Genomic DNA, 119,095 nt, shown 5'->3' on the forward strand with positions numbered 1-119,095 from the left:
TATATCACATACAATTGAATTCAAAATTCAATGACTGCTAAGTTTGCCTCCAAGACAATCTATACAACCACATGCATATAACCTCCAACCATGATGAAATAACTCCTCCATCATGTTAATCATGGTGAGGTGTTTCAACTCCTTCTTAACTTGCTCCAACCACCCTCAAATGGATTTGGATTTCAAATATGCACCGGGCTTGATTTAATCAAATTAAATCAAGCCCAACCAAAGTCATTCGCAATAATTAATTGTATTAATTTTAGCTCAACTAAGTCCGAGGATTCATTTGATCCAATTAAATAAATCTAAGCCGAAATACTAATTAATCGATCCAATCCATTAATTAAGCAAATCTAAAAATTAATCTAATTAATTCAAATGTGTTAAGCCCAAAAATTAATTAATCCAATTAATTAATTTTTGAGCCATCCATCAAATGAATTATTAAATAAATCATTTATATATTCTCCTTGAATTAATTCAATCCAATTAAATTAATTCTTTTATTCTCGAATTAATTCCAAATTGATTCCATCGAATTCCATAGTGATTTGTGTGTGATCTTTAGGTTAACTCTCAGCTAGACTTGGTTTTGTGTCCAACACAATGATTATTTAAATCTAATTTTATTTCCAATTAATCTTTAATCGAAAAGTCCCATCACCATGGGTGGCCGTTTAGCAACAATCCATGGAACTAGAGACTTTTGAATCTTGGCATGAACATTTAGGATCCTGAGTACCATACGATTACGGTCCTTCCATCATTCGTCTTCTGATCTAAGTCTAGGGCATAGAGTTGGGTGTCGATTTCCATCCTCGACTAGACACTATGCTCGATATCTCGAGATGCATTTTCTCTAATGATTGATGAAAGAAACCATTCTCTACTCAACCAATCGCTGTGGCCACAGACTCTAAGAGCACGAACCATCTTAGAGCACATAGGAGACTCAATTGTCATATACTAATAGGTGACAAATTCTATCTTGGAACCCATCGTCTTCACTACATATTCTGATTGCACTGAACAAGACTTGTAATGACCACATCCAAGATACAGTCACCTTTCGTCAAATCCAAGATATAACCATCATATGCATGCGGTACCAAGGACTAATCCCATACTATCGGAGCTACAAAGATCTACTCATACCGACCAAGCCTCCAAGGCATCCATATGACGACTTTCCGCTAGTTAGTTCAGTCGGCTGGACAACCTTGTCAACCACCCACTAACATAGCATAGACGTCCAATGGCTATCACCAATGGAACACGACACTCATCTAATGAATGTAATTTTAGTGCAAGCCTCAATAGGACCCTTGATGCCCAGTCTCGAGGTCGTTGACTTGGAATATTTTTAGACCCAACCCTTGGCAGTTGGTTTCATGACCGCCATCCAATGCGCAGTCCAACTATTACACGGTTGTTAAAGTGGTCTGTCGGCATCTGTTGTGATGTCAAAGCAATACTCGACGTAATTCGGTAAGTACAACAAATACGCATGCTGGAAGATGAATACTTACCATATTCATCAGGACAACATTGGTTAAATAAAGTTTGCTTGAATGGTTCTCAAAATCGCGATTCTAAATGGATTTTGATCACCTATTCCAACAATCTTCCAATTGACCTTAAAGCTAATTACTCATGCTTTCAGATTAATCTGATTATGAGCAATCTACTATACTGACTAAGTCTTATGGGTCTACTTTGTGCGGTCCAACCGCATGCTACATCTTTCTATCATTGCCCCAAGAAGATGATGGTGTCTAAGATTTTTTCTTGGACTTGTGATGAGATCTCGGGCCTTTTACCTTATGGCCTAGCCTAGTTGTCATCCTCCAAGGTGACTACTGGCTTGGCTATGATAGGTAGCCCACCCAACAATTGGGTGTTGTTTTTCGATTCTAACTATTTTCCAATATAACTTTAAAATTACCATACATTTAATTTTGTATGATATGATTCGTTATGGTATTCCATTTGGAACCTTTCCAATGTACCACTGTTGGAATGGGTAACCAAGATCCAATTGGATTGGCGGTTTTGAGAACCATTAAAGCAATCTTTATTTAAACAATGTTGTCCTGATGAATGTGGTAAGAATTCATCATCGGTACACGTATCTGTTGTGCTTACCAGTTACGTCAAATATTGCTTCGACGTTACAACAGATGTCCACAGATAACTTTAATAACCATCCACCAATTAGACTGCACATTGGATGGTGGTCATGAAACCAACTGTTTAGTGTTGGGTCTGAAATATTCCAAGTCGAGGACCTCGAGACTGGACATCGAGAGTCCTACTGAGACTTGCATTAAAAGTTGCATTTATTTTGATGAGTGTCGTGTTTGACCGGCGACAGACGTGGTGAGTTTATGCGATCTTAATAGATCGATTGGCTAGGTGTCAAATCGACTGAACTGACTCGTGGGGATCGTCATATGGAAGACTTGGAGGTTTGGTCAGTATGACTTGTATTCCCAACTCCAGTAGTACGGGAATAGTCCTCAGACTTGAGGAATCACGGCAGTCACGTGCATGCAATGATTGTATCTTAGATTTGTGCGAGACGTGATCGTGACTCAGACATGGTTATCATATGCCTTGTCTAGTGCAATTACAGTATGTAGCAAGGACGGAGAGTTCCAAGAAGAGGATCTATCCCCTGTCAAAATGTGATAGAGGAATCTCCTATGCTCCTGGAAATGCGTCTACGCTCTATAAATCTGTGGCCATAGTCATTGGTCGAATAGGATTAAGAGGTTCCTATATCGAGCAATTTGGCAAAATACGATCTCAAGTATTAAGCATAGACGCCTAGTTCAGGATGGGAACCGATGTCCAATTCCATACCCTAGACTAAAGCCGAGAGACAATAGATGGAAGGACCGTATTCGTATGGACTCGGGAGTTTAAAAGTTCACATGGATTTTCACCCAGTCCCTAGTGCCATGGACCGTTGCGAGACGGCCACCTATGGTAACGGGCTTTCTTAATCAAAGGTTGATCAAGAATTATTAATTAAATTTAATTTAATTAATAATAGTTTTGGACACTGGCGCAAGTCTAGCTGAAAGGTAAACTTAAAGAGTCACACACAAATCACCGAGAAGGGACGAGGAATTAATTGAGAATTAATTCCATAAATAATTGGATTAGTTATGTATGAGAGGGATCTATTGGATGTATAAGCCCAAGGATAAATTAATTAGATTAACTTATATTGGGCTTACCCTTATTATTTAATAAATTGGACTTATTATTTAATAAAGGTTTATTCGGCTCACATATTTAATTGGATTAAATAAATAATGGACTTAATTATGTGGTTTTAAAACTATTGTTTAGTACTTTTGAACTATTTTATATTCTAACTTGAATCCAATTCAATGTAGAACTAAAAGGAGAATATTTTTTTAGAGAAAAGAGAGCAAAATTTCGTGGTTTAGGCGTTGGTTATGCATGATATGTATGTAGTTTTGTATATTACATACGATTGAATTCAAAATTCAATAACTACCAAGTTTGCCTCCAAGACAACCTATCCACACACATATATATAATCTTCAACCATGATGAAATGACCACTCTATTTTCTTTATCACGGTAAGGAGTTCCAACTCCTTCTTAATTTGCTCCAACCTTCCTCAAATAACTTCAAGTATGGATCGGACTTGATTTAATCAAATTAAATTAAGCCCAACCAAAGTCAATCAGATAATAATTAATTAAATTACATTTAGCTCAACTAAATCCAAAGATTCATTTAATCCAATTAAATAAATCTAAGCCCAAACTGTAATTAATTGATCTAATTAATTAATTAAGCCAAACTAAATAAATTAATCTAATTAATTTAAAAGTGTTAGGCCCAAAATTAATTAATCCAATTAAGTAATTCTTGAGCCATCCATCAAATTGACTATTGAACAAATGATCCAATCATTTATATATTCTCCCTGAATTAATTTAATCTAATTAAATTAATTTATTTTTTCTCAAATTAATTCTAAATTAATTCCACCAATTCCATAGTCATTTGTGTGTGACTCTTTAGGTTCACCCTCAGCTAGACTTGGACATTATGTCCAACATAAATAATTGAGCAGATGTGTCTTTTTCCACCTACTTCTTTGATACATCTTTTTATGGCAATAATTAGGATTTTATGAGTTTGGTGCTATTGAAGAACAGTGAGAAACTCGTGATAATGGTGTTATCATAATCTCAAGAATGTGACATCTCGATTTTATGTAAATATAAATATTTAATAAAATCATTTTTCCGCTTGAGAAAAAGAGCATCTGTATTTGATATAAAAATATGTGACTATTATATGATTGAAAGGTTTGTACTTTTTTGTCAGTTTGTATGTGCATGTTATAGGCATTACAATATTAAAAATTTTAGATATGTGGTACTTGTATAAACTTTAAATCTAAATACTTATAAACAATTTATATTATTATTTTAATTTATAAAAATATTAATTATATTTATTATATGTAAGTATAAATGAATTATGCAAATATTTTGTATATGTACAAATATATTTTATATAAGAATACATAAAATACAAATAAAGAAAAATTAAAACCAGTTTGAGATGGGTCCAGATCCAAACACTAAGATGCAGACCAGCTCCAAAACCCGTTTAACGTTTCAAAACCTACCCCAACCTGGGAGGCTGTAGATCCAGGTCCAATCCGTATTCATTGCCATCCCCCAAAGAATTGCAACAGAAAATCTAATTCGAGTTGGGTAACACATAGCCATTGGCTCCTTGTTCCCTCCATATTTTGTTTGGATAATTGTAGGGGTATGAGTTTAACACAATTTTAAGGCCTGTAATCAAGCTTGGCTCGGCATAACTTAAAAAGAAAAAAACTAAGTTCGAGCTCAACTTATTTAATAAGAAAATCTAAATTTTTAATTGGTAACGTGAAATAATGAAACAAAATGCTATCTTTCATAATATTTATTGAACATATTGATAAACAAAAGGATAATTTACCTTATATTTAATTAAAAAATATTTATATGTAACTTTTTTTCAATCAAAACTAGTAAGATAAATTCGAAAAGTATAATGGAAATTAATACAAATTAAATGGATAATAATTATTTAAGTTTTTTTGCTAACTGATTTACAAAAGGTAAAGTGTTAAAACTTCTTAATTATGCTAGTATAATATATATGATAAATTACTTATAACTTAATTAGAGAAGATGTGTGAGATACACATTAAATTAGGTAAACATTTATACATAACTTGGTAATCTGCATGTTTAATTAATAAAGTGTAAACACATGTAAAACGACTTTAGTAACTTTTGGAGTTTGTTGTTATTATAAAGAAGATTATCTAAAAAAGCGTTTTTTAATTCTGAATTAAATGATATTAAAAATTAGTTTCAATAAAACAAGACTGATTGTCAAATAATTAAGATATAATTAGAGCAATTTAAATTATTATCTATCAATTATATAAGATACAATAGAAGAACAAGTAGTATTTGATATTAGTGTACAAAAGAACACAAAAAATTTACAAAATCATTTAATAATCGTACTTTTGGTATATATATAAGTCAAATTATCATATCATCATATAAAATTAAAAAATGAGATATTCATTGAATACAGTTCAAATATATTTTATAGAAAAAAATGCAAATTGCAATCCTGTTATCGGGTGGCAATTTCGGTCATGTTGAAATAATATTTTGCAATTTGGTTTTTTAATTGAAAATATTTTGCAAATTTAGAATAGTTCTTCATGACAATTTCGCCGGAATTTGGGCCACATGCTGATCACATGCAGTTTTTCGGTGAAATTGATATGAGTTTCTTAAAATTGCACTTTTTTTAAATGATAGGACCAAATTACAAATGATTTCAATAGCACTAAAATCGCAGTCTGTACAGACTAAAATTAATCTTTTTCCCTATACTATACTATAGTATTAAATATGTATATTTAAATATATAAAATGCCTACAAAACTAAAATATGTAAATATTAAAAAATAGAAAAAACCTTGCAGACAAAAACATTTGTGGAAAGGCTTAATTAGGGTTTGTTGATCAGCATTTCTCTTGCTCGTGATTTTGATTGATGCCATTCCCATTGTGGAGTTACTTTATACGTACCAAATTGAAGAAACATTGCATTTTCAATGTCAGTGCTATGATTATATGATTGGTCATCACCCTCATTTTAGATTGTTATATAATTGTAGGTCGGTCATTTGAAGGAGGTTAGCAAGTAAGAATCCCAATGATGAGTTGCAGCTGTTTCTAGAAGTAGAGTGTGGACAGGTAATTGGATAATTTCAAATATAAGCAGTAAACAAGTTTCTAAGATTTTCATTACATCATTGGTTATATTAAATTTCTGTACTATGATTTAGGATTTGCGCATCAGCCCTCTCCCTGATAAAGAAAGTGATGGCATTTGACTGTTCTTCAAACTTTATGAGTCTGAGAAAGGGGAGTTAAAGTGTTTTTCTTATTCTTTTTTTGTTCCCATGAGGTTTTATGTGGAGTATTTCTTCAAAAAGGATAGAAAAATGACCTCCCAAAAAGTTAAGATAAAAGAATGGCATTGACCTCTAATCTATTTACATTTCATACCACATATGCTGAAAAATTTTCAGCAAGAGCTATGGCAAGCCAGCAGATCTTCTGGAGAAACTAAATGAACTTGCAGGCTATGATCCTGATGAAGAGATAGAACGGGTCTTGGAGGTTTGTTTCTATATATGAGCGGAAGATATTGATTTGCTTGTTGCTTCCTTACACATGGTAACAATCCTAATAGATTGATGTTAGCTGCAACTTAAAATTAAACTCATATAGAACTTGTTTCATTAGATGGAGCTATTTTATTTATAATGGTACATGCAATTTCTTTATAATGGTACTTTGTTGCTATCAAAAGTCCCTCATTGCTCAGACTAGGCAACAACTTTGTTGCCCTGATGTTCCATCGTTTCTAGAATACGAGCATAGCCTCCATGGAACATCAGGGCAACGAAGTTGCTGCCTAGTTTGAGCAGGGAGGGACTTTTGATAGCAACCAATGTCCCCATCCTCTATCTGTAATAGAAAGAAAAGGAAACTCATCAAAATACAACTTTGTCCTCACAAGATACTTGAGCTTGTGATTTTCATATACCTGATTAGATCTAAACGTAAATCTCTTGTCAATGTACTCATACATGATTATTGGACTGAAACTTATCTCCTAAGAAGCAGAAAATACAAAATATCATTACTATTTAAAATGTATATGTCCATTTTATTTCATACACAAAGCATTATATTCAATATGCAAAGCAATTTTTTAAGTACTGTAGCAAAGAAACCGCGTGTAACATGAGTTCTGTTCAGCTCTATGACATTTGAACAGATGCAAAAATAGCTCCATCTAATGAAAACAATTGCATGTGGGTTTAATTTTAAGTTGCCGCTAACATCAACCTATTAGGATTATTACCAAGGTATAGCAAAACAAGATGCAAATACTATGTCTTCCACTCATATATTGAGACAAACCTAGAAGAGTTCTATCTTTTCATCAGGAGCATAGCCTATAAGTTCATTTAGCTTTTCCAGAATATATGTTGGCTTGCCATAACTCTTGATGAAAATTTACCAACATATCTGGTATGATATGCAAATAGATTAAAGGCTAATGCCATTTTTTATCTTTTCACTGAATCACTTGTGTCAATCATTTTTGAAGATATTTACACTATATAAAAGCTCATGAGAATGAAAGGGAACAAGAAAAATAGGAAAATCGCATCTTTGGTCCTACATGTCAGGGCCTTATTAATTTAGTCACATTTGTTATGATTTTTTTTACATTGTATCTTTTAAGTTGAAAATTTCTCAAGCTTACTCACATACATTTTTTGTCTAATAATTAATGGGGACATTAGCAGTCTCATGTGCATTATCGTACATTTTCCGTGTATTAATTCCTTGATTTGACTGCATTACATATTTACAAGACATTAATGAAAATGTAAGATAGTGCCAACCAGTTCAAGATAAGCATGGAAAATGAAAGGAAAGCATACTTCTTCTTCACCTTCTTAAAGCTCGTTCCAGGCCTTTTTCATGACTTCTATTGTCGCTCGTTTATCCTAAAATATACTTGAAACCATTTAAAATGATTTTTTTATGGAGGTTGCAACGAGTGATCTACACTTATTCTATTGCTAAACTATAGAAAAATTGCATTTTACATCTCACAAGTTAGACATTTTGCAATTTCTATCCCATTGTTTTTAACTCGCTATATTGCATTCCACAACTCCAAAGATTTTGAAATTTGAGGCCCAAGCGTCAGTTCTGTTAAATTTCAGATGGAAACAACACGTGCATTGCATGAGCTCAATTAAGTCTTCAGGGAATTAAGGTCGTTTCATAAAAAAATTAACAAAGTTAAGCCTTCAGACTAAATTTGAATTTTTTTTGAAGTTTTGGGAAGCAATGTGGTGAATTTAAAAATGATGTAATCAAAATTGAAAAAGGCTAACTTCGGTATGACTTCGGTAAAATGCAATTTTTCCTAAAAAGTATGACTTCGGTAGAAGTCCTTCAAGATAGGTTAGAATGGTGAAACAGAAAGAAGAAAACACTAGTTAATGGCTTAACAAAAACACAGAGTGTGAAATGAAGATAGTGAAGTTTAACCTTCTTAAACAACACAAACTAAAAAATATTTACAAAAACAGATATGAAACTTTGTATGGACTAAATTTCATAATTAATTTAATATCACTAGTCGAATAGAGTTGGCCTTATAAAAGCATAATACTGTCCTTCATGCACACCAGCATTGTGGACCAAAACATTGCAAACAATGACAATGCACAATATAAGGTCTAAAGAAACAAAGATAACTCAGATAAATTGAAGATAGAAAGGCATTTGTATCCATTTAGCAAATTAATTTTTCATTCAATACTAAGTTGTAAAAGGTGAAATTTACTGATGAAACAATCTGAATCAGAAAATAAATTCACCACAATTGAAACGCGTAAGAGCAGTCTAGATAAAGAATGCAGAGAGGATCTACCATTGAGAAGTACCTCATGTTGAAGTAAAAACTAAAAATGAACTTCTACTTGCCAAACAAATTAAATGGGATGGTGGAAACATTGCGCACTCATCATTAACAACCTGAATAGAGAAGTATCTTCTATTATCTATATCTAGATCAAGATGAAGTGGAAACTCATAGTGGTCATTTATTTGCCTGTCATCAGCATCAAATAAGAATCACTTCTATTACAAGAAATAGAACTTGGGTATGACTGTAAATGCACCAGATAGTCAAAGCTTTAACAGCTAGACAAAATTCCCTTTGTGGCAACATTTTTCTTTTTTTTTTGTTTAGTCAGACATATCCCCCTTGTGAAAAGTCTAAAAAAGTTCCCTCGAAACAGTCCAAACAAATTTAAGGACTCCAACCAAGTAAAATTAAATTTTAGTTTTAGTAAATTACCATCACCATATTTGGGTATCCTGAAAGTGCTACCCCTTTTGACATGCAGGATCAAAGTTTAAATTAGCCCATGGGATTTTAGTCATTAATCTTGGGAAGACATACCCATGCAATAAATTTGGCTATCAATAGAAGGCTAATTCTTATTGTATTTGCTTCTATCAAGAGAAAGCTTCTACCTAACTTGTATTCTCATACTAATACACATTGTAGAACTAGAACAAAGCTATTACCTAACTAGTCATCCTAAGCAGATCATGCACGCGAAAGAGGTAATACTTAGCTATTTGTGCATTTTTTTTCTCTAATCTTCAGACTGTATTCCTTAGTATTGTATGATGACAAAAAAATGCAAATCATGCATCTGATAAGTTGTAACTCAATAGAGAATACACCTTTCTTAGCATCCTGAAGAGAGAAAAACATCAATCCAAAATGGTCCTTTGACAAAACCCAAATAATGTGTGATGAAATAAAAGTCTAAAGAAAAACAAGCAAGTCATCCTGACAAAAATACCAAGTAATGACACTCAAACGTATCGGCTATAGATGGAAAAGGCGAAAATAATCTAATATATCTAAGTAAATTAAGTTACTCTACTCAGTTGTAAACCGTATTGTCCAGCATATAACCGTATTTGTTATATCACCATTTAGATGTTCAACTACAACATATTTATCAAGTTGAAGATTTGCCACATAGAGGACACAAAAAAGTTATAAAGTGAAATCAAAGAGCCTAAGGGTTAAACTGTTCAACTACAACTACCATAGAATGACTCTGTCTACTAGACCTGTATCAACATTCCATCCATTTTAGTTTTTGTGTTGTCCTTCATAAGTGTTGTATAACACCTTCCACGAAGTTTTCTTATAATAGTGCTAGTAGTATTCTTTTTCTAGAAGACCTTCATTATGTTTGTTTTTATTTTTAAATTATTTTTTAGACAAGTTAAAACATACCTAATATTTACCATCATTCAAAACTGCCTTATTTTGGTGTTTTTAACTGTTTTAGCATAAATACATATATATATATACTAACACATATACATAAATATATATAAAAAAGACATGATTTGACAATAAATAGTAATTTTTGTCTACCAAAATACAACATTAAACATATAATACTTATTTTAAATTATCTCCAAAATCAAATATAAACATACATACTATCTCTAAGACACTTATTTATCTTTATTTTTCTCTCTCTATGTCCACAAAACACAAACAAAACACTTAGAAAATGAATCCAAACATTATGCTTCATTTTTTCTTCAAGCTTCTCAGACAGGACTTTGTTGAGTTCCTGTACATCATGTTGTAGGAAAGAATCATGGGTATCCCCTCCAAAGGATCTTTTCAAATTTTCATTGTTCTGAAGCTTGAAACAAGCTTTGTATAGCACTAGGCGCATTTATGGATGACTCATCATTAACAACCTGAATATAGAATTTAGGAAACTTCCATACGTGCAAACAACTCATAAAATTAGAGGATTTTATTACCAAAATAAATTTGTACAAAATTCACTAATTTTCATATGACTCCTCGTCATTCTTCCCAAATTATTATTGGCTCCCCTAGGTTTTGTGTTGTTTATCAAACTAGTTATTTTATTAAACAAAAATTCTTGAATTTTATGTTTAATTGAGGCACGATATGTATTAATTATTGTTTTTATAGATATAGTTATTTTATTTTTATTTATTTTATATCAAATACAGAGGTTCCTTTTCTTTTTATGAAAAATTGGGATTTCACATAATTCTAGATATTTAGTATTCATTTGGCAAATTCTTGCCTCAGTGGGGATATTTGCTTCTAAAAATTCACTTTCATAAGGAAGGTTCACAATATATTTTTTTCTATGCCAAAAATCAATTGGGATGTTCATCACATATTTCAAGTTCAAATTTATTTAAAAACCATTTTAATTTTTCTGTGTAATTTAGGATCTCATGTAGTTCATTTATTCATAATGAATTAATTTCTTCCTTTATAAAGCATATTTGGTTAGTCTTAGATACTATTAAATCCCTTATTTCATTAATAACTTTGTCTATTGGTTGGGTGATGAATTCAAATTTTATTATTTCATCTTCAAAGGTTCGTATTATACCTTTCTCAGTAATATTTCTTATTGGAAAGATTTTCTTAAGGAAGGTGTTTCGAGAATAACTTCATTAGTTAAATCTTTTATTAATAGGAAGCTTGTTGGAATACATTTTTTGTAGTTACATATGTAAGCTTTTGGAATTTTAAAGCTTATATTCAATTTTTGTCCATTAGCAGAGGATAAAGAGTGGGTCATCTTTTCAAAATATCTAGTTGGTAGAAGACTTCTTTAATACAAATATCTGCTCCGCTGTCCCTAAGAGCAGTAAATATTTTTCTAAAATTTTTATTTACTAATAGATCTATTTGACATTCCATTTTCGACATGTGACTATTTTCAGAGCGATAGAGGATCATCCTCATATTTTTCTTCACCTAATTCAGTATTCTTGCTAATTTATAATATTTCAACTCTAGTAGAAGAGACTAATTATATTATTAAATATTTTTTATTTCTTCGTTTAATTTTTCTACTTCTATCTTTAGATCTTCTAGAGTAGAGGGATTATTTTAATAGTATGCTTTTCATTGAGCAACTTATTGACTTCAGTATTTGTATACAATTCAAAAGGTTGATTAATAATTTTATCATAAGCTGGGTTGGACTTAGATGTTGAGGCTTTACCATTATTGTCAATTTTACTAATTAGGACAATTTTATGCTCAGTTTGGGATGGAAATGAAACCATCCAATAGACCAAAATTTCTAAAAATAGAACTTCCGAAATAAAGAAAAGAGGTATAAAACGAAAAAATTATGAAAAGAAATAAATAACGAGAAAGACTTAGCTCAAAAACTGAATGGAAAGCTAAAAATAGTACCACAAAGAAAATAAGGAGATGTTATATCTGTGGAGAAACAGACCACCTTGCAAATAGATGTAGAAATAAAAAAGCAAGGAGTATTATATTTTTCCCCCTCAACGGCCTTTCAAAATCAATTCAAATGAAATAGAAATAAATTTTAAAGCATTTTCTAAATTAATTGAAGATGGCACTCTAATAGTTACAATAACATAAAATGGTGTTTGTGACTTGTGTGTGAATGTTTTATAAATCGGATGAGGCGGCAGGTGATGACCGACCCAGTAATTCTCATCCTTTTTTAATTTATTTTTGTTTTATTCAAACTTTTTAAAAGATTTTCATTATATCCTAGTTAATTTTCTTTGTTATAACAATTTTCCCCCAATATATTTCAATTTCAACCTATAATTTACTTGTAATTAAATTTAAATTTTCTTCATAATTACAAATTAAGTTCTCAATTATGACAAAATATTATGGACATCACATTGTCTAGGTTTAATGCCATCGGCAAAGGGATATAACTTGAAGGCTTAGGAGGACAGACCTCTGAAGAAGTAGGACTCTCTTCTAGTTGAAAGCTCTTGATTAGGATACACTCACGTAGATTTCTCCAATCAACAAGATAAGGATGCCAAGGATGCTTATCTAATGGCAAGCGCATCCTCGACCTCTCAGAGACCAGACTCCCTCGCCAACTGGAGACTTCGCCTATAAAATTAGATTCAAACCACTCATGCAAGAGATGGCTTTCCACGTATTCACAAGTCATTTTTATCATACAAATTAATTCTTATTCATGACTTCTCATCACAATTCATAATTTCGTGCTCATATTATCTCTTTTCAGTTCTTGTTTTTGCAAATCTCAATCCTTAACTTGCAGAAAATTCGGCCGACTAAGGAGCTCAAGTCTATCGAAGATTTGACTCGTACATTTTTTTTGGCATGTATCAATATCTTTTTGAGTTTCACAATTATTTTTTGGAAAATAAAATTTAAAAATATATATTTATCAACTTTGTTGCGAGCAAAAATTGCTCGTTTGGGTATATATGTTCAATTTGAGATATTTGGCTTTGATTTTTCACAAGTCTTAAGATGGGGTCCTGCAAAAAAATACATTAACACTCTGATACTCAAGTCAGTAAGTAGTATAGAAAATTAAAATTGACTAACATAAGTGTAAGGTAGAACGATAATCAAGCATAAGAATGATTAGAATATGAATGCTCTATGTGCATAAATATAACTGAAATGGTTGATTTATGAAAACCCTTGCGCTAATCAAACAAGATTTGATTGTCACACAAGGCTGTTTTGTACAGTTTTATTTTGGATTGGAAAGTTTAAAATTCTTATTTTGTTGTCAAATATTTTGAAGCGTTATGTTTTCCTCATTTATTTCATTTGGTTTTGAACATTTTGGCAAATGAGTTATCCATTATCAACATGTCATCCTCCCATCTAGTAAGAGATAGAGATCGCTTACAGGTTGATTATTCACTCATTCCACTTACCATATCTTGCAGATGAGGTGTATAAGACTTGTGAGGAGGAGCTATACTAGGGTTGGTAGCTAATCAAGGGATGCAAGTGGCATCTATTAATAAGTTTTGTAGACAATTTTATTCATTGAAATTACTTCTACTTTTGTTTAGTTGTTAGGACTTGGTGCTAGATTTTAGATTTTAAGATTTGTGGTTTTCCGCTGCAAATATGTATTGATATTTTATTGCTTAGGTGTTATTCTGTTGAGTTTGGATCTATGGTTCGTAGTGGGCGCTTCATGGTACTAAGGCTATGGGCTTGATGGTATGGCCATGTCATGAGCCTTGATTCGTGGCGTGACAATGCGAGTTCTGATTAACATGGTATCTTGTTTGGAAAATTTTTCACATTTATTGTGATGGATAATATTATAATTTCATTCTCTAGTTGGTGACAATTATTTTTTTTTTCTTTTGTGTGTGATGGCGTGGTGGGGAGGGGGGAGGCTGAGAAGGAATTTTTGAAAAAGAGAGAAAAATGTATAACACATTGTTGCTTTAAAGTATGTGATGAGTTGACATGTACTTGTCAATAGAATAGGAAAATGTGAAGAGCAATTCAAATAGGAGGTGAGTCATGATTGATGTGTTGTCTTGCTTGAAAAGTCCTTACATTTATTATGAGCAATTTTGTTTTTTTTTTTTTTTTTCAGGAGAGAGGCTTTCACAAGTATCTTAGAAAAAGATGGAAAAAAAAAAGATATTATACATTGTTGTCATAAATATTCGAATGGATGCTTACTTTTCATAAAACAAAAAGTGGACTATGTGAAATAACAATTTAAGTAGGAGGTGAGTCATGATGTGGTGTCATATTATTCACAATACTAAATTTATTACAAGAGATTGTATTAATTTTATTTTATAATTGGTGGCAATTTATTTCTTTTATTTTCTTGGGGAAAGAGCACTTAAAGTAGGAGGTGAATAATAACAGTGTGGCATCTTATTTAAAAAACTATTTATATTTGTTACCAAGGTAGGATCGTATTAATTATAATTTATAATCATGACAACTTTTTTCCCTTTCTTGTGGGTACGGGGATAAATTTTAGAAAATGGAGAGGGAGAACAAATGGATGATATATTATTACCCTAAAATATTTGAACAGATGCATGCCTACCAAGAAAGTAGGAGAATGGAAATAACCATTAACTAGAATGTGAACGAAGCTTAATGTACGTAGCATCTTCTTTAAAAAATCTTCATATTTGTTACTAGGGATTATGCTATAATTTCATTATCTGGTAGGTGTTAATTTCTTTGTTTCTTTCTTCTTCCCAGTCGGTTTGTAGGTTTCTGTTGAATTGTTGTTTTCAATGAAAAAGGGTGGGATGTGCACAAAGAATCATTTAATTAAGTGTTACTCGGTGTATGAGAATCTTTTCATTGTTCCTATCCAATGTGCCTACTAGAATTCAGTGATAATGATTAAAAAAATATTGGCCAAGAATACGGATGTATTAAGTATTTGCATTTCTTGCATTGCCGATATAAATTCATAATAAGATTGCATTTGATAATTCTAATTAATGAATTTTCATTTCTAATTTCGTATGCAAATATGAAAATGGAAAATTGAAAGAAGAATGACAACAATAAAATAAAATTAAATATAACCATTTTGAATTGACTATAGTTTTTCCTTCTAGATTATTAAAAGAACATCTTCAAATACCTATAATTGGTTGTTATTATTATTCATATCTATCTTCTCGAGAATGATAAGATTTTTACTTGAAATGGTCTAATTTACTTTGATTATTTTTGTGAATCATGTTCATAAATAAAAAGAAACGTTCATTATTCGTAACTAAGACCGCAACAATATTAAGAGAGTTAGTTGATGCAACAGTAGAGTTGGAGAATATATTGCCTCAGATGCGTCTTTCTCCACCTACTCTTTTATGAATCTTTTTATGGCTATAGTTAGGACTTTATGAGTTGGGTGGCATTGACGAATTCTGCTAAAGTCAAAACTGTGGCATTCTCACAATCTCACAAATGTAAAATTTTAATTATATTTAGAAAGAAATATTTAATAAAATAATTAATTTTATTAAAAAAAACAAGTATGTAATGAAATCATTTTGCCGCTAGAGAAAAAGAGCCTTTGTAATTGATATAAACAAATAAAAATAAAATCACTATATCTATAAAATAATAATCAATTATTTAACGCACGTCAATTAAACATACAAAAGATATTTTCACCCATCACAATTCAAGAATTTTCTTTTTCTCATTTAAAAAAAAATGACTAATTTTATAAACAATACAAAATCTAGGGGAGGCAATAATAATTTGGGTAGAATGATGGGGTGCCATATGAAAGTTTGGTGAATTTGTACAATATTTTTATTGTAATAAATTCCTCCTAATCTGAGTCAAGATTTTGTCTTTTCATACCTCCTTTCCGTTTCCCATGAAATTGTCAAAAAACCTTGAAAATCCAAGTTGGCCAAACTCCCCAGCATAAGCACAATCCTTCTCCATCCAAACCCTCTATCTATTTTTTCTGCGCACAGGCAACGAGCTCCATTAAATTCACTTCATTTTAGTTAAATTCAATACAAAACTGCACTTGCATTCTTCTCAGTGCCTCTGACGCCTTCTTCACCAAGCCAGAATGAGGTGCTTGTAGACCTCCTTCTCCATTAGAAAACAAGTTGTGATTTCTTTATTCGTTTGGAAGCACGAAGGACATGGTCATCATGTGTTTCTTTTGTGGGTCGCTAATCTTACCCACGCGTGTTTTTTTTATCATGTGTTGCTAATCAAGAGTTATGGAATCTTATTTCTATTGTCTAGATTCTAGTTTTCTTTTTTCCATTTTTAATTTTTAGTTCCGTGAGGTGTTGAATTAGTTTCATGTGAGAAGGTTTTGATTTGTGATTTTTGTTTTTAATTGCAGCAAGAGGACATGAATATTTTTGTCTGGAAGTGATGGAATCTGAACTGCCTATATCCATGGAAGGTAAATTAATAAAGAGTAGTTTATATGTTTTGTGCATGCATGTGCATATTTTTCGGCACTCGCATATGAAGTTTTTGTTTTGTTTCTTGAGTTTTGTATCTTATTTTGTTGTTTATTTCTTGATTTTTGCTATTCTTCTTTCGATGAGCATAAGAAAGTTCAATAACATAGGTTTTGTCTGGGTGCATGAATTTTTTGTGTAAATTTATAAACCAAAAATATTCTTGTTGATTTTTACTTTGGAAAACATCTTTTTTAAAATCATGTAGTTAATGAAACAATAAGTGAAAAAATGTTGTTTTAATGTTAAAATCGTACATGTAATTCAGTATTTAATGAAACAATAAGTGGGAGCAAATACTATTTTAATATTAAAACCTTACTTATTATGCATTATTTAATGAAACAATTAATGTGAGCAAATATTATTTCAATGTTAAAACCTTCCTTATAATTCAGTGTTTAATGAAACTTTTTTTTATAGTACATGGAGGAACAAGTAATTCCATGGAAAATCAACCAGTGGAGGATGCTCAATCGGTTAAGATTACTTGGAGGATTAAAGACTTTTCAAAGTTGAGTATGATGAAACTGTATTGCAGCACATATGAACTTGGTGATGTTACATGGTAATTTTCTATCTGATATATGAATTGAGACATTAATATATAGTTGATGGTTTACAACTTTCGACACTTGTAGTAGTATTAGAAATTAATATTTTGCTTTATACATGTTTGGAGGCTGCTCATTTTTTCGGGGGGGAACAATGTTGATTTTCTATCCATGTATATGGGATTTATTAACTCAGCTAATTTACCATATGGTTGGAGCAGATATGCACACTTCACTTTGACTGTTGTTAATCAATTTCATAGCAGCAATTCAATTAGAAAATGTACTCAAGTACAATTGTAATGTCTAAATGCTTCCATTAATTTGCATCATAGTGATTTTGCTATTGATTATATGGGCTTTAATCTCATCTTTACCCTCATTGATGCAATGCTGAATGTCTAATCATGAGAATTTTCCTTTTATATGTATAGATGAAATTAAGCTTATATGTTGAGCAAGTAAACTTTATATGTATACTAAGATTTTGTTTCATTTTTGTGGATCTCATAGTATATGTATAATTCTCTAACACGCATTTGTTCTTCCTTCTTCATGTTTCTCCTTTGGATGCTCATTTCATTTTATGTGCTCATCTGCACTTACTTTTTGACCATGCAGAAACAAAACACCAACTTAATGCTAGGGAAAGTGATTGGGATTTCACATTCTTTATGCCACTTAACGACCATTATGATACAAGCCGAGGTTTTATAGTCAATGACATCTGTGTTATTGAAGCTAAGATTGATGTCTACAAAGCTACGGACCAATATTTACATAATTCAAAAAGGGAAAGTACTTATGTTGGACTTAAAACCAAGGAGCCACCTGTTATATGAACTCACTTCTCCAGATGTTGTTCCATATTCCCTATTTCAGAAAGGTTAAGGATGTCATTCCAAGGAGTATCTGGTTGTATATCATGATTTGTTTTCATGTATGGAAGTTTCTTAGGGAATTGATGATATCTTTGATTCTTATTCAGGTTGTATACCACATGACAACAAATGTTAATGATGAGCCATCGACAAGTATACCTATGGCCCTACAAAGCTTATTTTACAAGCTTCAACACAATGAAAGCAGTGTTGCAACAAAAGATTTCTTTGGGTGGGGATACACATGATGCTTTCCTGCAACATGATGTACACGAACTCAACAGAGTCCTATGTGAGAAGCTTGAAGAAAAATGAAGGTCCACTAGAAATAGAATACTACTACTGTCAGTTTGATTAAAAACTTTTGAATTCTTCTTAACTAACTGTTATCCTCTTACCATTATTAGAGAACTGTTGTGGAAGGTGCTATACAATACTTATTTGAAGGGCACCACAAGAACTACCTTGAATGCATCAATATTGATTACAAGTCTAGTAGACAGGAGTCATTCTATGGTACTTGTAGTTAATCTATTTAGCCCTTAGGCTTTAAATTCATTTTATAAATTTTCGTGTCCTCTATGCAGTAGATCTTCAGCTTGATGTCAAGGGATGTCATGATGTCTATGCTTCGTTTGATAAGTATATTGCAATTGAACATCTCGATGGTGATAACAGATATCATGCTGGGCAATATGGTTTGCAGGTGAGTAGGCTAACTTAATTTACTTGTTAGTTTAGTTAAATATATAGAGGTAAGTAATTATAATGAGCTCTCCTAAAGTTTTACAAAATTAAAATTACCCCCTTGTTATTTGAAAATTTATGAATACCACATGATTTTAACGTCCACCAAATAATTAACATATTTCGTTAGACCTCATTAGATTTCCACCAATTTTTTTATGGTGCTTAGATCAAAAATACTCTTATGGACTATGAAATCTTTTATTTATTTAAAAATATTGAAACTTTTTTCATAAGATTGAAGGGCAAGAAGAACATTTACTTATTTTATTATTTGTCAAAAGGAAAAAAAGAGTAGATATTTTTCCAGCCTCTATCCAAGGTTTACATAAATTCATCAAACATCAGGGATATTAGTAATTTTTCAAACAATAATGGTATTCATAATTATGAAAAACCTTAAGAGGTCATTGCAATTTATCCTAAATATAATGATCATTTTAACCTTTTCTCTCACTAGCATATTGATGTTTGAGTGTCAGTTACATGATTCTTTTGTCAGGAGGACATGCTTGTTTTTCTTTAGACTTTTATTCCTTAGCATATTATCTGAGTCTTGTCAAAGGACCACCTTAAGATTGATGATTTTCTTATTTCAGGATGCTAAGAAAGCGGCCTTGTTTACTGACTTCCCACCAGTGCTCCAGCTTCACTTAAAACAGTTTGAATACGAGTTTGTTCGGGATGGTATGGTAAAGGTTAGTAGTTAAACTTCTCTTCCAACTTAAGAAATGCATGATTTGCAAATTTTTGTTATCGTACTATACTGGTGAATAAAATATAAAGATTAGAGCAAAAAGTGTACAAATTGGCTAAGTCTTACCTCTTTCTGTGTGCAGCATAGGAAGATTGGTTAGACAATAGCTTAGTTCTTGTTCTATAACATATATTACTATCAAGATTGCAAGTTAGACAAGTTTTCTCTTACTAGAAGCAAATTCAATAACAAATAGCCTTCTTATGATAGTCAAATTTATTGCTTGGGTATGTCCTACCAAGACTAATGACTAACATCCCATAGCCTAAATTGAAATTTTGGTCTTCATGTTAGAGGATGGCAGTTCTACGACACCAAAATATGGAAGTGGTAGTTTAGTGACATTAACTATTATTATTTGTGCAATTGTAGGGCTTTAGCAATTAGAGTCCCCAAATTTGGTCGAAATATGCTAAGGGGATGTCTTTCTGGGTTTTCAAAAAGGGGATTTGTCTGTCTAAATAAAATAAAATAAATTATGTGCCATAAAGGAAGTTCTGGCTACCTATTGAAGCTTTGACTAATTGGTACATTAATAATCATATCCAAGTTGGGTTTCTTGTAATATGAATGATTTTTTATTTGATGTTGATGACATGTAGATAAATGACCGCTATGAGTTTCCCCTTGAACTTGATCTGGATAGAGATAATGGAAGATACTTCTCACCTGAGGCTAATAGCAGAGTGCGCAACCTCTATACACTTCACAGGTTAGTAAATAGATGTTTCCACCACCCCATTTTAATTTGTTCGGCAAGTAGAAGTTTTTTTTTTTTTTTTGGTTTTGGCTTTAACACCTGCAATATCTGTATGGAAAAATCCTTTCTTTATACTTCATTTAACTTAAATGCAATTTTATTCCTTTATCTTTTGCATTATGATGGTTTAGTCATTTATTTTTCCGGTGTAGCAAATATGTCATGTAAACTTGTAAATTTTTTCAATTCTGGTCCTTCAATCACCGGAGTTTGTAAATGTTGCTGGAGAAAAACATATTCCTCACACATGCTTCTTCTTTAATTTGGACTTTGGCTCCCATTGGTATGGACCAAAATTTTTAAAAAATTAAAAGCGATAGGACCTATTTTGCAAGTGTGACGCCCCAAAAAATATAATATATAATTGGGGGATCAATTGATAAATCTTTATAAAATTTAGTTAATTGGTAAATAAATTATGTTCCATAATTGGAATATAATAAAACTTGAACGGGTTAAATTGGAGCTCGTTATAATATTTGAGAATAAATTATATTAATTAAGTAATTAGGATGGCCGTAATGGGTATTTGAGAAAAGTTAAATTAATAAATAAAATAATAATATTATATATATATGTAATGATATATATATTAGTAAAATATATATATACATACATATATATATAAAGGAAAGAGAAGGAAAAAACAAAAAGGAAAGGAAAGGATTTTGGGGGTGGGCCCTCACCCACCGCCCCACCCCCCACATAAATAAATAAATATATATATATATATATATATATATGTATGTTGAATAATTGCAATGTTACCAAATTGCAATTTCCTGTTTCTGCTTCATCAACCGCGCGGAGGAGGTAAGATTTTTAATTTTAATTCCTATTAATTTATATAATTATATTATTCAATTAGTCCATTTATTAAATGTTGATTATATTGAGTGATCTACCATTTAACCGGAATATTTTATGATTTTGGCTATTTAAAATAGTGTCGAATTAAATATTAAATTGGATATAAAAATGATATCATTGGTTAATTAGATTATTAAATTTACTAGATTTAAATATTATTATAGCCAATTTACACAATTCCATCGGAATGATTAGCCAAATATGTAATTTTATGTATTATTACTTAATTAAATTGTATAGCAATGATAAATTGACAGAAAAATCATAGAAATATTTCGGAAGTTATATTTTAGAAATATTATGTTATTAAAGAGGAAGAATGTGGTTTTAATGATAATTTAATTTAAGGATGTTATTAAAAATGATAGTTATAAATGTATAAGGGGTTTCGTTAAATAAATTCCTATGAATCACTTGATAAATTATAAATATTTTTATGAAGCCTATAGTGTCTAGTTATTGAGAAGAACTAGAACGAAGATTTATATTTCTATAGAAATGGAGTATTAAAGAATTATTGGAAATCGTACGAATAATATTTACTATTATATTTAAAAGAAGTTACGATATTCTCGATATATTAACTGTATGTGGTTTAATAACTCATTATAAGATACGGGGGTAAAGTGAAAAGACAGAACCACTACTTATTGAATAGATAAAGGCGTTGTAAGGTCGAGGTAAGTAAATAATAAGTATTATCTATATATGTATCTTTATTTGTCATTTTACTGTTATCTGAATTTGTGGTTTATGCTAACATGGATTTATCTAAAAGTATATGAGTGATGGATGATTTGATTTGATTGATGGTATTGTGTACGTGGAATGAGAAAATACTTTGAAATATTATGTTTGTTGTTTGATGTCTTGTGGATGTCTGAAAATGAGAATATATGGATATACTGTTTTACGTTACTAGTTGCTTACAAGAATGGTGATATGTGAAAATGAGGGAGTGGTGGAAATTGAATATATATTGTGACGTGAATAGCCCTTGACGTGTTGAAAAACCTATAAGGCGAAATGAAATGAAAAGAGCTTTGATGCGATATGAGAAAGAAATGAAATGAAAAGAGCTTTGATGCGATATGAGAAAGATGTGATGTGAAAAGAGCTATGATGCGAAATAAAAGAGCATTGAAAGAGCTATGATGCGAATTGAAAGAGCTATGATGCGAAATGAGATTGATGAGCCAGCTGTCAAGGGGATTCACTTGAATTTATATAACAGTGAGATTGAGTTGATGGGAAAAACACAGTATCACCTTCTGGTAAGCAAACCAGGAAAAATGGAGTTTGGTTGATTGTCTTATTATGAGATAGTCATGTGGTGTAATAAAGCTGATTATGTTGGAATTAAATTGATTGTATTCCATTCGTGTTGCTTGTTTATCTTGCTTGGGCTGTGTTTTATATGCATATATAGATAGGTTTGGTTATTTACTTACTGAGTGGCAGACTCATCCCTCTGCTGATATTTTCTTTCAAGAATAGGCTTTGAGGTGTCTGACTGTTGAAGAGTAGGTCTACGCGCTATACTCAGGCAGGTCGGGCCAGTATGCAATTTTCTCCTCTTTGTCAGTTAGAGTACAATCATATTTTGTCTGTACAGAGAGAACATAAGCGTACGGATTACTTGTGACGAATCACTTTGTGGTGTGTGATATGTATATATTTATATATAATGTTGTGGGTTGATAATACCTATTATGACGTATTGAGATTACGTATGCAAATTGATTAGATGGTTATGTGCAAATGTATATATATGAACACAGGGATTACTATAAGTATGACGTTTAGGGTGGATATAGCTCTTGTAGCAAAGGGGGTGCTACATTAGGTGGTATCAGAACAGGGATTAGATTTCATAGGGATAGTAGATGAAATGTAATATTGTACGTGAGGTATATACTAGGAATCTACTCACATGTGCGTATTTTATATAGGATGGAAGCGTCAAGAGAAAACGGTGCTGGCCCAACTGAGTCATTAGAATCTGTGCAGGGTCATGATTCAGGATCAGAACATCAGGAGTTAGAATCCCAAAATAGAATTGCCTCACAACCAGAAATGAACCCCTTTATACAACAATTTGTTGAAATGATGCAGAGATCATGAGACAAAAATACCCATATTTATTCCCTGAGCCGATAAATTAGTCAAATTTCGAGGACGAAATTTTTATTAGGAGGAGAGAATTGTGACGCCCCAAAAATTATAATTATAATTGGGGGATCAATTGGTAAATCTTTATGAAATTTAGTTAATTGGTAAATAAATTATGTTCCATAATTGGAATATAATAAAACTTGAACGGGTTAAATTGTAGCTCGTTATAATATTTGAGAATAAATTATATTAATTAAGAAATTAGGAAGGATGTAATGGGTATTTTGAGAAAAGTTAAATTAATAAATAAAATAATAATATTATATATATGTAATGATATATACATAGTAAAATATATATATATACATACATATATATATATAAAGGAAAGAGAAGGAAAAAAAAAGGAAAGCAAAGAATTTTTGGGATGGGCCCTCACCCACCGCCCCACCCCCCACATAAATATATATATATATATATATATATATATATATGTATGTTGAATAATTGCAATGTTACCAAATTGCAATTTCCTGTTTCTGCTTCATCAACCGCGCGGAGGAGGTAAGGTTTTTAATTTTAATTCCTATTAATTTATATAATTATATTATTCAATTAGTCCATTTATTAAATGTTGATTATATTGAGTGATCTACCATTTAATCTGAATATTTTATGATTTTGGCTATTTAAAATAGTGTCGAATTAAATATTAAATCGGATATAAAAATAATATCGTTGGTTAATTAGATTATTAAATTTGTTAGATTTAAATATTATTATAGCCAATTTACACAATTCCATCGGAATGATTAGCCAAATATGTAATTCTATGTATTATTACTTAATTAAATTGTATAGCAATGATAAATTGACAGAAAACTTATAGAAATATTTCGGAAGTTATATTTTAGAAATATTATGTTATTAAAGAGGAAGAATGAGGTTTTAATGATAATTTAATTTAAGGATGTTATTAAAAACGATAGTTATAAATGTATAAGGGGTTTCGTTAAATAAATTCCTATGAATCACTTGATAAATTATAAATATTTTTATGAAGCCTATAGTGTCTAGTTATTGAGAAGAACTAGAACGAAGATTTATATTTCGATACAAGTGGAGTATTAAAGAATTATTGGAAATCGTATGAATAATCACTTGATAAATTATAAATATTTTTATGAAGCCTATAGTGTCTAGTTATTGAGAAGAACTAGAATGAAGATTTATATTTCGATACAAGTGGAGTATTAAAGAATTATTGGAAATCGTATGAATAATATTTAATATTATATTTAAAAGAAGTTACTATATTCTCGATATATTAATTGTATGTGGTTTAATAACTCATTATAGGATACGGGGGTAAAGTGAAAAGACCGAACCACTACCTATTGAATAGATAAAGGCGTTGTAAGGTCGAGGTAAGTAAATAATAAATATTATCTATATATGTATCTTTATTTGTGATTTTACTGTTATCTGAATTTGTGGTTCATGCTGACATGGATTTATCTAAAAGTATATGAGTGATGGATGATTTGATTTGATTCATGGTATTGTGTACGTGGAATGAGAAAATACGTTGAAATATTATGTTTGTTGTTTGATGTATTGTGGATGTCTGAAAATGAGAATATATGGATATACTGTTTTACGTTACTAGTTGCTTACAAGAATGGTGATATGTGAAAATGAGGGAGTGGTGGAAATTGAATATATATTGTGACGTGAATAGCCCTTGACGTGTTGAAAAGCCTATAAGGCGAAATGAAATGAAAAGAGCTTTGATGCAATATGAGAAAGAAATGAAATAAAAAGAGCTTTGATGCGATATGAAAAAGATGTGATGTGAAAAGAGCTATGATGCAAAATAAAAGAGCTATGATGCGAATTGAAAGAGCTATGATGCGAAATGAGATTGATGAGCTGGCTGTCAAGGGGATTCACTTGAATTTATATAAACAGTGAGATTGAGTTGATGGGAAAAACAACAATATCACCTTCTGGTAAGCAAACTAGGAAAAATGGAGTTTGGTTGATTGTCTTATTATGAGATAGTCATGTGGTGTAATAAAGCTGATTATGTTGGAATTAAATTGATTGTATTCCATGCGTGTTGCTTGTTTATCTTGTTTGGGTTGTGTTTAATATGCATATATAGATAGGGCTAGTTATTTACTTATTGAGTGGTAGGCTTATCCCTCTGCTGACATTTTCTTTTAGGAATAGGCTTTGAGGTGTCTGACTGTTGAAGAGTAGGTCTACGCGCTATACTCCAGGTGGGTCGGGCCAGTATGCAGTTTTCTCCTATTTATCAGTTAGAGAACAATCACATTTTGTCTGTACAGAGAGAACATAAGCGTACGGATTACTTATGATGAATCACTTTGTGGTGTGTGATATGTATATTTATATATAATGTTGTGGGTTGATAATACCTATTATGACGTATTGAGATTACATATGCAAATTGATTAGATGGTTATGTCCAAATGTTTATATATGAACACAGGGATTACTATAAGTATGACGTTTAGGGTAGATATAGCTCTTGTAGCGAAGGGGGTACTACAACAAGTCTAGGAAGATAAAGAACTAAAATGCCAATATAGGACAAAAATTTTGTTCCAACAAAAATTGATCATTGGGATTATTTTCTTATTGAAATTGCAATATCTCTAAATTTTCTTATTCTTCACACTTGAAAAACTTTAGGTTACATTTTCATTCTAACTATTTTCATTCTTTGCTGTGTTTTGGTCCATAGTGTTTGGTGTCACTGCGGACACTATTATGCTTTCATAAGGCCAACTCTATCCAAACCAGTGGTATTGAGTAAGTTATGGAGTTTCATCCATAAAAAATTGCATATCTATATTTGTAAATGTTCTTTAGCTTTGTATTGTCTGAGAAGCTTAAACTTAACTAGCTTCATTTGACACACTATGTTTTCATTAGGCCATTAACTAATGCTTTTTAGGAAAAATTGATTTCACGTCCTACATGTTAGCCTCTTTGCGATTTTGGTACACTATTAATTTTTTTAATGAAATTTAATAGAATTAAGGCTTGGCATGCAACTTGCAAACTTTTTGGAGTTATGGAATGCAATATGGTGATTTCGAAAACAATGGGATCAAATATTGCCAAAGACTAACTTGTGAGACGTAAGGAAACATTGCATTTTTGTTCCCATATGTAAGGGCCTTTCTCACTTTAGTCCCACTTATTACGATTTTCTCACATTATATCTAATAAGTTAAAAAAATTTCTCATTTTTAATCCTTAAGTACATCTTTCGTCCAATAATTAATGGAACCCTCATAATCCCCCTTAAAAACCTTCTAACAGCTCCATTAATTATTGGACGAAAAAGTATGATGAGGACTAAAACTGAGAAAATTTTGAACTCATGGGATGCAATGTAAGAGAATCACAACAAATAGGACTATTTGGAAAAGGCCCAAACATATGGGACCAAAAATGCTATTTTCTCGAGACGTAATAAATGCAAGTTTTCCGCTTTTGGCAATCGTTTACATGTAGATCTCTTGTTGCAAACTACCTAAAGAAAATCATTCTGAATGGTTTCAAGCATAAATTTGATGATGAACGAGTGACAAAAGAAGACATAATAAAGTGCTTTAGACGAGCTTTATGGAGGTGAAGAAGAAGTAAGTTTTCCTTTCATTTTTCCTGCTTTTGTTAAAACTAGTTGATACTTTCTTACCTTTTCATTTATGTCTTGACAGCATGTAATGACGACAAATCCAGATAATGCCCCCCTCAAGTTTACGAGACAGTCTAATGCCAATATGCTGGTGTACATACATGAAAGTGACAAGGATAAAATACTGTGCGACATTGATGACAGAGATATTTCACAACATCTTAAGGTTTGATGAAAAATTAGCTCAAGTCATTTTTGCTTTTATAAAAGAAACTTAGGGGTGTTTGGCTAAGTTTAATTGAAACATCTTATGCTTCTAGATCTTATAAGATATTTTAAGATTTTTATTTTAAAAATAATTTCTTAAATTATTTGGATAAATATGATGCTTGAGATTGTATGACATAATAAGCTTTTGGATTAATTATATTTTGTCATCCGTACTATGACTGTTTTTACACATTGAAATCTAATTTTTTTTTATGTCAACTTACCATCTTAACTTTACAAAATTTTACAGTTTGCCATTTATAACTATTTTTCAAACCAAGTTTTTTATCGAAAAAATATCACATGCAGTACGCATGTGATGTTTAAAGGTTATGTGATATGATATTTTTCACATATGCACAACATGCAATGTTCTTCCAGCAATAAAAGGAAGATCATATATGGAAAAGTACTAATTTCGCAAAGTTGATATGGTAAGTTGACACAAAAAACTTTCTATAGGGAAGTGTAAAAATGGGGATAGTTCGGATAGCAAAACATAATTTACCCTAAGCTTTTTATACTATAATAATAACAAGAAAATTCATCAAACTCTTAGAATTTAAAATCAGGGAAAAAGATTAATTTGGTCCAATAAGTTTTCCCACGTTCAATTTTAGTCCATTATGTTTACCATTTACCAACAAAGTAAAGTAACTTGTAGAATCACTTAAATTAGGATCACGGATGGATTTTTGGACACTTTACCCTCGTGCAAATTTTAAAAGGGTTGTTTTAGTCCATTTACACTAAAATTCTAAATTTTCATCGATGCTCGCCAAAATGGTATTAGAGCCTAGGTTTATTGAAAAAATATATAATTATATTACATTTTGATATTATTTATCCACTAATGGAGGAGACTCTTCGAGAGAAAATGGACCCGAACGAAAGTTTGAGTTACTCTGAAAATAGGGAATATTTTCCAAATTCTGGAAATACAAAGAAGAGAATTTCTTATGAAAATTCTTGACAAGTGTTATAACGATCCCAAGAGAATTGATCCAAAACTTCTCACGCCAGAAGAAGAACGAGAGTAGCTGAGAAATTTCGAGGTTTGACAAGTACTACTAGGAAATGCACTAAGGTGTCTACACTCCACTGAAGTCCATGGTAGAATCCCAGCCAAGAGAAGTGGAACGGGAATATTCCTACATAATTTCAGTACTAAAAATTATGATTGATTGAAAAGAACTCGAGCTGGATACATCAAAGATCACCTAAGATCTGAGGAAGATACAACAGACGGTTTAAGACTATGGACATAGGTTAATCCATATACCTATGAAAATAGAATCTTTGAGCCAAACGGTGGACGAAGTCCTTAAGATCCTTCCCGATCTACACAAGGGCCTTACAGATCTGAGGGCAGAAATTACAGATCTGAAAAGAAACCAAATGGAGAACCCTGAGACATCAAGATCCGGACAGAGCGAATCAAGACTCCCTTGGAACAGTACCTCTTCTACACCAGAAGGGAGAGGCCACGGAGATTCCAAAGCCTAAGTCCAAAAAAGATCTAATTATCGCATATATCAGATCTATAAAATAATGGAGCTAACAAGATCGGATCGACAAGAAAAACTTCATAAAACTTGTCGAATTAAGCTTGGAGGGATCTGTGAAGATCGAATGGGATAATACCCCAAAAGATACCGAGGCCAGCATCCTTGCCAGAGATCAAAAGGCGCAATAGCAGACCGACTAGGAAGGCTTATCAAGATACACTTCATCGGAGATGGATACTTCGAAAGAAGTACAGCAAAAAAGGCTAGAGAATATGCCCAGACTCTTTTTAGCCTTGAACTAAGAAGTATTTGCGCAGTAGATGAATATATCTATTGGTTCCACAAGTATTTCTTCCAAAGTGGAGTAGCAATAGAAGTAGCAGCTCCAATGTTCTTTGCAAAGATATGCAGTCCATGGAGAAAAATGTTGATCTAATCATACAAAGTAGACAACTAGATTCAATGGCGCGAAAAATGTCTTTCCTTAAAGATAAACTGAAGGATTGGTGTTATCAAGCATCCATCCAGAAGAACATGAAAAGGCTGAGAGGTAAAATCAAACAAACTCCTCTCTATTGTGATAACAATTATTTTCCAACTATTATAGGAGAATTAAGTGAGCCGAGAAAAAGGAGGAAGCAAAACAGTGACTCCCACCCCAAGAGTTCGAGAAGAACCTTTTCCGGACGGAGATCATGGTGGTCCAAGTCCAAAGCCAGAACATATAAATCTAGATAGAGAACAGGACTAACAAGGGTTTCATCCCAAGGATCTAGACGAACAAATGCAAGATCCACAGGAAGAACCCCTACAAGAAGAACTTTCAGACGGGCCCATACCCAAGCCAATGAAAGTTTCAAAAACTGCAATTGCTGGACTTGTGGAGCAAAAGGACATATATCTCCCGATTGCCCATAGAAAAGTGGTGAATTGAGAAAATTTGAAGCCACGGATGATATCCTAGATGCAGTTTACTATGGCGATTTGGTACCCTTCTACCAATTCGAAGACCTTCCTTCAGACGCAAGCGTCTATGAGGAAGAAATAGAGATTGATTTGGATGGATCTTCAACCGAGTCAGAATAATTACAACGAGGGAGATAGGCTTCAAACTTCCGAAAGCCTATCATGACTCTTTGCCAGAATGACGGTGTCAAGCAAAATCATGGAAAAAATCATGTAACAAGATTCCAACCTCAGCCCATACGATGGATTTAGGATTGGAGGAATCGGGAAAGTCCTGAACCAGATAGGACTTAACCAAAGGAAGCATCACATAATCTACAAAGTAAGTTCAGGTGAGTTTGCTATACCTATGGAACTTACTGGTAATGTGATGGAGATGCAATTAATTCCTAAAAATGAAATTCTTGAAGAATTAAGTAAGCTTAGAGAAGAAGTGGCTGTTACTATGAAATGGATCCACATAGAGACTATTGAAGTAGTAATAAAAGCGACTTTTAAGGATGGAATTGATTCAGAATTACATTTATCGATAATGGATAGAAAAATCAATAACTTAAGAGATGATTGTCTCGGAATAATGATAGGAGTATGCAGGAAAATTGATGTTTGACATTGATCCTAGGAATGCATACAACCTAGCAGATCAAGATTTCAATAGAGTTTTAACCCTTCATCAGGATTTTAAAAGAAAAGATCTAATGAAAGAAGGTACCAGACCATATTCTATAACTTATAGAATAGCTTATGCCCTTTCTAATACGCATCATTGAGATTTGTTTCTTAGGAAAGAGTATATTGAGGTTCCTAGAATTTTAAGGAATTCGCCAAGGTAATGACACTAGATCCTATTAGGATACCCAGAATAGGTGGTGTTGATATCATCATAAAAGATCACCCTCTTTTAGATAGAACACTTAACTCTAGAATTGAGTTTATAATCGAATGCCCTTTTCAGAAGATAGGATTGCAGGCTATAAAGGAAAGGAGAATGAGTTATTAAAAGCTTTAACTCCTCAAGAGATTAGGGTAGATAACGTAAAACTTAGATGCCCTAAAGGATGGAAAAAAATACAAGTTATATTTGACATCACTAGGAGAGAGAAATTTTTCCCTTGTGATGACTTATATCCAGCAACCTGTTGTTGGAAAATATGAAGGCATGTTAGAAACAACAGGCCATGAAATTTTAGTTGCAGGTATTACAGGACGAGAAAATGGGAGTATGACTTTGGGGTTAAGTTTCCTCGAAGATCATAAACCATGGGGAAGAAAAGGTAACAAAATGAAATTCAGTTTTGATGGTGCTACCATAAGGATTGAATGACGAGTTCCTTTTCTATATACATATCTGTTGGTATGTTGTATGATTAATATAAGATAAAGTATTTTGCAGCTTATATTAATTCAGGATCAGGAATTTGCATGGCAAAACCTGGAGTTTTCCCTAAGGAAGTAAGGAAAACCTTACCCATTATTACAAGAAGGGATTTTTTACAAAAAATCTTGATACTCAATAAGAGAATACGAGAAGCCAAGATCATGATTGGAGGAGCATTTGGATCACCCTGGTTTAGGGTAAAAACACCTCCTATTTACTTTCATGATACAGGTGCCGATATCTTGCTAGGCAACAATTTCATTGAAACATTTGCAAAATATATGCAAGATAATCAAACAAATCTGTTAATCTTTACTACTAATTGTAGTAATGAGATACAGGTGTTGCAAAGAGAAAAGGCATTTAACAGGATAATGCCAATAAATTTTTGCAGCACACGTGGTGATTTTGATGAAAGATTAAGTCATCCAAAATGCAGGATTAGAGAAAATTTGGTAAGGTCCTTTTGTCTTTCAGGCAACAAGGACTCATAGACAGCGATAGCTTCTATAAGGAATCCGAGGAGGAAATTATGAACCTTAAAGAAGCACTAATGGAAATGAAATCGCTAGATATCAGCGAAGAAAGCAAGTTTTCTCTTGAGAATGTGAAGAGGCTCATCCAGAGGAACTTCAGTGAAAACCCTCTAGCATGGTGGGATAGGAACAAGATCGAAACTACTCTGAAGGTCAAAGATGAATGCAAGTATGAGTATGTTCGATACAAATCTATTCAAATGAACATGGAGGATAAGAAGGATATGCAGACGATAATCAAAGAGCATATTAGTCTTGGACTCATTGAACCTGGAGTCTCTAACAGTAGCTCTGAATTTCTGGTAAGAAACCATGGTGAGATTAAGAGAGGTAAACCCAGGTTGGTTATTAACTATCAAGAAATTAATAAAATATTATAGTTTATAATTTATAAATTCGAATGCAAATATGGTTTTTATCAGATTAGGATGGAGAGTGAATCAAAGTAATTACTGTATTGTCCACACCATAGGGATAATATATCTGGAATGTGCTTCCAATGGGTTTAGCTAATGCATCCCAGATATTTTAAAGAAAGATGGATAATCTTTTTAAAGATTATTTTGAATTCATGTTTGTCTATATTGATGATATATTGGTTGCATCTAAAAATATGAAAGAACATATCAAACATCTTGAAATATTTTCTGATGCATGTCATAAAGAAGGTTTAGTACTTTCTGAAAAGAAAGCCACTATAGCTATCAATAAAATTGAATTTATAGGAATTCTTATTGATGAAACAAGGATTGAGTTACAGGACCATATTGTGGAGAAAATCCGCAATTTTCCAGACGTACACAAAGACAAGAAGCATTTGCAGAGCTTCTTGGGAGTTGTTAATTTTGCAGGTATCTTCATTAAGGATCTTAAAAAATATAGAAGGGATTTCTTACCACTCTTGAAAAAAATAGAAAGTTCAAAGTGAAAATGGGAAGAAATCCACACAAAAAGGGTTCGTGAGCTGAAACAGGTTTACAGTAACCTGCCAAAACTTGCTATACCATAGGACGAGGATGAATTGGTGGTCTATACAGATGGACAAAAATGCTCATAAGGAAGACAACTATAGGTGAAGAACCTTGTAGATACACAGGAGGGTTGTTCTCAAAACAACAAGCCATAGTTTGACATATTAACGGAAAAGAATTCTTTGCGGTTTGGAAGGCTTTTAAGAAATGGCCTTTATTTTTACTTGCTAACAAAATTATTTTAAAAGTTGATAATACTAATGTCAAGGCTTTCTTAAAAAATAAATTAGAATAAAAAATGGAGAAAGCTCGAATTATCATATGGCAAACTGAATGCCAATATTATTGTTATAATATTCATTATAAAATCTCATAAAAATATTCTTGCAGATTTGTTGACGAGTGATGGAGGCATCTGAAGCAAAATCCATCATATTGAGACTCAGGCATCTCGGGAGGAGCTTGACAGAAAGTTCGGATAGCTAGCGGTTAATGCCCAAGTTGCCGGACAAATCCAAAGAGCTGATCTAGACATTGTCCAGGTCGTGACAAGGAGTTCCTTACTAGCATTGACATCGCTATGGAATGACTTACGAGAACCAATTTTGAAGGCATCACCTTCGGGGATGACTCACGATTGAGGGAGCATAACCCTAAAAATGCCTTTAGAATGCAAGGCTCTAGACCTGTAGCGTCGGATTCAAATACCGATTGCACGAGGCCAACATCAGACTCTGGTAAAATGGCAAGAATTGAGTTACAGGAAGTGCAAACTCCTGTTGGTTCAAGTCAACCCATCACCTCCGGGGTTAAGGAGGGAGAGATTAGCCTTAGGCCAATGATAGGCACCTCTAAGGATAATACTAACGAATTGATATCTTCTTTTGCTTGGCGGGAATATCAACGAATGTAGGAAAAATTAATTTCTCGCAAAGGAGTGAACCCAGGCAAGACCATTATCGAAACATCTAGAAAATATAACAGAATCTGGATGTTAAAAAGGTCGAAACCAGAAGATGTCCAAGAATGATATGATTTTGGGGCTCTTGCTTCAGTTTATACTTTGTCACCTAGTTTTCCAAAAATCTCAAAACTTTCGAAGTGGATAAGTGGGGCGGTCTTTGATTCATGATAAAACAATCCCCACTTAAAGAGAGGTGACAATTCTGGAGATAAAGTTCGTAGCAATAGCTCCAAAAACCGTAGGAAAGGGGTCTCATCCAGCATACCATTTTATGAAGCTGCAAGGACCAGATATGGTAGCTTTCAACAAAATCAAAGCTGCCTCAAGAGAAGCTCCCTTGGTATCAGCCATTAGTGAAGACAGTATCTCTACCAAGAGAGCTTGGGGATTATGGGTCTGTCTCACAGAGATGGACAAAGTCAAGTATCCATTTAAAACTTTCTCAAACAAAGTGAATAGATTATTTCTGTTAAATTCCATGACAGGGAAAAGCACCGATTTCGCAGAAAGCTTATTTGAAAAGAAGAAGATGTTAATCTGGGAAAATAAGCTGTCAACGAACGAAGCAACAAGGATGAAGACGTGCAACATGTTGCATGTTAGGCAGTGGCATAATCATTTGTGCCCTTGCTGTGAAAAACAACTATTCGGGACAAAAATTCAAGTCACACAAAACAAACCTGAACCAAACCAGGACATGGGAAAAAGAAAAATTTTTACAAAAAGAAGTAAAAGTTATAAAAGTAAGGATAAGACTGTCGACAGAAAAAGACAAAGGCCAACAGTCAGCAAAGTAGGAAGCCAACTGAAAATTATGGACCGACAAACCATTACAATCAATAGCTGGAAATCACTAGGAGATGACGAATGCAATGATGTCATCACAAAACAAGTTTGGAGTCCGCATTTGAAGTCCGCGGACGCCAATAAATAAAGATAAAATGAAGCAGAAGGGGATTATCATAAGAACTTCTCCTACTCTTCAAAGCATTAGAGTTCTGAGTCTTTTCAATCTTTTGTAATATTTTAGTTTTTTAGTCTATAGGGGTTTCCCCAACAAGTCAAGTCCTACACCATGAGAGGCTAAATAGTTGTCTCCTCCAACGGAGGAATAATATCCATATAATATTCTCTATATTTTTTTCAATAAGAGTTAGGCCTCTATTCAACCTATTAGTCCAATATTCTATTAAGTCCCTATATTGGAACCCTTTTACGCTCTAAGGTAGGAAACGAAATAGCTCTGTGTTGTTTTGTTACTGAAGGAGTCAAGTTCCTGTGAACCATCTGTTGCAGTAGTGTTGTTGGAAGAAGTCTATAAAATCAAGGATGGAATACCCAAAAACAGAGCGGTCAAAGTAAGGTATGAATTATTGGGGTCTTAATTTATTTCGAAAGCATGTTGGGCCGTTTTAAGAGCATGAAAATGGATTATCTAGCTATTTCCTTTGAAAGGGTATAAAGATCATAAAATAGGCTGATGGATCAGATTTACGCGAATTTGAAAGATAGTATACTAAAATTAATATTGTCAAAGTTAGTGTACCAAAATTGAATCGAGACAAAGTTAATGTACTAAAGTTTTCTTTTTCCCTTTAAAATTATACAAAATGATAACTTTGTTTTGGGGGGATGTAAATTATATGAAGTTGAAAACTGAAATACTATCAAAATTATGAGTGTGTTTTTGTTTTTTTGGACATTATTTGAAGAACTTATAAGATATTTTAAAAACAAGATAGGTGAAATTAACCTTTTCTTAAAGAACTTATAAGATCCAAAACATCTACTTAGGATCTCATGAGCTCTTAAAAAAAAATTACTAAATGGTTCTCAAGAGCTTATAGGGTTCTAAACATCTTATAAAATGTTTCGATGATGTGCTTATAAGCTTAGCCAAACACGCTGTTATTCTTTTTCTATATATTTCGCATTAGTAAAATTTTTTGTTCGTGTAGGAGAGGTTGAAGAGGGAGCAAAAAAAGAAAGAACTAGAGAAGAAAAAATAAAGCAGAAGCTGATATGTACATGATTGTAATGGTAAATTATATTGACGGTTCTTCTACATAGTAACAGTTTTACTATTTCATTGTCTCCATTTTAAGCAAACTTTTAATTAAACAATGATGGTGATGTCTTTAGGTTGTGACTAATGAAGATTTCGCAAGGAAGATTGGAAAGGATATATGTTTTGATTTAGCGGATCATGCCAAAGTTAGAAGTTTTTGTGTTCAGAAACTTAAACCATTTCACACTTTTAAGGTATATAAGTATTTCCAATTGATTGAAGTTAGGTTCTCATAATCTTAACAGTTGTTGTGTCCTTTTAGACAGATTGAATTTTCTATTACAATTCATGTTGTAGTTTTTATTCCATAACATACATACACACCTTAATATAAAGATTATGTGATTAATTTCATCTAAGGATGAATTTTATACAAATGTCGTGTATACTTGAATGTAATAGAATTTGTAAGTAACAACTACACTAGAAAATTTAATCTCCCTCTATGTTAGAGAAGAACCAATAACAAAAATCAACCTTATTAGTTCACTAAGCTATCAATTGGAACTTTTCTTATTGTAAAATCTGCTTGTTTATGTATGTAATTGTATTTTCTTCCCTCTGCACATGATTAGCTTGTGTCCAATATCATTTACTCTTATAGGAATACACTTTTGTTCTTCTTGTGAAGTATATTCTTTTTTAGTAATTTTAACCATTTAACATTTTAGTTGTTGTTGTTGTTACTTGTATTGTGTCGGGAAAATAGCATGTTTTGTCCAGTAAGGTAGTAATTTTAACCATTTAGCATTCTACTATTCCTTAAATATCCATAATGTAATTAAAGTTGTAGTTCTTCTGACTCTTTTTTCACTTGTACTATGCTGGGAAAATAATATTTTTCTTAATTTAGGTCTCCTTTTTTTCCCATTGGTTATGGAATTCTCACCTTTGTCCCTGTAACTTATGAAAAGCAACGCTCTTGGTCTCATTACATCTTTCTGTTAGATATTTTAATGAAAACACGTGGTCGTTGGGACTTTACACTTTTGGTCCCTTGGTTACATGACTCTCACTTTAGTCTGAACTTAAAAATACAGCACTTTTGTTCCCATGCACTTAACTATCACATATTTTTTTTCGTTAATTATCTAATGAAAAGATGTCATGAGACTTAAGTGCTAAGTTTTGAAAGTTAGCGACCAAAAGTGATAGTCCCATAACCAATGGGACCAAAAGTGGACGGCTTTATTTTATGGGAAGAAAAATGTTATTTTCCCATACTTGTACTATGTTCGTATTAGCTAAAATTGAAGATGATTGACAGGAATTGCCAGAGAATTTCTTGCACCGGTGTATTTCCAGCGTTTCTGGCTATGGGGAAAGTGCCAAAATAAAACTCATCGTCCTAATCAACCATTAACACTCCTAGAGGAGTCCTACACCGTAAACATCTCATGCTTTTTAATTATATTTTTTTATCACTTTTGCCACATCATTATGTGTTTTTCCTGGTCGTGTTCACGATGGATTTTCTACTCCTATTGCATCTTCTATTTAGTTTCACATATATATTTTGACGTGTATAAAATCTTTCCTTATATAAAATTAATAACATAATCTTTATACACATAATATGTATATGTGAAACAAAGTAGAAGATGCAACAAGAATTATAATAGAAAATGTAGTTTGAGTCGTGTTGGGTAATATATAGCATTTGCTTCTTGTTTTCTATTCTCTTTTGGTTAATTGTAAGGATATGAGTTCGACAAAATTTTAAGATTCAAGCTCAAGTTCGGGCTCCACATAACTTGGAAAGGAAAAACTAAGTTCGAACTCAAGGTTATTTATTAAGAAAAAATTAAAATTTTGATTGGGAAGATAACTTTAAAACATTAATGTATTTAAGAATATTTATTAAACATATTACACAAACAAAAGAAAGATTTACCTTATGATTGTATGATTGGTGGTCGCCCTCATTTCAGATTGTTATATCATTGTAGGTCGGCTATTTAAAGAGGTTATCAAGTACGAATCCCAATGAGTTGCAGTTGTTTTAAGAAGTAGAGCGTGCACAGGTAATTCGTGATAATTCCAAATGTCTGCAGTAAATGAGATTTGAAGGCCTTTTCTTTACATCATTGGTCTCATTAAATTTCTATACTATGATTAAGGATTTGCTCGTCGGCCCTCTCCTTGATAAGAAAGTGATGACATTTTACTATTTCTTAAGCTTTATGAGCCTGAGAAAGGGGAGTTAAGGTATTTTTCTTGTTCCCTTGTTTCCCATGAGGTTCTATGTGGAGTAAATATCTATAGAAAGGATAGACACGAGTAATTTCCTGAAAAGTAAAGATAAAAGAGTGGTATTGGCCTTTAATCTACTCTCATTTCATACCAGATATGCTGGAAGACTTTTTGTCAAGAGCTATGACAAGCCATCAAATATTCTAGAGAAGTTAAATCAACTTGCAGGCTATGCTCCTGATGAAGAGATAGAACTTCCAATATTTCTAAATCCTTGTAACAATCCTAATAGATTGTTGTTAGCTGCAACTTAAAATGAACCCACATGCAACTGTTTCATTAAATGGAGCTATTATTGCATCTGTCAAATGTCATGGAGATGAACATAACTCATGTTAGATGCAATTTCTTTACAAGGACTTAAAGATTGCTATGCATATGGAATATAATGCACATATTCATTTTAAATGGTGAAGATATCTTTCATAAAATGCACATATACAGTTTAAATGTTGAAGATATCTTTCATAAAATGCCCAAATATATTTTAAATGGTGAAGATATCTTGTGTTTTTTGCTTCTCAGGAGATAAAGTTCGAGCCCACAGTCATGTGTTCGTACATTGACATGGGACTTACATTTACATCTAACCAGTTATATGAAAATCACATGCACAAGTATCTTGTCAGGACAAAGATTGTATTTTCATAACTTTCCGATTTCTTTTATTGCAGCTAGAGGATGGGGACATTGCCTGGTATCAAAAGTCATTGCCTGCTCAAACAAGGAAGCTATTTCGTTGCCCGTATATTCCATCTTTCCTTGAATACCAGCATAGCCTTCAAGTACATTTTCATAAATATTGTGTTGATATTAATTAGTAATATTTATTTGTATGCATTAGCATCTTAGGTAGAATCACTATATTGTAGTTACAAGATATATGTTTCACATGTCATATTTTCATTCTTATGTTGATGTGTGGCTGGATTGTGGGAATATCTTTTCCTAAAGTATCAAACATAATCCATATTGGTCTAACTTGGACCTTTTCGACATATAGTTCATTTTGGTAGCTCATTAATGTTTTTTGAAATTGCCTCTTTCAAACAACGACCAGTTCTTCATATTTGAGCTTTTCTTTAATGTAAATACATCACTTAGAAGATGTCCAATCCTCTTCTACTGTTCCCCCTGGTGGCTTGTTTTGTAGGAATATTTTAAATATGTTGGGTGTTTCCTAGTTATTCTCTAACCTTGAACCAAAAAATCTTTTGAAGGAGGTTTCATTTGATGAGACTGAAAACCATGTACAAATTTCAACTTTCTGCAATTTTTTGGTTATTCGAATTTAGAGAAACATGAAACCTCTCGTACTTTCCTCCCTCCGTACCTAGACATGGATGAGCATGCAAGTTAAGCTGTCTTCTTTCTAAACCTTCCTCCCTCCAAACCTAAATATAGGAGAGCATGCACATCATGCTCACTACTTTTTTAGTTTCCTCCCTCCTGGGTTAGACGCGAATGAGCATGTGCGTCACACTTACTTGTTTTTTAATTTCCACCATCTAGACCTAGATGCAGATTACCATGCAAGACAAGCTCACTTTTTCTCACCTTCCTCCCCCTGAACTTAGATACAATCTAAGATCAACATGCATGTCACACTTACTCCATGTCTTCCTCCCTCCGAACCTAGATGTAGATGACCATATACGACAAGCTCAGGTTCCTCCCTCCAGACCTAGATGCGGATTAGCATTTACGTCAAACTCACTTCATGTCTTCCTCTCTCCCTACGTAGCTGCGGATGCGCATTTATGTCAAAACTCACTTTATACGTTCCTCCATCCGGACCTAGGTGCAGATGAGCATGCACGTGCGTACTTCCTTCTAACCTTCAATGTTTAGTTATTTTTAATGAGAGTATATCTCTACTAGATCTTGTCCTTGTTATTCTTTCAAATAGTTCCTTCCCACTCAAATTCTCTTCTATAGGTTCGCTTTGTAGTGTAATATCAATAGTTATTTATAATTTTAGACTTCATAAAGTAGCTTTGCATTTGACTGAAAACCATATCTCTAGCTGTCTCGAGTCATTTTAGACTTCATGAATCGTTATGTCGAAAACCATATGAAAACCATTATATTCAAGTACCTAGAAAATGAATCGTTATGTTTTTACTTGAATATAATTAAAAGTACAATAAGAGGGCTAACATAGATGAGACTCGTATTTGCCACATTGGAGCTTGCTATTGCAAGCGCCCTATGCTGCAAATATCTAAAGATGAACAACCCATTTATATTGGACATTTGCGTTCTTGCTTGCTCTCCAACTTATCTTTCATTTTTCTCTACATGTTTCTCCTCCTTGACATAGTCAGTGATGTGCTGCATATTGACTATTGTATAAGCTACCTAAAGATACAGTAGTTAAATTACTTTCCTAGCCCATGTTATTTGTTTCATAAAAAAGTTTTACCTATTGAAGTATTTGGATATCTGATGCAATTATTCGCTTAAAATTATAGAAAATATAAAACATGTACATTGTCTCTCCAGGAAAGCATGAATCATTCTGGAATATAATGTTATATTATCCAATGATGTTGTTGGATTTTTTGGCCCATGCCCCCCATGGATGGCCGCCCATTTGTTGCCCGGCCCATTATCGGACCCTTCTTCTACTTAACCCTAAATCACTACTTAACCCTATTCTTCCACTATTCAACCAATGCCTCTTCCTCTCCCTCCTTTCTATCTCTAGTTTTGTTCCTCTCAAGTTTCCAATGCTCTTGGAAATCTCTCATCATCTCACCTCTTTCTATCTTTGTTCTCTGTGTTCTATCTATATATATATTAGTCTTCTATGGTTTTAAAGAGATAGAACAACAACAAAACTAAAACCCCTCTTCCTGAAATACTTTGTGAGAATATTTGGTGAATGTGAAAGAAACTTCTTAGTGGAATTTTGAGTGATTCTAAACGAAGCCTAAGTGGTCTCTTTGGGGGTCTTTGTGGATTTTTTGCAACCATGAGGGTTGCCGACCTGTGTTGGCGCTTGGGCATTCAGTTGCCGGATCTGACTCCTGAGCTAGTTACTTTACTGCTTTCCATATTGCTATTTTTCTGTTATTCTTTCTTTATTCATTGATCTGAAATTATTGTATAAGGCTTTTCAAATCCATCATTATCTCTGTAGTTATTGCTTAATTTGGGTTTATCATTTTGTGGATAAATTCCGAATATCTCATCATATTATCTTCCACGATTCTTTGAAATTCCTCGCTCTTTCTATTTCTCCCTCTCTTGATCCTTGTTTCTAGTTATCTTAGTGTGATGCCTATGTTTGTGTGCTTTATTGCTCTTCGACTTCTCTTTTATTTTGTCTCTTTCCATGTCTCCTCCTTGAAATGGTCCCTTTTATCACATAGTCGATGTTGTGCCTCATATTGACTATTGTATACGTAAATTGCCTGAACAAAGCATAATTAATTACTTTCCTAGCCCGTATTATTTGTTTGACTACAAAAGGTTTTACCTATTGAAATATTTTGGTATTTGATGCTATTATTTGCTTAAAAATATACAAAATATAAAATTTGTACGTTGTCACCTCTGAAAACAATGAATCATATCGGAGTATAATATTATCGAGTGATCTCATCATATTATCTTCCACGATTCTTTAAATTTTTTGCTCTTTCTCTTGCACCTGGTCTTGATTCCTATTATCTTAGTGTGCATGTGCGTGTGCATACCTGGACACTATTAGTTACTCAGTGTACCCCATTTATAACATCTATTTCCTTTCAGTGACCCCAAAATAATGGTTCTAAGTCTAAAAGTATTCTTCTTCACCTTCTTGTTAAAGCAATGATGTGATACTTCTAACTTTCATCTAATATATCCTGACTTTTTTGTTTGTTGTTCTGTAGGTTATCCACTTTCGCTCCTTGGAAAGGCCTGAAAAGGAAGAATTTTGTTTACAATTGTGAGTTAAATAGAAGACAGACTTTTATGTAATTTCCTATGTTATGAATGGTAATATTGATCCACTTAATGCTGCTATTCAAATTCCACTAATTGTGAAGGTCAAAGCTTGATTCATATCATGAAGTTGTTAAGAGAGTAGGGAACCAACTCGGAGTCGATGATCCGTCCAAACTACGGCTTACATCACACAATATCTACTCTCAGCGACCAAAAGCTCATCCTATAAGATATCGAGGAGTAGAAAACTTGTTAGAGATGCTGTTGGATTACGACCAAGTATGCATTCATACAACTCTAAGTCGGGGTTCATTTGATGAGGGTGTGAAACTAAAAAAGCATTACTTTCTTGTCCAGCTTTCTGATATTCTATGCTTTGAAGTAGTGGATATACCATTGCCAGAATTGCAAGAGTTGAAAATCCTCAATCTAGCTTTCAGCTATGCGGCAAACTCTGAAGTGAGTATTCATACATATGCAAGACTTGAAAATTTATTTTATATTTAGCAAACATTAAATATCTTATTTGTTTTCCATATATAACTGGAAACTCACAGTATTAGGCTGCTAAAAGAAAGCACTGCTGGTGATGTGCTTGAGCATCTCAAGGAGAAGGTAGTATAGCTGACAAGTTATTACTGTGAGTGTGCGTGTGTGAGTTCCTAGAATTCTAAGATTTGTCGCATAACATAGCGTTAAATGAATTTTAACTGTTGCAATGTTTACGTTAAAAAGGTGAAACTTTCTCGTCCATATGCAGAGCTCAGCTTGCTGGAAGTATTCTCGCACAAGATCTATAAGGTCCTGAATTATTGCATCTTCCTTTCGTTTCATTCATTAATTTCGTAATATTAATATCAAAATAATATTCTTCTAAACTTTTACTTAATAATCCAACTTAAATAGTTAAATTCAGTTTATTTTACGCTGAAAATGTTGTATGGGTTGACTGCACACAAGTTGCAAGTGTCGGAGATATGCACTCTGACTTGGAAGTTGAGTCTCAGTATTTCCTAGGTTTTTGTATTTTGCCCATGTGGTCTCACTTAGTAATTGTATATTGTGTTTGCAAATAGATGTTAGAAATTCCTTATGTCTAGCCTTCTATGCTTATTTTTTAAAGTTGCTGAAACTCCAAGTTCCTATAGATATATCCTAATAGTGAAAAGATGACAACAATAAATGACAATCGATGGACTTTACGAGCAGAGAAGGTCTGTTTCTATCTCTATACATATGTGTGTCTATGTATATAAATGCTTGTATTTTTTAGGTGATACACATAACAAAAAACATCTTGCTAATTGCTTTCCATGTTAGTATTGTGTCTTTGATAGGCTACGACACTTTATCCTTTATAATTGGCTTCCCCATATGTTCATCTTTAATATCAACAATTTCTCCACTTTTATAATTTCTCAATGCAAATTCCAGAGGAAGAGAAATTCTTGGCCCAAGTAAATGTTTGATTCATGTGTGTCACTTCATTTTGTACTCGTTCTACCTCTCTAATTCAACTGCAACTGCATCTCTTTCATTTTCTTACTTTTAATTCTTATATTTTCATTTTGCTTCTGGCAGCAAATTAAAAATCTTGGCAAGCCATTTTTTTTTATGATCAATGATGGTGAAACTTTGTCTCGTATCAAGGTTCGTGTGAAGAACAAGTTGCAAGTATGAGATGAGGAATTTTCCAAGGTATTACAGCCCGAGCCTAATTGTTACAATCACTTTAAATGAAAATGATGGTATGATGCTTATGTGGTTAGGCATGCTACAACTTATACTTTCTGCTTGAATCTTCTCGATTTTATGCAGTGGAGATTTGATTTTGTGTCACATAGTCAAGCAGAATACTTGGAGGACTCAGATACTTTGTTTGACCACTTCCAGGTCTCACTCACTCTCTCCCACAGACACTCTCTGTGACAATATTTATATGTAGATGCACTTAAATTTCATAATATGTTTTGACTCTATAGAGAAGCAGTATTTGTGTTTCTTGGGAGCAATATCTTGGACTGGAACACGTTAACAATACCCCTAGAAGGCCTCCTGTAGCAAATCAGGTAATCTATACCTTATTTTACTTTCATATTTTTTTAATAAATTTGATTTTGTTGCTCGATGTTGATAATCTTGCCGAAAGTTTTGCAGAAAACCTAAAAGTTTCATTTCATGCTACATGTCCTTTTAGTTATCTACTGCACAAATAAGTTGATTGCTATATTATGAGCCCTGACCCTTACGTGCAAAAAGAAAACTTAATATGGCATGTTATACAACACAAGACGTACCTTAGTTGCTCTAAAAACAAAAATAAGGCATGCAACGTACTGAGTTTACGAATTCATGACATATATTTATTTTATATCTGCAATTGCAGTGATATGTTTTTTTTTAAACAAAAAAAAACCACCTAGAGATGGGGGGAGCTTTTCGGAGTCCCAGTCCTTCCATATTAAAAACGCACAATACAGTTACAGCAGGGAGAGCTACCTCCCTAGAATTTCTAGTAAAACCATAAACAAGGAGTACTACTTCCTTACAAATAGAGCAACAATAAACAAGGAGTACTACTCCCTTACAACAAAAGACCCGAACAGGTATCATAGAAAAATTATGGCAAGTCAAAAAGGTTTTTGTTATACCACCACATCGTGGATCGCACAACACCTGCAAACAAATCTGTACAAAAAGGCCAAGCCAAAGTGTGTGTAATGTTCCAAAAGGATAAATAATGGACATAAGTATAACCGTGGAGAACATGTTTGTATGGCTAGTAGCCTTTGAATCTATGGGAGGGGTTCATAAGATCTGCAAAAGATAAAACAGCAAACAACTAGATAAAGGAGATCAGCAGAAGTGACAGAACCAAAAGGTACCCAGAGAAATATTGGTCCCAACGTCAACCATATGGATGAGTAACCTCCAAGGAACCCATATAGGAACAATCACAAAAACAGCACAGAAAAGCTCAGTTAGGACAACAAGTAACAGCGAAGAACTAGTCAGTAATGAAGTACCCCTAATTTCATGAAAAAATATTTTTAGCTAAAATTTAAGGTACTAGTACTTCTGATTCTAATAGCAGACAAGGAGCAGGCATCAAGTCTAATCAAACCTTTAGGAATACCAGTGATATTATCAGGGGATAAAATGGTGAGATGTTGGCTGAAACAGGCTTGGTTAGCAAAATAATCGGCCACTTGGTTACCCTCTCTAAAGATGTGTGATATCTTGAACTCAGTTTGGGATAGAAGCTCTCTAATTTGTTGCAGCAAGTTTTGAAGGTGCCATAGACTTTGGGGGGGGGGGAGAGGAAATAAGTTTGATGGCGATGTTGGTGTCTGTTTCCATCCATATTTTCCTAATGTTGTTATCAATGTACAATTTAACACCTCTATATATAGCATTCAGTTCTGCTGCTGTGTTGGACATGTGGCCAAGATGTTCTTGAAATGCAAAGACGGTCTGACCTAGATGATTTCGGATGATGCCGCCTGCTCCTGCAACGCCTAGATTTCCTTTTGAGGCCCCATCCATCTTCAATTTGAACCATCCCCTATCTGGCTTAATCCACTTAACAATAGATATACTGGATGATATCTTCTGAGGGGGAAGTGAAATTTTAAAGAGAGAGGCAATAGATCTGTCCCCTTTCCAGTGTATAGCTCTCATAAAGGTTGGTTTTACCAAGAAGATGAAGATAATTGAGGGTTTGAGAGATAATAAGATTAGCTTTGAAAGGAGCCCCCTCAAATATGGAAGCATTCCTACAGGTCCAAGTGTTCCACATAATCAGCGGGGGAAGAATATCTCTGATGTGAAACTGATTAGAAATATTACTTCTCCAGGCTTGAAGAATCATGAAAAAATTGTCCGTGACAGGAATACTGAGTTGAATTTGGAGGCAAAGAAGCTCCAGACTTTAAGGGAGACCTTGTTATGAAGGAAAAGGTGAGGGATAGTCTCCTCCTCATTCAAACAGCAAAGGCAACTAGAGGCCAGAGAGATGCCCTTTTGTTTGAGTCTACTTTCGACTGGTATCCAGTTATGGAGGACTTTCCAAATGAAGATAGAAATAGTAGGCCTGACAAGGGGAGACCAGAGATTTTTTAAGATGGGAAGGGAATGTTTGTGATCTTTACTAATCTCCCGAGCTGATTTGGTAGAAAAGGAACCGTGGGGGGATGGTTTTCAATGCATAAAATCTTGATGCTGAGGATTAATGGGGATCTGTAAAATAAGCTCTATGATATGCTGAGGAACAGCCTCCTTCAATTTACCAATATCCCCTGTGTGGTTGTTCCAGAATTTATTGACCAGGGCATTGGATGCTCTGTTGGGGCGTATGAGGGAATGAAGGGTGCCAGCAGGGAGCCAACAGTGATATGTTTGTGTTTTCTATAAGAATAGTTCTAACTAAGATATGCAATGACCTCTTCTTTTCAGCATCGCACCTCACATAACAAGCCTTTGAGGATATACAATTAGCATTGTGGTCGCCAGTGGGGTCCTTACATAGCCAGATCTTGAAAAATCATAAGTAAAACATTGTGAAAAATGCAAGCAACCCCCTTGTGACATCACAAATGAGCAAATTACCCCTTATGAAAAAATAACTAGCAATTTACCTCCCTATGTTTTCCAAAATGAAGCAATTTACCCCCTTATGAAAAAATAAATAGTGATTTACCTCCCTGTAATTTTTATAATACAATAATTTACCTCCCTATGTTTTCTAAAATGAAGCAATTTGCTTGCTTCATTTTAAAAAGTACAAGGGGATAGGGTGTGGTAATGTGCTTATTTTTCAATATCACAAAGGGGTAAATTGCTATTCACCCGTAAAACATTTGTCAAAGTTGAGAGTGTAATATACATATTTGTACATATATTGGAGAGCTTCTCTTGTTGTAGGGTTTCCTGTCAATTCACATGTAATCCAACATCTTATTGTAGGTGCTCAGATTTGTGCTGTGGATGAGTAATCAACTGCTTTAGAATGGACAATGATAATCGTATTCTAGATTTTTTGTATGAGTTGTATATAGTACTTGTAATTGTTAATTATACTTGGTTTCATGTACATTACTGTTGGGAGATGTCCATTTTTTTAATTGCATATATAGAAATATATATAGATAGATAGATAGATAAGGAGATAAATTAAAGAGCAATTGAAGGTGTTTATGTATTGTCATTAGTCTTCTCCATGTGCTCAATCTTGTTGTTATCCTCCCCACTACTACCAGCTTCGATAAATCATAGTAACTTTTAAAAATTCTGGCGCAATAGAATTGTCTTATTTCTCATTTATTCTCATGAGGTCATTGTTTTGTTGGTTTTTGTCCTTGTTCTTGGGATTGCGAAATTGGTCATATTTAAGGTTACTAGGACTAAAATTTTCTTATGTATAAGAACATGTGAAAGGACAAAATAACAAATGAAAGTGGATAATTACCTTATCCCATGAGATTTAATGTCAATATAAATGTTCATTTAGCTTTTGTAATATATGTGTGTTTTTATAAAATGTTAAGTCTGAGAAATTAGATTCATTGAAAAAGATATGTTCTGTAGGGGGTTTTCTGTAAGTTTCTTTTTTCTTTTATTTATTGAGTGGGTGTTTATATAAATACGATTACAATATCACTCCACTTTATTCATTTTCGTCCCATCTCCGAGATAAACCAAAACAGGCCACATGTTTGGGTGGATTTAATTCACCTAAACTGTGTGTATTTTGTTTCGTTTTGGGTTTTGCCTTGTTTCTCAACATCATATACAAAATTCATTTAAGTGCCTTCTCACGTTTTTCTCCCATCATCACTCCTCCCACCGTCCGTCGTCTTTCACCGCCAGGTTTCAGACCGCCATCGCCCACATTTTGTGCAACAACCCATTTTGCCGGAGATGGTGTGGGAACGCGCTCAATCGAAAATATATTACCTTGAGCATTCTTTGTGCAGAAGATGATTCTGGAGCTTCAAATCACGGTGGTAGGCTTAAAAGTAATTAATGCCCCGTATTTATAGGGCAGTGGCAAAACAAGGACTGCATAAACAGGGTGGCAATTTTTGCCCTGTATCTATAAAAATGTGCGCGATTTATGCCCTCTAACCACATTATGACCATTTTGCCCTTCTAGCTAGAATTTTAACCATAGTCCATTCTAAACTCCCAATTTAACCCAACATACTTCTGAAATCCATAAATTCATACCTTGCTTTGACCGCTTGGTCTCCAGGTAGTCCAAGTCCTCGGTTTTATGGACTTCCTCCAACCACACTACCACAACAGATGGTTCGCAGGCACTTGGTTCCTTTAGCAACCAACAGCACAACCCTATTTCGTTTCCTACCTTAGGGCGTAAAAGAGACTCTCATACAGGGACTTAATAGAATTTTGGATAAATAAGTTGAATACAAGCCTTGTTTTTATTGAAAAAATATAGTGAATAATACATAGATATTAATTCTCCATTGGAGGAGACAACAATTTAGCTTCTCATATTATAGAAGACTTGACTTGTTGGAAAACCCCCCATAAACTGAAAGATTAAAACACTACAAATTATTGAAAGACTCAAGAACTCTAATGCTTTGAAGAGTAAGACGAGTTTTTCTGATGATCCCCTTCTGTTTCATTGCATCTTTATTTATAGGCGTACACGGACTTCAAATACGGACTCCAAACTTGTTTTGTGATGACGTCATTGCATTCCTCATAATGACGTCACTGCATTCGTTATTGCCTCGTCCTTTCCAGCTGTTGGTCATAATGGCTTGTCAGTCACGTGATTTCCAACTGGCTTTCCTACTTTGCTAATTGTTGGCCTTTGTCGTTTTATACCGACAATCTTATCCTTGCTTTTTTATATTTTTTAATTTTTACTTATTTTTGTAAAAAATTTTCTTTTCCCTTATCTTGGTCTGATTCGGGTTTATTTTGTGTGACCCGAATTTTTGTCCAGAACAGGGGCTTCTCTTGTTTTTCATAGCAAGGGCATAAATGATTATGTCATTGCCCAACATGCAACATGTTGCACGTTTTCATCTTTGTTGCTTCAGTCCCTGGCAGTTTATTTTCCCAAATTAATATTCTCTTCTTTTCAAATAAGCTTTCTGCGAACTTGGTGCTTTTCCCTGTCATGGAATTTAACAGGAACGATCCATTCACTTTGTTTGAAAATTTTTGAATGGATACTTGACTATGTCCATCTCCGTCAAACAGACCTATAATCCCCAAGCTCTTCTAAAAGAGATACTATCTTCAGTAATGACCGATGCGAGGGGAACTTCTTCTCAGGCAGCTTTGATCTTGTTCAAAGCCACCATGTCTAGCCTCTTCACTTTCATGAAATGAAATGCTGGATGAGACCCCTTTCCTGCCGTTTCTGGAGCGACTGATACGAATTTTATCTCCAGAACATTACCTCTTTTCAAGTAGGGGTTGTTTTGCCACGAATGAAAGACCGCCCCACTAATCCATTTCGGAAGTTTTGAGATTTCAAAAAAAACTCGGTAACTTAGTATGAACTGAAGCAAGAGCTCCGAAATCATATCATTCTCGGACATCTTCTGGTTTAGACCCCTCTAACATCCAAACTCTGTTATATTTTTTAGATGTTTCGATAATGGTCTTGCCTGGGTTTACTCCTTTGTGAGAAACTAATTTTTCCCACATGCGCTGATATTCCTACCAAGTAGAAGAAGATATCAATTCATTAGTATTAACCTTAGAGGTGCCTGTCATTGCCATAAGGCTAATCTCTCCCTCTTTAACCCCAGATGTGTTGTGTTGACTTAAAACTCCAGGAGTTTGCACTTTCTGTGATTCAATTGTTGTCGTTTCACCAGAGTCTGATGATGGCCTTGTGCAATCGGTACTCGAATCCGACGCTATAGATCTAGAGCCCTGCACTCTAAAGGCATATTTTGGGTCATGCTCCCTCAACTCCTGAGTCATCCTTGTAGGTGATGCCTTCTGAATTGGTTCTTGTAAATCGTTCCACAGCGAGGTGGATGCTAATAAGGTACTCCTTATTGCGACCTGGATAGTGTCTAAATCAGCTCTTTGAACTTGTCCGGCAACTTGGGCATTCACCGCTAGCTGTCCGAACTTCTTGTCAAGCTCCTCGAGATTTTCCCAGAGCTGCTTGAGTTTCAACATGATGGAGTTTGCTTCAGATGCCTCCATCTCTTGTCAGGAAATCTGCAAGAACATTTTCATGAGATTTTATAACGATAATATTATAACAATAATATTGGCATTCAGCTTGCCATCTGATAGTACGAGCTTTCTCTATTTTCGATTCTAATTTATTTTTAAAGAAAGCCTTGACATAAGTATTATAAACTTTTAAAATAAATTCTTTAGCAAGTAAAAATAAAGGCCATTTCTTAAAAACCTTCCAAACCGCAAAGAATTCTTTCTCGGTAACATGCCAAACTTTGGTTTGTTGTTCTGAGAACAACCCTCCAATGTATCTACAAGGTTCTTCTCCTATAGTTGTTTTCTTCATTAGCACTACTGCCCATCTGTAGTCATTGGCGTTTGTGTAGACTATCAATTCAACCCCATCCTATGGTATAGCAAGCTTTCGCAGGTTACTGCAAACCTATTTCAGCTCACGAATCTTTTTGGTGTGGATTTTACCCATTTCCACATTGAACTTTCTGTTTCTTTCAAAAGTGGTCGGAAATCCTTCCTGTATCTTGCAAGAATGAAGATACCTGCAAAATTAACAACTCCCAAGAAGCTCTGCAAATGCTTCTTGTCCTTGAGCACGTCTGGAAAATTATGGATTTTATCCACAATATGATCCTGTAACTTAATTTCTGTTTCGTCAATAAGAATTCCTAAAAATTCGATTTCACTGACAACAATAGTAGCTTTCTTCTCAAAAGTACTAAACCTTCTTTATGGCATGCATCAGAAAATATTTCAAGATGTTTGATATGTTCTTTCATATTTTTAGATTTAATCAATATCTCGTCAATATAGACAAGCATGAATTCAAAATAATCTTTAAAAAGATTATCCATCTTTCTTTCGAATATCTGGAGTGCATTAGCTAAACCCATTAGAGGCACATTCCAGATATATTGTCCCTGCACTGTAGCGAATGCAGTAAATTTTTTTTATTCACTCTCCATTTTAATCTGGTAAGATCCAGATTTGCAATCAAATTTAGAAAATACTTTTGCCCCTTTAATGCAATCAATTAAGTGTTCTCTATTAGGAATGTAATAACCATCAAACTCTAATATTTTATTGATGCCTTGATAGTTATTACCAACCTGGGTTTACCTCTCTTTATCTCACCATAGTTTCTTACCAGAAAATCAGGGCTGTTGTAGGTAGAGATTCCAGGCTCGATGAGTCTAAGACCGATATGCTCTTTGACAATGATCTGCATATCTTTCTTGTCTTTCATGTTCATCTGGATAGGTTTGTATCGAACATACTCATACTTGCACTCTTTCTTGAGCTTTAGAGTAGCTTCGATCTATTCCTATCTCACCATGCTAGAGGGTTTTCACTAAAGTTTCTCTTGATGAGCCTCTTGACATTCTTAAGAGAAAGCCTGCTTTCCTAGCTGATATCTAGTGATTTCATTTCCAGTAATACTTCTTTAAGGTTCATAATTTTCTCCTCGGATTCCCTATAGAAGCTATCGTTGTCTATGAGTCCCTGTTACCTGAAAGACAAAAGGACCTTATTAAATTTTCTCTTATCCTGCATTTTTGGATGAGTTAATCTGGCATCAAAATCACCACGTTTGCTGCAAAAATTTATTGGCATTATCCTGTTAGATGTCTTTTCTCTTCACAACACCTGTATCTCATTACCACAATTAGTAGTAAAGATTAACGGATTCCTTTGATTATCCTGCATATATCTTGCAAATGTTTGAATGAAATTGTTACCCAACAAGATATTGGCACCTATATCATGAAAGTAAATAGAAGGTATTTTTACCCTAAACTAGGGCAATCCAAATGCTCCTCCAATCATGACCTTGGCTTCTCATATTCCCGTATTGAGTATTAGCATATTTTGTGAAATACTCTGTCATATAATCCTGATCTTGAATGAATATAAGCTGCAAAATACTCTGTCATATATTGATCATATAAGATATGTATATAGAAAAGGGACTTGTCATTCAATCCTTATGGTAACACCAACAAGACTGAATTCCATTCCGCTACCTTTTCTTCCCCATGGTTTATGATTTTCAAAGAAACAACCCCAAAGTCATATTCCCGTTTTCTCATCCTGCAACACCTGCAACTAAAATTTCATGACCTGCTATTTCTAACATGCCTTCATATTTTCCAACAACAGATTGCTGCAAATGATATAAGTCATCACATGGGAAATAATTTTCTTTCTTAGTGATGTCAAATATTACTTGTATTTCTTTCCATCCTTCAGGGCATCTAAGTTTTACGTTATCTACCCTAATTTCTTGAGAAGTTGGAGATTTTAATAACTATTTCTCCTTTCCTTTGTAGCCTGTAATCATTTCTTCCAAAGAGGACATCCGACACTAAACTCAATTCTAGAGCTAAGTGTTCTATTTGAAACTGGGTGATCTTTTATGATGATATTAACATCACCTATTTTAGGTATTCTAATACGATATGGTGTAATTACCTTGGCGAATTCCTTGAAAAATTCTAGGAATCTCAATATACTCTTTCTTAAGAAACAAATCTTAATGATGTGTATTGAAAAGGGCATAAGCTATTCCATAAGTTAAAGAATATGGTCTGTTACCTTCTTTCGTTAGACCTTTTCTCTTAAAATCTTGATGAAGTGTTAAAACTATATTAATATCTTGGTCTGTTTGGTTGTAGCAATCGTAGGATGAATGTCAAATATCAATTTTTCTGCATACAGATTACCTATCATTGTTCCAAAACAACCATCTGTTAGATTATTGATTCTTCTATTCATTATAGATAAATGTATTTATGAATCAATTTCCTCTTTAAAAGTTGCTTTTATTACTACTTCAATAGTTTCTATGTGGATCAATTTCATAGTAAAAGCTACTTCTTCTCTAAGCTTACTTAATTTTTCAAGAATTTCTTCTTTACGAATTAGTCGCATTTCCATCACATTTCCAGTAAGTTCCATTGGTATAGCAAACTCACCTGAACTTACTTTGTAAATTATGTGATGCTTCCTTTGGATCAATCCTATCTGGTTTATCAAATTGATGCTTCATCAATTTTTTGTTTCAAATTAGATAAGTTTTATAAAATTTATTTATAATTTTTTATTTTTTTTGTAACTTACGAAAATGAAAAAAAAACTATTTATTTTAAGTTAAGCAATATGTTATTATTTTATTTACAAGAGTTCAATGTTTTTATTATTCATATAAAACAATTGCATCATATTATGCATACAAACATGCAAAAAGTTAATTTTTTTCACCTAAAGAAAAGACTAATTTGATAATTTTACAAACGTAATAGACTAAAATGAGAAAAATAAACTTATATTGACCATTTTAGCCTAAAAAATGACAAAATCTGGCCAAGTTTCCACCGAAAATTGGTCAAAAATACCATATAAAGAAGAAAAATTTAAGTTTAAGGATGTTACAATCAAGAGATAAACTTAAGACTATTAAAGTGAGTATAAATGCTAACCTAAGTGACCAACTATACTATTTACCTTAAAATTAATTATTTTATTCAGTTAAGCTTAAAAATAAGTCCATTACATGTTTGCGTTTTTTTTCTTTAAACATATTTAACTTTAATGAGAGGAGAAGAGGATTAGAATAATTCATAGAAGATTAAGCCCACCGCCTCCTTCCTATCCTCTCTGAGCTTAAGATTCTCAGCCCCAGATGCTCTAACTTCTCCTCCAGTTTCCTCCTTTGGGCATCAGGATGGGTGCCAGAAGGACAGGAGAAGAGCTCCTCTCAAATAGAAATAATCTGGTAGAAAAAGAGGAAAGGGGGAAGGGTGAAAGTCATTTCTTGAAAAAAAGAAGGAAAGTCGAAAACGCCATACCTTAAGCATGTACGAGGAGGCGATCCTCCAGTTACTTCTTCTTCAAGGAGGATAGCAAGTGTTTGTCCCCTTAGGACAACATCCCCTTCATAAGTTCGGCCACCAATGGAGCATTACCCCCTCTCTTGATCCAAAGATTGACTCATGTGCAGGCAGGTAAAGTAGGAGCGGAGTACTTGAGGACAACCCCTTCTCAACCTTGAGAGAGGGTAGAGGAGGAGGTCCTGAAGGGGGTCTGGCAGAGCTGGCAGGAGAGGCTCCTGCTGCACTGACTTCGCCTCTTAGAAGAGCCCAGTAGAGTAGCCCCGGGAGTAGGAGAGGCAATGCGTTTCCCCCTAGATTTGCTAGAAGACGGAGTCCCTTTGGGAGATTGAGAAGGAAGAGTCCCTCCAATCCGACCCCCGAAATATATCATAACATGGAACTAGTGCGAATAAACAAAAAACAAAAAACATTAACAAAAATACCTAGGGAGTCCCCCAAGGGTTCTTTCTACCCGAGGACTTAAACCGAAATGGCCCAACAGCCTTTCATCGACGAGGGACCAGCAATCATAAGAGTTGTCGTTCCATATATCCAACAAGGAGGTCAGCGTAATGGACCTCTCACCAACCTGAAGAGGAAGAGGGGCCTCCTGAATCCAATGGTTAGGGAAGGACCAAGGGCGAGAGGGGCAAAATAAAAAAGAAACTCTTCTTCCAATTTTTTTGGGGGTGGGGGTGGGGAGAAGGCAGGAAGGAGATTCTAGGATGAGGCATGAACACAAAAAAACCCGTCCCCACTCTTTTCAAGTGATAACACTGAGCAAAAATACTAGCGAAAATAGGAAACTGATGAAAAAGAAAAACCATGAAGAAATTGGCCAAAAGTTTGAAGGAGTTAGGGACTAACTGGTTTAGATGGACACCAAAAAGACGTGCCATATCAGAGTAAAAGGAGAGAATGGAAAAACGAAGGCCTGACTTCAATTGAGCAAAAATGAAAGCCAAGTAGTTAGGGAAGAAGATGAGGACGACTCTTGGGGGAAGGAGTATCGAGGACAAAGGGAGGAGGGATATGATACTCCTGTATCAATTGCTCTATCCCCAGAACTTTGAGAATGGAAGAACCCCACTCGAGAGGCAAAGGAGAAACCTCCCTCTACCCTACTCCAGGGCAAGAATCTTCCCCTTCTGTTCCCCTCTCATCAAGATCGACTTCCTCCTCATTGATTAAACAACGGGCCCCCGCTGCTGCTTGGCTGAGACTCCTCCTCCGACTTCGAGGGAAACCAGGCAGAAGACCACCCATCCCCCTCAAAGTCGCCTCTGAGGGATCATTTTCTGTAAAGGTCTCACATATAAAACAGATCATGCCATCAAAAGAAGACATATTTTGCACAACAAATACTTAGAAAAACTTTAGAGAGAGGAAAACAAGATACTTACAGAGCTCTCTGATGGAAAGAACTGGTGATGCCTCAAGAAAAAAGGAAAGAAGAAGAAATAAGGTTGATTTACCTATTTAAAGACATAGGAGAGAAGTTGCGGGCACGCTTTAGTAACCGCCAGTGATGGGAGGGGCTCGTAACCATCTTTGCGCATGGCAGAGGCATTTATCAACTCCCAGCAATCGAGAAGGCTAGGCCTAGGCCTAGCCATCATTCCCTAACAGGGGTAGAAACACGCTGCTCTAAGTACGGATGAACAAAAATACCCGTGTAGGTGGGAAAACACAAGTGAGGAAGGAGTTGAAGCTCCCCTCCTTCCTAGAGTGCGAGGAACTGAATGATGGATATAGCCCAGCACAATCCAGCGTAAAAACGAGGTAAAACGGCCAAATGCCCCACCTATGTATGCCCACGATAAGGAAAGAAGCCCAGGGCACATGGCCCAACCCGCCTATCCCTAAACTCCGGCAGCCAGCCCAACCTTTGTGCCCACGTCAGTCCTTGAAGCTTACATGGGACACATACACATGGACCCTCCACGTAGGCCCTCCTGGCTGACGGGGAGTACACGTGGCCAAAAGGGCTCCCCCGAGTGTTCAGACTCTAACACGCAGCAGACTCCTTGCGGGCTAGGAGTCCCCCTCCATCTCGGACTCTCCCTCTCACTCAAATAACTAATTTGCACAACATGATCCCTAAAAAATAAGAATCAATCAAGTTTTATCCAAACCAACCCTATTCATTTCCCCCAAGGATAGGTAGCATTATCAGTTCCACGGCAATGAGGACATCGGTATAAGTTACGAAGTCACCTCCCGGCAGAGAGACACCTTCACGTCACAGAAGTTTGGCTACCTTTTTCCTGATTTGCTATTGCATTCATTTGATCCATCCTTATTTCTCCATCACTATATCTTATTCTTTCAAAGTTTTTCGTTGCTCAAATTATTATTCCTCAAATCTAACACTAACTTAAGATCCAGAGTGCTAACACTTTATTTTGCAAGTTCTCTTTCTCAAGAATTTTTATTCGATTAGCCTAAATCCATCATCAAGATCCAAGAATTTTGGACTCGTGGTAAATTGCACGCATCAATTGGCGCTGTTTGTGAAAATTTTGAGTTAAAGACGTGAGTTATCATGAAATCCCCTGTAATCCCGCAAGCAAACAAAAGGCTGTGGAGACACAAGGCAGCACTCAACCTTTGCAAGTTGTTGCAGGAACCTCCCTAACACCAGTAGGAGGGTCCGTCCCTCCATTCCGGCTTCTATGATGCCTCCTGAGGTGATGGAACCATTGGTCGATCCCCCAAGACAGAGTACTTCCTCCGACCCACATCAAGAGAACTTTTCCCAGCCTTGCTGAGCACTATACAACAGGTTGTCGCAGCGGCCTTACAAGAATAGATAGCAATATTGGTTCCTACTCGCCCAGCCTCTATGCTGGAAGCAAGCAGCCTTCAAGAAGGGACCGAAAGAATCCCCTCAGGCGAAGACGTAGTTGTGATAGGAACCCCCCACTAAGGTATAGGGGCTCCCTCCAGCAAATCTATTGGAAGTCCCTCCATAATGGCTGGCCCGTTTGGAATGTCTTCAGAAAGGCCTCCAAGACGTGCAACACCAGATAACGGGAGTCTTACGAGAAGAATTACAGAGTGTCCCCTTTACAGATGTTGTGATGGCCGACGAGCTACCTGCCAATTGCCGTACTCATGCTACCGTTGAGTATGATGGATCGACCGACCCCCAAGAACATCTTTTGTGCTTTGAGAATGCAGCCATGTTGCACAGATACACGGATGGGATCAAGTGCTAAGTCTTCCAAGAGTTCAGGTCCCTATTTTTACACCAGTATGCCAATAGCTAGAAGTTACGAAAGACAGAGCTTAGCCTCTTTACTGTATGACAAAGGGACAATGAGCCCTTAAGGGAATACTTACAAAGATTCAACGCTGCAGCCTTCGAGGTACCCTCTGCCACACAAGAGGTAAAGGATAGTGCCTTCTTACAAGGCGTTTCAGACGGGGATTTCTTCAAGTCCCTGGCCAAGAACCCCATTTCAAAGTTAGATGCCCTTTTGGCTCGCGCAGCCAAATACATTAACATGGAAGACGCCCAGACAGCTAAGAGGGAAAGCTAAGGAGAAAAAAGAAAGGAGACCAAGGAGGAGACCTCCTTCAAGAAACCACGATTGAGTTCCGAGACAAGAAGGCACCCTTCCACAGGATTCAGGCCGTGTATACCCCTCTCACGGTGCCTATCACTCAGGCCGTCATGGCGGTCGAAGGGAAGGGTCTACTCAACTGTCCCTGATCGTGAAAAGAGCAGGCTCAACGTCCCAAATTCGATAAGTTTTATCGTTTTGACAATGATTACGACCATACCACTAAACAATGCCGGTATATAAAGAAGGAGATAGAAAGGCTCGTCCAAAACGGGTACCTATTGGAGTACGTCTGGTGGGAAAAAGCCTGGGGAATGGGACCTTACGTTAAACAAGAGGTAAAACAGAGGAAAAGAAGTGAAGGCCTCTGCTCCGGAACCTTCGTTCAATGAAGAACGCAAAAACATCCTCAAAGGAAGACCTGAAGCCAGCGACCCTCCTAAGAAAGGGGTCACATAGATAATCGTAGGAGGACTGCAAGGAGGTGACTCCCATCATGCCAGAAAGACACAAATTAGAGAGGCGCATAACATGATCATAAACGAAGCTTTGGCACTATGGAGGACGCCCCCTCATTCAGTTCAAGATAGCTGAACAATCGGGTCCTAAAAGCCCCCATAATGACGCTCTTGTCATTACCGCACTATTAGCCAATTACGGAGTAGGACGCGTCTTCATAGGTTCAACGAGTTCCACAGATATATTATTTGAAGAAGCATATAACAAAACGCAACTAGGGGATACTCCCTTGGAATCAGTAAATACCTACCTTTACGAATTCGCAAGAGAAGTAGTCCACCCTAGAGGTATGGTCTCTCTCCCTCTAACTTTGGTAGCAGGACTACTCAAATAACATGCCTGTTAAAATTTCTGGTGGTGTATACCCCTTCAGCCTACAATGTCATTTTAGGAAGACCTACCCTCAATATCTTCCAAGCGGTGATATCTACTTACCACATGAAGATCAAATTTCCTAAGTCAGGAGGAGTAGGAGAAGTACAAGGGGACCTTCTCCAATCTCACAAATGCTATGTGGAAGCCGTACGCAAGGGACAGAAAAGGAACTAGACCCCAAGGAGGGACCCTCTAATATACGTAACGAGGGATCACCTTCTCATCGACCTAGCAAGGAAGTACCTCCCAGTAAATGCGAAAAGAGTGACGATGGAAAGAATGAAGACGAGAAGGTACCCTCCAAGGTCCAACCAATGGATGAGTTGATGAATATTAAGATCGTTTCAAGAGATCTAGAAAAATTTACATGTATTGGTTCCCAACTAGAAGGGACGATACGTAAAGAAATAATTAAATGTCTACATCACAACATGGATATTTTTGCATGGACTCCTCAAGATCTAGAAGGGATTGATCCTACTTTCATTCACCTCAACATCGACCCTCACATAAAACCCGTAAAGCAAAAGAAAAGGTGTTTCGTGCCAGAGAAGGACAAAATTATTCAAGCAGAGGTAGATAAACTACTGGTAGCTAGCCACATTGAGCAAATACAATTCCCAGAGTGGCTATCTAATGGTGGTGTTAGTACCCAAGCCTGGAGGAAAGTGACGAATGTGCATCAACTTTAGAGATCTCAATAAAGCTTACACTAAGAATTTTTATCCTCTTCCTCGAATCAACCAACTGGTAGATTCCACATCCGGATGTGAACTCTTGAGCATGATGGATGTCTCACAAGGGTATCATCAAATAATGCTAGCTCCTGAGGACTATGAAAGAGTCAGTTTCATTATCTCTGTTGGGACCTTTTGCTACATATCCATACGATTTGGCCTGAAGAATACCGGAGCCTATCAACAGTTGGTGGATAAAATATTTTGTCCACAATTGGAAGTATATGTAGACGACATGCTTGTGAAGAGTAAAGAAACACAAAACCATGTAGCGGACCTGGAGGAAACATTTGTTGTCTTAAGAAAGTATCAACTGAAACTCAATCCTGGAAAATGCACATTTAGAGTAAAAGGAGGGTGTTTCTTGGGATTCATGGTTACCCTTGAAGCCAACCCTCTCAAAATCAAGGCCATCCTAGACATAAAGGCACCTTCCAACATCATTGAGGTGCAAAGGCTAACAGGAAACATAGCAGCTCTAAGTCGATTCATCTTCAAATTAGCAGAAAAAAGCTTGCCCTTCTTCAAAACCCTCCATAAAGCTTTCAAGTGGGATGGCTCCTGTCAACAAGCATTTGAGAGCCTCAAACAATATCTGGCAGGGCTCCACTTGTTGGTGAAGCCTTCGAGATACCCTTTATGTCTACCTATCAACAACCCCTCAAGCGATTAGCTCCATGCTAATTCGCTAGAGGACAGAAAACAAATGCCTATCTATTACATTAGCAAGGTCCTCAACGAAGCAGAAGGAAAATACACCCTCATAGAAAAGATGGCCCTAGCTTTAGTCATCACCGCAAGGAGACTGCGCCCATATTTTCTCTCACATCCGATTGGAGTAAAGACCAACATACCCTTAAAAAAGCATACACTAGGCAAACCAGATACCTCAAGACGATTGGTAAAATGGAACTAAATGAGTACGACATCTCATACCTATCTAGAATTACCATCAAAGCTCAAGCCTTGGCCAATTTCATCTTTGAGACTATAGGAATATTCGAAGAAGACACCCCCCAAGATGAGAAATGGTCGTTATACGTAGACGGGTCATCCACCTTCCAAGGTAGTGGCGCGGGCAAAGTCCTCACCTCACCTCACCTCAAGGAGAAGACTTAGAATTCGCTGTTAAATCCGGATTCAAAATCCTCCAACAATGGGGCTGAATATGAAGCACTAGTAACGACACTCAAAATGGCGCATGACATAGGAGCCCAACATGTTTTAGCCTATTCGGACTCCTAGTTAATCCTAAAGTAAATAGAAGGCTCTTACGAAACCAAAGAACAGAACATGGTCCCATATCTCCAGCATATAGCAAAACTTAAAACAAAGTTCAATAACTTTCAGATCATCCAGATCCCAAGGGAAGAGAACATGAAAGGCGACTGCCTCTCTAAGTTAGCCAACACCTTAGAGGATTGTAGAACAAGGCGGATCACCATACATTATCTCCCCCAATCATGAGCACCACTTTGCATCCAAGTTGTGTCCTCCTTGGATGATTGGAGTGCTCCCATCATCCTCTGGCTAGAAGAGGGGCTTCTTCCAAGCGATAGGTGGGAGGCTGCCTGGCTCATGGCCCGAGCCTCTCGCTTTCTGGTGCAAGGGGGGATCCTCTATAAAAAGTCCTTCACGCATCCTTTGCTCAGATGCCTATCTCAAAGAGAAGGGCTCCATGTCCTGAAAAGAAATGCATAGTGGCTACTGCTGAGCCCATGTGGGTACCTGGATGCTTGCAAATAAAGCATTGCGGGAGGATACTTCTGGCCCTCCATGAAGAAAGACGCAAAGTAACTGGTGGTCAAATGCGAAAAGTGTCAAAAACATTCTTTGCTTATACACCGACCCGTAGAGCCCCTTACAACCATGTTATCGCCTTGTCCCTTTGCACAGTGGGGGATAGACATTGTGGGACCATTCCCCCAAGTACTCAACCAAAGAAAATTTCTACTAGTAGCTATCGACTACTTCACCAAGTGGCTGGAAGCTGAGCTACTCACCCGCATCACAGAAACGAAAGTGATGAAATTCATATGAAAAAAATATCATTTGTCGCTTTAGGCTCCCATGAGAAATAATCTCAGACAACGGTCGATAGTTCCAAGGTCACATAATACAAGATTGGTATAAAGATTTACATATCAAGCAGAGGTTTACTTTAGTAGCCCACCCCCAAGCCAATGGGCAAGTAGAAGTCACCAACCGAATATTTGTTTAAGGGATCAAAAGATGCTTAGAACGAGTCAGGGGAAATTGGACAGAAGAATTAACTAGTGTCCTATGGGCATACCGCACAACCCCTAGAGGATCCACGGGAGAAAGCCCCTTCACTATGGTGTACGGGACAGAAGCAATCATCACGGTAGAGTTAGGGGTACCCTCTTACAGAATCCTACATTTCTCAAAAGAAAATAATACAAAATTGTTAAGAGAAAACCTGGACTTCATCGAAGAATTGAGAGAAAAGGCCTTCATTCGGACTCAAAGGTATAAAAACATTATGATCACCGCTCATAATAAGAGAGTAAAAACACGAAGCCTTCAAGTAGGTGACTTGGTATTACGAAGGATAGATGCATCAAAATCGATAGAAAAATTGGATCCCTCCTGGGAAGGGCCTTTCAAGGTCACAACCATAATAGGACAAGGTGCCTATGAATTAGAAGATCCTGAAAGACGGCCGTTGTCACGACCTTGGAATATTCATAACCTCAAGAGATACTATTCCTGATGAAGAGTGCTCCCATCCTACACCAGACATCCTAGGATAAAGTCCTCCTAAAGGACTCCTCCTAAAACTTTCCTCCTATAGGGCACCCTACAATGGGTCCTCCTGAAGGACCCCTCTTAAAATTCGTCCTCTCTAATAAATATCCTTCAACTAGCCTTCTTGTAAAGGCTCCTTTTACCAAGTCTACCTTTGACATGTATTCTTCTCGAAAAGGTTTGATGCATTATATTTGTTAAATCAAGGCATAAAAACCTTCAGGAGTAAGCCTTGCCAAAGCTTATGCAGGCCTCCATCATTGAAAGGACCCCCTCAAGAAAAGATAAGAGAGAGACAATCAGCCCCCAAAGAGGTAGAAAGGAACACCTTTGTCTGAAATCTCTAGAAGGCACCTTCAAGAAAATTTGGGAACCCCCCCCCCCAAGACTTTGGAGTATAGTTCCCACACTTTACGGCAAGACCTACGAGTATTTACATATCAAAGAAGCTAAACAACAAATATGGAAAGAAAGATAATTCGATATCACGTCAAGGCCCCTGGCCTAAAAACCATGGCCAGGGACAAATTGTCCCATTGAAGCAAAAAAAATAAATTATTTCATCCCCATCTTCAATGGAGGAAAGCAAGCAAGAAAAGGAAATTGTTCTAACCAGCAACCACATTACAGTTTCAATTTTTTTCCACACAGATGGGGCCTTCATTCTTTTATTCAGAAGTCACAGTAGCAAAAGTTTCAGGTAGACAGGCATCAACATCCTTGGGGGTGTCTCCCTCTTTCCGAGCTCCCACTCTTGAGAGGTCCCCCGCTATAGAGTCAATTGTTGCTTGGGGGGGGGACCCCTCACTTCGGCCTCGCCCTCTTCTAGTATATTGTCTAAATTGTCTTCTGCAAAAAGAAGGCAATTTGTCAAATATACGCCAAGACGAAAAGTGATATCACATTAAAGAGAGATCAATTTCAAGAACAAACCTAATTCAATAGGGAGGCCTCTACCTTCGGGAGCAGGAGCACAGGGCAGTGGAAATATCTAAGAAGGAGGGCTCCTCCCCTGATGGAGGGTACCCGTGCACCTTGAACTGTTCTTTGCATGCCACGAAGCCATGTTTGAAGTAAGGTCCTGCGATTTTAGCAAATTCTCTTTGATAGACCTCAGACTTCCTGAACTGCTCCAAACAACTTGCCCAATACCCCTCCAAGTAATGCTGCCCATCTACCGTATCAGGAAACTCGAGGGTCGCTCTCTCCAGGGCCTGCTTGAGGGCCTCCTCGTGGCCCTAAATCTCCTTCTGCAATCTTTTCAAATCTTTCTCCAACTATCGCGAACAACCTGCTGCCTCCTTCCTATCCTCTCTGAGCTTAAGATTCTCAGCTCCAAATGCTCTAACTTCTCCTCCAGTTCCTCCTTTGGGCATCAGGTTGGGTGCCAGAAGGATGAGAGAAGAGCTCCTCACAAATAGAAATAGATTGGCAGAAAAAGAGGAAAGGGGGTAAGGGGTCGAAAGTCATTTCCTAAAAGAAAGAAGGAAAATTGAAAACGCCATATCTTAAGCATGTACAAGGAGGTTATCCCCTCCAGTTCCTCCTTGGTTAGGGAGGATAGCAAATGCTTATCCCCTGAGGATAGCACCCCCTTCATAAGTTCAGCCACTAATAGAGCATTACTCCCCCTCTCTTGATCCAAGGATTGTGGCGTATGCAAGCAGGCAGAGTAGGAGCGGGAGTACTTGAGGATCAACCCCTTCTCATCCTTAAGAGAGGGTGGAAGAGGAGGTCCTGAAGGGGGTCTGGCGGAGCTGGCGGGAGAGACTCCTGCTGCATTTGACTGCCCTCTTAGAAGAACCTATTGAGGTAGCCCTATGAGTAGGAGAGGCAGCAAATTTCACCCTGGATTCGCTGGAAAACAAAGTTCCTCTAGAAGATCGAGAAGGAGGAATCCCTCCAGTCCGAAACCCCAAAGTATGGTCTCAAATCAACTTACTGAACATGATGTTCTCTACACCAAGAAAAGATAAGCAATATCATTACATGGAACTAGTGCGAATAAATAAAGACAAAAGGCACTAACGAAAATACCCAGGGAGTCCTCCAAGGGTTCCACCCGAGGATTTAAACTGAAATGGTCCAGCAGCCTTTCATTAGTGAGGGACCGACAATCATAAGGGCTGTTGTTCAATATGTCCAGCAAGGAGGTCAGTGTAATGGAGCTCTCCCAACCTAAAGAGGAGGAGGGACGTCCTAAATCCAATGGTTAGGGAAGGACCAAGGGCGAGGACAAAATAAAAGAGAAACTCTTCTTCCAGTTTTTTGGGGGTGGGGGGAAAGCAGGAAGGAGATTCCAAGACGAGGCATGAATATAAAAAAACCTGTCTCCGCTCTTTTCAAGAAAAATGCTAGCGGAAATAGAACTGATGAAAACAAAAAATCATGAAGAAATTGGCCAAAAGTTTGAAGGAGTTGGGGACTAACTGGTTTAGAGGGACACCAAAAAAGAGTCGCCACATCGGAGTAAAAGGAGAGAATGGGGAAACGAAGGTCTGACTTCAACTAAGCAGAAAAGAAGGCCAAGCAGTTGGGGGGAGGAAGGTGAGGACGGCTCTTGGGGGAAAGAGTATAGAGGACAAATGAAGGAGGGATGTGATACTCCCGTATCAACTACTCTATCCCCATGACCTTGAGGACGGAAGAACCCCACTCTCGAGGCGAAGGAGAAACCTCCCTCTCCTCTTCTCCAGGGGAAGAATCTTCCCCTTCCTTTACCCCCTCATCAATAAACGATAGGTCGCCGCTGCTACTTGGCGGAGACTCCTCCTCCGACATCGAGGGAAACCAGGCGGAAGACCACCCATTCCCCTCGAAGTCGCCTCCGAGGGATCATTGTCTGCAAAGATCTCACCTATAAAATGGATCGAGCCATCGGTAGAAGACATATTCTACACAACAAATACTTAGAAAAACTTTAGAGGGAGGGGAATAAGATACTTACAGAGCTCTTTGATGGAAAGAGCCGGTGATGCCTCAAGAAAAAGGAAAGAAGAAGAAATAAGGAGTTACCTGTTTAAAGATGTGGGAGAGAAGTTATGGGCACGCTTTAGTAACCGCCAATGATGAGAGGGTCCGTACCATCTCTATGCGTGGCAGAGGCATTTATCATCTCCTAGCAATCGAGAAGGCTAGGCCTAGGCCTAGCCATCATTCCCTAACAAGGGCAGAAACACGCTACTCGAAGTACGGATAAACAAAATGACGCGTGTAGGCGGGAACACACAAATGAGGAAGGATCCCTTCTCCAGTTGACAGAAAGATTCCTCTTAGATCGAAGGGGGCAAAAGCTCCTACTCTAAGAAGGAGTTGAAGGCGCCCCTCCTCCTTATAGTGGGGAGGACTAAATGATGGGTATAACCCAGTACGATCCGACCCAAGAACGAGGTAAAAAGCCCAAACTCCCCACCTACGTATACCCACAACAAGGAAAGAAGCCCAGGGCGCACGACCCAACTCGCTTAGCCCAAAACTCTTGTAGCCGGCCTAACGTTCGTGCACACGTTAGTCCTTAAAGCTTACATGGCACACACATAGCTCATCCACATAGGCCCTCCTGGCTGATGGGGAGTATGCGTGGCGAGAAGGCCTCCCCCAAGAGTTCGGACTCTAACACCCGACAGACTCCTTGCGGGCTAGGAGTCCCCTCCATCTCGCACTCTCCCCCTCACTCAAATAACCAATTTGCACAACATGATCCCTAAAAAATAGGAATCAATAAAGTTTTATCCTAACTAATTCTATTCATTTCCCCCAAGGATAGGTAGCATTATCAGTTCCACAGCAAGGAGGATACTCGGCTATAAATCACGAAGTCACCTCCAGGCAGCGCGACACCTTCACGCTATAGAAATTTGGCTACCTTTTTACTTCTATTGCATTCATTCGATCCATTCTTATTTCTCCGTCATTATATCTTATTCTTTTAAAGCTTTTCGTTGCTCGAATTATTATTCCTCAAATATAATACTAACTTAAACTTCAGAGTGCTGACATTTTATTTTGCATGTTATCTTTCTCAAGAGCTTTTATTTGATTAGCTCAAATCCATCATCAAGATCTAAGAATTTTGAACTCGTGCTAAAATCGCATGCATCAGTATCTATTTGACAATTATGGAGAAAACTCAAATATTAATTCAAGCATTTACAAAAACTCATGTATCAATTTGATATTTATGAAAAAACTCGGGTATTAATTAAATCATTTACAAAAACTCATGTACTATTCGATAATAATACCAAAATAATTTTTATACTTTTGTCTTATCTATGGGTACAAACGTAATTTTCCATCTTAGTCACATTTTTATGTTATAAATAAATATGAAAAATGAGTAACCAAACAATTTGTCATGGAGTAGTAACTAGCTACTAGTTAATCATATCATTGTTAGTCACACCAATAATCCCAACTTAATCTACAGGATAATTATTCCATACCATCTAGTAAACATGGCCTAATACTTTTATTTATCCAGCTAACATATATATTTTGTAAAACAATACTTAGATTCTAAATTTTAAAATTCAATGTGCAGAAGCATTTGGATAATTATCCAATATTACAAATTTTGAACTAAAATAATAATTATTTTTTAAATGAGGGATCAAATTGTAAAGATAGAAAACGAAGGACTAAAATAATTTTCGGTAAGAAAAAAGTTATGTAGGGATAATATGAAAAAAAATATCCATTAAAAAACTAATTTGAAATGACATGGAAAAATATAAATTATTTTAAAGTTCAAATCGAATGACACGCAGTTATGACATGCCACACGACGCCTAGTGTTAATATTAATATAAGTATTTGTTGTATTTATTTCCGTACATAAATGGACTTATACGTATAAGTATTTGTTGTATTTAATTTATTTCCGTATATAAATGCACGCATACGTAGGCAGAGGCAGTAGCAATATAAACCTCTGACAAAGCAAAGTATCATTCGCAGAAACGAAGACCCACTTCTGTCGTAAGTTGTATTCACACCCCAAACCCCAGTCATACTCCTACTGTCGGAGTCAATCACAGGTCAATTCACTTTAGACCCTCATGGACGTCGGCAACACCACCACCGTCCGGCCAAGTGAGACCGTGGAGGGAGGGATATGTAAGCAGCTCTCAACTCTGTCCCTCAATGGCGACGAGGAACAGCTGATTACCGAGAAGCCTGCGAAAGACCCCAGAAGAATCGCAAGAAAGTGTGCTTTTTCCCCACCTTTGATTTTCTTATGGATTTTGTTTTTGTATCATGCAACTGCATTTGCGTTTCTTGGTCGTCTTGATTATCTTTTTCCTAGTTCAAGATAAGCTTCCCGCTTACTATCGTGATTTGAAGTTGGCATGCCATTTACTTTCTGTTTTCTTGTTGAGAGCACTTTCAGAAGAAAAGCAACCCCCCCCCCCCAATTCCCCCGAAGACTGACCGAAGATTGATGAAAAAGCCGTCTAAGCTTGATAAATGAAAGACGAAAGCTATCTCAAATCCAAGAAAATCCCTTCAAAAACTAGGCATTCAACAGTCCTTGTCCTTTATGCCTTAAATTGCTCTCCGGAAGTGGACTTCGTTCCAATTCCTATCTCACCTTGTAGTCGATCAGGCTTTATGGTTAGCGAATCCGTCCCAAGTTGAGAATGGCGGTCTTCTTCTCCGTAGAATCAGTTAGACATTTTCTTGAAGGGGCCTGCGGCGAGAATGCAGAGAGGACTGGTAGATCTGAGCTTGATCTCCTCCTCGAGCTTAACACACTCATTGAGCCGGTGCGGTATCTGAAAGGATATAACTTTACCAAGCGAAGATCCTTATCGCATTTAATTTTTTTTCTTCTGTTGGTCTTTGTTTGGGTGGATGATTTTGCAAATTAGACTTTTGACAAGATGTTTGTTCTGTTATGATGGGAGAGTTTTGTTTGAGTAAAGGATATGACAATGCAAGAGGAATGTTCGGCGTGGTTCTGTGTACAATACTGTGGCGCGCTGTACTTGATTGTGTTTCGATGTAGGCTGGCTGCACCTTAATTTGACTGGAGAAAGATGTTCTCTGTTTCTGTGTGTTTTCGTGTCTTTATTATGTTTTAAGTGTGGAGTCTCTCTCTCTTAAAGTTGTTTATTCTCTTCTGGTGGAATTCAATAGTGGGATCTTTATTTATATCCCCTTTTTTATATGTTAATCTCCCTTTAATTTGTATAGAATTGGCTTTGATAGATGGGAGACATAAAGGAGATCATGTAACTAAATGCTAAATACACATGGATGAAAATGTTAAGGATTTTCTTGATGAATCTTTTTGGGGGATGAGTAACAAATTCACAAGAAAGATGGAAGAAATAGGTCTTTTGAGGCAGCCTGAATTTGGAGATATAGTTCTAAAATGATAGCATGCTCTTTTAAGTCATTTAAATTTCTTTACTTCCGTGCAATTTGTACTCCCTCCTCCCTTTTCTTCTCTTTTTCTTTTTTGAGCAAATGTGTTTTGTGTGGCCACAGGACGTATTTGTTTGCCACAACTCAAAGTTAAGGAACCTGTATCAAATCTGACTTGGAGGTCATTTTAGATACTTATTTGGTTCATTCTCATGCTCTTTAATTCAATAAACAAGAGCAGAAGCTGTCCAAGTTTTGGTGTTTGCATGTGAAAAGGGAGAACTGAAATTTTCAGTTTATGATAAGAGAAATATCTGATTTTGTATGACTGGTCATGGAGCTACTTACTGCAAATTTTCTGTTATCATCATTTTAAAAAAGAGACTAAGGTGTTGCTTTTAATTTGAAATTTCTTGTAAAGATAACAAAAATATTGTGGAAGAAAATTTGAAATGTAAGGATAAGGTGACAACTCCTTAGAGATGAATTTTCGCCTTAGAAGTTACTTGTTCTAATAACTTGTTTGGGACCTTTTCTTTTGGCATCCAATTCCTTTTCCTTGGTATTTTCCTTCCTTGGATCAACACTTGGCGCATGTTATCATTTCCTAGAACAAATTGCCAAAATAAGTGGAAGAAAAGAAGTGGAAACTATTTTTATTAACTTGATGTATATGATGTATCTTAGTTGTAATCTGTTTAATGACGTTTTGATTAATATACCGTCCTTTCATATTGACTTCTGATCCTAATGGGCAGCATTGAGTATATTGTTGAATTTTTTAATTTGAGACAGGTACCAGATAGACCTTTGTAAAAAAGCCTTGGAGGAGAATGTTGTCGTTTATTTGGAAACAGGTTCTGGGAAAACCCATATTGCCGTGCTACTTATTTATGAGATGGGACACCTAATTAAGAAACCTCAGAGAAACAAATGCATTTTTCTTGCTCCAACGGTTGCTTTGGTTCAGCAGGTTCTTTTCCTTGCTAGATTCTCCAATTTGGTTTGGTTGTACTCTCTCTTTTTTAAAGCTTTACTCTGGAATTAGTTATTTATGACAATATAATGGTTGGTTTGTAATCATCAAGCACTTCTCTCTCCCTCAATACATGAATATATATATATATATTGTGTGATTGTGTCATGCATTTAGGTTTTCAATGTTGAAGTTATGGTATCAGTTACTGAGCAAATGATTCCATTAAGAATATGAAGATGATGGGGAGGAGGCTGTGGAGGAGAGAGAAGGGACTAGGGAACAAGGCAGGGAGGGATGGTGTGGGTTGGTTTATTCTCAGTGCCCAACTTAAGTGACATTACACATTGAAGTGAAACCTGTTCAACCTTTCTTCTTTGTCCGCCATTCGTTATGGAGTGTTAACTATGCTTCCTTTCCCTTCTAGGACCACTTTGCTGCCTTTTTCCTTTCCCTACCCTCTTTTTACTTGATGATCTGAAAAATAGCAACACCCAAGGTGACAAGCTTCCAATTAAATTTTGCAATAAAATAATGTAAGAATTATGAAAGGAAAGGCAATGAAATAGAAAGAAAAAGGAAAATATGATAAAGAAAAAAAAGGATGAAGTAGGAATGAGGAGGAGCAGGGATAGAAAGAGAGAAGAGGTGGAAGCAAATTTAGTCCTGAAGCAGAAGAGAAGAAACAGAGGAAGAAAAGAGATAAGGAATGCAGTACACTATGGAACATAATTTTGAGTTTTACTAGGTTTAAATGGTTACTAGAAATGGTACACTAAAAAACAACATCTTTTTCTTAGTTTAAATGATTAATCTCTTGAAGCTGAAAAAGTAGGTTTTTATAGGATATCAATGTCTTTCTTGGTCATTTCTTGCTATTCTTGACTAGAACTATCACTTTTTCTAGTTGATGGATGGTGTATCCTTCATAAACTATATCAATTGGATTTGATGCAATTACTCCAATGCCTTCTGTCTCAAACAACTTTTATATTTTTCTCATACTATTCTTCTTGTTGTATAAAAGTTCCATCATAAGGTTCTCATTTTAACAAGGGATGATAATGGGTCCGAGTCATGCGGGTTTTGAATCCGCCTTATAGGTCCCGACCTTAACTTGGTCCTTTTCATATTTTTTGTATATTCATATATTTATACATATAAAGTATATTAATACGTATAAGGGTATATTTATACATATATGAAAAAATATGTATATATTTTATTTATACTTACACTAATACATAATATCAATATTTTCATAAATTAGAATATTGATATCAAATAGTTTATAGACGATTTATAATATATATATATAAGTAACACACTTTAAAAATTTTAATATTTTAAGCCTAAAACTGCACTTATAAATTTGAAAAAGAATAAGCTTTCAATAATATTATTGTCTAATATTTACAAAGTATTGCGTATTATTTTTTTAATATTTTGAAGATTTTAAAAAGGTTTTACTGTATCCAACCTGCCGGGTCCCATGTCCTAGAATTTCTTGGCAGGTTAAGTCTCAAGTTTTGGAACCTGTTGCCATCCCTAATTTTAACCATGCGTGATCTTATAGATGTCAACCAAACCATAAAGTTATTGCTAGTCAACTTTGAAGATATCTGTATTCAAACCAGTAATAGTTATTTCGCATTTTAATATTTTTTGATTGATAAAACACAAAAATGCATACACATGAAATATCCATTTCATAGAGATATTACTAGTGATCTATACATGTTGCATTCAATGTGTTGGTGACAAATTCCTTTGAGTTTATTGCATCATTGTTAGAAAGCATTATCCCTATGGTAGAATGCACAATTTTTCTCTTATAGGTTCCTACTCTATTAAATTTGCACTGGTCAGCAAAATAAATACTAGCATCAAACTTATGAACTCTAAGTTAACTAAGACCTTCTAAACCCATCATATAATTGCCATCCATATACCGGGTGAAAGATGTTACTCGCTTCACACCATAAATTAAAACTCATCAAGCTTGCTAGAAATTGGACATTATAAAATAGGAGCTAATTGACACCTTATAAAATAGTCACCAACCAATAAAGTGCAGGTGGATGCAGAATTACAAAACTTTGACCATATCTTTGATTTTGAGCTTCATAATTTGAACTGAATTAAATGCCTCTATAATTTGCAATCTCACTCTACTTGTCTATGGATTGTAATTGGAAAAGAATGCCACTATTTTTTTAAACGACTTTATTTTTCAACTAAGTTTCTTGATGGATTGGTCATGCATGGAACTGTTCTACCACTAACTGAACTTCGATTATTTACTCATGATTATGTAAGTTACAGTTGGTAATCTCTATGAACTTCTGTAATTATTTGATTTTGTTGTTTGATATGTATGAGGTTATATGTAGGATCATGCACCTAGCTTTTATTTGTCCAATATGTAATAGGGTCATAATAAGGATGCTAGAATGTTTTAAGCCTTCCAAATTAGGACTGATAATGCCTAATTGTGATGGCGTAATGGATTCTATAGAAGAGAGTTTGGGCTCATATGGCGTAATGGATTCTATAGAAGAGAGTTTGGGCTCATTGCGATGGGCTTAGTTCGTAGGATGAACTACTCTATCAACTTCAGTTAATAATTTTGTTAAGCGAGGATGATAATTCACTAGTTTCTACCTCAGCCATTGTGCTAGAATTAGCTCGTGGGTCCCTCCCATGGGGCTGAGGTATCAAGTAATGGTGTTAAAATCAAAGTTACATAGAGTGGAGTGAAGAGCGCTACGAAAGCGGGAGCGTGTGAGCATCAAAATCCACTTGAGAGCGGGAGAGGCTTTGAGCGTGAGTTGATGATAAATAAAAATAATCATTATGGTATCTCCTATATAAGTGAATACGATATCCCCGATTATATTTTGGTACTAGTTGACATAACAACTTGACCTTAAATTAAAAATCAAATTATTTAATTTGTTATGAATCAATTCTATTTTAACCATTAAAATAAATTGGCCTGTGAATTAATTATTTTTCTATCTCTATACGACATTTTTTAATTCTATATAAAATTTATGTGCTTACTATTCAGTTAGACTTGGACTTGTATCACATATAATTTAATTGACAATCATATTACACAAATTAATTAAATCACATTTAAATTCACCACCCTCGAAGAGTCCTTGTGAACTTGTAAGTTATGAATACCATGCAAAACAATCCTTCAATTTGCTATCCCCGATCAAAGTCTCGACATTTGGAATCAGAACGGTTTCCATTCAATAGCTATAAATCTGTTCTAAATATGTGTTACTCATTATCAACATAAGAAACTCCTTTCGCTCATGGCCTTGGACTTCATTAACTCATATCACAGAGAATATAGAGTTTCATTATCATCTCATGATAAGCAATTGATCCTCTTCTTTGTAATTCACCAGCCGCCATGCATGTTCTAACTATGTTTGAAACGTGGCTGCCAAAAAATATTGCAAATGCTAATATTGTTAGTCATGAATCAAGTCATAGCCCAAGATGGTTGTGGAGCCTCACGATTAAGGAATTATTCTTCACTGTCATAACAAAGAAGCATTATCATACTATGTCTAATGAGGCTTCCATATGACATCTCCTGTGGATCGCCTAGTGAACTTTACGTCTTATCAGGTACCTACAATTGTATAGACGTCGAATGCCATTGTATATGAAATGTGACTATGATTATATCAAAGCAATATGCAATGTAAAACTAGGTGAATTGCAGTCAATGCCCCTATCTCCATTGATCTTATGACTTGGAACTATTTTAGATAAAACAATAGTTGGTTCACAACCCAACCCCATAGCATATATGATCTAAGGGTTTTAACCAAATGCATGCAATGATGCATAAGATACATGTCACAAAAGAACAAATATCATAAGTAACATTATGATTGACAAGATCTTTCAGAAATATGTTTACCCAATCCTATTCTAACACAAGCATAATTTAAAATGATCATTTTTTCTTGCATGGGCTACATATGGTTATTAATATGAATAGTTTTCTGGGGGAGCCTTAAGTTCTTTTCATAAAAGAAAAAAATATTAAGATTGTTAAAAGAATTTTAGTGGCCAAACTCATTGTATAACTTGTATCTTTTGGACCAGATTCTCTTTTTCTTTTTCCTTGTCAAACTTTGTCTTATTAGTCATAACCGGTTATCGTACTAAAAGACACATATTACACCACTTTTTAGGCTTCTGTTTTCCTTCTTATTAGTCATAAGCAATTGTTATCACTAAAAGCAGCTCTCTGGGTCACTGTCTGTCACCAATAATAAAATCCTGCATAAATTTTGTTTACAAAATGAATGTGCAAGAGTTTCTGTCACTTTAGAAGTGTGATTTATCAATTATTCGTTCGAGCTTAAAAAAATTAGTATGCAGTGAAGCAAAAATCTCATTCTTAAGTTGCTAGAGTGGGCTTGAAGAAGAAACTGCTATCTCTAGGTGGAAAATTATGTGATCTAGGTCAGAGGTTGCTATAGGTGTACCATTGTCTTAGGATCTCAACCTGATGTATATCTAAGGTGGTTTAGGAATCAGTCGGCTTCTGATCTCAACTTGATGTGGTTCTGGATTCTGAAAGAATAGCCACTGAGTGTGATATAATTTTGCCATGGATTATCCTGGTCCGCAATGTATTTTTGCAGACTTTAGCATCCTGGGTTTTATCAGAAATAAGTGATTTTCTGAGAAACAAAGAGTCTGTTAGCCTGTTACATGGAAGGACAGTAAGAAATGGGACTTAAGCTTGTGATTCTTCAACAATAATGGTTTTGAGTGCAGAAAATAATTTGTAATAGCATTACAAGGCATGGACCATGGAATCACTATTCTATTGTTTAGTGAATATCTTGTAACAGCTTTAGGAAGCAGTTATATGCTGGTGTGTTGTCTATTACTAGCTATTATATTATTATATGCATATATGGCCGTATATATTGTGACATTCACCTGTCTGTTAGTTGAATAAGTCTTTCTTGTGGAACGTTTAGACTTTAATTGAAAGCATGATCAACTTAATCATTGCATTGGCTTCATTTGAAGAACTCAGTATATTACAATAATATTTATGGAATTTTATTTGTTATGTCTATTGAGATCATTGGTGATTTTTTCTTGTGGACATGAAAGCAAGCGAAGGTCATAGAAAAATCTATTGATTTCAAAGTTGGGATCTTTTGTGGAAGTTCAAAACACTTAAAGAGCCACCACGACTGGGAAAAGGAAATTGAGGATTATGAGGTTGGTGAAGTTAATTGTTATTTGCTTATATAAAGTATCAAGAGCTTATTTCTCAAGTAATGTTTACAATAGTTCATCTTTTCTTCTTTCCCTTACCCAAAAGAAAGTGTCCCCTGGTTTGCCCAGTAGAGCTGAAATCCTTTTAAAGTTTATCTACTTCTCTGTTTCTGCATTTATCTTATCTCTCAGTTAGATGGTAAATGCAGAACTGGTATCCTGTTTAACATAGGGGTTGACTGGGAGTCCATTGTTGGTGGGCAGGCTTTTAAGTAAAACGGACTACTCTCTGTGTCCAATAAAAACTCGAGTAATAATGCTCGATTTGTTCACCACCATATGTTTTCCATGGACAGGTCCTTGTTATGACTCCTCAGATATTGCTACATAATCTGTCACATTGCTTTATCAAGATTGAATTTATCTCGCTTCTGATATTTGATGAGTGTCACTATGCCCAACTTGAAAGCAATCATCCTTATGCTGAAATCATGAAGGTAATAAAATTCAAAATGTCATTTATATGAGTTTGTTATCTTATCTTTTTGAAGTTTGTGTTGCCTAATTATTGAGATGTGGATTCTCACGGAACTATTGTAGATCTTCTACAAAATGGATGTCGCAAAACTTCCTCGGATTTTTGGCATGACTGCATCTCCAAAATTAGGAAAAGGTAATGTAATGTTGTCCATTTGGCATTCCAGCATATCTCTGTTCTCGCATATGTTTTAACTATTAGCCACAATTTTTTGATGTCTAGAATCCAATTGAACTGCATTCTTTCCGGTTATCCACTCGCCTATACTATGTCATATAGAAAAAGCTGCTTGAGTTGGTGCTATCTTTTACTAGCTTGCTTAACTAGGGCAGCCATGTGAGTCTTCATTAGCTGCAAGTCATATCAAAAGCTTGATCCAATATAATGAGTACTTTTAGACAAGAGCTGAATGCCTGATACTACACTTTATGTTCTCAGTTGCTAGTTTCAATAAGTATATCACAAACTTGGTGAATATGATCACAGTTTGCTCTTTTGCGGGACATGAAAATCATGTGAATCGGATATGTTTACATGGAAAACTACAAATGAAAGTTGTAATGTGTACGATCTATTCACTTGTGCATGGATTTTGAGGCATTTTTTCCCCCATATGTTGTGCCAAGATTTGTTCAAATTGACTTTGTGGATCAGGTAACAGGAACATACTTATAGAATAAGATGCTGTCCTGTCTGCAGCTTAGTATGACCTCTGTTTTGTCTGGTTCTCTCAGTGCAATTTATCTTGTCCTGGCTCAGATCTTGTTTCTTTATCTATTAGACTCTGTATCTTGCTTTACTTTGTAAAATAAGTTGATCTTTATGAACCTCGTCTTTTTCCCTAGGTATTTTATCAAGTTATCTTACAAAGTGAAAGCATGACCTGCTATATATATTGGCCAGCTAATACTAATCATCTGCAACAGGTTTATTAGTTGGGTTAATCTCTTTGCCTTGATCTGTGTCTGAGAATACAATTTTCTTCAACTGTACGTGGGGGGTTTTCAGACTTCTGGCAATTTTATACTCTGTCAAATGGGATGCTACTTAGCTGCATCAGTTTCGGTGAATGACTAAATGTATTTGCTAATAGAATGAATTTTCTTATGGGCTAGATAATCTTCATCTTGATCTTTGATGGTGCTTCTTTCTTAAAACTGTCCACATGGTGTTTCAGCCTTTTAGCAATTTTACACTCCATCAAGTTAGCTGTTCATTGACAGGCTAAATATATTTACTAGTAGAATGTTTTGGTGTTGTTTTATTCAAAACATTATCTTGTTTTGCTTATTTTCAAATAATTTGACTTAAGTGGTGCAACCCTGTTTGAGAACTCAAAATGATGAAGTTCCTCTGACAATCCAAAATCAGCATTCACTGCTAAGTTATGATTTGTATTTATCGTTTCAAAGGGAACAAATGAAACAGTGGATTAGTTTGATCTCTCAATGCGTTCCCTGCATCTCTTTCATTATATAGTTCCTTTGTCACTTCTTCCTTCACATTACTGTAGGTTGTCCAGCAAAGTGCTCACAAGCTCAACTTCAGTAAATTTCTTTTCTTTTTTCCTTTCTTTGTGTCAAGAGGGCCCTCAAGGGAGACACTGCCATGATAAGTTCCTTATCATCTACTTCACAGTTATCATTAGCTTGCAAAAAAGGTTAATCCAAGTCTTTGGAGAAGCAAGTTATATTTTTCCAGCCACTTGGTGTATAACCACCCCCTTTTCGACATGCAATGTCCTCATTGTTCTTCTGAGAATCTAGGATCACCTCTCAGTACACCTCCTATTGCCGATAGTACCCCTTGAGGTCATCTCTAATATCATTTTGTAAATGCGGGTCATAAGCAGGGCCCCCAAGTGGGATTCTGGTGCAGGTTGCTCTGTAAGTGGCTACTTCACATTTCGTCTTGTCTTGAAAAAATGATTACTTTAGGTTGCTAGATGAGCTGATTTCACGACCTATCACCATTCCAAATTTGCTCACTATTTGATGTGGATTTTTACAATGTTTCTTCTATCTCATTTTGGGTATGATATGATTACTTGAAAATAGCATCTCTTTCACTATGAAATGCAGAAAGTTCTCTGTGATTTTTCCACTCAGAAGAATGTGGCCTGATTATTTATGAACTTATTAATGCAATAACATTCTTTCATGTTATTTTTCAGGTGGCTCGATTGATGGTCTTGAAGCGTTGCTGCGAGCAAAGGTGAGTTTTTGATGGAAGGATTTACACTTTCTTAACTTCTTTTTACTTTAATTGTGTAATTGTGTTGAATGCATATAACAGAACTATAGGGTAAGTAGTTTACGGGGTTGTTATGTGAACAAGAAGCTCAATGACTTCTCTCTCTCTCTGCCTCCTGGCTCAAAGATTTGATTATTTGACCTTTTTTCTTTTTATAGGTTTATTCTGTTGAGGATAAGGATGAACTGGAAAAATTTGTTACATCCCCAAAAGTAAATGTGTACTATTATGGTTCGAATGAGAATAGCAATTCTTCCCCTCACATGATCTATACTGTCAAACTTGAGGAGATAAAGCACCAGGTATTATATAATGGAACAGCAAACTTATTATTTTTAATCCATATGAAGTATATTAAATTGATGCCTCTGTGGAATAACAGTGTATGTTGGCACTTCGGATGAACTTGCTTGATCCTATTATTCTCAGGAGCACCAAAAAGTTGCTTCAAAAGCTGCATTGTAATTTAATATTTTGTCTAGAGAACCTTGGATTATGGGGCGCTTTACAGGTAAGGATCACTATAATTAGTTATCTGTTGCATCTGTAAAATCATTTTTGCTATTTTTTTATACTTAATACTTTAACTGATGGCTAATTGTGCCTCAACTTCATTGGTTTTATATAGAGAAAATGAGCAACAGTTTTCCCTCTCTTCTCTGCTATTGTCATCGCTCTTTCTGTTCCACTGTTTTGTCTCTCAAGTTTGTTGCCTTTTGTGGTTTTATTTGTGTGTGGCATGGCAGGCCGTATATGGGCCACTTGCCACTGTATTTGAGATCTGAGTAACCCTCGAAAATGAACTAATGCATCAGTGTATTCCCAAATATTTTAACAAGCACTTGTATGAAACAGTTCAGAAGTATATATGTCTCCTAACCCAATAAAGTTTCCTATAATACAAGTCCTGATAATCTAATGGACTATAAAAAATGAATAAAACTACTTCCTACGATTAATGTAGATAAATTTTTACCACTGAAGAAGTCATTCTACCAATCTTTCTTTGCTAAAAAAGGGACCACCTATTTCGAAAAAGTTGGGTTAGGAAGAGTATCCCATACTTAGTAGATAATTCCTTGTACCTTCTACCAGATCTACTGTACATTGTTGAAGTTTTTATGTCGAACACACAATATAAATTAGATAGTAATGAACATAATAGTTTTCTGGCAAACACTTTAAATGCAATGTTTGATCAAAAGAATCTTATGTGGTCCGCGACTAGCACTAGAACTACTGGTATAGCCCACTTAATAGGTCAGTAATTTAACACCCTGATTAAGATAAATATTTCATCTACATTCAAGCTGGAAAGCAGAGATAAATGTTGAAGTAGTTTATAGTTTCAAACAATTTGTTGGTCTGTCAGTTCTCAAAGGTAGAAAATGCTTCTCAAGAGAAATCTTATGTAAAAAGCAGGACTTCACTCTTCCAGTGTACTTGTGATTTGTGAGATTGATACAAGTATATCTTTTAAATTGGTGACAATCGTCTCCAAGCTACCAAACCTTTTGTTGGCTTTAGAATTAGGCATATAGATTTTTATTTCTTCTCTTTCTTTTGGTATTCGTACAAGATTTATCTACTCAATTTAGGGGATCCCTGTTTCATGTAATTGTTTCCTGAGCTATATGCTATCTTTACTTTTATCTAAAGAATTGGTCTTATTTCTTTTATCTAAAAAGCACTGTTACGAGATCAGATTTTGGTCTTATGTAAATGAGTTATAAACATAGCATATCTTTTTTTTTACATGGATTTGAACCCTAAGCTCACTGTTATTTAAAAGGTTATATCACAAGGATTGGAAAAGAATTGTATCTAAAGAATGCACAACACAGAGAACGATGTAAAGATATTTTTCTAAGATTCTTAAGAATGATCCATGCCTTCTCTCCATATTTCTTGTTCTATTTATTTAGGAGGACTTAAGTTGATATAGATTCTAACATCCGTCACTTGTGAAAATGACTGGCGTAATCATATGAGCTTAGGACAGCTGTAAATGCAAGCTACCTTGTTTATATTTATTTTTCAATCTTAGACCCTGCTCCAAGTATGAATATTGTGTTGCTTGAAGTCTCTAACGGGAGGTGATTGAACTTCTAATTTAGTCCTGCCTTTTTCAAAGGCCAGCTACATCTTCCTAAAGGGTGATTATTATGAGAATACCGAACTGGTGGAGGCAGAAGAGAGTTGCACAGATGGCAACTTATGCAACAAGTATTTGCATCAGGCTGCTTCAGTCCTTGCTACTGATTGCATGGGAGGTATTTAATAATGCTGTCTTAATTGGTATGGTGTATATGCATGGTTGTTTCCCCTGATATTGCAATAACGTAGTGCGTTTACCCATGGTCGTGATTGATTTTGTATGTATTTTGCATTAAGCTTATCTGAATGATTATTTCCACTAACGGGGGAGCCAGATTTGATTTTGCTCCATTTTACTACTATGTTCTCGCTCTGAAAAATATGTATATGTCTCTACTCTGGAATTCAGAAATTTTCTCCTATTATTCACACAGATGGCATGGAAGCTGATTTGTCCTGCGTAGATGTTTTGAAGGAGCCTTATTTTTCAAGAAAGCTCTTACGGCTTATTGGAATTCTATCCAGCTTCAGGTTGGGTTTTTCTTGCTCTAAACATGTGACAACAAAAATATGTTCAGCTAGAAAACCTCAAGAAATGTAATTGATTAAGTGCATCTACATTTTCTAATGATCATAACATTTTGAAGTCAAAAGTAAGAAGTGTCAATAGGCAACTGAAATATCGGCATCCGATAATTGCCTTGAAAGTCTCCTAAAGGTGTCTCCAAAAATTTAACATGAAATGCACAACTGTTGTACCCTGTCCCAGTTACATAGGCTATATGGTTATCCTAATCATTTTTATATGGATTGCTTCCATGTTCACAGCGTAGCATCATCGATTGCTGCTGATGTCAAAGCTTTACATATTCCTCCATCTAAAATTGAACGTCAAATTTGAATGATGAGTTGACTTTTAGTGTAACAACTTCAAGCCCACACTTGTAAATATTTTGTGCTTTCACATTTCAATTTTCCATACATTCACAATTCATGATCTTTTAGAAGCTAATTTGGTTCTTTACATATCTACTATGAATTGCATGCTAAAAGTATGCATGATTGATACACATGACTGCTTCTTTGATGTGCAGTCAGTCAAGATACATAAAAGGTCCTTGTAAATAGTAATTGTTGAAATTTTTATCACCATATATTTTGGGTATTTAAAACTCGATAAATGTCCAAGTACTTGTACGTTGAAAGTTCTTTTGTTATACTGCTGAAGCAAGAATTTACTGATAGAGGTGGTACGTGTTTATAATAGGTTTTTTTTATGTAAAAGGTTTATGATTACTTAAAAGGAGTACTAAAGAACGCAGGCCAACTCTAAAGTAAATGCATAAATAAATAAGTCTGCATCAAAGATATTTTTCATTTACCACATAAATGAGAATGCTCATATTGGAATTGGCAAAGAGGTCTAACTTTTGTACAAAATTTATAGGATTATGAGTGTAGAAAGTGATGAAGAAGTAAGTTTGAGGTACAAATGCTATACAGGGAATTACCATGAAGAGAAGTAGGCCAAGGGAAGCTCAATGATAATGTGATCAACCAGACTATGGCTTACCAATAAATTGCTAGTATGTTTGTATTTTCTATTAGGGTTCCTCTTGCCTCATAGTTAAACATGATTATGTTTGAAATGGGATGCCTGTGACCATGCGTGCTTATGTTTGAGATGGGATGCTTGTGACCATGCATAATTACATCTTTGTAACTTAGAAACTTTAAAAATCTTCCAGAAACTTATCACTTAGCTGTGGTAGATGTACACTAACAATTGCTTTAAATAAAATTAGAACATGTTATTTAGATGAGATAAACCACAATCTTAGACCTGAAGAATTTTCTGTCTCTTGATTTATTCTGTCTACCCTCTGCTTCTCCAAAAGTGATATTACTAGAAAATTTTCTTTCCCAGTATTACCAGTGTAAGATAGCATGTATTGATAATAAGAAAAAAGCAAAGTTACAACTTAATTCTTGGGTTTTTTTGCAGTTCTAACTCAAGAACCTGATTCTTTTTTGCTGTAACAATCTTACGGAAAGAACTATCTTTCTTTCATTACTTTTCATTTGTGTATTCTTTATGAATTACTAGTCGAGTCCCTCTACAACATCATTCAGCCTATCTTCATTTTTCATGTAGGCTTTTCCTATGGAAATTGATCTGAATCATTTCTAATCTATGTAAACATAATTGTTTGTATCATGCGTAACAGATCAATTTTCTTTACAGGTTACAGCCTGATATGAAATGCATCATATTTGTTAATAGGATTGTCACTGCAAGATCCCTCTCGTATATATTGCGGAATCTAAAGTTTTTAAATTCTTGGAAGTGCGGCTTCCTCGTTGGAGTTCATGCTGGACTTGTTTCACGTAAAAGTACAAACATCATTCTTGAGAAGTTCCGTTCTGGTGAGGTAATGCTACCTTGAGACATATTTTTTCTTCCTTTTATAAGCTGGGAAGAAGATTTTGAATCTAGCACTTGGGTTGCCTAACTCTTGTATTTACACTTTTGGTATAAATGATTCCTCAGAAGGATTTATGGCCCAATTCTGGTCAAAGCCTTACTTTCTAGTTTCCCTATCGACTTATTTTGGCAGCTGAATCTGTTGGTTGCAACAAAAGTGGGTGAAGAGGGACTAGATATTCAGACATGTTGCCTTGTAATACGCTTCGATCTTCCTGAAACAGTTTCAAGTTTTATTCAATCTAGAGGTCGTGCACGTATGCCCCAATCTGAATATGCATTTTTGGTTAACAGGTGATCTTGTGCTAGCGTATGAAAATCCATTTTTTCATTTTGTCATGTAACAAAGTTAAATATCTGATACTCATAAAACTGCAGGGGAAACCTAAGAGAACTCAATTTGATTGAACATTTTAAAAAAGATGAAGCTCAGATGAATGAAGAAATTTCCTTGAGAAAATCTCATACACCAATAACCGACTTTGAGGAGATAACCTATAAAGTGGATAATACTGGGGCCACTATCAGTTCTATATTGAGTATCTCGTTGCTGCATCGCTACTGTTCACAACTTCCTCATGATGAGTATGACCCATTCTTAGTCTTTATTCTTCTCTGTGATGCTCTCTGAGTTGGAGTCATGGTGCTATTCATTTGGTTGACAAATCTTCAGGCGATATAATTTTTATCTGTGTTAGGTATTTCAACCCAAAGCCCCAGTTCTTTTACTATGACGATGCAGATGGAATGGTTTGCAACATAATTCTCCCAGCCAATGCTCCAATTCATCAAATTGTCAGCTCACCACAACCTTCAACAGAGGCTGCTAAGAAAGATGCCTGTTTGAAAGCATGCAAGGCACTACATGAAGTTGGAGCATTGACTGATTATCTTTTGCCGGAGCAAGATGATAAATATGACGAATCGTCTGAGGAGTTATGTGATTCTGATGGCACCGATGGTTAGTTGTCATATTTATGAGTTTCACCATCCTTCTATAGGCTGAAGGTTCTATAATTAGCCTTTGCACTTATTGCAGAGGACGAATCACGAGCAGAACTGCATGAGATGCTTGTCCCAGCAGCCCTTAGGAAACCGTGGCGAGAAGTGGAGAATTCCACTTACTTTTATTCGTACTACATCAAGTTTTGTCCTAATCCTGTAGACAGAGCATACAGAAGGTTTGGTCTTTTTATGAAAGAGCCACTTCCAGAAGAGGCTGGGAAAATGAAAGTTGATCTTTGTTTGGCCCGTGGTAGAATGGTGATGACTCAGCTTATTCCATCTGGAACTGCTAGATTTGACAAAGATGAGGTAAAATTCTTTTCTTTTGTTACACTTCAGCATGATAATGCATATTCTAGTTCTGAATTTGGTGCTTGGAATATACAGATCGCCGCAGCTGAAATGTTCCAGAAAATGTTTCTCAAAATTATTCTTGATCGGCATCAATTTATACCAGAATACGTCTCACTCGAAAATAATGATGTCTACGAGTTGAGTTCCTCAACCTGCTACCTGTTGCTTCCTGTTATCCAGCATGAGGATGATAAAATCTCTGTAGACTGGACACTGGTCAACAGATGTTTGTCATCTCCAATTTTCAGACACCCTGGCATTGGCGGGGGTGATGAGACCTCTCAAGTTAAAAACTATTTGCATCTTGCCAATGGTCAGAAAAGTGTACATGACGTTGTGAACAGTTTGGTGTATGTCCCTTGCAAAGATATATTTTTCTTCATTTCGGATATTTTGCCAGAGAAAAGTGGATACAGCTTGTATAATGACTCAAAAAGTCATGTGGAGCACTACACTGAAATGTAAGTCCTTCCTTGCTCCTGTTTCCTTTGATCTTCAGTTACTGTTCTGCAAAAGTTCTGGATTTTAGGAAAATGGTAATGTATAAGTTACTTGAAATTTCATGTGTTAACTAAATTCTAGCTTTTGTATTAGAATTGGTATGTTAAGTAGAGTTAGCGGAGGAGAGCTAATGTACTCTGAACTGAAATTGCTTCCATGTAAAAAGAACTTGCATCAAGATCATAGTAAGCTCTTAGAATCCACCTGAGGTTTAGTTTGCTTAGGTACATTCATGAAACCTAATGACAACTGCAGTGGATATGAACATAAAAATATTTTACATTAGTTGCAGCGATAATCTCAGTAATTATGCTGTAATTATTTCATTTGTATTTTGGATAGGTGTTGGATCGGTAGTTAGATTCAATTTTCTCTAAACAATTTCCTCTCTTATATTAACTTTGTTCACAAGCATGGATACTTGCTGTTATTACTATCTACATAAACAAATTAAATTAGCTCTTCTCAAGCTTGATGGTTCGAGATCAGAACATTACTATGTTAATTGCGAAACTTCTTTTGAGGTTCACATGCATTCAATTCTCAATCATTTGGTCAGAGTCTGTACCTCAGTTTTGGCATAATATTTCCGAGCTATCTCAGTTTTGGTCCTATAACTTCGGCTTTGTTCACTTTTGGTCTCAATGATTACGGGAATCAAGGACAATAACTTACAATTTTCTCACTTTTCATACTTTTGTCCTGTTGTTAAATATTTGACGGAAATGTCAATGTGATGCTCACGGCCGTTAAGTCAGGGCAGTTTGGAGGAAATGCTAGCATGTAAGAGGCATATGGTTCGGTTTTTGAGGGATTATAACTGCTGATTTTGGCAAAAGAGAGGGAAAATTACAGAATTAGGGCTCCCACCATTCGAGTTCTTCCAAACTTGCAAGAATTGAGCTTCCCAGTTGACAATATGGCTTCAACAAGTGACTCAAATGCTGCTATTGTGGTAAGAAAGCGTAAGAGGTGAGATTTGAAAAAAATCAAGTTCTTCGATTCTCCAGTTGAAAAAAAATTTGGTTCTTCTCCGATTCTCCGGTTGTTTATGATTAAGATGTAGCTGAGATGTGAGAATTGAAAAAGAAAATAGGTTCAGGTTAGAATTTTTCTAGAGAGATTTGGGAAAAGGAAATTTAGGCGTTAGGGCTTTAGGGAGTCTGTTGGCTTAAAAAACAAAGCACATCCCTCTCACATGCCAGCATTCCCTTCAAAATGTCCACTAAGCAAGCATGTGATAATCACATGGCCGTTTCACTTAAATATTTAACGGTAGGACGAAAGTGAGAAAAAATGTAAGTTATTGTCACTTTATTGGGACCAAAAGTGAACAATGACTAAGTTATGGAACCAAAAATGAGATTTTCCTTATCTATGCACTTCTTTGTAGTATATTTGTCCCTGGCAGTAATATCTTCTTCTGCACTTTGTGATGGTTCAAATTTTACTTCATAGGTTTGATATTCATCTTTCATACCCTGATCAACCCCTTTTGAAAGCCAAACAGCTTTTTGTTTTGGACAACTTACTGCGAAAGAAGAAACATTCAGGTATAGTTTCTTTTTGTGTTCGACTGTCAATCATATACTGTGAATTAAATTAAGCTTGTCAATATGCATAAGGTACTTTTGTTTCTTAATGATCTAAATATCTAATTGATATCTTCTTTTGGAGTTTGAATGCAGCAGTGGTGGGTTATACTAGGTAGGATAATAAATTGGCAGAGCTTTTTCACTGTATACCACTTTTCTTGTTTAGAGAAATAAGAGTTTAATGTGTGTGAAGAGTTTTCAAATCCAAGATTGGGGTAATCAAATATGCCAAACTGCTTATGAGACAAACCTTAGCCATTTTAACCTGTGTTATAGCCCAAGGATTCCAGGCGAACACCTCTTCTGAAACACTGGAAACAATTGTTTTAAAATTTTTCTGAGCTTTTGAGCTAAATTGACCATTGACCAACTAATAGCCCTCATTCTCTGATGTGCTTAGACGATGTAAAGAAACAATGCAGTATTGTTATAGTGGTCAATGGCCAAAAGTAGAATTTTCCTATGTGATTTCTTGACAACAGCTTTGTCTGAAGAACATGATTCAACATTAGCTAAGTGCAGGAAGCTTTAGAGATGTTACCTAACTGATCATACTTTCCTGCTGTACAATAATCCTGGGCCCGGAAGATTGCCTAACTTAACTGTAATACTTGCTGCTACACAAAGGCAGCTGCAGAAGCAGAGAATTTGTGGGTATCAAACTGGATTATTTTGTGCATGTATATATATATATATATATATATATATGTATTTATGCCAAATGAGAGAAAAACACCAAGATGTTTGTGCATGAGGGCAAACGTTTGGCATGTTTTGGCCCATCCAGAGATGGGCTGAAAATGAAACCAAACAAAGCGCTGCGGAATTGGATAGGCTATGTTAAGCTCGGATCTAGCTAAAATGGCTTGCTGTAGGCCTAATGCTTCCATCATCACAAAGCTGTCACCTGATTTTGCTTGTTGATGACTTACATGTCCTGCACATGTTATTCCTGTGTATGCTTCTCAAATATCCTGGAAGATAAAGCTCCCTCCATCTTATTTTGGAGAGGAATCAGTTAATCGTGCTGTCCTTTTGGATAGGACATGCTGCTCACAGTTTGTTTGGTGCCTGCTGAGTTAACAGGTGTACTATGCCAAGCAGGCTGCCTTCCTGGTTTAAGAAAGCAATATGTAAAACCTTTTGTCAACAATTAACTGGTTCATAAAAGCAATATGTAAAAGAATTTGTAAACAGTATGTGCCTGTATTCTTGGCATTAATTGCTTTGTCTACATGTGCATGTTCACATTTGTATATTTTGCGAAGGCTGATTTTCTTTCCCTCCACACTTTACTTACGTATTGGTCATGTTGGCTTATTTGTTTGCTGATATTTAGAAGAATGGCGAGAGAAAGAGGAACACTTCATTGAATTGCCTCCCGAAATTTGTCAGTTGAAAGTTATTGGTTTTTCAAAAGATATTGGAAGTTCATTGTCCCTGTTACCATCAATTTTGCACCGACTTGAAAGCTTTCTTGTGGCCATTGAGTTGAAGGAGAAATTGGTTGCTTCATTCCCTGAGGGAGCAGAAGTTACTGCTGAACGTGTAAGATTCATATTAGGATTGGTCTGTCAATTTTTTATTAAGTTAGATAACTTAGTAGGTGGGTTCTTCCACCGTTAAATTATCTAGTGCAAGATGTTCTTTTTTCTGTGACTACACACATTTGTAATGTGCTGATGATTAACTTGAAATTGGATCAGATTCTTGAAGCTCTCACAACAGAAAGATGCTATGAACACTTTTCTCTTGAGAGGCTTGAAGTGCTTGGAGATGCATTTCTCAAGTTTGCAGTTGGTAGACATCTTTTTCTCAAGCATGATGCCTTAGATGAAGGACAACTAACTAGAAAGCGTTCCAACATTGTCAACAATTCTAATTTACTCAAGCTGGCGACAAGGAACAATTTACAGGTAAATGCTCCGCATGTGCAGAAATAAGTTGATTTTTCAGGTCTAATACACTTTTTGATGAATCTGGCGGTACGAGTAGTTGCTATTTTTGACATGACTTGTAATTTCTTCTTACAAAGATATAGACCACATAGTTACCTTGATTCTTTTCACTGAAAAATATATTATACTCCTTGAATTGTCCATTTTGGATTGAAATGGAGTTTTGGGTATCTTCACAGTTTTTTTTTTAAAAGTAGTGATGAAAAATTAGTCAAGTTGCATCTTTATGCTAAGCGTGTGGGTACTTTGGCAGGAAGAATTTGATTTTTAAGAAATGAGATATCATCACCTGATTCACATCCCAAAGTGGAAATAGGAGCATTTTTTTGGGAAAAGTGAGTATTGTTAAATGTTATCCATTTATCATGGATAATTTGGTTCTGGAAAATAATTACCTTTCAAATGTAAAGAATGTGAAATGCTGAAATTATCCTCAAGTCTTAACAACTCCTCGTGCTTTGGTTCAGTAGTTCTCAAGCATGAATTTGAGCTTATAACTAAGGGATTTAAATATGGTTGACTGTGTAATACCCCTCTGGTATAGTTTTCTTGTTATAGACATTGCAGCAAAAAGATCTATAGCAGGATTTATACTTGGTCAAAACTCGAAGCAATGGTGGATAAAGTAAAGTACAAAAGTAGCAAACATCCAGTGACATGCCTATGGCAAACCTATAGAGGCTTGGTAATTGAAAGAAACCAGGGCCCATATATTAATACAACTAAACAACAAGAAAAAGGGTAACTCATGTTTCCTAAGGATAAAAGATACTTGACCATACAAAAACGATGATGTCTTTGTTGCATATGGTGAAAAAATAGAAAAATGGACAAGGGTAGAAAATTCTTGACTGAATATATAACTGATAGTTTTACTTGTCTGTCAAATTGCATATGAAATTAGTAGGTCTTGAATAATGGTAAAAAGACTACAAACCTATGTATGATAATGGAAAAAGGAATAATAGACAATGAAAAGGAATCTCCAACATAAAGTTAACACTTAAGTTTCACTATTTTACGCTTTTGTTATAGTCCTTGTTATAGTTCTTTGTGGTGTTATAAGTCTCATTCTAATTTGATTTGATGATATAAGTTAATTAACCATAGTATCATGGGGGCGAATAATTTGGCTCTCCTTGTTTGAACAAATTCTCTTGCATATGCATATCTATCTTCCCCTTGGAGCTATGGGTTGCATAATTCATTTAACTTGAATTGCTTCATTTGTTTAATTTTAAGATTATATAGCTTAACAAAACAAAGAGATGTTCTTCATGATTTATGTCTACTCATGTCATGAACTTGGTTAATAAAAAAAATTTCAGATTCGGGACATTGTGAAAGACAGAAAAGGTGGGGCATTCAAATTTTAATATTTGTGAAAATGCTTGTCAATGGTATTTTTTGGTTATTTTTTTATCCTGTTCATTTTAACAAAAAATATATCTCAGGTATATATACGCGATCAGTCATTTGAGGCTGACCAATTCTTTGCATTTGGCCGTTCTTGTTCTATAAGTTGCAACAAGGAAACTGAGAAAACAATTCACCCTCGGAGTTATGACAAGAAAAATAGTGCAAATGCCGAAGTAAGATGCAACAAATGTCATCACTGGTTGCATAACAAGACTGTTGCAGATGTTGTTGAGGCACTTGTTGGAGCTTTTATAGTTGACAGTGGCTTCAAAGCTGCAACTGCATTTCTTAATTGGCTCGGCATAGAAGTAGATTTCATGCGTTCGGAGATTGATAATATCTGCTCTGCTAGCAAGGCATTTCTGCCACTTGCTGATCAGATGGATGTTAATGCCCTTGAAGATCTTCTAGGATACAAGTTCGCCCACAAGGGTTTGCTCATTCAGGCCTTTGTTCATCCATCTTTCAACAATCATTTGGGAGGTTGTTACCAGGTATGCACTAATGTCCAAGTCCAACCCACTCTGAATTGTTAAAATTTCTAATTGTTGGTGCCTAATATATGTTGGATTGCTTGAACCAGAGACTTGAATTTCTTGGAGATGCTGTCTTGGATTATTTGATCACTTCCTATCTGTATTCGGTGTATCCGAACTTAAAACCAGGCCAGTTAACAGATCTAAGATCAGTATCAGTGAACAACATTTCATTTGCTGATGTGGCTGGAAGATGGTCCTTTCACAAATTTATTATTTGCGATTCTAGTGTTCTCCGTGAAACAATGACCAAGTATGTGAACAACATTGGAAGCTCAGCAACAGGGAAAGGGCGCATTGAAGAGAAAACTTGCCCAAAGGTTCTTATTTTCTGCTTGATTTGCCCATATACACAACAAGACTATTCCTTATTCATCTGATATCTTTGGCTTAAATTGGACCTTTTTTGGTCCTGTTTGTGTGATTGATGATTCTGCTTGATAAGTTGATAATTCTTCGGAGTAAGATTCTAGCATTAACATCCACGGTACCTTATTTTATGAGCCCCCCTGTGTTGAAATATGAAAATGGTGACACGTGGATCCTTAATATATTAATATTGTACCTCTGTCTTCTAGAAATATATTCTGAACATGGCATGTGTAATGTTCTCTGGAGCATATATACTGCAACACAACTATTAGGCCCAAAAACTCTTTCAGTTTGACACTGTTTTATTTTCTCACAGATTTTCTAAAATCTTATATCATAAAAATTCTTATACTGTCTGATTTTTTGCAAAATGAGTTTATGAACCAAAATGTTGGAGATATCTGAAATTCTCAAATCAAACTAAATATGCTATCGTGACAGAGGGATTAACTCCTGTATAAGTAATTGCTTGTACATGAATAAAGTATTGTGTACAATTACTGTTCATGTTATTCTAAGTGAATTCATTGGGTAATTGTTTGCCTTCTATTGAACTACTAAAACTTTTCTTCATTCTAATAGAAGCAATTGCAACTGATTCTGTTGTAATTCAATTGTGTTCATTCAGGCTCTTGGTGACTTGGTCGAGTCTTGTATGGGCGCCGTATTTCTTGACACAGGATTCGATTTGAACCATGTTTGGAAGATAATGCTGTCCTTGCTGGACCCTATTATTAGTTTCTCGAAGCTGCAAATGAATCCTCTTAGGGAACTTCATGAACTCTGCCAATCCTATAACTGGGAGGTGCAGTTTTCTTCTTCAAAGAGAGACGGAAAATTCATAGTTGAAGCTAAAGTGGATGAAGGAAAGGTCTGTGCCACTGCTTCAGCCACCAACATCAGCGGAAAGGTTGCCAGGAGAATGGCTGCAAGACAACTATCCGAGTGTCTGAAGGTGATTCTTTAGAATACAATTTGGTGCTAATTGTATTAGTTCTCACATTTTTCTGCTTTCTTCTACACTGAGCTGTAACAGTAAATCCTTCCCTTTTTTTCTCTTTCGGATATATATACTTTATTGTTTTTTCTTTATTTTATATTCTCCTCAAGAGTTATTTGATTTTACCATAAAATTGATTATGTGCAAAGTCGGGCCATTGCCTTCTAATCTTGGTCCCTTCTTCTCATTGGCTCTCATGGTGTAGGCTCAAGGTTACAAATCCAAAACAAAGTCACTGGAGGAAGTGCTTAGAAAAAGTAAAAAGATGGAAGCTGAATTGATCGGATATGATGAGAAGCCATGTTATGGAACTGCTGAATTTGGTGGGCTGAAACTGCTGGAAAATTCTCAAAGTGATCATGATGTAAAAGTGTATGCTCTTAGTGAGACATCAACCAGTAAATCTCGTACCATTCCCAAACCTATCAGGGATCGTCCTTTTGCACACGAAGCTTCAGAATTCCACAACATTAAAAGTAACGACTACATAATTGATTCACCTGACATCCATCTAACTAATGGCTGTGATGCTGATCCACAGGGAACAGGTACCAACTTTTGAGAGCTTGGTTTTCGATTTTATCACATTCTCTTACTCAAAATAATATCTTAGGTGCTTCTCTGACTGTGTCGGCAAAATCACGTCTCTATGAAATATGCGCTGCTAACTGCTGGAAACCACCTCTTTTTGAATGTTGGAAGGAGACGGGACCAAGCCACATAAAGGAGTAAGTTATCAGCTACGACATTATATTCCGTGTATCATTTAAAAATGTTAAACTCATTTTTCTTGCGTGATGCTGCGAATAGAAAACATGACGTTTCTCACGTACCAAAGAAAAAGCAAATTTGGAACATTTGATAGACTTTGGATTTGGATTCACCATAACATAGAATATGCTCTGAAAAAAAAAACCATATTTCTGCTACTAATGCTCTAATTGCTTAACATCTCATGTCACCTCATCTTAATGAGAGAAAGTGAGATAAAAGTAGTTTCACCAAGATGCAGTGGATTCTCATGAGCATATCTAGATAATGGATAAAACGGATGATTACATAGCCTTCTCCTAAGGTTTGTAGTGCCTTAGGGTTGGGAAATAAAACCTAGTACCCAACGTTTGTCTCAATCGAACAAATTGATCCAATAAAATTCACGGAATTTGTTACATCAGCAAAAAACAGTTGAATGAAAATTCATATTTTAATTTACCGGACTTATTATATACTATCGACTAAACATGGATTTTCATCCAACTGTGTAAATTTTGTAAGTTTTACTAACACATAGATCTATTTGTTGAATGGGTACAAATGGGAGAGGGTACTAAGTGTAATTCCCCTAACAACAGGAGCCTACATGTAACTACACCAAGTCTCAGGGAAGGATGGTATCATCATCCCTAGATAAAAGGTTTGAAATGAAGTAAAATTGTGTTAGGATTCGTTAGGTTAAAGTGAGAGAAAAGCGGAAGTGAAAGAGGGTGAGGGAGGGGATTTTCCTTTAAATTGTTTGATATGATTGGAAGGGAAATAAATTTGAAACAATTACCCTTGTTTGATACAGAGAAATTAGATTGAGAAGAAAAGATTAATTTTTGTATTTTAGTGATTAACCCGTTTTCTTTATTTTGTATTAGAAAATAAACAAGTTAATGTTATACTAAAAGAATTTTTAGTATATAAAAAATTGGATAACCTATTAATAAAAATATTCATCAAACAAGAACAAGGATTTTTTATTAATAAAAATATTCATCAAGTAAATATTGTTCATTTATTCTAAAGTTTCAATTAAATAAAATGAAAATTACTAACAATTCCCTCAAATAAAGAAATTAAATTCAAATATCAGCACTTTTTTGGTGATTCGGTTATCTTTTTAAAAGATTATGTACCAATATGATCAGCAGGAATGAGAAAAGAATTGAAAGAAAATTAAGTATATGGATGATAGAGTAAATTAAAATAAAATATATATTTTTTGGGTGAATAGCAATTTACCCCTTATACTTTTTCAAATGAAGCAATTTAACTCCGTCTAAGAAGGTAAAAAATTGCTTCATTTTAAAAAATATAGGGAGGTAAATTGTTGTATTTTAAAAAACATAGAGAGGTACAATGCTATTTGTTTTCTCATAGGGAGTAATTTGCTTATTTGCAGTATCACAAAGGATTGTTTGCATCTTTTCCTATTTTTTTGTCTTCTTGCCTTATGCATTCACTTTTCTATCCAATTGTGGACATAAACGAAATTAGACTCCGGAGAGGTTTCATATACATCCAGTTTGACTTCTCCTCCGTTTATTCTCCCTAACCAAACACCAAATTTATTCTTATACATTCATTTCTACTTCCACTTTTCTTATACATTTGCTTTTTACCCAACCAAATAAATCTGTAGCTGAGATAGATGAAATGTGATGATCAGGGTTTATATATTTTCATTTTTTCAACTAGTCAAATCTATTTTGCAAATAAAATTGTCTTCTGAAGAAAGTATTTGATACGATGAGACGAGATCCCAACTTTCTAGCACGCTTGAGTTTTTTTTTTTTTATCGTTAGAGTTTCTTCTCAACCACATTTCAGTGAGTATCTCAACATCGGCTGACCGTTCATTCTTGCAGATTCATTTTCAAGATTGTGATGGAAATTGAAGAACTGCCAAACCAGATATTCGAGTTCTACGGAGAACCTCGAATGAGGAAGAAGGATGCTGCTGAGCATGCAGCACAGGGCGCGCTTTGGTACCTAAAGCAAGAAGGGTATATTTGGGATAAAAAGCTGGACCGCTGAGACTATAACACATTAACCTGTACTTGCTTACTATTCCGTGGCTGTTATATATCCCTAATGATTGTACAAAGTGTGTGTACATAGGTATACATACGTTCTGTATATGAACTGCGTTATCGTAGGGCAAACTTGAAACTATAGCTTCCTTGTTGCTGGCTACTTTGACAGTTCACTACTAATTGCAGTCTTCCTTACATGTACTTGAGTTCTAAATATTAACGTTGTCGCCTCATCTTGCATGTAATATGGAGCGGCAAAATTCTTGTTTGGTCGAATTTAAATTAATTACATATTTGCTATGTCAATGGTGCAGTTCCACTTCCACAATTCAAGGAGAGTGATTACACATGTCATGTGGTTTAGGAGGGGAAAATTGTAAAATACCTCCCCGTGTTATAGGAAAATTGCTAAAAAGTAAAACCTTATGATAGACAAAAAAGATTTCCTATAATTATAAACCCTGCAAAAAAAATCCCCTCTAGTACAAAAAAAAATGGAGTGTTGCCTACACGCATTAGAAATAAGAGTGGTATGACATTTTGACATATTTTCAGCCTTTGACTTTTTCTTTATGGATAAAATTACCCCCATCCTATATAATTACCCAACTTTTCTTGTTTTTGGTTAATTCTTTACTTCTTTTCATATTTTACTAAACAATTAATATTCATCGATAATCATATGTATAATTATTATTACATCATATTAAATTATTATACACATAAAAATATCAATTGTTAAAATGAAAATGCGTAATTTTATTTCTAAATATTATTAGTTGATTTAATTTTGTGTTGAATATGTTTTGAAATTGTATTATTTATATAAATTAAGTAAATAAATTTTAATTCTTTAATATAATTATGTTTAAACTAAAAATACATAATTAATTTGATTCATTATATTACAAAATTTAAAAAATACAACAAAAAATTAATTAATTAATTTTTCAAAAGAAAAGAAAATAGAAAATTGCAACTGCATCGTCTTTCCCAAGTTTCCTTCTCCACCTCCCCATCGCCTCTGCCTGTTCGCCGCCACCTCTCCAGGCCGCCTCACCTCTCCCTCCACTCCGTGAACACTCACCACCCAGATCTAGCAATGACATGCATCGTCACCCCGCCAAAATCTGGGTGGTGATGTCTTTGTCGACTAAATGGTGACTGCCAATGAAGGTGGAGCGGTGTGTGTATATATTACTTATATATGTGTATTTTTTATACATATATATGTAGAGATATATATACATATATAAATATAAAATATATTTTTAAAATACATAAAATTTTTGCACCTTTTATTTTTATCTTTTGAAGATCAAGGGCAATTAAAAATTTATTAGATCCTACGGTTTTGATGTAATCATAGGAGATCCAACGATTATTATAATTACTATAATTTATATTACATAAGGGTATAATGAAAATTTCAAAAAAAAATTAACGTCGTTAAGTAAAACAAATGACAAGAGGAGCGTGTGCAGGATTTTAAAAAAACACAGAGTTTTTTTTTTATCTATACTTTTAGGACAAAATGCATGTTTTAGAAAGTATGCAAAAAATACCCTCGTGTTTTTAAAATAGGTTTAACATCCCTCTTGTTTCGTTTTAGTTAGCAAAAAACCCCCATTTTATCAACTAACGGGAAGTGGAGGAGACGCGCGTCTACTGCGTTTTGTAGTCATTTTTTGCAGTTTAAATTCATATTTAATGACACTTTGGACTAAAATACCCCTCTATGGGTCTATATAACATACATAGGGCTTTTTAGCTTGTTTTTGTGTGTTCCTTTTGCCATTTCTCACCTTAAAAAATAAATTAAAATTTTGCCAGGTGCCGTCCGGAAGAATTTTCGATGGTCAATGGTATCATTCGAATCCTCTCTTCCAGAAAAACATTTTCATACCTTCAATTTGAGTTTTCATCAATCATAGAGAGTGTGCTCAAGTCACGACCTTCGAATATGTTTTTCATCGATTCGTCTCCGTCCGATCGAATCTCGGTCTCCAACCACCACCATCAGACTCGTCTCTTCAAAATGATTCTAGCGAGATCGGCATCACTCAATTTGGTAAAGAATTTACAAAGATACGATGATTTTAATAATTTTTTAGCGCCGGCGACGAGAATGAAGTGGGGTGGGGGGGGGGGGGGGGCTTACGGGGTAGGGTGGGTAGTTAGTTTTTTTTGAAATATATAATAATAATATATTTTTAAATTTTAAATTATTTATATATTATATAAGTTAAATAATTTGTTGAATCTAAATCTTTTATTTTTTTAAAATCTAACGGTTGAGATTAATTGATTAGATCTAACGATCAATATTTGATCAAAGAAGATCCAACGGTCATTAATATAAGAAATTTGTTGAATCTAAACCTTTTATTTTTTTAAAATCTAACGGTTGAGATTAATTGATTAGATCTAACGATCAATATTTGATCAAAGAAGATCCAACGGTCATTAATATAAGAAATATATATAACAAGTAAGGGTATAACGGTCACTTTTTAAAAAATTAACACCGTTAGTTGGATTTAACGGAGAGGGGGCGATTGAGCTGAGTTTTACAAAACACAAAGGGGCTTTTAGCCTATTCTCATAACAAGAGGGTTTATTTTGCAGACTTTATAAAACACAGGGGGATTTTATGCATTTTGTCCGTACTTTTAACACAAGGGTTTTTTTATCTGAATTTCTATAACATAGGAGGATTTTATGCAATTTTGCCGATTTAGGAAGGGTAAAATTCATTTTCATCCTTGACTTTCCAATTCAATTTAAAATTCATCCATATCTTTTCAATTAATTTCAAATTAGTCCCTCCAACAATTTTTCAACATTAATTTTGGTGAAATTATATAATTTTTCTAAATTACCCTTTATAAGTTTTACCTTATTAATATAACGGTCCCTCACATTTAATTTCTAGCGCAATTTACTCCCTTGTATATAGATTTATATAGAGAAAAAAAAAACCTAATATTTCTGTCAAAATAGTTTTGCATAAAAGAATTCAATTTTTTCAAGGAAAAATATATTTTATCAAAAATAATATTTTTGTCAAATACTTTTACATTTAAGAAATTATGTTTGTCAAAAAATACCTTTAGTATGGAGAAAAAACTGATAGTTTTATCAATATATATATATTTAGTTTTTATGATATTAATTTATGGACCAATTTATTCTTGTAACATATTTATTATATTTTTATTCATTTTCTAAAATTAGTTTTTAAGTCAATAAAGAATATTTAATTTTAATCATATTTCAAAAAAAGAATATGTTATGATATATTTCTTTTCAAAATGAACTCTTAACAATATATGTTAGATGCACAAATTACATTCTCATAGATGAGAAATCCTGCATTTTGTTATATGAAAATAGTTAATAATTCAAATAATTTATTAGCTAAAAACTAAAAAAATACATATGTAATTGTTTCAGTTTAGTCAATCGAGTTTGGATAATAATTTTTCTAATAGAATTGTGAGTAATTAGTACCAGTAAGTGTGTCACATGTTATTATGTTCATAATTTTTAAAAATAAATTATTATTTTTATATATAAATTGTATTTTTAATTTTGTAGAGTAAAACAGTACCTAAAAAATATATATTAATATATAACGTTGGAGAAATCAAAAACTGCACAAAAAAAAATAACTATCAAAAGATAATTATGAATAATCATAATAAATGGAAAAATTAAAAATAAATAAATAATTTAAAATTTTTATAAATAAATGACAGGCTAAAATTGAATGACACACTACAAAAATACTCTTATTTAATAATAAAGTACATATGTTTTCATATATGGATTCGATGCTAAATCTAGGGAATGGATGTGACTTGTGAGAAGAAAGTATACTTGGATTATACATTTTTCTATTTTTTCCACTAATTTTATATTATTTATACTTGACATTACTTTTAGGCAAAATTGTAAAATTGGTCTCGTAAATATGGGGTGGTAAAATTGGGACCGTAACTATACAACTGGCAATTTTAGTCCTATAAGTATTGATTTTTTGACAATTTTGGTCGGACAAAAAACATGGCGGAGAGATTTGAGGTTTAGGGTTCTGACGTCCATGTGTGCAACTTAAACACCTAGGAGCTTGCGTGGCTAATGATGTGGCTTCTTATTCCTTCCTCACTGTTTCCCAAGCCATCCTCTCTCGCTCCACCGCCCCACGCCAAGCCTCCTCTCCCAAGATATCGACATAAAAAATTTGGTATTGTGATGTCGCAAATCGTTATTTGTGAGTGAAAAATAATATTTTTTTTATTTTTTATGTATTACAGTAGATAAATACTATAGATATATAGATTAGAATATAAATTTGAATAGAAATGGTTAAACAATACATAAGAAATATTTTGATAATTTATAAAATTAATATCACAATGTAAGTAACGGCTCTTTGTGAGTAAAAATAGAGTTTTCTTTTTATTAGTATAAATTAGTATAAACATAAATGACTAAGCAAACAAACACTTTTTTAAGTTTTAGCATAAAAATACCTATTTAAATATTTTAATAATTTATTTCCTTTTTTACCCTTACAAGTAGTTTTTTCCCTCTCGAATCCTGCACGTGCTCGTCACGTGATCCAGCATTTCCCGCCAAATTGTTCCCGCCAAAAGCCCCTATTGTCCCCATATCCCCAAACCCTCCAAGTCCCTCTTTCACTGACCATTTTTACGCACTGACAGAACTGAGAGAGAGAGAGAGAGAGAGAGAGAGAGAGAGAGAGAGAGAGAGAGATGTCTGGTTGGGACGAGGGAGGCGTTTACTACAGCGACCAGGCGCAGTTCCCTCATGGAGGCGGCGGAGACCAGGCGGATACGGCTAACCGCCACACGGCGCTGCAAAAATTCAAGGAATTCATAAGGAATTTCCAGCACAAGAGCCAGCCCAATGTGTTTCCTTACAGAGAGGCTCTTTTGTCCAACCCCAAGTTCCTGCTTGTCAATCTCGCCGACCTTATCTCCTACGACCCCGACCAGACCCTCCCTCAGTTCCTGCGACAAAACCCAGCCGACTATCTCCCACTTGTAAGCAAATAAACCCTAATGCCCGCTTGATTTAATGTATGTATGGTCTTGATTTCTGGCCTGGTTGACAGTTCGGTTAGTGTGCTACAGAGAACGGAAACTAGTTTTAGGTTATAACACTGCACAGAGTGTAGAACAAACAATTCAGCTACTTGACACATGTATCAAAATGAAAAGATTGCCGCCCAAAACTTGTTTGTCTCAGTTAAATATGCGATTACATTGAAGAAGAATTTAGTTAAGTGATCTGTTTGATTCACTTATACGATCAGTGGATGGACAAGAAAGTGCATTTTATTTGATAAACTCTAATACAGAAATATATTTCTATCAGATTTACAAGTATGAACAATGTCTCTGCATTGAAATGCATATAATCTAATTTTTTCCAAGCATTTGGTACACGAATGTTATAATTCTAGAATATTGGTGTACTAATATTTTTCACCTTCTTTTCTTGTTTGTGAAAATAAACCAGTTTGAAACTGCGGCAGCGGAAGTTCTGGCAGGTCTTAGATCAAGGGTAGCTGGAGACACTGGAGAAATGGAAGAGCCAGTGCCTGGGGATGTGCAAGTGTTATTGAGGTCAGAGCAGGATCCTGTTTCAATGCGGGCACTAGGGGTTAGTAGGTTTACCTCAAGTTGGGTTCTTTTACCTCGTTTAGAGTACATTTTACTGAAATCTTGCTCTCTGCAAAACGGCATGCAGGCACAATATATTTCAAAACTGGTAAAGATATCTGGGATTGTCATAGCAGCATCCAGGACTAAAGCTAAAGCTACATATGTGACACTGTTGTGTAAGAATTGCAAGAATGTAAAGCTTGTTCCTTGTCGTCCAGGGCTTGGTGGAGCTGTTGTCCCACGATCTTGTGATCACAACCCTCAGGTTCTCATTGGATGCATTAGTTTGGACTTTATTTTCTTTGTTTAGTTTTATTTGAATGTCATATTAATTGATTGCACATTTTGCAGCCTGGTGAAGATCCATGCCCAATTGATCCGTGGGTTGTGGTTCCAGATAAAAGCAAGTATGTTGATCAACAGACACTAAAATTGCAGGAAAACCCTGAGGTGAGGAGTTTTTAATCTACTGCAGATAAAATATTGTTAATCCTGTTGGTGATTTTTGCTTGGATAGTTTTGCAATCTTATTCTTGTCAACATCTGTAATCTTTTTGTTTTCTCAATTTAAGGATGTCCCCACTGGAGAGTTGCCAAGAAACATGCTTCTATCTATTGATCGCCATCTTGTGCAAACAATTGTACCTGGAACAAGATTGACGATTATGGGGATATACAGCATCTTTCAAGCTGCCAATTCAGCAACTTCGTAAGGATTTACGAGTTGAATGTTTTGAGAATTACTATAACTTGCATAGTTGCTAATTTATGCACCTTGGACTATTCGAGCAGTCAAAAAGGAGCAGTAGCTGTTAGGCAGCCCTATATTCGGGTTGTTGGATTAGAGGAAACTTCTGAGGCTAATTCTAGGGGGCCCACCAACTTCACCAGAGATGAGGTAACTATATGAAGATTTCATGAAGGCTTTCTGTAACTGAGTAGATATTATATCTCGGGTCAAATGTAATTTACCCTCTGTGTTAACCAAAAAGAACAAAAAACACCCCCGTGAAAGAAAAAGCAGTAATTTATCTCTCGGTGTTTTCCAAAAATGAGCAAAAAGCTCCCTCACGCTAGTTCGTGGATTGCATGAGCCTTTTTTTGTTTAGTTTTCTTTAATTTTTTATAATTTTTTTAATTTCAATTATAAAATTACATCTATAATCTTATTTAAAGACCGTTGGATTTGATTTGAATCTATTGTCGAAATTAACTAGTCGATCAACTATGTGAATTTTACTTTATCTAAAATTTTCAAATACATAAATTAAAATTAAATTATATATTTATATATATACAGTTAAAATATATTTAAGTATATGCATAAAGCTATATATACACAAAGATATATATAAATTTATATAGATACATATTGGGGGGAGGAGGAGGCGCCGGCAACGGCCCGGTGATGGGAGCAGGAGATAGATCTGAAAGGAGGGGAGGTGAGGTGAGGGGGAGACGCAGGGGGAGGGGGCGATGGCTGAGGAGGAAGGGGGAGACGAGGGGGAGCAACGGGGAGAAGGCGGGGGAAGGAGGAGGCGCTGCGAATTAGTGAAGAAGAAAGAAAAAGAATTAAAAAATAATATTACTATTACATTTTAATATATTAAATGAATATATATTTCATATATAAAATATATATTAATATTTATATATATATATTAACATGTTGTATTTTATACATATTTTAATGCTTAATATCAAGTAAATCGCACACCTGGCGTTTGGAGTACCGCTGTCCTCGGGGTTTTATTTGCTCCATTTCTAAAAACACGTGGATAAATTACTATTCTTTTTGTAGGGCGATTTATGCACATTTTGTATATCACGGGGCGGGGGGTAATTGCATTTTTCCCAGTATATCTCTACCATATTAAGACTTGTTTCCGAAATAATTTTAAACCTTTTCCAGGGAAAGACTCTCATGTTAACTTACTGTACTATCTCAGATCGAAGAATTCAAAAAATTTGCATCAGATAGTAATGCATATGCTCAAATATGCTCCAAAATTGCTCCCTCAATATTTGGCCATGGTGATGTGAAGAAGGCTGTTGCTTGCCTTTTGTTTGGGGGATCAAGGAAGGTACAGTATTAACTGGGATTTTGTTAATAAAGCTACTTTATTAGTTCAATTTCTTGAAAATAGTTCCCTTGGAGCTGCAGACTTTGCCTGATGGTGTAAGATTAAGAGGTGATATCAATGTTTTGCTCTTGGGGGATCCATCCACAGCCAAATCACAGGTTAGTGCAGCTTTGCTTATTCTGTTATCTGTATGTTTGGATGATCACATAATCTGTGCTCGACTATATGAACTTAATTTTAGGATTTGAAGACTGTATTGCGTGCCCTCTTTGCTTTAAACAACATAATAAATAAAATAAGTTGTTGCTGAAGTTGGGTGTGTTTTATTGTGGTAGTTTCTCAAGTTTGTTGAGAAGACTGCTCCAATAGCTGTATATACTTCTGGAAAAGGCTCATCCGCTGCTGGTCTGACTGCTTCCGTAATTCGTGACAATAGCTCAGTAAGTTGCATACCTGTTAATGTATAAGGAGGTGCACGATGTCTTATATGTTGTTGCTTTAGTTTTTAGTGAGCTTGTGGCCCCCGTTTGTACTTTAAATGATGTTTTCATGGTTCTTACCTCAATTCAGCGGGAGTTTTATCTGGAAGGAGGTGCCATGGTCTTGGCAGATGGTGGAGTTGTCTGCATTGATGAATTTGACAAAATGAGGGCAGAGGACAGGTGATTTCTTTATAAATGGATTGACATAAGAATTACGCATCCCTATCTGTATTTTAACTTACAGATCGAGTCCTCAAATTATTGTATCTGTTTTGCAGGGTTGCCATTCATGAAGCGATGGAGCAGCAAACTATTTCCATCGCTAAAGCAGGAATAACAACAGTTCTGAATTCAAGGACCTCTGTGCTTGCTGCAGCCAACCCTCCATCTGGGCGTTATGATGATCTCATGGTCCACTGATTGTTTTTGCTTCATCATGTATCCAGCTCCAAGCTTTTTGTACTGTCATAGGATCTAACAGGAATCATTTTGCTTTTCAGACGGCTCAAGACAACATCGATTTACAGACCACAATTCTTTCAAGATTTGATTTAATTTTTATTGTGAAGGATATCAGAATGTATGCACAAGACAAGGTACACAAATGTTGGATCACTTCAGAGAACATGTTCTCCCACATCCTTTTTTGGACTCCACTTGAGAGCAACTCAGTGTGGAGTTTCTCTTGACAACACTGATTATTTATTCCATTGAAAAATCAAATCTTTCATGGACTTACATTAAGGCCGACACAACATGGATGCCTTTCAAATGTGTCTATTGAACATGGAGTTGATTGTAACTCAGAATGCTCTAAGCCACTAACACAGCTCCCTTTGAGAAAGCCAAGTAGCAAGAATAGCATCATCTAATCAGACACTGTCTGTTTGCAGAATATTGCCAGCCATGTCATCAAGGTTCATGCATCTGCTGATGCAGCAAGTAGTGATGCAAAGCCTTCCAAAGAGGATAACTGGCTGAAAAGGTCTGCAGTGATTCTCTTTTTTGCCCATAATGGTTGTGTATATGATGTTGGGTTGCCTTGCCAAAGTAATAATTTTTTCTGCACAGGTATATACACTATTGTCGAACCGAGTGCCACCCACGTCTGTCAGAGTCTGCAGCATCTAGATTGCAAGAGAGTTATGTAAAAATTAGACAGGTAGTCATCCAACCATTTCAAATGGTAGTGAAATAGATTTTATGATTAGCCACTTGTAACAATCTTACTTTAACAGAAGTTAGATTATAACCATATACTTGAAATAGTAAGCTCAATATCCTGAAAATGGTTAGGCCTTCACTACATGTTAATGGTTTGTAAGTTATTTAAGTCATTGCTTATTGTTAGGTTACGGGTCTGCCAATCATTTGGAGACAAGTAACCTTCAACCACTTGGTCTCTTGCTGTGAAATTATAGCATATGACTATGAAGACATGTCCTATTGAGCTTCTTATCAAAATCTCAAATAAAGCTTGTTGAGTGGTTCTTTGACTTTTTGTTGACAAAATTATTGGTAGGAGCTCCTTGTCATGCATAAAAAACTCCTTGACGCTGTCCAAGTGGCAAGAAAAACATTCTGTAAAATAGTAATGGGACATTACTCCACTTCCCCCTGATCTCTTAGGTAATATACTTCTGCTCTGCTGAAGCAGTTTTTCTCCCTTCAGAAAAGGGATTTAGGTAGCTTCCCAAAGCCCGTGAATTTTAGGTGTATTTCACCTTGGATCATGCTTACATTTCACATCACTGCAGTTGATGCAACAACTTTCGAGTATGATTCATAAGTTTCTCTTACTGTATTTGATTCTTGTAGGACATGAGACGGCAAGCAAATGAAACTGGTGAGGCGGCAGTAATACCAATTACAGTGAGGCAGCTGGAAGCTATTGTGAGGTTAAGTGAAGCACTTGCTAGAATGACACTGTAAGTTGATGAACATGATTACTAACTTCCCCATGGTTAAATCATTTTGGGCCTTATTATGCAAAGCTAATGCATTGGTGAATGCTCAAGTATCCATTCTTTTATTCATATATTACGATCAAATTTTATCCAGTTCATACATCATCAAGAAAACTCTGTTTCTCTTCAATCAAATCACATTTTCAAATTATAGGTGCATTTATTGTTACAAGGAATAAAATGAGATTTTACAATTCTTGATTTAGTGTTGATAAAAGTGATGGTTTTTGTGTGTGAGCATTTATTGTTGATTGGGTGAAAACTAGAATGAAATTTCTAGGAATCGACTATTAGAGTTGATCAACTCTCTGCTGATTAGAGACAATGCAGAAATGCATTAGGTATCAACAAAATACTGCTAAAGAAGGAAATACAAACATTTCGGCATAACAGTAATAGTGGGCCACTTCACTGTAATTTACAAGAAAGCTTCTCTTTGCAATGCAAAGTTTCTTAGGAGCATAAAATTTGACGTTATCCATGCTTTAGTTTGGACTTTGTAGTATAATATGCATGTTTACATTTGATCTTGGCATATAAATTTGCTGCTATTAATCAACCATATTTCCAAACTCAGGTCTCATGTTGCAAATGATAACCATGTCATGGAAGCCATAAGGCTCTTTAACAACTCCACAATGGATGCTGCACGTTCTGGAATAAATCAACATATAAATCTTACTCCAGAACTGGCAAATGAGATAAAGGTGAGCATTATTTGGCTCTCTGCTAACCTGGTCCATCCCGATAACTTATGCCATGCTCCTCTTATAAAATGTGCAGCAAGCGGAAACCCAGATAAAGAGAAGAATGGGAATAGGAAGCCATATATCTGAGAGACGGCTGATTGATGAGCTTACCAGGATGGGCATGAATCAATCTATTGTAAGGATAAAAAATCATCTATACTCATTCTAAACAAAACTTTTAATTCTTCTTATGTTTGACATGTACAATATCTAATATGATCATGCATGACGTGTGTGTATGCCAGGTTCGAAGAGCTTTATTAATCATGCATCAAAGAGAAGAAGTAGAGTACAAGAGAGAAAGACGAGTGATTGTCCGTAAAGCTTGAACCCTCGTGCTTGCTGTCCTGTCATCTAAACCGTTCCTGGAAGAATGCTTGTTCATGATGGTTTTTATGTCTCTTGTAAGCAGATGCGGCCATCTGATTATGTATAACACATGTTCGTTCTATGCAATAGCATGGGATGAAGAGGGAAGGGGTTGTACTTGTAATCTAAGGACCATTAGAGGAATGTATGCGACTCACTTGGAGGGAAGCCATTTGGTTATTTCCCAGTTAAGAGATTTCTTGTGAATTTAGTCTTTGCTCTTTGTATATCTAAACAAATAGAACGAGGGTTCAGTTTGCTTAATGGTGATAGCCTGGTACGTTTGGTACAAGGCAATGGTCGTCGTTTTATGAGCTCAACTTTTCTATCCTCATCTTTCTACTTTGATTCGAGTCAGGATAAGGATTAGTTAATGGGTTTAATCAACTTAGAATCAAAATATTTAGCTATATAATTAAGAACAAAACATCAAAGGTGTTGATTATAACTGCTCCATATTTAAGTCATAAGATTGTAAAGATAGTAAGGTTGTAAGGATAACGAGCAAACTCATAAGAATGCTAAATTTCTACTGTAAGTGTGGAGAGTGTCTCTAGTTTTATGAAATTGTACAGTCACTCATAGATTATTGATTCAAATTTTATCATATGATTGCAGTAACTTCAACACATACTTAGCTACAAGATTAAATCGGTATGAAACCTGTGGATCGGAGTAGCTTTGAGCCGCCCCCCCCCCCCCCCCACCAACTTGAACCCACTGGTTCAACCTGTTCAGTCCAATTCTTTAGGACAAAATGCATAAAATCTTTTTGTGTTTAAAAACGTCTGTAAAAAAAAAAAAATTCTCTTGTTATGGAAATAAGGTAAAAGCCTCTCTATGTTTTGTAAAACTCAACTCAATCACCCCCTCTTCGTTAAATCTAACTAACGGTGTTAATTTTTTAAAAAATGACCGTTATACCCTTACTTAATATATATTATTTTTTATTTTAATGACCATTGGATCTTCTTTGATCAAATACTGATCCTTAAATCTAATCAATTAATCTCAATCGTTAGATTTTTAAAAAATAATTTAAAATTAATATATATATAAAACTAACTACCCCCACACCACCCCCACCCTTTTCCCCTGCTGCTACCGGCCGGCCGCCGGAGAATGCCGGCGTGTCTCGCGTCACGTCTACCACCGTTCGACTCGCCATTTCATGACCGGTCCAGCCATAGTGTTCGTGTCTCACGAGGCGCATTCCGCAACGCAGGGAAAGGGGCACCATGTGGCTAGCAGTCCCCTGACTACTTCCGCCAATATCAACACACTCTCGCTCGACACTAACATAGAGCGCTGACATGAATCACAATAATGATAGCAATAACAACAACGACAATAAATTAAACACGCGATTTCAGAAAGTAGATTGCATTAAACTGAAAAGTGCGTATACAATGGACAACGATGCTAGAGCAAGGGGACCGCCTTGATGGGGAATCTAACACGTCACTAAACCAAGCTTCTTAAACTCATTCTCCCCCCCCCCCTATTTAAAACAATAGACACTAAAAAGATTGAAAAACGCACCTCAGGAGGCCTAACGTCCCCTGAGCAATCTAAACAAAACAAAGCAAAATATAAGATCAACACCTAAAACTCTAAGACTGCGGAAGTCCAGCGTCTGTTGGCGAAGGTTGTTTGGTCCATGTAGATCGGTTGAGTGGCCGAAATGCGCGTCAAGGGTGTCGAGTGCGCGGGCGGCCCTTGATATTCTCCCCCACCTGAGATGGCGACGTCCTCGGCGCATGCGAAGCATGATAAGCTTCGACAAGGGATAGGAACGCCTTAAGGTTCATCACCCGATCCCAAGTGTTCTCTTTGTTATTGCATGCCCTCCATTTCACCAAGTACTCTGTCTGGTTGCGCTTCGCGGTACTCGTAACTCGGTGATTCAGGATTGCTTCAGCCACATTCTCTTTAGTCTTCGTCAACTCAAGCTGCGGCCGGCTGGCTTGATTGTGGATATCGTCCTCCTTATTTGCTGAATATTTCTTCAATTGACTCACATGGAAGACGTTGTGTATTTTCCACCAGGAAGGCAACTCTACCTTGTAGGCCACCGTTCCAATACGCCTAATGATAGGTAAAGGGTCAACATACTTCTGCATCAATTGAGGATCTCTCCCCCTTGATGATTTTGATAATCTCGGATCTAGGACCTTCACCATCACTAGGTCTCCCGCATTGAATTTGGTGTTTAAGTGGAGGTTGATTCAAATCCCAAATATATAAGTTATCCTAGAACCGATTTGGTTCTAGTAGAGATTTCATTTTACTTGATTTTTTCACGCTCTTATGGATATGTTTGGATGATTGGCATTATACTTTACCTTCCTGCTCATGTTAGTATTATTTAATGACTTTCTTTCCCTTTCTTTTTGTTTTCAATAATAGGAATGAGCAGGAAGCTTTCACTATGTTTGGATTCATATTTTTGCATTTTTGAAAACAAGATAAAACACACTCAATGTTTGTTTTTGTATTTTTACACTTTATCTGAATTTTTTTTTATTTTTCAACTTTCTATATATAATATATATATATACTTATATATAATATGAAAGAGACATGCTTTGACAATCGGTCCACCACAACGATAATATAGCCTAAGTCCCCTACCTTAGGCAATCCTGAAATATAATCTATTGAGATGCTCTCCCATGGTCGCTTTGGGATGGGAAGTAATTGCAGTAAACCAGCCTTGTTCTGATGGTCTGCCTTATCTTGCTGGCATATCAAGCAAGTGAGGACATAAGTCTCCACATCCTCCCGCATCTGTGGCCAATAGTAGGCCCTCTGCATCAAGCCATACGTGCGAGCTTACATGTGACCAACGTGTTGATGCGTCAATCAACACCATAAAGTATTTAAATGGCCCACATGACGGTGTTATTGGCCTGCGCATGTTTCCTTGAATTCGTTCAAGAAACATAGGAGATTCTACATTCATTTTTGTCATAGATGACTTTGTAATTAATTTTTCAAGAGAACAAGTCGTACATATAAAATCACTTTTAACAAGAAACTTCAGGTCCTTTAGTGGGTGTCCATATGAATTTTCAATGATTCTATACATCATTGTTTTACCTGGGTGGCCAAGTCTATCATGCCACAAAGTAAAAAGACTTTGATCAACTAACTTTGGGTTAGTGATATTATATATTTCAACGGAGTTTATCAATGTGCCATATAAACCAGAAGTATATGTTTTCATTCTTTCTAAAACTTGCTTCTGGCCAGTTTTATGCAAGTTTTATATGTTGCAAGGTACAGATATTCAATACCATTTTTATTCATGGTTTCAATATGAAAACCATTTTGTTGAATTTCCTTGAAACTCAATAAGTTCCTTTGTGATTTACTAGAATATAAGGTATCATTGATATGTAATCTTGTTCGTTCAGGTAATAAGGTATCATTTTGAGAACAATTTCTTGTTTCTCATAATTGTATGCGTAGTGGCACTGTCAACAAGACAATGCTCCTTGTCATTGAGATTTGTAATGGATTGATCCATTCTATATAAATAAAATAGACATATAATAAGTAAAAGAAAAATTTCATTCATAAAATATAAAAACATTACAAGATTAAAAGAACTACCCTACAAATAAAAGTAAATAAAACTTAATAATGGAAACATAATAATAACATATGAGATAAATCTAATCAACAAGCATATCAAAATCCTCAGTAATGTCACCAAACTGTAAGGGCAGCTCAAGGAGATTTTTATCATCATTTTCAATAGATTGGAGAAAATATAATGCATCTATGTGGGTATTGTCTGAGATTCCAGCCTCAACAAGATTAGTCTCAACTTCTTTACTCTTTTCTTTTACAGAAGCTTGGTATAATTTGACCAGATGTTGTGCCGTACAATAGGTACGGGACCAATGCCCAGACATCCCACATCTATAGCAAAAATCTCCATTTATAGTTTCTCTTGTTATTCTTTGCCTTGTTCCCATTGTTCTTTTAAATATTGGGATTAATCTATGTATTATGATAATTTCCACGATCATTACCACGACCACGACCACGACCATAAGAATGGCCCCGTGGTGGGCCACGGTAACGACCACGCCCCTTTCGTGAAGAAGTAGCATTTGCTTCAGGCAATGCCGCTGTATTTTCAGGTTTGAAACCAGTGGTTTGAAACCAGTGGGTCGGGTTTGATAGTTATTCAATAAAAGTTGATTATTTTCTTCTGTAACAAACAGGTATGAAATCAACTCTGAATAGGTTTTGAACTCATGTTCCCTATACTGCTGTTGGAGTACAAGGTTGGATGCATGAAAAGTAGAAAATATTTTTTCCAACATTTGTTCATCTGTCACATCTTCTCCACATAACCTCAATTTGATACAATTCGAAACATCTCAAAATTATATTCAGCAATTGTTTTGAAATCTTGCAATCGCAATTGCATCCACTCATATCTTACACGTGGTAAGATTACAATCTTTTGATGGTCAAATCGATCCTTTAAACTTTTCAGAGTTGAAAAGAACTTTTGACTATTAAATATTGATACTTCAGGCTATCATGAAGATGATGATGAAGCAAAATCATTGCTTTAGCACGTCTTGCTCAGAAGTAATAGTATTTTCTTTTATTGTTTCTCTTAGTTTGCTACTTGCCAAATGTAGTTCGGCATAAAAAACCCATGGAAAAAATATCAAGAGTAACGAAATCCAATTTTGTGAGATTGACCATTATGCTACGACAAGTTAATATGCACTTTTAGCATAATATTCAACATATTAGTAAAATGAAATGTATTACACATGATATAAAGTAAAAAGGGGAAATGACAGATTTAGTCCCGTAGGATAGGGTAGTTCTCACTTCCAGTCCTTTACTTTTAGGAGTCAACAGTTTTAGTCCATTAGTTCTATTAAAATGACACTTTTAGTCCCATTTCATCTCCAAATAGCATGGTAACACCTAGCTTGCAGAAATGGTATCAGAGCCTAGGTTTATTGAAGAAATATATGTTTATATTACATTTTGATATTATTTATCCACTAATGGAGGAGACTTTCTAAGATAAAATGGAACTGAACGAAAGTTCGAGTTGCTCTGAAAATAGGAAATATTTCCAGATTCTGAAAATACAAAGAAGAGAATTTCTCATGAAAATTCTTGACAAGTGTGACAACGGTCCCAAGAGGATTGATCTAAAACTTCTCACGCCAGAAGAAGAACAAGAGTGGCTGAGAAATTTTAAAGTTCGACAAGTACTACCAGGAAATGCAGTGAGACGTCTACACGCCACTGAAGTCCATGGTAGAATTCCAGCCAAGAGAAATGGAATGGGTAAATTCCTACATAATTTCAGTTCTAAAAATTATGACTGATTGGAAGGAGCTCGAGCCAGATACATCAAAGATCTCCCAAAATCTGAGGGAGATACAAAAGACGGTTCAAGACTATGGACATTGGTTAATACATATACCTATGAAAATAGAATCTTTGAGCCAAAAGATGGATGAGATACTTAAGATCCTTCCGGATCTACACAAGGACCTTACAGATCTGAGGATAGAAATCACAAATCTAAAGAAAAATCAGAGAGAAAACCCTGAAACATCTAGATCCAGACAGGAGCGAATCAGGGACGCCCTCGGAATAGTACCTCTTCTACACCAGAAGGGGAAGGCCACGGAGATTCCAAAGCCAAAGTCAAGAGAAGATCTGATCATTGCATCTACCAGATCTATAAAATAATGGAGGTAACAAGAGCAGATCTTTCAGATCTACAAGAACTGGCGGAATCCTTTTCCCAACTCGGGATCGTGGATTTAGTCAATATCCAAACAAATGAGATCACTCCAGCACTACCACCGCCGGAAGGAAGTACATGTTCTAATGATCCTCCACAGGATCAACCGATGAGGGAGAGTGCGGATTTCCACACTAATGCCACACCAACATTTATGGGAACCAGATTAAAGAAAAATCCAGGAAGAAATCTAAAAAGAGTGCCGGAGAATACACCTTGGGCAAGGACCATGCTCCAGCCTTTACATCCATATGGCACTATACTAAACTTGGATATTATCGATTTTCAAAATACCGAGAAAATTGATAGACGAATGGGTTGTAGCAATCAAGATAGCAGCAACTACCCTAAATCTCGACAAAGAAAACTTCATAAAGCTTGTGGAGTTGAGCTTGAAGAGATTTGTAAAAATCGAATGGGATAATACCCCAGAAGATACCAAAGCCAGCATCCTTGCCGGAGATTCGAAAGGCGCGATAGCTGACCGGCTAGGAAGGCTCATCAAGATACACTTCATTGGAGATGGATACTCCGAAGGAAGTAGGGCAGAAAAAGCTAGGGAATATGCACAAGCTCTTTTCAGCCTTGAATTAAGAAGTATTTGCGCAGTAGATGAATATATCTATTGGTTCCACAAGTATTTCTTCTAAAGTGGAGTAGCAATAGAAGTAGTAGCTCCAATGTTCTTCGCAAAAATATGCAGTCCATGGAGGGAAATGTTGATCCAATCATACAAAGTACCTGAAGGACAGCTAGATTCAGGGACGCGAAGAATGTCTTTCCTTAAAGACAAGTTGAAGGATTGGTGTTATCAAGCATCCATCCAGAAGAACATGAAAAGACTGAGAGGTAAAATCAAACGAACCCCTCTCTATTGTGATAACAATGATTTTTCAACTATTATAGGAGAATCAAGTGAGCCAAAGAAAAGGAAGAAGCAGAATAGTGACTCCTACACTAGGAGTTCCAGAAGAACCTTTTCCCGACGGTGATCATGGTGGTCTAAGTCCAAAGCTAGAACATACAAATCTGGACAAAGAACAGGACCAACAAGGGCTTCATCCCAAGGATCTAGACGAACAGATGCAAGATCCACCGGAAGAATCCCTACAAGAAACTTTCAGACGGGCCCATACTCGAGCCAATGAAAGTTTTAAAGATTGCAATTGCTGGACTTGCGGAGCAAAAGGACATATATCTCCCGATTGTCCGCAGAAACGTGGTGAATTAAGAAAATTTGAAGCCACGGATGACATCCTAGATGCAGTTTACTATGGTGACTTGGTACCCATCTACCAATTCGAAGATCTTCCTTCAGACGAAAGCATCTATAAGGAAGAAATAGAGACTGATTCGGATGGATCTTCAACCGAGTCAGAATAACTACAATGAAGGAGATAGGCTTCAAACCTCCGAAAGCCTATCAGGATTCTTTTCCAAAATGACGGTGTCAAACAAAATCATGGAAAGAATCATGCGGCAAGATTCCAACCTCAGCGCATATGATGAATTTAGGATTGGAAGAATTGGGAAAGTCCTGAACCAGATATGACTAAACCAAAGGAAGCATCACATGATCTACAAAGTAAGTTCAGGTGAGTTTGCTATACCTATGGAACTTACTGGTAATGTGATGGAAATGCAGTTAATTCCTAAAGAAGAAATTCTTGAAGAATTGAGGAAGCTTAGAGAAGAAGTAGCCATTACTATGAAATGGATCCACATAGGAACTATTGAAGTAGTAATAAAAGCAACTTTTAAGGAAGGAATTGATTCAGAAATACATTTATCAATAATGGATAGAAGAATCAATAACTTAAGAGATGGTTGTCTCGGAATAATAATAGGTAACTTGTATGCAGAAAAACTGATGTTTGACATTCATCCTAGGATTGCATACAACCTAACAGACCAAGATTTTAGTAGAGTCTTAACCCTTCATCAAGATTTTAAAAGAAAAGATCTAATGAGAGAAGGGAATAGATCGTATTCTATAACTTATAAAATTGCATATGCCCTTTCCAATACGCATCATTCAGATTTGTTTCTTAGGAAAGAGTATATTGAGATTCCTAGAATTTTCAAAGAGTTCGCCAATGTCATGACACCAGATCCTATTAGGATACCTAGAATAGGTGGTGTTGATATCATCATAAAAGATCACCCAGTTTTAGATAAAACACTTAGCTCTAGAACTGATTTCAGTAGTCGAATGTCCTTTTCGGAAGATAGGAGTACAGGCTATAAAGGAAAGCAGAAAGAATTATTAAAAGCTTTAACTCCTCAAGAGATTAGGGTAGATAACTTAAAACTTAGATGCCCTGAAGGATGGGAAGAAATACAAGTTATATTTGACATCACTAAGAAAGAGAATTTTTTCCCTTGTGATGACTTATATCATTTGTAGCAACCTGTTGTCGGAAGATATGAAGGCATGTTAGAAATAGCAGGCCATGAAATTTTAGTTGCAGGTGTTGTAGGAAGAGAAAATGGGAGTATGACTTTGGGGTTAAGTTTCCTCGAAAATCATAAACCATGGGGAAGAAAAGGTAACGGAATGGAATTCAGTCTTAATGGTGTCACCATAAGGATTGAATGACGAGTCCCTTTTCTATATACATATCTGTTGGTATGTTGTATGATCAATATAAGACGGAGTATTTTGCAGCTTATATTGATTCAGGATCAGGTATTTGCACGGCAAAACCTGGAGTTTTTCCTAAGGAAGCAAGGGAAACCTTACCCATCATTGCAGGAAGGGATTTTTCACAAAAAATCCTGATACTCAATAAGGGAATACGAGAAGCCAAGATCATGATTGGAGGAGCATTCGGATCACCCTGGTTTAGGGTAAAAACACCTCCTATTTACTTTCATGATACATGTGCCGATATCTTGCTAGGTAACAATTTCATTCAAACATTTGCAAGATATATGCAGGATAACCAAAGGAATCTGTTAATCTTTACTACTAACTGTGGTAGTGAGATACAGGTGTTGCGAAGATAAAAGGCATTCAATAGGATAATGCCAATAAATTTTCGCAGCAAACGTGGTGATTTTGATGCCAAATTAACTTATCCAAAAATGCAGGATAAGAGAAAATTTGGTAAGGTCCTTTTGTCTTTCAGGTAACAGGGACTCATAGACAACGATAGCTTCTATAAGGAATCCGAGGAGGAAATCTTGAACCTTAAAGAAGCACTACTAGGAATGAAAGCACCCGACATCAGCGAAGAGAGCAAGTTTTCTCTTGAGAATGTCAAGAGGCTTATCCAAAGGAACTTCAGCGAAAACCCTCTGGCATGGTGGGATAGGAACAAGATCGAAGCTACTCTAAAGCTTAAGGAAGAATGCAAATATGAGTATGTTCGATACAAACCTATCCAGATGAATATGAAAGATAAGAAAGATATGCAGATGATTATCAAAGAGTATATCAGTCTTGGACTCATCGAGCCTGGAATCTCTACCTATAGTAGCCCTGGATTTCTGGTAAGAAACCATGGCGAGATCAAGAGAGGTAAACCCAGGTTAGTAATTAACTATCAAGGCATTAATAAGATTTTAGAGTTTGATGGTTATTACATTCCTAGTAGAGAACACTTAATTGATTGCATTAAAGGAGCAAAAGTGTTTTCTAAATTCGATTGCAAATCTGGTTTCTATCAGATTAAAATGGAGAGCGAATCAAAGAAATTTACTGCATTCTCCACACCACAGGGACAATATATCTGGAATGTGCTTCCAATGGGTTTAGCAAATGCACCCTAGATATTTCAAAGAAAAATGGATATCTTTTTAAAGATTACTTCGAATTCATGTTTGTCTATATTGACGACATATTGATTGCATCAAAAATATGAAGGAACATATTAGACATCTTGAAATATTTTCTGATGCATGCTATAGGGAAGGTTTAGTATTTTCTGAAAAGAAAGCTACTATTGCAGTCAATAAGATTGAATTTTTAGGAATCCTTATTGACGAAACAGGAATTAAGTTGCAGGACCATATTGTGGAAAAAATCCGCAATTTTCCAGATGTACTCAAAGACAAGAAGCAATTGCAAAGCTTCTTGGGAGTTGTTAATTTTGCAGGAATCTTCATTAAGGATCTTTCAAGATACAGAAAGAATTTTCGACCACTTTTGAAAGAAACGGAGAGTTCAAAGTGGAAATGGGAAGAAATCCACACCAAAAGGGTTCGTGAGCTGAAACAAGTTTGCAGTAACCTTCCAAAACTTGCTATACCGCAGGACAGGGACGAATTGGTAGTCTACACAGATGCCAATGATTACAGATGGGCAGCAGTGCTCATGAAGAAGACAACTACAAGGGAAGAACCCTGTAGATATACCGGAGGGTAGTTCTCAGAACAACAAGCCAAAGTTTGGCACATAAACGAGAAAGAATTCTTTGCGGTTTGGAAGGCTTTCAAAAAATGGCCTTTATTTTTACTTGCTAAAGAATTTACTTTAAAAGTTGATAATACTAATGTCAAGGCTTTCTTAAAAAATAAATTAGAATAAAAAATAGAGAAAGCTCGTATTATCAGATGGCAAGCAGAATGCCAATATTATTGTTATAATATTGTCGTTATAAAATCTCATAAGAATGTTCTTGCAGATTTCCTGACAAGAGATGGAGGCATCTGAAGCAAACTCCATCATGTTGAGACTCAGGCACCTTCGGGAAAACCTCGAGGAGCTTGACAGAAAATTCGGACAGCTAGCAGTTAATGCTCAAGTTGCCGGACAAATCCAAAGAGCTGATCTAGACACAGTCCAGGTCGCAATAAGGAGTTCCTTATTAGCATCCACTTCGCTATGGAACGACTTACGAGAACCAATTCGAAAGGCATCACCTTCGGGGATGACTCATGAGTTGAGGGAGCATGACCCAAAACATGCCTTTAGAGTCCAGGGCTCTATACCTGTAGCGTCGGATTCAAGTACCGATTGCACAAGGCCATCACCGGACTCTGGTGAAACGGCAACAATTGAGTCTCAGGAAGTGCAAACTCCTGTTGATTCAAGTCAACCCAACACCTCTAGGGTTAAAGAGGGAGAGATTAGCCTTAGGCTAATGACAGGCACCTCTAAGGCTAATACTAACGAATTAATATCTTCTTCTGCTTGGCAGGATTATCAGCGTATGTGGAAAAAATTAATTTTCCGCAAAGGAGTCAATCCAGGCAAGACCATTATCGAAACGTCCGGAAAATATAACAGAGTCTGGATGTTAGAAGGATCTAAACCAGAAGATGTCAGAGAATGGTATGATTTTGGAGCTCTTGCTTCAGTTCATACTATGTCACCGAGTTTTCAGGAACTCTCAAAACTTTCCGAGTGGATTAGTGGGGCGGTCTTTGATTCATGGCAAAACAAACCCCACTTGAAAAAAGGCGATGTTCTGGAGATAAAATTTGTTTCAGTAGCTCCAGAAACTACAGGAAAGGGGTCTCATCCAGCATTCCATTTCATGAAGCTGTAGAGGCCAGATATGGTAGCTTTCAACAAAATCAAAGCTGCCTCAGGAGAAGCTCCCTTGGTATCAATCATTAGTGAAAATAGTATCTCTACCAGGAGAGCTTGAGGACTATGGGTCTGTCTCACAGAGATGAACAAAGTCAAGTATCCATTCAAGATTTTCTCAAACAAAGTGAATGGATCATTCCTGTTAAATTCCATGACAGGAAAAAACACGGAATTTGCTGAAAGCTTATTCGAAAAGAAGAGGATGTTAATCTGGAAAAATAAGTTGCCGGCAACCGAAGCCACAAGGATGAAGACATGCAATATGTTGCATGTTGGGCAATGGCATAACCATTTGTGCCCTTGCTGCAAGAAACAAGAAAAGCCCCTGTTCGGGACAAAGATTCGAGTCACGAAAAATAAACCCGAACCAGACCAAGATAAGGGAAAGAGAAAAAATTTTACCAAGAGAAGTAAAAGTTAAACGATGTAAAGAATCGAGAGGATTGACTGTCGGCATAAAATAATAAAAGCCAACAGTCAGCAAAGCAGCCAGCTGGAAATCATGTGACCGATAAACCATTATGACAGATAGCTGGAAATCACAAGGCGATGACAAACGCAATGACGTCATCACAAAAACAAGTTTGGAGTCCGAATTTGAAGTCCGCGGATGCCTATAAATAAAGATGCAAGGAAGCAGAAGGGGATCATTAGAAAACTTCTCCTACTCTTCAAAGCATTGGAATTCTGAGTCATCTTAATTTTCTGTAATATTTTTCAGTTTATGGGGGTTTCCCCAACAAGTCAAGCCTCTATATCATGAGGGGCTAAAACAGTTGTCTCCTCCAACGGAGGAATAATATCAATGTAATATTTCCTATATTTCTTCAATAAAAGTTAGGCTTCTATTCAACCTGTTTTTTCCAAAATCTATTAAGTCCCTATATTAGAATCCCTTTTACGCCCTAAGGTAGGAAACGAAATAGGGCTGTGCTGTTTGTTGCTGAAGGAGCTAAGTTCCTGTGAACCATCTGCTGCGGTAGTGTGATTGGAAGAAGTCCGTAAAACCAAGGACTTGAAATACCCGAAAACAAAGCGGTCAAAGCAAGGTATGAATTTATGGGGTCTTAATTTTTTTTCGGAAGCATGTTGGGCCTATTTCTAAGCATAAGGTGTAGTTTCACTAAAAAATTGCAAAGAGAGTTGATTATAGGACCAATAGTGTTAAAATTTGAAAACCAAGGGATCATAACTGTCGACCATGAAAAGCGTGGGACTAGAAGTGATAATGGCCTTATCTAACGGGACCAAAAATGCAATTTTGCCAAGTAAAAATGACATGAAACATTACTAACATTAAGTTACATATAAGTTAGTATGTAATTAGTTTGAATTATTATGGCATGCATACATACATTAAATTAAATATATTTAAGTTTGGCTTAAATCTTATATTGTTACAAATAGCAATTAAATGATATTCATGCCAAAATTATTTTCTTAATAAATAAATTTTGTTGCACATAAATATACTAGCAAAACATTTGAAATACATACATGGGCATATGAAAGAAAACTATATAGGTAAACTAAGTTAATTAAATTAACTTCAAGTTAGTCATATTTTAATAACAATAACTATACTATGATATCAAAAAAAATTATCACGAATCAAATAAATAAACGAAGAAGAGTCGGGCTTCTTGATCAAGCAATTATCTCAAAACACTTTAGGTGGTGAGAAAATCAAAATATTATACTTATCATTGCTTCAAGGATGATATTGCACATAATTGGTACAAAATATTTCACTTATTACTGGAGATGATTTTAACTCATTACTTATTTCAGGAAGCAATGAAATTTTATAGAATAGATCCACTTCAGGCGATGAAATCAAGAATTATATGTTTACTTCTGGATACAATATCACATCCACTTCAGGGGATAAAATCAAGAATTATATGCCTACTTCTGGAGGCAATATCACATCCACTTCAGGGGATGAAATCAAGAATAAAAGTAACTATGATATTGTAGAGGTAAATAAACAAAGAATAAAAATTATACTAGAAAAATTAACATTCTACCTTGATCGAGCGTAACGTCGTACTGATAACGTGTTATAAACCTAGAGAAATTTTAAGTTTGTTAGCCTATCACTCCTAATAGAATATAAAGTAAAATAATATATGTATTTCTCCAAATAACTTTCTTATTCTCTCCAAAAATTCATTTACAAATGAAATACATGGTGGTATTTATAGACCACAAAAAATGTAGTTACAAAATACACCATAACTATTATAATTACAAATCATAATGGGGAATACAAAAGGGTATAACATGATGGGTAATACGAAAGGGTATAACAAGAGGTATATGCATTCATATATATATATATATATATATATATATATAAAATAAAAATTTAGAAATAAGTCAATTATTAACAATAATTGCATTCGAATTCGGATCGAGAACGAATCCACAACAAAACCTGATGTTTGTTCCCGAACCCGGGCGGGTTAAATTAGACCCCAGGACAGGCTCGAGACAGGATCGCAATTTGACATGCATACTTCAGGCATTGAACAGTAGAGCTGAGAGTATTTAAATTATTTTGAGA

At 35.5% G+C, this 119,095-nt stretch overlaps 3 protein-coding genes, 1 long non-coding RNA gene and 1 pseudogene across 8 annotated transcripts; 4 read left to right on the forward strand and 1 right to left on the reverse strand.

The window, feature by feature from the left end:
* The first annotated feature begins 16,453 nt into the window (after positions 1–16,453).
* On the forward strand, positions 16,454–39,341 carry LOC105162379 (ubiquitin C-terminal hydrolase 12-like; annotated as a pseudogene). Its single transcript, XR_016065454.1, has 18 exons — positions 16,454–16,744; positions 16,932–16,994; positions 17,479–17,623; positions 18,231–18,495; positions 18,598–18,807; positions 18,898–19,006; positions 19,078–19,196; positions 19,837–19,935; positions 20,597–20,705; positions 26,497–26,573; positions 27,341–27,419; positions 27,498–27,641; positions 35,967–36,048; positions 36,151–36,270; positions 37,344–37,462; positions 38,026–38,100; positions 38,197–38,284; positions 39,004–39,341. The product of XR_016065454.1 is annotated as a ubiquitin C-terminal hydrolase 12-like (transcript).
* On the forward strand, positions 22,223–26,192 carry LOC148788112 (uncharacterized). Its single transcript, XR_016065455.1, has 4 exons — positions 22,223–22,304; positions 23,577–24,303; positions 25,099–25,166; positions 25,969–26,192. It is a non-coding gene; the product is annotated as an uncharacterized LOC148788112 (long non-coding RNA).
* A 4,740-nt stretch (positions 39,342–44,081) lies between the features above and the next one.
* DCL4 (dicer-like 4) lies at positions 44,082–94,143 on the forward strand. Of its 4 annotated transcripts, none has more exons than XM_088880425.1 (27): positions 44,082–44,158; positions 44,248–44,334; positions 67,265–67,514; positions 69,473–69,650; positions 74,820–74,930; positions 75,284–75,424; positions 75,528–75,600; positions 77,639–77,679; positions 77,877–78,020; positions 78,101–78,229; positions 79,853–79,991; positions 80,250–80,346; positions 82,061–82,247; positions 82,434–82,594; positions 82,679–82,885; positions 82,999–83,261; positions 83,340–83,614; positions 83,693–84,120; positions 85,619–85,713; positions 87,098–87,303; positions 87,462–87,671; positions 89,168–89,626; positions 89,716–89,988; positions 90,669–90,995; positions 91,246–91,588; positions 91,654–91,768; positions 93,670–94,143. In XM_088880425.1, the coding sequence occupies exons 3-27, from the start codon at positions 67,366–67,368 to the stop codon at positions 93,836–93,838; spliced, it is 4,920 nt and encodes a 1,639-aa protein (XP_088736551.1). In that variant the 5' UTR covers positions 44,082–44,158; positions 44,248–44,334; positions 67,265–67,365; the 3' UTR covers positions 93,839–94,143. The 4 variants fall into 4 exon arrangements, with proteins under 4 accessions (XP_088736551.1, XP_088736552.1, XP_088736550.1 ...); XM_088880426.1 differs by having other exon boundaries at positions 44,087–44,158; positions 82,691–82,885; positions 87,095–87,303; XM_088880424.1 differs by having other exon boundaries at positions 44,089–44,158; positions 87,095–87,303.
* Positions 94,144–98,541: 4,398 nt separating this feature from the next.
* MCM5 (Minichromosome maintenance (MCM2/3/5) family protein) lies at positions 98,542–105,504 on the forward strand. The gene is made up of 18 exons (XM_011080377.3): positions 98,542–98,909; positions 99,388–99,531; positions 99,619–99,798; positions 99,885–99,983; positions 100,106–100,242; positions 100,326–100,431; positions 101,483–101,617; positions 101,698–101,775; positions 101,953–102,057; positions 102,188–102,279; positions 102,378–102,510; positions 102,600–102,695; positions 102,993–103,084; positions 103,171–103,261; positions 103,918–104,027; positions 104,644–104,773; positions 104,850–104,951; positions 105,061–105,504. The coding sequence occupies exons 1-18, from the start codon at positions 98,619–98,621 to the stop codon at positions 105,142–105,144; spliced, it is 2,205 nt and encodes a 734-aa protein (XP_011078679.1). The 5' UTR covers positions 98,542–98,618; the 3' UTR covers positions 105,145–105,504.
* Positions 105,505–106,875: 1,371 nt separating this feature from the next.
* Positions 106,876–107,367, reverse strand: LOC148788113 (uncharacterized). The gene has a single exon (XM_088880362.1). It carries the CDS (start codon positions 107,365–107,367, stop codon positions 106,876–106,878), a length of 492 nt encoding a protein of 163 aa, XP_088736488.1.
* Between the last annotated feature and the right edge of the window lie 11,728 nt (positions 107,368–119,095).

Source organism: Sesamum indicum, linkage group LG5, assembly GCF_026168435.1.
Source record: "Sesamum indicum cultivar Baizhima isolate 11 linkage group LG5, ASM2616843v1, whole genome shotgun sequence".
NCBI lineage: Eukaryota > Viridiplantae > Streptophyta > Magnoliopsida > Lamiales > Pedaliaceae > Sesamum > Sesamum indicum.

Excerpts from the sequence above, each read along its gene's own strand:
- MCM5 (XM_011080377.3), top strand. The coding sequence starts at position 98,619 with ATGTCTGGTTGGGACGAGGGAGGCGTTTACTACAGCGACCAGGCGCAG. Across the intron at positions 101,776-101,952 it reads CATCCACAGCCAAATCACAG|TTTCTCAAGTTTGTTGAGAA; the intron begins GTTAGTGCAGCT and ends TTATTGTGGTAG. Across the intron at positions 104,028-104,643 it reads GCACTTGCTAGAATGACACT|GTCTCATGTTGCAAATGATA; the intron begins GTAAGTTGATGA and ends TTCCAAACTCAG.
- DCL4 (XM_088880424.1), top strand. The coding sequence starts at position 67,366 with ATGGACGTCGGCAACACCACCACCGTCCGGCCAAGTGAGACCGTGGAG. Across the intron at positions 78,230-79,852 it reads GATTATGGGGCGCTTTACAG|GCCAGCTACATCTTCCTAAA; the intron begins GTAAGGATCACT and ends CCTTTTTCAAAG. Across the intron at positions 87,672-89,167 it reads CGACAAGGAACAATTTACAG|GTATATATACGCGATCAGTC; the intron begins GTAAATGCTCCG and ends AATATATCTCAG.
- LOC148788113 (XM_088880362.1), bottom strand. The coding sequence starts at position 107,367 with ATGGTGAAGGTCCTAGATCCGAGATTATCAAAATCATCAAGGGGGAGA.